The sequence below is a fragment of the Cibotium barometz genome, chromosome 19, assembly GCF_041138505.1.
Source record: "Cibotium barometz isolate CiBa-2024 chromosome 19, ASM4113850v1, whole genome shotgun sequence".
NCBI classification, from domain to species: Eukaryota; Viridiplantae; Streptophyta; class Polypodiopsida; order Cyatheales; family Cibotiaceae; genus Cibotium; species Cibotium barometz.
The window spans coordinates 56,379,331-56,523,509 of NC_141064.1; the positions used below are offsets into that span (position 1 = coordinate 56,379,331).

Here is a 144,179-nt window from a genome sequence, read left to right on the forward strand (position 1 = left end):
TTCTCTAGTTTATTAAGCCTAGAGTTTAGATTTGAAACAAGAGATTATCATTGAAAAACATCCTTTTACTAAGGATCTATCCCCATAAAGATAATTAATCTTATCAAGAGAGAGATTTTCTTGAAGAAAATATTATAATTAAGCAAAAAGATTAACATAATTCTATTTAGACATTATAAATCTTTGGAAAGCTTGATTTGAAAAAAGAATCATTACTTTGAAAGCTTCTCAAGCTTTAGAGGGGTTGAGAAGAAGAAAGTCATTGAGATAATTTAAAAAAACCATAAAAATTAGGATTACCTCTAAAATTAGCTTGATTCTTTTTTTTGAAGTGAAGCCCCCAAGAAATCCTTTGGCTACCAAGAGGAGAAGAGCAATCTTCAAGAGTTGTTGGTGGAGGAGAGAGAAGCTCCAAGCTCCCAAGAGAAGAGGCAAATTAAGGGATAATAGAAATATGCTAATTTTTAGGATAATATAGGCATGGTATAGCTCAAAGATGAAAATACAAAGAAATGAGGGTCTATTTTTAGGTGAGGGAGGCCACTAACCAAGTCCAACTGGATTCTAGAGCTTTCCAGCTTCAGTTTGACCCAATTTGGACAAGATTTGGACCAGTTTGGCTCCCTTTTTGATCTAGTTTGCTCCAAGAGAGAGGAGAGAAAAAATCACATTCCTCTTCTTGCATTGCCTCTTCTAGGCATTTCGGGTTTATGGGTAGGTCCCGCCAAATTATCATGGCCAGGCTCATTATTAGGCAAGCTCCGCTCGTCTTTGTTGAATTAAGAGCTCCATAACCCGCAACAACAATGTGGGATGATTGATCATTTTCTCTATGTCTTCCTTTGTGTACAAGCGGTTCCCAACTTCAACAGTATTCTTGGGCAAATTATCCCCTTCACCTTGGGTATCAAATCCTTCCTCCGCTCTTGGCTCTTCATTATTTAATAGGTTCTAGATTTGGGATTTCTCCCTCAGTCATACCCATTTCCATACCATCAGTGGCATTCCTAAACATTGCTAGTTCCTTACCATGTGATTGAAATGGATTTACATTTTCCATTTCCTTTTGTTCAGCCCTTGTTCTTTGAGTATCGAGCTTTTGTTATAATTAGGGTTAGGGTTGCAACAATGCACAAACACAAGATAGAGAAGCTTGAGAGCACACAAACTCACTAGATTAGAATAAACAAATGTGTGCCAGATACAAAAGATAAGTACACACCCTAAAATGAGTAGATAAGAGGGTGTACATATGCATGAGGGAAAAAACCTCCTAGTGATAGAAAAAGTGCCCTAGCAGTCCTAGGTGTGTTCACACACATCACTACCATATAATACTATAAATCCCTCCTGGAGTGATGATGTAAACATGTACAGCGTATGGCCGATCAATCCTGAAAAGGCAATAAGCCCAAAGCTTTACGAAAAGCTTCAAACTTTTCAATGAGGAAGAGCCTTTGTGAATAAATCTACCATGTTGTCATGTGTTATCACGTGTAGGCACATAGACTAAGCTGATCTTTGGTGTAGAGAGTCTTTTCCCTGACATAGTGGTAATGCACCTCAATGTGCTTAGTGCGAGAATGAAACACTAGGTTCCTCGTATAACTGCTAATGCGCTCTGGCTGTCAATGAAAATCGTAAGGCTAGACAACCATAAGACGTCTGAGCCACACACACTCAACTTATGCTATAAAAGCTACCATGTACTCAGCTTCACACAGCTGGAAGTGGCCACTGTAGGACTGCTTCTTACTGAGCCATAATATACATGAATCACCAAGGTGAAAGTAAAACCCACTAGTGGACAATCGTGTGTCATAACATCCAGCGCAATCTGAATCATTAAAAGCATGCAGTTGTGACTAACCCCCTTGGATAAAACAATCCAAAATACTGAGTACCCTTGTAAATAGCAAAAAACCCGCTTAACAGCCTGCCAATGCTTCGTACCTAGGCTATGCATAAATCTTCTCAACTGTGAGACTACATACTGTATATCTAGCCTCGTGTTGCATACATAAAGAAGGCATCCAACAGCCTACTAGTACAAACTAGCATCAAAAGAGTCTCTTGCATCTTGAAGACTAAGTCGAGTACGTATCTCCATAGGTGTAGCCACAAGTTTACAATCTTCAAGGTTAAACCTCTTTAATAGCTTCTGTATATATTTAGACTGCAGCATAACAATGCCATCATTGCGCTACATAAAACTGAAACCCCAAATAGTAATGCAACAGTCCCAAATCTGACATCTCAAACAATGACTGCAAATCAACCTTAAAGGCTGAAATCTGATCTACATCGGGTCCTATGAGTAGCTTTTTATCAACGTATAGAACGATAACCAAAAATGTGTCCTTACTCCTCTTCACATAGTTGGTACTCTATGTTGGACTATTGCAAAATCATTTGCAACCAAGTATGTATGAATCTTCTCATACCATGCTCTAGGAGCCTGCTTAAGGCCATAAAGAGACTTTTTCAACGTGCATACTTTAGACTCTTCTCCTTTCACAACAAAACCAGCAATACATACACCTCCTCATGTAAATCACCATTCAAGAATGCACTCTTAATGTCCAACTGATGTACATTCCACTCACGATGTGCTACCAAAGCAATGAGACACCTAATGGTAGTCATACGAGATGTGGGTGCAAACGTCTCATCATAATCAATGCCCTTTTGTTAGGCATACCCCTTTGCAACAAGTCTGGCCTTGTAGCGTTCAATGCTACCATCTGCTTTGCGTTTTAACTTGTAAACCCACTTAGTACCAATGTGTTAGCACATTCATCCCCAATTTCTACCCATTTCTGGTGTCCTTTTGATCCCTTTTGCATGGCTCTTGATTGTGGGCTGGCCACCCCTATTTTACATATTTTTGTGGGATTTTTCCAGTCACTCAGTCAGATTATCAGTCCATATTTGGTATTTTCCCAGTCAGTCTGTTGGAATTAGGGTTGCAGGAAAGCACACAAAGCTTGGAGAAGAAGAAGCAAGAATGCACACAACACATAGTGTATTAGATTGTGTTAATGTACAAAGATAAGTTAGCCCTAGAATAATGGGTGTATATACAAGCCCGGGGAAAAAAACCTCCTAAAGAAGGAAAAGGTGCCTCGGCGGTCCTAAGTGTGTTCACACACATCACTTCCTATATATATGGCAACAAATCTCCCCTGGGAGTGATGGTGTGAACGAGAGCTGGCACCCATGTACAGGGAAGTGCCATGCCCGAAGTAGATCAGTCCACAAAGGGGAGCAAGCCCAAAGCTTTGCGGAAAGCTTCAAACTTCTCACGAGGAAGCGCCTTTCCTATGTTGGCACATATGCCAAGCTGATCTCTCCTGCTGAGAGTCTCTCCCTGACATTGTGATAATGCACCTCAATGTGCTTTGTGCGAGCATGAAAAACTAGGTTTCTCGCAACTGCCAATGCACTCTGACTATCAATGTAGATAGAGGTGGCAGACTCCTGTCCAACACCCAAGTCAGCCACCATAAGCCGTCTGAGCTACACACACTCAACCATAGCTGTGAAAGCTGCCCTGTACTCAGCTTCACAACTAGAAGTGGCCACAGGAGGTTGCTTCTTGCTCAACCAAGATATGCATGAGCTACCGAGCATGAAACAAAAACCACTTGTGGACACTCTTGTGTCATAGCAACCAACCCAATCTAAGTCCGAAAAAGCATGTAAATCTGGTGGCAACGATCCCCCCTTGGGATAAAACAGCCCAAGAATATACAAGCCGGGGGAAAAAAACCTCCTAAAGAGGGAAAAAGTGCCCCGGCGGTCCTAAGTGTATTCACACACATCACTGCCTATATATATGGCAACACAGTCAGCTTATCAGCTCTCCAATCGGTCAACACTACCCACCTATAAATAGGTGGGGCTGGCCTCTCACTTTTCATTCAGTCTTGTACATATTTTGCTCCCTCACTTATGAGACTACTTGTGTCTCTTGCTTGGGACTGTTTTGCTTCGGTATATTCAACATAGTTGCTCCATCTCTCTCTCTCTCTCTCTCTCTCTCTCTCTCTCTCTCTCTCTCTCTCTCTCTCTCTCTCTCTCTCTCTCTCTCTCTCTCTCTCACACTCTCTATTCAGCACACTCTAGTGCTCCTTTGCTTCTGCTCTGTGCACTCTTTCATAGTATCATCGCTCCCGGTTCAGCGACTCCTCTGCTGCCCCAGATTCAGCCCTGTTTGAGCACCCTTTCCTCTGTGTTTTTTCTCAGATTTGTAGCCTCTTTGTTGCTGCGTTTTCTGGACAGCACCTGCTGATCACTTCCTCTTCAAATTGGCTTCACTGCTTTGCAACCATAAGGTAATTCTCTGATCAGCATTTCATTCCACATGGAGTTTGGATATAGGCGGCCTATTTTTTGAGGATTGCAACCCTTCCTTGGTTGTGTTTTCCTCTCCAATTGTCATTCCCTTGTGTAGAGGGGGTTTGTGGTGGTTCAGGCTTTGGTAGCACCCTTGGTACCTGTGGAGGACACTTCTTCTTCTGAGATTGTGCATATTTCTGAGATTGAACCCAAGCTTTTGTGATGGCTGCACTGACTTCTCTTCATATGTTCTCTGAGTCTGCAAAGTTGGATGGTTCCAACTACACCTTGTGGAAGGTGAAGGTGAAATCAGCCTTGCGTGGCATGGATCTTTGGGATTGGCTTGTTACACTAGCCAATGCCACCCCTCCCACCCTTGCTTCCGATGGTGTGACTGAGACATAGATTGATATTTGGCAGGCGGATGATCGTCGCGTTTTCTCCTTTCTAATGTTGAACTGTCAGGATTCTGTTCTCTCTCATGTGCATACAACAGATGCTACACATGAAGTTTGTAAGGCTTTTGTAGATCTCTACGAGATTAAGTCTCCGGGTCGGATTTTGGCATTGGAAAAGCAACTTATGAACTTATCAGTTTTTGCCTTTCAATCTTTATCTGCTTTCATCTCGAAGATGAAAGATCTCCGAGATGAGCTTGATGTTTGTGGGCAAGGACATCTCTACACCGAACATGGCTATTCAGCTTCTCTCCAAGATTCCAGAGAGGTCTAATGTGTATTTTCAGTTTCTTGTTTCTTCTCCTCGTCCTGTTCCAGTTACTTGGGAGGAAGTTCTCCCCTCCATTATGCAGATTGAGTCTCGCTTTAAGGAGCGGACAAGCACCTCTGATGGCCTTGATGGAGCTTTGGCAGCGCGAGATAAAGGGAAGAATCAACAAAGAAAGGGAAAGAGGGTTCTGAGAAGAACTCCAAGGATTTCGACATGGATAAAGACAATAGTAAATCTTCTAAGAACAAGGACATTGAATGTCATTATTGTGGGGCAAGAAGGGTCATAAATCACCCCAATGTCACAAGAAGAAGCGTGATGAAGCACCAAAGAACTCTTCCTCTACAGTGGTGTCTCAGACCAAGAAGGGTGATGGCATTCTTCTATTAGCACGTACTCATCGTATACTTGCTCTTGTGACTTCTCAGTCATGGTCGTGGATTATGGATAGCGATGCTACTGCTCACATGACACCCCATCGAGATTGGTTCGAGGACTTCATTGCTAGGTCAGGCGAGATCACTTTGGGTGATTCTTCTTTCGTGCCAGTGCATGGTCATGGCACCATCCCCATCTTCTGCTCTTCCGAGGACAAGAGCTACTTCTCTGACGTTCTGTATATTCCAGATTTAGCTTTTAACCTTTTGTGTCAGTGAGTGCTCTTATAGCTCAAGGTGCGGAGGTGAGCTTTTCTCATCATGAGATTACCATTCATGATGATAAGGCGACTAGTAGCATCTTGGCTCATGGAGTCCAAGATAGTGGTCTGTACAAGTTGACCGCTCTGCTTTCTTCTGGTGCTTCTTTTGCTCTTTGGCATGCTCGGTTTGGCCATTTGACCTATCAGCTTCTATAGTGAGCTTCGAAGGATGGGTTGGTTGAGGGTTTACCAACCATCAAGGCTCCATCTTTTGCTTGTTCCTCTTGTTTACAGGGGAAGCAACACCGAGCCGCCTTTTCGAAGGAGGCGACACACAGATCTTTGACATCACTTGCTCTCATTCATGTAGACTTATGTGGTCCTATGAGTACTGTATCTTTGAGTAAGGCGTTGTACATGCTCGTGATGGTGGATGATTTTTCCAGATATACTTGGGTTTTCTTTCTGAAGACCAAGGATGAGGTTTTCTTTCTGAAGACCAAGGATGAGGTTTTTCAGCACTTCTCTGATTGCAAAGTTGAGGTGGAAAAAGAGACTAGTCACTCGATCAAGGCTCTCAGGACCGATGGGGGGGGGGGTGAGTTTACATCCCAGGAGATTTTAGCAATATTGCAAGACCCATGACATTCGGAGACAGCTTACTACATCATATACTCCATCACAAAATGGAGTTACAGAGATGAATAATAGGACCATTATGGAGATGGCCCATGCTATTCTTGAGAATTCTTCATTACCTCGATGTTTTTGGGCTGATGCAGCTTCCACTACTGTCTACATTATTAAGAACAGGTCTCCTACTGCTACTCTTCCAGATAAAACTTCAAATGAGGCTTTCCATGGTGCGCAGCGTATGTTCATGTGCCTAAGGAGTATTGCTCCAAGTTGGACTCAAAGTCTCAGCACATGACTTTTCTCAGATATAGCACTGTGTCCAAGGCATATTGTCTTTATGATCCTCAAGCCGGCAAAGTTGTTGTGAGCCGTGATATGGTGTTCGACGAGACTCCTACATCTTCATAGGGGGGTGGTGAGCTTCTTCTTCCTCCACCTCTGTCTTTGCCTCCTTCTTCCTCCACCTCTGTCTCCGCCTCCTTCTCCTCCTCCTCCTTTGCCCTCTGCTTCTGTTACACCTCCACCAGTGGATTCTTAGTCAGATGAAGATGACTCTGCTCCTCCTCTAGCGAGTTCGAGCAGATCTATGCCTGGATGATACTATCAGACAGTTCATGATTCTGGATTACGTGAGCTTCCTTCTGCTCCTTTGCATGGTTCTCTCCAGCATTCTTCCAGAGTTACAGGGAAACAAATTCATGAGGGCAACATGTTTGTTAACTATGCTCTTATGTCCTCTATTTAATGGTCCTTTTGACCCCACTTTTGTGGATGAGGCTCTTTCATTTGAGCCTTGGCGTCGTGCTATGCAGGTAGAGCTGGATGCTATCGAACGGAATGGAACTTTGATTTTGGTGCCCCGACTACTTAAGCGTAAGGTGATTGGTGTGGGTTAGATCTTCAAATCGAAGTTCCGAGCTAATGGAAGCTTGGACAAGCACAAGGTGAGGTTGGTTGCCAAGGGTTATGCTCAGTGCCCTAGAGTCGACTTCGAGCGATGAGACCTTCGTCGACGGCCCGGATGACTACCATTTTCACACCGTTCTTGCTCTTGGAGGTCATCATAGATGGCATGTTTTCCAAGAGGTTTATGTTGATTAGTCGGCTGGGATTTTTTGTTCCAAGCAAACATGATCAGGTGTACCGAGACTGAAGAAGGCTTTATATGGTCTGAAGCAAGCTCTGCGGGCTTGGTACAACCAACGGATTGATGAGTGCTTTCAGAAGCTCGGCCTGCACCATTCTTCTCATGCAAATTTGAACCTTTATATCCTCCTTGAGAGAGGGTTGATTGTTATCATTGTGGTCTATGTTGATGACCTCATCTTTATAGGTTCTTATTCTGTGAGGATCTGTTCAGTCACATGGATGCTTTGGAGACAGAGTTTGAGATGACGGATCTTGGCCTTCTACATTATTTTCTCGGCTTTGAGATTTGGAAGACCTAGAGGGCATTTTCTTCTCTCAACAGAAGTACACAACACGGGAGATTCTTGACAGATTTCATATGGGATGTAGACCAATATCTTCTCCTATGGATACTAGTGAGAAGCTTTCTCTACTTGATGCTAGAGATTGATCAAGGGACAATATCTAGTTCTCGTCGGTTGTTTGGTTTGGTTGACCTACTCCCGATTGGACATATGTTTCGTAATCAATTTATTGAGTTCTTTCTCATCCAACCCCATCAGTAGCATTGGTGGTGTGCTCTCAGAGTTCTTCGATACTTGCGTGGCACTCTGGACTTTGGCATCTTCTATGGCCAAGGATGCACTCATGTTGGATGGTCTCATTCAGATTGGGCTGGAGATCCAGATACTTGGTGTTCAGCAACCACTGGTTGTGTTTTTACACTCAGGTCTGGAGCCATTTCATGGAGCAGTATAAAGCAACCTACTGTGGCGCTTTCCTCTACTACAGAGGCGGAGTACCGTGCCGTTTGTTATGCTGCATGTGAGGCGATTTGGTTGCAGAGATTATTGGAGGAACTTGGCTATTCTCCTACCGGATCTACTCTTCTTTGGTGTGATAATCAGAGTTGCATCCCATCGCGCTAAGAACCCTGTGTTTCATGCTCGAACAAAACACATTGAGATTCAGTATCACTATGTTCGTGAACGGGTAACCTGATTGCACTGAAGGTAATCCAGTGACAAAGTCCATACTGATACATTCCCACTTCATCTATGGAATGGAGTATTGTCCTTCAGCGGAGAATGCTGCAGATTTGTTCACCAAGCTAGTTTCTTAGGCTTCCTTGGCTCCTCATCTTTGGCTTCTTAGAGTTTGTTTAGCGTCTGGTGCTGAGAGGGTGTGTTAGCACATTCATCCCAGTTTCTGCCCATTTCTGGTGTCCTTTTGATCCCTTTTTCATGGCTCTTGATTATGGGCTGGCCACCCCTATTTTACATATTTTTTTGGGATTTTTCATGGCTGCAGATTTGTTCACCAAGCTAGTTTCTTAGGCTTCCTTGGCTCCTCATCTTTGGCTTCTCAGAGTTTGTTTAGCGTCTGGTGCTGAGAGGGTGTGTTAGCACATTCATCCCCAGTTTCTGCCCATTTCTGGTGTCCTTTTGATCCCTTTTTCATGGCTCTTGTTTATGGGCTGGCCACCCCTATTTTACATATTTTTTTGGGATTTTTCCCAGCCCGTTTGGTATTTTCCCAGTCGGCCAGCTTACTAGCTCCAATCGGCCAGTACTATCCACCTATAAATAGGTGGGGCTAGCCTCTCACTTTTCATTCAGTCTTGTACATATTTTGCTCCCTCACTTATGAGACTACTTGTGTCTCTTGCTTGGGACTGTTTTGCTTCAGTATATTCACCATAGTTGCTCCATATCTCTCTCTCTCTCTCTCTTGCACTCTCTATTCAACACACTCTAGTGCTCCTTTGCTTCCGCTATGGCACTCTTTCACAATGGCCTTCTTGCCATGAGGTAGATCTATCAAATAGCAAGTGTCATTCTTGAGTATTGAGTTATACTCATCCTACATAGCATGCATCCAATGATTATCATCATGTGCTTTCTCAAAGGAAACACGTTCATCCTCATTACATAAAGTAGAAATAAGAACATGATCCACATGAGAATAACCTACATGATGAGAACCTGCACGAGTTCTGTTAGGTAAAGGAGCTGCCAACTTACTATCCCTCAATGTTTGCACAAGCCATTTTGGCATACGCCTAGAGTCTTCTATGGCTGCTCTCTCCTCATCCACTACATCCTCAATAATTGCCTCATCAAAAGACTGATTTGCAAGCTGATTTTCACCTACAAAGGCTGAATTTTAGCACTTGGTTGAGCATTCAATTGCTCTACATATGGGTGACCTCTATTAAACAAAGGTAGGAGCGAATCAAACATGTCCTGTGAGCATGTATCTTCTTGTTTTTTGCATGAAATCATGGGTTGAACTGAGTTTTCGACAAAAACAACATCTCTACTTACCAAAATCTGCTTTGAGGCCGGATGGTAGAGTCTATATCCCTTGCTTTCTGAACTGTATCCCACAAATATGCAGTTAACTGCCTTATCATTAAGCTTACTGCGTTGTTGCTCATGCACAAGAGCATAAGCAAGACAGCAAAAAACATGCAAATAAGCCGCCACGTAAGGCTTCCTGCCCCATGCCAAGCTTCATAATAAGGAGTTTTAGACTACAAGGCTTTGGTAGGGCATTTGTTCAACACATAGTTGCCTCTAACCAAAAACCATGAGGTAAATCTTGGGATTTCACCATACATCATGCCATCTCCATGAGAGATCTATTTGCATGAAATTCGTTGGCATATACTCCCCCCCTTGGATTTGAACGAAGGGTGCCAACTTTACATTCACATGCATTTTCAGCCATGGATACGAAGTGCCTAAAGCACATAAAAACCTCTCACTTCTGCTTTAATGGATACACCCATCTATATCTGGAGTAATCATCAATAAAAGTGACGAAGTACAGATATCTTCCAATAGATGGTGTCCTCATAGGACCACATACATCACTATGTATAAGCTGTAATTTCTTGACAGCTCTCACAGATCCAGCCTTTTGGAAATGATGCCTGATGCATTTTACCATGCATTTTACCAAGAATACACCCCTCACATACATGTCTAGTAGAGGTCTTAAGAGTTGGCAACTTAGACACCATATCATGCCTTTGAAGGCATAACAAACTGCTATAATTTAGATGGCCAAATCATGCATGCCATAATTCTACATCACTCATAGCATGAGTCGTAGAGACTAAGCAAGCATCATGCTGCAACTTCTCAAATACATCCATCTTGTATAGTCCATGAAACAAGGTATCTGAGGCAATGATAGAATAACCATCATTTCTATCCTGAACTGTACATATGTCATCAACAAATTTCACTGTCAAGCCTGACAATGCTAAGGCTGAATCTAACAGCAAGTTCTTCTTAATGCCTAGCACATATAAAACTTTAGAAAGAGTAAATACACCCCCATTTACAACAATGAGAACAACTCTACCAACTCCTTTTATAGGATATGAGGAACCATTTGCACATGTGACGGTTCCTGCACTTGGGACAGATTCCAAAGATATGAGGAACCATTTGCACATGTGATGGTTCCTGCACTGTCAAGCCTGACAATGCTAAGGCTGAAACTAACAACAAGTTCTTCTTAATGCCTAGCACATATAAAACTTTAGAAAGAGTAAATGCACCCCCATTTACAACAATGAGAACAACTTTACCAACTCCTTTTACAGGATATGAGGAACCATTTGCACATGTGACGGTTCCTGCACTTGGGACTGATTCCAAAGATGAGAACAATTTTTTTATATGAAGTAATGTTCTTACTAGCACCACTGTCAAAGTACCAAGCATCTAATTTTGCCCACTGACATGCATACATCATGAACAGAAGGGTCATAACTGCAATGTATTGTCTATGCCCAATCATCTTGAGAGAAACTTAGATAAGAGGGTGTACATACACACAGGGGGGAAAAACCTCCTAGTGAGAAAAAGTGCCCCGGCGGTCCTAAGTGTGTTCACACATCACTACCATATAATGCTACAACGCTTGTTTCCTTAAGCTCAATACTCGTAATATTTGCTCTACTTCAGCCCTCTTCAAGTCTAATTCTACTTCTTCTGATGTTGGGAAGAAGATCTTCACCAGTCTTGGCTACACTTTCCTTGTCTCTCCTCACCTTGGAAGTTCTCCTCACAGTGTTAGATAGCCTAGAACTCGAAGGTTGGGTTGGTAATTCCAGTCTTGGAGCTTGTCTGGTACTGGTTGACGGGCAGATACCTGCAAATTGCGCTTCATCATTGTTGATGGTTTGGAGACCAAAAATCCCCTGGCTATGTCAAAGATACCACTGGATCTTGTAGGGGAAGATGGTTTTTCTTTCTCACCAATCCCTCTCCAGCCGAAACACTCAATTGAGTGCTCCTCACAGAGTGGCCTGAACCAACACTCTTTTTATAGAAATATCCTGGGTGGCTCGACGCACTATCATTAGGAGAGTAAGGGCATCTCCAATGAATTTACTAGACCTCAAGTGCATGAGAATATGATTTGATAAGCTAAATCACTATCCCGAATGAATTTTCATAGGGTTCTATCGATCTGAATTTTTAGGCTGTGAGACTATGATAGCAGTTCACGTCGTGTGGATAGCAGGGAATGGTTCACATCATGAACTATTTTCTGCACTTTCACGTGTTCAAAAGTCACTTCGAATTTTAGGTCCATGTTGTCCTAATTTGAGTTGGTTGGTCTCAATTTGCGCAATAGAGGCACTTTCCTAACTTTAACGTGAGAATCCTTGGTTCATGAATTAGATCTGTCTCATCACTGACAGTTCACACTGTGGAACCAAAATGGTTTATGCCATGAAAAGGTAGACAGTTCACGTCGTGAACTATTTTTTGCTAATTCATGGGATAAGATTCCATAGAATCCGTTGTGTTAGAGGTGTCATGATAAGGTACCCTATTTTTAACAAGGCAATCCCACAATTTGCGACGTTGATTTGTGGAAGCGATTCACGCCTTTGCACTTTCACGTGTTAAGCTCCCACATCGACAAAGTGAAGATTGGCTGTAAATTACCTATCCAGATGCTCCAAAATGATTGTGCTAGTAGTAAGGAGTGTAATGCAAGTTTAAAGCACAACCAATGGCTCCTTATTTTTGTGATTTTTTATGGATTAAAAAAAAACAAAAAATAGAGTATCACACCTACTCGTTCATGCTAGCAATTTTGGTGATACAAACATCAAAATTAAAAGAAAAAACGGTGTATCTTTCCTCTAGGGTCACCCAAGTACTCACCCACACACCGAAAACAAACAATTTCTAACAAATCTTCACTTCCACTCAAACCTTATCCATTTATTCTTTACACAATGCACTTCCTAAATGCAAAGGCAATGATAAAATTTGTATAACGGGAGCTGAAACTCAAGGAGAACGGAAGAAACAATGGTGTTTCTCCAATAGTGGTGCCAAACATGTTATGGGCTACCACACCTCCAAAGAGAGAACTCTAACATTCACCATTGGATGAAGTAATAGACAATAACCATCGTTGGGGATTTACCAACGCTCTAAGCTCACGTCCCTTGAGGTCTCTAAGCTTGCTTCCGAAAGCTCCAATCCTCCAAGCTCCACCTCTACGCTATCATCGTAAAGTCGCTCGCACCACCACATAAGGCAATCTCTCTCTCACTCTTCTACACGTATATGCATAGAAAAGGCACATGCGCTAAAGTACACACTCTCTCTCTCTCTCTCTCTCTCTCTCTCTCACACACACACACACACACGTACACACGTGCACACACACACACACACACACACACAAGACAAAGCGAGAGCTCTCATAGCACAAGGGGGATTGTGTCCTTCTATTATGAGAAAATTCCTTAGATACAATTGGCCCTTATTCACACTTGGGCACCCAAAACTTACTAACTAAGACCTTGGGTGGCCAATATCTCATAATGTATAACTTTTATAGTGTCTTTTCATGACACTTATTAATGTCCTCAAATGGAGGAGCATATTTGTTAATCCGAAATGGGATTAACATTTGCATCCTTGGATTAATGCCATCTTTGTTGGTCTCCCCACATATCAGAATACACTGCATCCAAGACTTACATTCTTATCATATGGAAATCCATGCATAGGCTATTTTCCCAATTGGCATGCTTCACATACTTTTTGCATTCCATCCACTTTTAACCTTTGTGCATTCCATCCACTTTTAACCTTTGGACCAAGAACAATACTTTAGGCATTCCATCCACTTTTAACCTTTGGACCAAGAACAATACTTTAGGCATGGATATTTTTAATCACGTGTTGACATGACCAATGCGTTATGCCAAATGTCAATGTCTGCTCGCACCTGCACCATGTGCAAACATTACTGCCTTCAATTCAAGTATGTTTACAACTAATGTAAACATTCTACCAATTCTATTCTCCTTTATAACCATGTTGTCCTGATCTGAGTTGGTTGGTCTCAATTTGCACAATAGAGGCACTTTCCTAACTTTAACGTGAGAATCCTTGGTTCATGAATTAGATCTGTCTCACTGACAGTTCATGCCGTGGAACCAAAATGGTTTATGCCATGAAAAGGTAGACAGTTCACGTCGTGAACTATTTTTTTCTAATTCATGGGATAAGATTCCATAGAATCCGTTGTGTCCATTTATTCTTTACACAATGCACTTCCTAAATGCAAAGGCAATGATGAAATTTGTATAACGGGAGCAGGAGAACGGAAGAAACAATGGTGTTTCTCCAACAGTGGTGCCAAACATGTTATGGGCTACCACACCTCCAAAGAGAGAACTCTAACATTCACCATTGGATGAAGTAATAGACAATAACCATCGTTGGGAACTTACCAATGCTCCAAGCTCACGTCCCTTGAGGTCTCTAAGCTTGCTTCCGAAAGCTCCAATCCTCCAAGCTCCACCTCTACGCTATCATCGTAAAGTCGCTCGCACCACCACATAAGGCAATCTCTCTCTCACTCTTCTACACATACATGCATAGAAAAGGCACATGCGCTAGAGTACACACTCTCTCTATCTCTCTCTCTCTCTCTCTCTCTCTCTCTCTCTCTCTCTCTCACACACACACACACACACACACACACACACACACACACACACACAAGACAAAGCTAGAGCTCTCATAACACAAGGGGGATTGTGTCCTTCTATTATGAGAAAATTCCTTAGATACAATTGGCCCTTATTCACACTTGGGCACCCAAAACTTACTAACTAAGACCTTGGGTGGCCAATATCTCATAATGTATAACTTTTATAGTGCCTTTTCATGACACTTATTAATGTCCTCAAATGGAGGAGCATATTTGTTAATCCGAAATGGGATTAACATTTGCATCCTTGGATTAATGCCATCTTTGTTGGTCTCCCCACATATCAGAATGCACTGCATCCAATGGTCTTTGACTTACATTCTTATCATATGATGGAAATCCATGCGTAGGCTATTTTTCCAATTGGCATGCTTCACATACTTTGTGCATTCCATCCACTTTTAACCTTTGGACCAAGAACAATACTTTTAACCTTTGGACCAAGAACAATACTTTAGGCATTCCATCCACTTTTAATACTAGTTCTGTAATTGGACACTAAAGTGTCATGAAAAGTTAGCATTTTTCTTGAATTTTTGTGGGCAATCTATTAAGAGTTTTGAAATGCTTAACATCCACAGATGTTCCTCAAGACCCAAAAAATCCTCGAGATTTTTTAAATTGCACTTTTCTTAGCTTTTGCAAGGCAATATTTTAATTTTCTTAGACACATGCTGATAACACGCATGATTTTTGCTGTTTTCAAAAAAGTAGTAATTTGGACATAACTTTTAGAAGGGACATAGTTTGATCATGAAACTTGTCTTGATGGAAATTCCATGATGTAAACTAAATCCTGGAATCATCAAACGACAATTATTGGATAAATTTTTGACTCGCTAATATTGAAATGATGTTTTTTATACAGGTGGAGCATGATTTTTTCTCCTTCCAGATGCAAGCTAATAATGTAAAACTTGAGGTGCACCCATGTTATATAGGGTAAATACTACTTTGTTTTGAATTTTCCAAAACTTTAGAGCCACTTTTTTGGGCCTCTTCTCATACATGGCCTTTTGCGCAACCTCATCTTCTTCAGGAACAGGAGATTTAACATAAACCAACTATGTCATTAAGCTCTTCAACCTGTTAATCAAAGCTGCTAAATTTTCATTACTCTCCATGGTTAGATCAAAGTGTTGCATCTTCAAACTGATCTTGGAATGCTTTGCCTTTGCACCAAAAGTACGTTCTAATAATTCCCAAGCTTCCATGGCTGACTCAACATCATCAATATAATGAATAAAATCATCTTCTAAAGCAGTAATGATAATACCAAGTGCTTGCTCATCTTTCGCTTGAAGTGCAGCCGTTGTAGCTCTTGTAACTGCACAGCAGAAATACCAACTTCATCTTCAGTAAGTGGCTTGACCATACTCCACAGATTTTTCTTCATGAGGTAGCCCTTCACCTTGATTTGCCAGGTAGTATGGAACCCAGTTCCGTTGAATTTGTCGGGAAATTTTGAACTCATGATGATAAAATATAATGATTGATGTTGAGAACTTGCTCACATAGATGATTTAAGCCCAATTAACAAAAATATCATCAATATAAAGCAAAATTGATATCACCATATACTTGGAGCAGAAACTCCAGAAAAGGGGCAACTGGAAAAACGGTTCGTGCAGCTGCTACAGTGAACCAAATTGCACAAGATTTGAGATGCACAATCTTCACTTGATGATCTTGCTACACCTTGAAGGAATTGGCGCAATTCAAAGCGATGAGGGAGAATTTCTGCACTAAACCGAAAACAGGCGATTTAGCTAGCGCTGAGAAATTCGCGCTGCTGTGTTGAAATTGTAGCATTCATGGGAGCAAACCAACAAGGCTATAACAAAATATTATGGTTTCATCCCCTCAGGTGCACACACGAAATCAATCTACAGCAAGGGGTTCAAAACAGAAAAACTGGCTATGGTGATTAAGAAAGTAATTAGGGTTTTTTCTAATAATCTAATCCTAAATTGATCATGCTCTGATACCAAATGTTAGATTTGATAACTAAGCTATGAAGATTGATCAAAACATCCTCAAGGTGGATCAAAGATTGTACAAGACATTATGAATATGAGGGACAAAAATTGGTATATGCAGAAAATTGATATGAGATTAACATAATAAGACTCTAATTGTGATTAGACATGAACCAAACTTACATAATCACTTGATCACAACTTGTACCTTATTTAGAGACTCCTCTACCCTATTTTTAGTTGCATGAGTTGCATGAACAACATGCACCAACCATTTGTAGGCTTTACACACCAACCACTGACCACCCACTAGCCTATCAACCACATTTAAATTGGACTAAGGAGTTGGGATTACATTTATTCAACACTTTGGGCCTTGTCGTATTGCACGAGACGGTCTCCAACCTTGTAGGCCCGAAAGTGTTGAGGGAATTGTTCAGTCTCCTCAACCTTAATGCTTTCTTCCACCACTAGCCTTTTGGCTTCCTTTGTAGCTAGCCACAATTTTTTTTGTTTTGTGCTTTGTGTGTAGAGTGGTAAAGCTTTTATGGTTCGGGTTGGGGATTGGTTGTTTCTTCTAGTTTTGTGGTTATCGTGTTAACCGGGATGGGAAACTGGTTGAGTTCCTTTTTGCCAGACTTGGCAGAAGTAGAAATGTGTGTCGACAGTTTTTGGGCTCTCACTTGAGGTCATTAGCAAATGCTTCTAGTTCTTATCTTGTAATGCACCTACGGGCTTCCCTCGTGCTTATTTTCAGTATCAAACAATAGTTTCCAGCATACTATAGGTCTTGTACCTGGGCCTACACCTGTGATTTTACTTTCTTTCAAATATTTCATAATTTGAGAATCGTTGAGATGATGTACATAGCAATGCATTTATTCACATATGACATGTCACGAAGCCTCCTAGATGCCTAGCATAAGTTTAAATAAAAACATAGATGGATTTATGACTCTTACTTCCAACACAAGGAGACTATTGGCTTCAAAGGTTTAGAAGAATACCTTTCAAAAAAAAAGAGAAAAAAGTGAGAGCTTTAAATAATGAATTTCTTTTATAATCTCTTATGTATAATAAGAGCTCTTATGCATGCATAGATTGAGCTCTATGTGTAATGTGTAGATTGCATAATAATAAGAGCTCTTACATACATATATTGCATAATAATAAGAGCACTTACATGTATAAGATCTCTATACAATGTGTAGGTTGCATAATAAGAGAGTACAATGTATTTTTTCTGGGTTAGTCAAGCGCTGGGCGCTGGCCAAGTTTTGCCCAAAGATTGATTGAGTTTTTTCACTAGCTCCCATAGTTAAGGAAGCTCCTTAACTATGTAAAATTGTAAATTTTTTGAGAATCACACAAGTTACGTCAACGTGATCGCAATAGCCTAAAACATATACTAGCCAAGTTTGTGTGCGAGCGCTTTCTATACTCTTTTTTCCCCCGACCTTTTACCTTTCCACTTTTTTAGTTTTTATTTTTTACCTTTTATTTTTATTTCTTACTTTTTGCTTTTTACCTTTTTACTTTTTAAAACGTTTTTTTGTTTACTGTTTTACGGTTTTAATTTTCAGTTTACGAAGCCTGGACACCTCATTGAAGAATATCATAAATGCATTGAAAGCGAAAAGAAAAAGAAGCAAAACAGCATGTTAATCTCACAAATAGCATGTCAGGTAATACGAAGAATTAGTGAATGAACATAGCTCAATTTGATTGGACATTTGTGGTGGTCACATGTGCTTATGATTCTTCAAAGCACACAAAATCCATGTTAGTGCAGAATCCAAACATGCTTTGTATTTTGACAGTGGTGCTTCTAAGCACATTACTTCATGCATAGGGTTATTTGCCTCTTTTACATGATGCACCACCTAAGGGGGGCACTATCCTATGTGCTAACAACAATGCTTCATATGCCATTGGCACATAGGATAGTGCCAAAAGATTCATCCTCACTTGATTGCTCTTGGTTTCAGCAATACTCCGACAGAAAGCACACTTTATGTTCACAGAGTTGGTTATTCTCATACTTTATGCGGACGACATGCTTTTGTGAGTGACTGGTCCTAATGAGAAGCAAATTGCAGTCCTCAAGGTTGACTTGTAGCGCTCATTTGGTGTGATCAATGTAGGCCTTTACACTATTATCTCAGGATACAACTATATCAGTTAAGGAGGGTCTTATCATGCATCAGTCCATTGGATAGCTTCTTCAGAGATTTTAGTTTGAAGATTGCAATTATGATAGTGTTCTAGGTTGCATTTACTAGATTACTCTTCTTCTAACTTTTAGTTAAGAGGTGGGATCTATCATGCCAAATAAAATAACGTGCAAATAGTCATTTGCAAAAGAAGGAAGAAGTCTCTTAATAGTGATTAACTTTGCATAACGCACATGGTTGTTATGATAGTGTTACACGTTGCATTTACTCTTCTTCTAACTTTTAGATGAGGGGTGGGATCTACCATGCCAAATAAAACAAGCTGCAAACACCCAGAAAGGTGCCTCGCCACTATGCCACTATGTAGTGTTTTTATCATAAACAACAACCATAATTATACAAATAATAAATGCAAATAAAAATACATTTACATCAAGTCCAAAAATTCTAAAAACAAAATTGCAAAAAAAACCTCCACACTTAGATCGTTTGATGATTGTTATACTAAACTTACACAAACAATAAATGTAAAAAATATATACTTAAACCAAATTAAAAAATGTTCAAAAATAAAAATTACAAAATAAATGCCCACGTTTAGATTGCTTTTGATGATTGACCCCAAGAGCTTTGGGACTTGGGCGTCAAATCTGACCCCTACAGAGGAGGCCAAATTTGTCGGGGAGCGTGTGTAACCCGAGATTACTATTATCCCGAGATTACTATTGTCCCCAGATTACTTAGTGGCGGCTAGCATTATGTCCATGTAATGATGTTTAATAAATATCATTTAAAGAAGTATGGACTCTTTTCAAAATTTTTAAAATTATACCAATGCATTCAATTCTCTTTATTTTTCAAAAAGATTTGCCACCCCTCGCTTGCCTCAGCCCGAGATTACTTTGGGCCCGAGATTACTCAACTGGTCGCCAAGATCAACGCCCCTCGCGTCAAGATGCCAAACCTTCTCCATCGTTGATCCCCTTGGCCATGCCCGTGTCAAATAGAGCTGAGGGTGTGTAACGAGCCTACGAGAAGGCGGCGGACAGATTTAATTTGAAGTATGTCTATTGCCAGCGTGTAGCAATGGCCCGCCTGCTCCATCGCTCCCACCTCCTCTCCGCTATCAAGAGAGCTGTTTCCAATTCCAGTTTATCACCAGCGCAGGCCAATGGAAGAAGGGGATTTGCTTCTTCACTCTCCGAACTGCCTCAGGTATGCCTCACCTCCTGTGCCATTATCATAAGCAATAACAAAGGAAGGGTTCTCTTCAAAAAGGCCTGCCTTTTAGAAAAAGAAAGATTGTATGAAAGTCTACGAATGCCGGGAAGGGTCTATGAGACCAAAAGCTGTTAACATGTGATCCATGCGTAAACTTGTTAGATGTGATCCAAGAATAAATTTTTAGATGTGATCCTAGACAACATGAAAAATGTGAAAGACTAGCAATCTACTTTTGAACTATTTTCCCACCAATTAAGCTTTTCTCTCAAGCAATTAAAAACGATCAAAGATAGGTCAATAACATAACAGTCTATGCTGCATTATACACTTCTTGCATTGTTCTGTTAGCTTCACACCCTCCCCAAGGGAACGCATGGTGAGGTAGGAGCCTCCCGCCAGCTTGCTTGTGAGGGAGGTAGGGCGCGCTCCTCTACTTCGATTTGAAAGGGATAACCAAAGGAGCGTGCTTCCCTGGGTCTCTCCAGCGGAGTGACGTTTGCCTCTGGAAGTTAGCCTAGAAGGTGATTTTGCAAGAGAAACTCCGGAACAATGTCATGGATTTTCTTGGAATAGTTTCACTTAGATCTATGCACTAGCTCCTTTAGCAAAAGGTTAGCATTTGAGAACATTGATTGTTAGAAGTCAAGCTCAGTTCCCGTTTGTTCCTTCTTTATGTGTTAGATCATGACCGACACCAGATATAGCTAGATACAGCTGGACATGTGTGCCGTAGTTAATAAGCCGGTCACAGATAGATATTAGCTAGAGTAGGTCTTTTCTACATACATGTGTGTGAGTGTGAAAGTAATGAATAGAAGAAGGTGAGCCTGTAGGCTCTGGGTTCTGCTCCACTCTTTCTGTGTCTCTCCCTCTCTTCCAATATGGTATCAGAGCTCGGTTAGGTGAGCTCTCTAGAGCAGGAGGCACTGAAGACAACTCTGAAGACTGAAGCCCTCGGAAAAATTTGCAGAATATCCTCTCTGAGGGAGTCCTTGCCCATGCCTCGGAGGAGCATAGAATGAGAAACAGAAATGCTTTCACTAGGAACAGATTTTCCTGCTCGCCTGCTCGAATGCCCCCGCAGGAGATGAATTGGAGACTCCCGCAAAGGCGCTTGGTGATGAAGCTGCAATACTAATCGACAAGGACGCAACGCAGACCATAGGTCACGGTATGGCTATGGCGGTAACTACGCTTCGGTCGAAAGAGGAGAAAAGCTCTGAAGTTTTTGAAGTGCAGACTCTCCGATATTGCATCCTGTAAGGTATGTGTTGATTGGTTAAGCTTGCTATTGCTCAAGCTTTGTTCTGTAGCTTGTTTGGGAGGATACAGGAGCTTCATTGAGCACATTAGAGTGCTTGGTCGTCATCAGTTTGGAGCAACATTTGCAGTTTTAACACACGAATTGTCTGCGTGGATTTCGCCTGGAGAGAACAACACACTGCCTGCATGCTAAGTGAGCAAATGCATGCATATACGCTGTGGAAAGTGCTAGATAGCTGTGACATGCTATTACATTGTTGAATGCATATCTGAGCTCTCTACTGTACCCAGAAGGCAGCGTTGGAGCACAGGAATATGCAAAGCATTCATGCGCTGAATTTGTTGGCTTGAAGCAGAAATTTAACGCTGGAAATTGATGCAGTAACATTTTTTGGTTGGCTGCTAACAGTGAATGCAATCTTGACATGCATACAGCATGCCTGTAGTTACCCATGTACTGACCCCGACACACTGAAGTGAATGTATGACATGATTTGAGGACTTTGTGGAGCTAGATAAAGCTTGTTATGCTGAATATTTGCTGACTGCAACCTGTGAGCAAGGGTTTTGACACTTGTACTTGCTGTCTATGCATTGATTTGTGCCCGTACGGTTATGTTTGGATTGCTACATGTACTAGCAGATGTCTATGAAGGTTTGGGACATGTATGACATGTATACGACTTAGTTTTGGTACTGAATAAGCTGCTGGTCACTGACAGTTTACAGTTTATAGACAGCATGTATGTACTCTGACAGTAAGGTTGCAGGAGATAAAGCTGAAGCAATTACATAGCATATGTATTGACCATCGTACCTACAGGTGTGGATTGTTTTGAGCTGCTGAAGGGCTGAAATACCCTGGTTTTGACAGTGAACTTGTTGCAGAAAAACTGTCATAAACAGTTAAGGACTGCACTTGCTCAGTTATACTTGTTGGCTTGCAGGAAGTCAGGCATTTGACAGACATAGTCTACTGAACCATGGCTATTCAGAATGAAAAACTTTTTGGTTGGCAGAGGATATTGGGATCTATGTACAGGTGATGAAGCTGAACCTGAATTGCCTGAACGACCGACACAAGATTAGAAAAGAGCTTATAAGCAGTGGACAGAGAGAGCATGCAAAGTGTTACATTGGTTTTCTTTATGTATTTTTGATGCTATGGCAGTATAGATCACTGGATGTGAGTCCCCAAAGGATGCTTGGGACATACTTATGAAGAACTATGGAAATGTAACACATGCAAGGAAGATTCAGCTGAAACAGCAGTTCAACAACATGTCTAGAAGTAGCAGAAGCATCCAGGTTTATATGACAGAGGTTAAGACCATAGCAGACTAGCTTGCTACCGTTGGATCACAGGTATCTGAAGATGATATGATTGTTGTCACACTGAATGGACTTGGCAAGGAATATAAAGCGTTTGATACATCTATTTCTGTTAGAGTTGAACCTCCTGACTGGGATGAGCTAGTTGCTTTGCTGTTGCATGAGGAAGTAAAGCTTGGATTGAATACAGGTTTTAGTCCGTCTCAGAGTAGAGACATTGTTTTGTACTCTAGCCAGCGTGGCAGAGGCGGCAGAGGCTGTGGTTCGTTTCGAGGTCGTGGTGATACTCGAAACACCTATGGACAGCAACAACAGAGTAATTGGCGTGATACAGATACACAGGGCCAGCGTGGATTTGGCGGCTTTAGAGGCAGGGGGAGATCATCCCGTGGCAGAGGTGGTGGATCATGGCAGTCGAATGATCAATCCAACAGGGATAAGGACTGTCATTACTGCGGTAAATATGGGCACATTGAAAAGGATTGTTACAAGAAGCAGAGAGATATGAAGACAAAGGGCAAACAGCATGGGCACTATGCATCTTCTAGCGGTGCTCATGATGAGCAGGTTGACAGATTGTTTGCCATGCAGCATGTGTCCAACAATGCACCTAGACAGAATAGAGATGAGAGATGGTACATTGACTCTGGGGCTTCTAATCACATGACACCCCACGGAGAGTGGTTCGATGAGTTGGTTGCAGGTTCACATGGTTACGTGTGTACTGGGGATGACACCTAGCATGATATTCAGCACACAGGAGTTGTTTCGTTGATGATGCCTAATGGCAAGAAGAAAAGCCTGCATGATGTACCGCATGTACCGTCAATAACAAAGAATCTTTTGTCTGTGGGACAGATGGCTGAACAAAATCTGCAACAGGTGAGATTCAATAAAGATGGATGCTTATTGAAGAATACGGCAATGGCTGCAAATTAATTGCTAGAGGCAGAAGGGATGGCAGGATGTTCACCTTGGATGCATCCATTCCTGAACTTAAGGCAGCCATGTTTGCACATGATGAGGGTGCTATTCGGGATGTTGAGATTTGGCACAAGAGGATTGGCCATGTCAATGTACAAAAGCTGAAATCTATGCAACAGAAGGAAGTGGTACTTGGATTGCCGAAATTCAAGTATATGTATGTCCTGCATGTCAGTTTGGAAAGCAGGCAAGATCTCCCTTCATGAAGCATGTAAAGAATAGCTCGAGACCCTTAGAGTTGGTGCACTTTGATGTTTGGGGTCCGTCGCATAATGCTTCGTTTGGAGGAGCTCGTTACTATGTATCTTTCATTGATGATTTCAGCAGGTACACTTGGCTGTACATACTGAAGCATAAAGATGACGTGTTTGATGTCTTCAGAGACTTCAAACAGCATGCTGAAAATGAGTTGGGCTGCTACGTATCTTGTCTTAGGTCAGATGGAGGGGAGAATATGTCTCTAAGGAGTTTGACAGATATCTTGCAAAGTATGGGCTAAGAAGGCAGCTCACTTGCAGCTATACACCGCAGCAGAACGGTGTTGCAGAGAGGAAAAACAAGGTACTGATGAAGTCAGCTAGAGCTATGTTGAATGAAAAATGTCTGCCTAATGCTTACTGGGCTGAAGCAGTGATGACTGCTGTCTATGTGCTGAATCGAACCCCTACAGCAGGGATTCATGATGTTACACCTTATGAGAGGTTGTATGATCATAAACCTGACATTAGGCACTTATAAGTTTTTGGCTGCATTGCGTATGTGCATATACCAGATGAAAAGAGAAAGAAATTGGATCCTAAGGCAATAAAGAGCGTGTTTTTGGGTTATGCACAGGAAAGAAAAGCCTATAAATGCTATGTGCCGTCTACACATGAGACACTGATAAGCAGAGATGTTGTCTTTGACGAATTAGCTTCCTTGTATGGGAATCCAGTTGCTGTGCCTACTGATGGATCAGCAAGCGTGAGTAATGCCGAAAATAATCCTGCAGTTAGTACAACTATGAGTGGTCAGCCAGGTGATGTATCATCTACAGTGAGTCCTTGGTTTGGCAGATTGCGGAATCGCACTCCTATGTCCACTGACACGGACATGTCAATGAGGGGGAGATTGGATAAGGGAAAAGAAAAAATGTTTGAAGATGTAACAGGACCACTTACTGCAAGTTATGAGTCATCCAGCAGTGATAGCTTGGACAGTGAGTTGGGGATTCCGTCTGTCATGACGCCAGGTGCTAGGCAGAATCGCTATGTGCCGCCTCATGAGAGGCAAGCTCAGAGTGAGCCACAGTTGAGGAGATCTGAGAGGGTCAAGAGACCCGTTGACAGGTACACTTACACTGGATATTCAGCCCGTCATTATGCTTACATGACGAAAGTGACAGGTTTTAAAGAACCCACTAAGTTTGATGAGGCAGTTGCAGATGAGAAGTGGTGTGTTGCCATGGATGAGGAGTATTCAGCTTTGGCTGAAAATGGAACATGGGATTTAGTGCAGTTGCCTGATGGCAAAGTCCCCATTGGGTGCAAATGGGTGTACAAGGTTAAGTGCAAATCAGATGGGTCATTAGAGCGCTACAAGTCCAGGCTGGTTGCAAAAGGGTATGCGCAGCAGTATGGTCTTGACTATGAGGAGACTTTCAGCCCTGTAGCTAAAATGGCTACTGTCAGAACTGTCATTGCATTGGTAGCAGCTAAAGGCTGGAAGTTATGGCAGATGGATGTGAAAAATGCCTTTCTGAATGGTGAGTTGCAGGAAGAGGTTTATATGGAGCAGCCTGAAGGCTATGTGCATCCGGATTTTCCAGCACATGTATGCGGGCTGAAAAAGGCATTATATGGGCTGAAATAGGCACCCAGAGCATGGAATGCTCGAATTAGCAGCTATTTACAGCAACATGGGTTTAAGTTGGGTGATGCAGATCACAGTTTGTTTGTGAAGAAGACAGATCATGGCTATGTATTTCTGGTTGTCTATGTCGATGACTTAATCATGGCTATGTATTTCTGGTTGTCTAATGTCGATGACTTAATCATTACTGGAGATGATGAAAGCGGGATTGCTGAAATTAAATCATGTTTGCAGGCTGAATTCAAAGTCAAAGATCTTGGTGAGTTGAAATATTTTCTGGGAATTGAGGTAGTGTCGTCACCTCAAGGCATATGGTTGCTACAGAAGCAGTATGCTCATGACATGTTACAGAAGTATGGTATGGCTGAATGCAAGGCTGTGGATACACCCCTAGAGCAAAATGTCAAGCTGCAGATTGATGTTGGGGCTGAAATAGAGAATGTAACCATGTATCGTCAGATGGTGGGCAGCTTGATCTACCTGACTATTACGTGACGTGACTTGAGTTATGTTGTGGGGCTGATCAGTCAGTTCATGCAGAAGCCTCGCAAGCCGCATTTGGATGCAGTCAGGAGAATCATGAGATATGTAAAGGCTACGACATATTATGGGCTGTTTTATGCATATGGGAAACCCCTTGACTTGACAGGGTATACTGATGCTGACTGGGCTGGTTGTGCCTATGACAGAAGGTCAACCAATGGCTATGCATTTGGATTGGGCAGCAGCATGATCAGTTGGCAGAGTAAGAAACAGCCTACAGCTGCATTGTCTAGTACAGAAGCTGAGTACCGTGGTGCGGCCTTAGCGGCCTGTGAAGCTGTTTGGTTACAAAAGCTGCTGAATGATTTTGGGATTCACTTGGACAGCAAAGTGAAGCTACATTGTGATGATCTGAGCAGTGTCATGCTTGCAAGCAATCCCGTCTACCATGCAAGATCGAAACACATTGAAGTTCATTACCATTTCATCAGAGAAATGGTACTAGCAGAGCAGATTGACTTGCTGCATGTGAAGACTGAAGACCAGGTAGCGGACATCTTTACTAAATCACTTGGTAAAGATAAGTTCATCTATTTTCGACAGCTACTTGGAGTGTTGCAGATGGTTTGAGCTTGAGGGGGAGTGTTAGAAGTCAAGCTCAGTTCCCGTGTGTTCCTTCGTTATGTGTTAGATCATGACCGACACCAGCTATAGCTAGATACAACTGGACATGTGTGCCGTAGTTAATAAGCCGGTCACATATAGATATTAGCTAGAGTAGGTCTTTTCTACATACATGTGTGTGAGTGAAAGTAATGAATAGAAGAAGGTGAGCCTGTAGGCTCTGGGTTTTGCTCCAATCTTTCTCAGTCTCTCCCTCTCTTCCAATATTGATTTCTTTAAATGGGTTCCCAAGATACATGTATCTTGCCAAAAGCCCCCTCCCCTAATGTTCGGCTATGGGTCCCCTTTTTTCCCCCAAATGTGTTTATTTAAACATCTATTATAATTTAGCTTAGCTTTAGAAAGACAAAAGATCATGACATAAAGAAAGAAAGTTGTTGCTCCCTCCCCTAATGTTTGGCTATGGGTCCCCTTTTTTCCCCCAAATGTGTTTATTTAAATATCTATTATAATTTAGCTTAGCTTTAGAAAGAAAAAAGATCATGACATAAAGAAAGAAAGTTGTCTCCATGGACACGATGTTGCGAGGACATGGTTGCTTGGAACCATGATAGGTTTCTAACAAGGTGCTTATGATGTTTGGAGCAGTCAAGCCGAGCTCTGATGGACAGCTTGGCTCCCATAGGAGGTGCCGCTTCAATTGACATACAAACTTGTTTCACTGCTTAAGGGAATGCATCCTATGTTTGCATGGTCAAATCAGTTTGAGTCCCAACATAAAAGGCAATTATTTGGATGGACAAGAAGGTAAGGTATTGGATATCTCTATTGGATCAACGTGGTGGTGTTAGTTTGAGGTGGAGCATACCTGACGCAACGGAGGGTCTCACTCTAGGATCCGCTTGATTTATGCAGGTACTATGGTAACAGCATGCGTATTTATGATAGCGAGGTGCTCCCCTTTATTCGAGTATTTACCCAATGCTTTGATTGTTATTACGCTAAGGGTTCTGATTACTGCAATACACTATTAGACTTACCAAATACCGACTACAGTCTTGTTGATAACGAACATTCGATTTATATGGGGTATCGTTCTCGAGAAAGAAGTAATACAATTGAAATTCAAGTACAAGATGTGGTTGAGAATGAAGACGTGTCAAATCACAGCCCTGTGACCTTACTGTCAAATCTTGGCTCTAGCACATCTCCTATAGAGAACGCCTATAGAGAAACGCTCTGTGAAGTCCAACATTGAGGAAAGTAGATGAATATGATACAATAGATCCTGTAGTTGTAAACAAGCAAGAAAGTGACAAATATCTTGTGTTGGGTGAACCTCTTCATCATTGCCATGTCGTTGTTGCCACATCATCACTACCATGTGGCACTGCCACGTGTCCGATTCTGCTTGTCGGTTGTTATCTAATGTTTGACTGGGCCTTGCATACTCGTATGTAACATGCTAACTATGTGAAAGTGTGATTGATGATGATTTGCACTAAGCAAGAAAGTTTAACGCTAATCACATGCGCAATGATGAGTAGAGAGAAGGAGAAGAGAGACTCTTTACCTAACCTACTCCTAATGTATATTACTAAACGTATGAGTAATTACAATGACAAATCTGACTCTTGAATGCTATGCATAAACTACATGCTTCCTGTCCTCCTCTTTGTGTTAGTGGCAAACATTGATGTGGAGGTGTACTTGGCTGATCCAGATGGTGTGGTTACATAATACATTGCCTTGGTCTTGGCTTTGCGGCCTCTGTATCTGAATGCCTACAAATGACTGATGACATGCCTTTTTATAGGGATCTTGATAGCAAGTTGTATTCAGGTCGGTTTTGCCTTTTTGACTTACATAATAATGTCCAAAATGTCATATTTAGTCTCCAAACTATACCCAAAATGTCATGTGCAAGACATGCATTGGCTAATCCCATGGCTAATCTTGAAGGGCAACAAGTGAAAACCCGGCTCGGTCTCCAAATCCACTCTAGCTCTGTCACATGCACTCTGCATTGTAGTGCATGGTGACAAGATGTGTGACATGTAAGAGCTTATGACCGTAGTAATCACAACCTTAGTCTGACTAAACTGCACTTAATGATGTTTAAGAGACAGACATATATGTGTCAATGCAATGCAGCTATATTAGATGAATGAATGATGTTACAATGAGATCCAAATGGATCTATACTGCTGAATATGCTGCCTATATGCTGAATATGCTGAATGAACTGAATGAACTGCTGTCCACTATCTTTCCCTTGTCTCCTGGGAAGGAAACGCTGAAGGGAGGCTTTGGAACAGATGCTGAATGCTGACCTGATGATGAAACGCAGATGCGTTTGCAGATCTGATGGGCTGAACTGAATGCGTTTGCTGATGATGATGCTGAGGATGATGCGTTTGCTGATTATGGTGTTGAGGATGATGCGTTTGCTGATTATGATGCTGAGGATGATCCTGAATGACTGAATGGAGAGGCGCCTGTATATATATGCATGAATGCTGCTGGTCGGCCAGCATAAGGGCTGTCGGCCAGATGCAATGTCCATAACTTGCTGTCGGCTGCCCCATAAATGCCTGAAAAATGCCTATAAAATTGCATAAATGCTTGATGACTCCTGATGATGCTAATGATGATGCCATGTCACTGTACACCTGACTGGTGTGCACGTGACAAGATGGCTTATCATCAGTGCATGGTGACAAGATGGCTTATCATTAGTGCAACACTGTACATCAGTAGAAGCCTTTAGGATTTGATATTTGTCATACGTCGTGACCCCATTGTAATCCTCGGTCCAGGATATGTCAGAGGCATGAGCTACGTATGTCATTCCTTAGCCTTAGTGAGTGAGTGAGTCAGTCGAAGTCCCTTAACCCACTTGGAGAGAATCATTCATACATGCCATAGAAGCCTTAGAGTTTGCATTAGGACATGTGTGCATTTTTGCATAGCATTCATCCCATATGCATTTAGGCCATCTAGACCATTGCAGAAGCCTCACTGGTAATTTTTCCATATTTTATAGTACTTATTTAGTATTTTCCCAGCATTTAATACCATCATTAACCTATTTTATACATAATATTCAGTCGTGTAACATTAGGGAACCAATCGTGTCACATGCACTCTGCACTGTAGTGCATGGTGACAAGCTGGCTCATCATCAGTGCAACATTGTACAGTATTAGTACCATTTAGGATGATAAATCCTGCCAAAACAGCATAACATGCTCCAAGTCGTGGTTCTAATCATCTTTTCCTTGGCTGCCCCTTCTGGACTAGCTCCAGAGAATGTCCATGACAATTCTTGCACATGACACCTGCATATTGCACATCATTCATGCATAGCATCTAGACCATTGCAGGAACCCCAGATATCATCCAGTATTTATCAGGATATTTACTAGGATTTTTTGGGTATTTTTCCTAGCATTTTCAGTATTTTATACGCATTTATGCATTATTCATTGCACACGAGCAGTGGGCCAGCTCAGTAACCAGCCGACTGGCTCATTCAGCCCATATAAATAGAGCCCTTGCATAATCACTCTCTCATTCATTGATATTCAGCAAAGAGCATTCAGGCGCATCATATTCAGCCTTGTAGCCACTTCAGTCCCATGCGTTTTGGAGAAGCGTGTCATCCTACAGCAAGAGGAGCATCAACGCTTATGCATTCAGCCCTCCATCAGCAAACGCAGTAGTTCTCAGCATTCAGCCATCAATAAACCTTGCGTGAGTGCATAGGCTCGAGATTGGACATCTTTGGTGTTTCTACAGCAGTGTACAGTTCAGCCCAACACTTGGCCTTCAGAGGTCTTGCGTTTGGCTTATCGTCAGTCACACCATCAGTCTCTTTAAAGATAATAAAGCAAATACTATCTCGGTAACGGGATAGGGGGCCCTTCAGTGGGTAATTCGGGACCCCATACGGTGTACAGTTCTCATCTCTCTCTAAGGTTTGAAGTCTTAAAGTGGATTGCTAAACTCGCGAAACTCAGGATACAGAAGACGGTGTGAGTATTTGTGTGACAGGATCCTCCAATATGAATACTTCTACTGCATGTTACATTGGTATCAGATTCAGCTTGTCCACACACACCGTATCCTAGCATGAGGGCATCCTTGGATGGTCAGATTGCATTCCGGCACGACCACCGACTTCAGCATTCTGTCTACAGAGGAGAGTACCCATCAGCCGGAAGAAGTCTCCCCTGAAGGAGACCTTGCTCTTCCGACTACAACAGACACCATAGCTCTTTTTAGAGCTCAGAACCAGCTGCTCATGGAGTGTCTCCAACTCTTGGAGGCAGCAGCAGCACTTCCTCCGCCTCTAGCAGTCCTCGACTACATCTTCCTCTTCTTTCAGATGGAACAACAAAGGAGAGAAGACGAGGCCCGAAGGAGAGAAGCAGAAGCAGAAGCAGAAGCTAGAAAGCAACAAGAAAAAGCAGAAAGACGGGACTATGAGGAAGCCCAACGCAGGATCGACGAAGACCGGCGTCAGGCTGAACTCGCCGCTCGAGAGCACGAACGAGAGCTCGATCGAGAACGCATGTTACTCGAGCACCAAAGGGAAAAGGAGGCCATTCATCTTAGATACCAGCACCTCTCTTCAGCATCCCCTGCCTCAGGTGCCACCAGCTAGCAATCCGCAGCATCAACTACCGTCATTCATAGTCAACTAAATTTCAGTAAGTATGATGGTAAGTGTGATCATTTAGCAGTAAATCAGTTTATTCATCAATTTACTGCTCATTTTCCATTAGCTAGGATCACAGATCCTCAGGATAGAGTCCACGTAGGGGCTCCCCATCTCATTGGTGAGGCAGTCACTTGGTGGCAGCATTGGTCTAATCTTTATACAGACCAGACCACAGGTGTCACAGCTTTTAGCTGGGATACATTTGTCCATGACCTGAAGACTAGATTTCTTCCGCCCCAGTACATGACCGGTCTTGGAGATGAGTTCTATGGACTCAGACAGAACTGATCCCCAGTGCTTCAATTTTCTAGCAAGGTTATCACTTTAGCATAACAGTTAGGGCTATCTGCGCGGGCCAAGATGGAGCAATTCATTCGTGGATTGGATTCTAACATTCGGTTCACAGTTCGTAACTTTGAACCCAGTACATATGACCAGGCATTGACTCTCGCTCAGAATGAAGAAATGAAGATGAACGAAGGCAAGCCCAAGCAGTCATCTCAGTCCAGTACCAAACCCCAGCAGCAGCAATCCACTGCACAGCCAGGGAAAGGTAATGCATCTTCTAAAGATGCTAAGAAGGACGGTAATAATAGTTCCAGTTCAGGGGGTAAGAAAGATAATGAATCTAAGCCTAAGAAACCCCCCGATGAAAAGGCTAACGCATGCATCACTGGAGGTTATCTTGTCAGAATATGCATAAAACTGTCACCTGAAGTAGATCTCCTCGTGTCTAGATCTCCTCCCCAATCTGAGTCGCTTGAACCATGGAGTTGGACTCCATCCATCAATCCCCCTCCTGTGTAAAAGAGTCCAAGATCCTTCGTATGCTGCGGAAACCACAAGATACGCAATCTTGCCTCCCAAAGAGTCATCTGCAAACATGAGCTCAACAGCCTCATCAGGAAGCTCCCGTCCAATCTGGTATACATCAACCAAATCAATGAACCATTCTGCTTCCGAGTCAGAGAGGCACCATAGTGCTCACAAGGATCAACAACTGTTACGGTGGGATGCCAAGTCCTGGAAACTTGCTGAAGACCACTCAAGGCCTTCGGAAACCTGTAACCAACCCCCTTTGAATCTGGAACCACAAAGTCTGGAGAATGTGCAACATCCACCTCCTGCTGCAAGTAATCAATTGTCACCTGCCTGGCTTTCCAAGAGGTCCTCGTGGAAAGAACTTCCTCATCTACAGGAGTTTCTTTGTCCCGAATACTACGAGACATCAGAGCATAAGTTACCTGTAAAGTTTCCTCTGTTTGATTAACACAAGAACTACCAACATCTGTAGTGGAAAGTTCCTGCCAATTGCTGCCATCAACTGGCAAGCTATCCTCCATTTGGTCCCGGAAAGCGTGCACCTGCAACGTACTTAAGTGGCCATTACCAGGCTGCCACTCATCACAAAACTGAGGACCTGGGAGAGAGAGTGTTGAAAGTTTGTAAACTCCATTCTCCACTCTGCCTTCCCAAACTACCTGGCCTATTGCCTTGTCCCGGAGAGCAACAAAATGCTCATCAAACTCCACCGTACGCCAGTCTTGCAAACCTGATGCATTGACAACAGATGAAAACCAAGTGATGGAACATACAACACCTGGGAGGAATGCTTCCCCCCTCTGCCATGGGGAACTATCTCCAACCTGCCCTCATTGTGAACTGGGATAGTGGATTTATCCCTAGTAAGAATGTGACCAGAATACCTGCAGAGATCCTGTAAATCTGAACGGGAAGGAGTCATGTGCCTAGAAGCACCACTGTCTAGAATCCACTCCCGAGTATCCGTAGCGGCAAGTCCTCCAACCTCCTCCTTGCCCGAAGAAAATAAAACATCGGTGTCCATCACTTCCAGGTGCACAAATGCTGGAGTCTTTACGGTTGCTACTGAGGATTCTCCACCCTTCTCGGTGTTCCGCTTGGGACACTGCCTCCAATAGTGGCCTTTCTCGCCACAATCATTACAGGTCCTCTCTGCCTTTAGTTTCTTGCGGTCTATGTCGGACATCTTCTCAAAAGACTTCTCCGATGAAGCCTTCCCTTTGCCCTTGTTGTTATAGCCTTTCGACCGTTGGCCAGTTAAGGCCTCCGAACCTCCGCCCTATGGAGGGTTCGTGAATCTTTCCTCCTGGTCCAAGGCCATGGGCACAAGCTCCTCCCACGTGATGGTGCTGAGCAAGACGAGTAGAATGCTGAGTACTGAGAGGGCAAATGCGACAGCAATGTGATATGGCATTTTCTGATGATATCTCCTTCACAGCCTGAAGAACTTCCTGTTGAAGAGCCTGTAGCTTGTTAATGTGCTCCCGCATCGTCGATGACTTTGCAGGGTTCATAACCCGCATCTGTACTTCCAAGGAAATCCTCTTCATGGGCGATACCCTGTTATAAAGAGAAGCTAAATGCTGCCATATACCTCTGGCCAGCGTCATATGCATACAGAGAGCCTTGGGAGCCATCACAGAGCAGGAGTCGAGGAGAGAGATGAGGAGACTTACACGCCGCAAAAGGCGGGCCTTCGCAGAGATACAGGAGCTAGAGATCTTTCATTTCTTCATGAGTAGAGATAGCCCTGTCTCATGGCGGCACTTCAGAGAGCCCCGGACACCGACACCTATGTTGCAGACCCATAGACATGGCACACTTATGCAGAGGGCCTATACCACGCCCCACAGCAGCCACTTATACCTCAGCCATAGGAGCCTCGACCTACCACAGCTAGCTTCTTTACCCACTCGATGGTACAGGAAGCTATCCGCCGCCTATATCATGGACGGGCCGACGACCATATGGGCCTACAGGGTGAGCATCTCATATATGCAGTAGATTCTTTGGCTCCTTTTCTTGCACACCTATTTAACAGGGCACTAGCAGAGGGTTTGCCTGCGGAGTGGACGATGCACACCATTGTGCAGATTCACAAAACAGGGGATATGCTCGATCCGAGCAACTGCAGGACGGTTATGGTTGGCCACGTGCTGGCCAAACTCTATGGTGCAGTGTTGGAGCAAGAGCTTAGCTTATATGCTGAGCGAGCAGGTTTACGCTCATCAAGGCAGGCAGGCTTTAGGAGAGCTTTCTCTACCACTGACCATGTATTCACTTTGAGATGTATGATTGATCAGGCCAGAGTGAGGAAGAGAAAGCTCTATTGCTGCATTGTGGATTTCCGCAAGGCATTTGACACAGTACCACGAGAGAGGCTCTTTCAGCGCTTGCAGTCTCTTGGCATACCAGCAGATATGACATGGGGCATCTATGCATTATATGAGCGTTTTTGGGCGAGTCAGATGTCCAGGAGGTATGTCTGAGACTATTGCTAGCACCATTGGTGTGAAGCACGGATGCCCACTTTGCCCCACGCTATTTGGGTGATACATTGATGAGGTGGTTGATTTCATTACACGGAGGAGGCGGAGATGGAGTTGATTTAGCACGTACCTCAATACATATTATGCTTTATGCTGATGATATTGTATAAGTGTCTGAGTCTCCAGGTGGTCTACAGCAGCATCTACATGCACTCGATGATTTCTGCACACAGGAGTCTTACTGTGAACCTTGGGAAAACCAAGGTTCATACATCGAGACAGGGCAGGAGTCAGCTGACATTCACTCTCGCAGGACGCCAGGTGGAGGTGGTGACATCATACGTGTACCTAGGGGTTACCTTCTCTGCAGCAGCCACACGCTTCACCATGGGTTCAGCAGCGAGAGCTAGATTGACACGGGGATATGCAGCATTGGCTATGCTAGAGAGACAGTGCCACCAGGCGCATTTTCAGGAGCCTCGGACGAAGGGGTGGCTATTTGACACATTAGTCACACCGGCATTGATGTATGGAGCAGCGGTACGGGCGCCAGGCCTTGCTACCCATTGGTGGGCACAGATAGAGAGACCACAGGCCCTCATGATGGCACGCATGATACGCAGCAAACCGTCAGTACCTCATGACATTATCCGAGCAGAGTTTGCTGTGCCTCCTATGATGGTAGAGGCCATATTTCAGACTATATGCCTGCTAGACAGATTCAGAGAGATGCCACAGGACAGATTGTCATACAGAGCTTTTGAGGCATCTAGACAGCTGGTTGAGGCAGGAGACAGAGGTATGCACAGGTCACACATTGGTTCTCACAGCATGGCCTAGACATGGATCATCTACCACCATTCCAGAATGACAGGGATGCACCACATATCCGTCTCTCTCATAGTGAGAGGAATAGAGTATTGAGACAGGACCTATGTTAGCTCTATACACGAGAGACATGGATATCGCCTACACAGCCTCTTCCACCGAAGATGCTATACTACAGAGATCACTTCATGAGTATCACTGATGATGGATTTATAGAGAGGCCTAGATACATGGAGGGCTTTTTACCACACGGCTCCCGAGTGGCTATTGGTGAGGTGGAGAGTGAGGAGCATTATGTATGCAGATGCAGAGCATATACAGCCATCAGAGAGAGATATCCCATTTTATTCAGAGAGCCACATTCCCTACCCCAGATCTTTGAGGCAGCAGACCAGCGCATACTGGGGAGATTCATTCTAGACATACAGCGCCACACAGAGAGACATCATTACAGGCTCAGACAGCTCCAGAGGGGGGACGACAGACACAGATTACTACATTTTTTCAGAGATCCATCCCACTCCCAGCCCCTACACGGCAGGGAATTACTCTCCAGAGAGCAGAGACACTCAGAGCCCGCAGGAGAGAGAGGACACCTGGCTTTCGGACACCACGCCTATACCAGAGAGAGATGACAGAGATCAGAGCTCAGTTTCACAGAGAGGGTGCGGAGCGACTGGCTCGCTTCAGAGCACACCTAGGCATGTTCTTCAAGGAGCTGTGGACACCCCCTTCATTGATGTATACCATTTTATACCCCCAGTATGGTACAGGATGGAGCTAGCTAGGTTGCATATCATGATTGTATACTCCATGCATATAGCTTTGCATTCTCCTAGTAGTAGAGCTCCATCCCCTCCCCCCACTCATTGTACTTATTGCACACCCAGATTCAGCTTTTTAGTTCAGTACTTTTTCATTTTGTTGGGATGACAGAGGATACCCCATACAGGTACACCGATTTGTCTCATAGGCCGAGTTCGGTCTTTTGGAAGACGTTAATAAAATGTTTCTTTCTCTCTCTCTCTCTCTCTCTCTCTCTCTCTCGGACAAATCGGACCAGAGACAGCTAGGCAGACTACTACTAGCACTACAGAGACATAGGGAGATCTTACTTCAGACACCCTGTCAAATCCCCACGGACCTCCTCGTGATCGATCTTGGTTCGAGACTCGAAACCTGCAAACAAACGAACAAACAAACAAGCAAGAGGGTGCAGGCCTGACTCACCTCCCAACCATGACAGCCGTGGGCGAGCCCATAGTCTTGGCTGTCCCCATCGAGCCACGAGCTGAGCTAACTAGGATGACGTACCGACCAATCTCCTCCTCGCGACGTCCCATACCGCCACGAAGCTGCCCTCGCGGGCCTCGAGACTGCTGTCAGCCTCGGCTGCGTAAAGCAGGTGCACGTCTGCACTAGATCCAGGCTCCAAGACCATAGAGCTCTCACAAACTCGCGAGACTCTCGATATCCCAATAACTAACCTTGGCCACCATTTTATAGGCTCTTGGCCGGTCATCGAGCGTCCACACTTGGGCGCCCGCCCATCCATACTTGGGTGCCCGCCCGTTGGTTTATTCCTAACTCAGCTCGTCAATCAGCCTGTCTAGTTCCAAGCTTCCCCAAGCCTCGAAACTAGTCTTGCGTGCGTGTAGCACACGGTAGATACACACTGTGCACATGACATACTCCCCTTCCTCTAAGAGCTCACTCCTGAGCTTACTAAAAAGCCAGGGTAATCTCTCTGAAGAGTAGTCAATGTCTCCCATGTAGCGTCCTCCTCAACACGATCGTTCCACTTTATCTTGTATTCCGTGATAAGCATGTTACACAATCTTCGTTCATGAAATCCAAGAATCTTTTCAGGTTCGTGCGGAACAAATGTCATGTCCTCGACATCTATAATTTCTTGAGGAGTAACTAACTGATCTGCTCCACCTAGTACTTCCTTAAGTCTACTGACATGAAATACAAGATGAACTTTCACATGAGAAGGCAAATCCAATTCATATGCAATTGAACCAATCCGTCGTGTAACACGAAATGGTCCACAGTATCTAGGGGATAATTTCGGAGATCGACCTGTCCGTAAAGTCTCGAAATCTTTCGGAACTCGCAAATACACCATCGTTCCTTTAGAGAACTCTTTTTTTTTTCCGAGAAAAGATCCTTTCATTAGTTATATAAAAACGCCCGTAGGGCTACAAAAGATCTCTCCTGCTCCTAAGAGAGAGAAGAGCAGCGAATACATAATGGCAGCTCGGGAGACTCTCCCTAGGTGCTGCAAAATACAAGCATCAGTATAAAGAACTGAGCGGCTAAATCATACAATAGGGGGGGGAAAGAGCCAAACAGGTGGCCTGTAGTGCCAACGGGGGATCCCGTGTGTAAGGTGTAGAACGGGCCACAGCGCCAAGTGGTGTGAAAGGCCTGGCGCCGTAAGATCGCCTCACCCGAGTCTCCCCGGATGCGGTCGTACTGTCCTCGCAGGGTGTGGATCAACTCCTGCCAAATCCCCCGTACAGTCTCTGCTGGTGGCTCCAATCTCCCCTCAAAGGCCGTAAAGCACCGGGCCCTCTAGGTGAACCAGATGGTGAGGCTGCTGAGGAGCTCCCATCGTAAATCCCTCTCCTGTGTCCAGCTGGCGGACGAGAAATCCGGTGCCGGAACTAGGCGAGGCTGGCCCCTAATAAATCTGATGGCCTGACTGCCCTGCTCCATCTCATAGCCCATAGCAGGCCCTGACGAAGTCGACCAAGCAGCGGCACCCCACGTAAACACACCCTCTGGAGAGAGGGGGGCCAGAATACGCAGCATCCGCAGCCAAATCTGCTGTGCCTGAGGGCAGTCCCAAAGGCAATGTCTCTGTGTCTCCATAGGGTGGCCGCATCGGACGCAGGCCGCCGGAAGACCGCTGTAAACAAGCCAAGTGCCAACTGCTGAGCCCCTGTGGGCGACCAGCCACTGAAAAGCCGAGATCCTGCGGGCCTGCCGACTAGCCCAGAGCCGAGCCCAGAAATCCTCCAGGAACTCCTGTGAGAGTCCCTGCAAATCGCCAATGCCCCGCTGCCGCTGGAGAAACCGTCCTCCTCGCCGTCAAAATATGCCGTCCCAGCCGAACAGTATACTGGAAAAAGGTGATCTCTGTGGCCTCAAGGGATGCATAAGGATCATGCCACTCGTACTCCCCGGGGTCCCACTGTAGCCGGGCCAAGGGGCGCGCTGCATATGCCCATATGCGCCAATCCGGGAGCACATCAGAAGGGTCGAGGTCAATATGCCACTTCCGAGAAGCGGCAGCCACTACCCGAATCCTCTGAAAGGTGCACTCTGCAACCAAAGGCGACTCCACCTCCACTCTCTGGAGTCTGCCCTCATCCTGAATCTCATAGTAGAGGCATCTGCCATCCTCAGTGCTAGCTCTGACAGCAATCAGGATCTCCAACTGTGTAAAGGCTCCCATCCACCGTGGGGCCACTGGCTCGAGAGGTGTGAACCACTCCTCTGTGAGTGCCTCCTGTATATCATCCCTCATAATCAACCCCCCTCTGAAGTGACTCAGCCTCTCCACCTGGATCTCCTCTGGTAGACTGCAGAAAGCCTGCCAGTCTCCAAAACTACGAGCTGGGCCTGCCGCTAAAGGTCCCCAGGCTAGACGAGGCCGAGAACCCAGCATATGACCCTGCTCCGTACGAACCGCTGGGCTCCAGATGAGCGGCTGCCTGGCCCGCTCCTCAACACAAGGAGGAGGCCGCTGAGAGAGCCCCGGTCTCAGCAGCTCCCAAGCTCTCAGGATACTCAAAGCAAATCTGTCCTCCCATCCTCTACTGAGGCCTGTCCTCCTCATCTCTATGAAGATCCAGCGAATCTCTGGTGCCCAAGTACCCCTTGCAGGGGGCGCCCGAGCCTGCAGTCGCTGCAAGAGGAGCTCTTTCCAAGGCTCAGCGCCTGGAAGCAACCCCCGAACAATAAGCTTCCCCAATAAGGCTCTACTCTGATCGACTGGATCTATAATGCCCAAACCGCCCTGAGCCAGCGGAAGTGTAATAACTGCCCATGCAACCTTTGCCCGAGCTGGCTGACCGTCCCGCCCAGACCACAGAAAGTTCCTGATCAGCCTCTGTACCTGGCTGATGCAAGAGCTCGAGAAAATCCAGCAAGACGTAATGTACCACATGGTTGCTAACAGCACCTGATTTGCCACCACCACCCTCCCAGCCAAGGATAGTCGAGCTGTACTCCAATACAATAGCTTCTTCCGAATGCTCAGAAGAAGCGGGGCAATCTGCTGCTCAGGTGACAAATCGAGGCCAATCTGGCATCCCAAATACCGCACTGCTGTGCCTGGAGGAATCCATCTAAAACCGGGGTCCGGGCTCCATGCCGGAGTGGGAGCACTACTGATCCAAAAGGCCACTGTCTTGCGCCAATTGATCAATGCTCCCGAAGCTGCACTAAAAACTTGGAGCGACTGCTCAGCCCGAATAAGATTGGCCTCTTGGCCATGCAAAAATAAGCCCGTGTCGTCTGCAAACTCAGCATCAAGCAAATCCTCCCCCCGGACTGGGAGCTGAAGTCCTCTCAAACCAACCTCCTCTGCCGTCAAATACATACTCATAGCCTCCGCAAAGAAGAGAAAAAGGAAAGGGGCGAGAGGACACCCCTGACGGACTGATCTGGTCAGCTCAAAACTCGGCCCCCGTCCTCCTTCAATCAGCACCTGGCTGCGAGCTGTGGAATACAGAGCTGCCACCCCTCTGATCCATCCTGGCTCAAAGCCTAGGCGAAGCATAGTGCCCTCTAAGAATCCCCAATCAACTCTATCGTATGCCTTCTCAAAATCGAGAAGCATCACGACCAAGTCCTCTCCAAGAAATCTAGCTCGGGCCGTCGCCTCCCAGAAAGTAAAGATGTCGTCAAGGATACTGCGCTCCTTGACAAATCCTGTCTGAGTAGCATGAATCAACTCCCCCAGGAAGGGCTGGGTCCTCAAACTCAAGGCCTTTGCTAAGACCTTGTAGACAGTATTGAGGATTGTAATAGGCCTCCAATGCCGAATGTCATCTGATACCCCCTCCCCCTTGGGGATAAGATAGATCAAGCCCTCTGAAAAGCTCTGCGGCATCACCCCAGTGTCCAAAACATGCTGAAAGCCCCTGCGGAGGCCTGGCCCCAAAAGGTCCCAATAGCACATAAAAAAGGCCGGCGTCAGTCCGTCCTCCCCTGGGCAACTATGTCGCGGCAGGACCCTCAAGGCCTCGGCAAGCTCAATCTCTGACAGAGGCGCACCTAGAACTGTACGCATATGGTCTGTGACCCTCCTTTGCACATGGGCCCACACAGTCTGTCTGCAAACATCTCGATTCTCAGTGGCAGGCTCCGCTGAAAGCAGGTCAGTATAAAATGCAGTGGCAATGGCTCTGATCTCCCCGAGCTCAATAGCTACCGATCCATCCGGTCTACCAAGCTGGCGGACTCCTGCTCGCGCATGACGGGGTCCAGTGATCTCAAAAAACTCCCCAGTCACTCTATCACCAAGCTGCGTCCACTGAGAGGCCTGACGATGATAGTAAAACTCATGTCTCTGCTCCTCTACCTCTCTAACCTCCTGGCGTGCCTGGCTCAGCTGGGACGCCACCCACTCACATGCAGGCTGCTGCTCCTGAAGGCGCTGTAGCGAAGCAAGGCTGCGTCTCAGCCGTTGCTCCCGCTCGCGAATCTTTCCCAGTCGTGTCAAAGCTGCAGCGTGTAGAAAAGAGCTAAGATCAATGAGTCCCTGGGCACACTGGCCCGCTGCATCCTGGTCAGAGCACTGACTATCATGCCAGATCCTCTCAATGTCCTCAGCGAGACTGGGATCTGCAAGTACCCTCTCTGGGATCCTCAACTGCAAGCTGGGCTCCCGTGTCCCCTCCTCCAATGTCAATATAACTGGCGCATGATCTGAAAATGAGGTGCCAGCGAGAATGCCGACGGAGCCCCCTCGCTCCCCTAACCAGTCGCCCACATAAAAGCGATCAATCCGTGATAGATTAGTCCCTCCCTGCCGGCGATCCAACCGAGAGAAACTAAGACTATCCTGAGACCGGGAGAAAGCCCCATGCTACCATGCATCAGTGATCCTCAGTGACATGCAAAACCGGTCCCAAGCTGCTGTCATGTGCATCATAGATGCCGTGGACATTCTCAGGGCTAGATCCAGAAGAGGCAGCCAGATAAAGAGCTTCAGGTGTAGCATCTGAGGTGAGCATGAAGCAGGACAAGTGGGATCATGGAGGGAAGCAGACGACTGAAGCACATGATCCAGATAAAGGGACTGTCGGCTGATTCCAGAAGGGGCCAGGGGCTGAAGCGCATCATAAAGTGAAGAGCATCTAATAAAGGAGCATGCGTTTTGGTATTTTATGGCAGGGCTGCTGGCCGACCAGCAGTCGGCCAGTTTCTAATGGATCCCAAGGCCTATATAAAGGCACCCTTGCTCAATGTCTTAACCATTCAACCCACTAGGGGTATGAGTCATTAGGAGTCCTAGTCTAGGGCAGTTTTGGTGTGTTATCACCTTTTCAAGGAGGCAGCCAAGGGCTGCAAAGATATGTACCTTTTTGTACCATAGTATATACTGAAGTTCCAGCACTTCTCTCTCTCTCTCTCTACTCTCTCTCTACCTGCGTTTTTGCATCAGATGGTGCGTTTTTGCATCAGAAGGTTTCCAAGAGTGTTTAGGGCTGAAAGACGACTACCCAGAGCTTCCGCGCGTTACATTGGTATCAGAGCCTCAGGCTCAGCAAAGCTAAACGCTGAATCAGTCCCAGATGATGGTGTACAGGTCCAAGGTACAGGAAAGTACACGGATTCGAAGCCCAAGGCGAGGAGCACAGAATCGGGAAGAACTCCCAGGAGGTTTGTTGGTGGTGTTCCACAGTGCCAGATGGGGATGGCAGTTCCGTGAGCCAGATAGGTTCTAAGGGAACGGTCCCAAGGGAGGTTGATCCTCCAAGGGTGATGTGAGAGTGCCAGACTCAGTTCCAAGAATGAAGACCAAGACAGTGTTCAGAGTCCGGGCAAGAATGGATTGTGGACTAGAGGAAGACCCGATGCATAGATCTTCATCAGAGACAGAGTGGTTTGGAGAACAGACCGGATTTTCAGAGAAAAAGGTTTTGCCAGGGATGGATGATGACAGAGGGACTTCGGGACAGGATTGGGATGATGACAGTCATCCAAGAGCAGGTTGGATTCCCGTCATCAAGTTTAGCAGAGGGGGATGTCATGTGCATCATAGATGCCGTGGACATTCTCAGGGCTAGATCCAGAAGAGGCAGCCAGATAAAGAGCTTCAGGTGTAGCATCTGAGGTGAGCATGAAGCAAGACAAGTGGGATCATGGAGGGAAGCAGACGACTGAAGCACATGATCCAGATAAAGGGACTGTCGGCTGATTCCAGAAGGGGCCAGGGGCTGAAGCGCATCATAAAGTGAAGAGCATCTAATAAAGGAGCATGCGTTTTGGTATTTTATGGCAGGGCTGCTGGCCGACCAGCAGTCGGCCAGTTTCTAATGGATCCCAAGGCCTATATAAAGGCACCCTTGCTCAATGTCTTAACCATTCAACCCACTAGGGGTATGAGTCATTAGGAGTCCTAGTCTAGGGCAGTTTTGGTGTGTTATCACCTTTTCAAGGAGGCAGCCAAGGGCTGCAAAGATATGTACCTTTTTGTACCATAGTATATACTGAATTTCCAGCACTTCTCTCTCTCTCTCTCTACTCTCTCTCTACCTGCGTTTTTGCATCAGATGGTGCGTTTTTGCATCAGAAGGTTTCCAAGAGTGTTTAGGGCTGAAAGACGACTACCCAGAGCTTCCGCGCGTTACAGCTGCAAGCTCCGTGCCGTGCACTGTAACATGACTGCCTCCCACCCCATCTGCCGGGTCCTCAAGCATGTTGAAGTCTCCCCCAACACACCAATGTGCGGCCTCTGGCAATGCATCTGTAACCTGAGTCCAGAACTCTGCTCTGGCACTAGCATGATTGGGCGCATAGATGTTGAGCACACCCAATAGCTCATCATGCATCCTCAGAATGACATACTGTGCTCTACCAGGCACAATGATCGCCATGCATCTGCAATAACCATGCATACTCCTCCCTGTCCACCCAAAGGACCAAACCCTGCAGACCAAAAAGTGTCCCATCTACCAGGCAACACCGAACCATATCTCCGGATCCTGCTCTCACCCAAGTGGTGCTCCTGCATCATCAAAATGTCAATGCTGCCACCAACCAGGCATCCCTGCAGCTCCTGCCTCAAGCAACCTCGATAGCGTATAAAGTGTGCTCCGCCAAGGCCCTGTACATTCCATGAGATGATCCTCATGGATGCCCTGCTGAGGTGGATGCTGTCTCAGCCGTACGGCGGGCCTTCGCAAGCGGCTTGGATGGAGAGTAGTCCCCATCCGAACGGCTGCGAATCTGCCCACCCGGTGTACTGCAAGAATCCCGGATCAGGCGCCAGTGGGCTGTGGCCCATGGCGACTGCCTCCTGCTCTGACAGAGAAACCTCGTGTATACTCACATATCCAGGGTCGCGTGCCAAGTCTGCCACTATGCGCACGACCAAATGCCGAATCCCTGAGGTATCCACACTCGCGGGATCCAAGAAAAAATGAGCCAACTCCCAAAGTCGGCCTATCACATCTGTCACCTCCAGATCGCTCATGTGGTGAGAAAACTCAACTGCCTGAGTCTTCAAAGTGCTGAGAGCGAGCTCAAGAGTCCACTCCCGATCACAAGGTCCACATAGAGGGAACGAGAAGGCCACCGTTGAGTCTAGTGCCTCCTCCCCGCGGGCCGGAGGTATCACTACATGAACTCGAATGGGTGCTGGCTCATGGGGGCCCTCTGCTCCAAAAAGCCGTGTGAAGGTATAATCAAAGGCCTCCGAGCGCTGTCTAATGCCAAGGCGACTCAGCCGACTGCGGATAGATGAAATCCGTGAGGCCCTAATCGGCATAGGTCTCCTCTGTGATGCTCGAGCGAGGTCAGTGCTCAGCGCTCTCCGGACTGCAGGTGAGCGCCAGGGAACTGCCAGGGTCTCCCGGGAAGGTGAGGCGGGCAGAGGGGGAGGAGGGGGAGGCGAGGGAGGTGGAGAGGGAGCCGCTGCCGAAATCGGAGCGGGGGCGGGAGGAGGCGATGGTGGAAGCGAGGCGGTGGGAGGGGACGGGGGTGGGGGGGTGAAGGAGGGGGAGCTGGCATCTCCTGCCTCGGTTGCTGCAGGGGTCTCCTCCTGAAGGGGAGCAAAGCTGTTCCTCACGGGAACCCAGTGAGGCTTGAGACTGTGGCTGCTGCTGCAGCGGTCTCTGGGCGTGCTGCTGTGGCTCTCCCCCTCGGCGGCGCCCTCCTTTAGAGAACTCTCTGGGTGAACGATGTCTATTAGAATAAAACCTGTCTCGGTCTTGAGCACTTCTAATAGATTCCTTCGCAACTTGTAACATTTCCTGCATATCTTGCAAAAAAATACGTGCTGCATCATGCTGAAGTCCTGAGAATCCTACTGTAACAGGTGATCTAGGTTGAAAACCATACATAAGCATGAAAGGACTAAACCCTGTACTCGTATGCTTAGAACTGTTATATGCAAATTCTAACATAGGAAGATAATCCTCCCATGAACTCTGTCTTTTGGATACGCTCGAAGCATATCCTCCAAAATCAGATTCACTCTTTCAGTCTGGCCATCAGATTGAGGATGATTTGAGGAACTCAAATTCAAAGTTGTTTCCAACTTCTCAAAAACAAGTTTCCAAAAATCACTCGTAAACTTAGAGTCCCTATCACTGACTATGTCCTGCGGTAACCCGTACAATCTAAACAATTGCTCGATAAACTGCCGTGCTAATTGCGTAGCTGTAATAGTCTTCCGGGTCGGTCGCAAGGTTTACTGATGGCTGAATGCTGAGGACTGATGCGTTTGCTGATGGAGGGCTGAATGTACAAGCGTTGATGCTCCTCTTGCTGAAGGATGATACGCTTCTCCAAAACGCATGGATCTGAGGTGGATGCAAGGCTGAATGGGATGCGCCTGAATGCTCCTTGACTGAATTATGAGATGAATGAGGGAATGGGTCAAGCCCTCCTATTTATACTAGCTATATAGCCAGTCGGTTGGCACTAGATGCTGGCCGATTGCTCCATAAACATTAAATGCTTAATGATAATGTATAAATGCTGAAAATGATGGAAAAAATACCAGAAAAATCCTAGATAAATCTTGGATAATTCCTAGATGCTATCTGAGGTTTAGTCTAGATGCTATGCAATATGCAGGATGCTTTCTGATGTAAACCGTAAGGTTTCTACTGAGGGTATATGCATGAATGCGTTTCTTTAAGTGGGTTAAGGGACTTAGATTGACTGACTGACTGACTATGGTTGAGATGACCTACGTAGCTCGTGCCTGATTTATCCTGGATTGAGGATATACAATGGGGTCACGACATACGACAAATATCATCCTACTGGGTTCTAATAATGTACAGATGTTGCACTGCTGATGATGAGCTAGTTTGTCACCATGCACTACAGTGCAGAGTGCATGTGACACATGAAGTTGTTTGGCTAGATGAAGAATTCTTCCTCGCGCATCCATAGTTATTGTCGGACTACCTCGAAGCCATGAACTTGTCGCCAAGCTAAGCAGGAGGGAATGTCATGTGCACCCATGCACTGTGGTACATGGTGGCACATTGGCTCATCAATAGTGCAAGAAACATGTACATAAGTAGTACCTTGATAGGATATTGTCGTATGCCGTGACCCCATTGTGAGCCCTAGTTCGGGACATGTCGCACACGAGCTATGTAGGTCAGTCTCCCAGCCATAGAGGTCTGTCAAGTCAGTCCTGTTAACCCACTTTGGAGAATTCAGCAAGTAGTGCTCATGTAGGTACATGTAGATATCAGCCTTAGGTGTAGAATGCATTAGAAGCATATTAGTTGCATCCATATAGTAGGGGCCAGTCCCAAGGCCAACCCATGGAGGGAAATCCTTGCGATGGGTGAAAATCACCATCAGCTAGTAGTAAGACCCAATCAGCAGCTTGTGAGTCGGCCAGCAGCTAGACAGTCCATGCATAGCATAAAACAACATTAAATATTTAATGCCTATTTTATCTGAGTCGTGGCAGACAAGAGCAGGCCGACAACATTAATGCCAACCGACCAACATTCTCTGGGCATATCTAAGGAGGGGTCGTGCCATGGTGTAAAATCATCAGATAAATCTCAAGTGTACATTCTCAATCAAGCGTGTGCGCTTAGGCCTTCCTTTGCATACTTCAACATCCTTTGTACTTCCAAGCCCAAGGCATCCGAAGCTCCGTCTCTTCCCAGAGTTCTCAGCGCACCATCCGTTAGTGTCAAGCTGGTGTATTCTCTTCGAAGAAAGCTTCACAGTCGCCTATAACGTATGCACAGTTCTGCCCAACGTGTGGTCACTTTGTCCTTGCGTTTGGCGGTCAGTTAGTCAGTTTGTCCGCTTAGTCTTGTGGACACAGTTTAGCTTGTATTCAGTTCTCTAGAAGAAATAAAGCAAATACTCCTGCTTGTGCCTTCAATGGGTAATTGGGACCCCATTTGGTGTCGTCTCGACTACTCTTTTAGTTCATGTATGCTGTTTAAAGGATTGCTAAAACTCAGGTATAAAGGAGGTGTAACATGAGGACGCTTCGTGGTTGAATCGGTAACTTCAATGCTCAGAATTCAGCAATGATTCACGACGAATATAATGCACAATACTGATAAGATGTGGAGAAAAGAGAGAGAGAGAGGGAGAAGAGGACACAGTATTGGGTGCCCACCACGAATGGTGTATTTGCTTTATTAGAATGATGTTAATCTGAAAATAAAGACTGAATCTTGACCTGCACTTTTTACCTTGGTTGGAGCACTCCGCTTGGCTGTCCTGGCCCTTGGAACGGAGCAACCCATCGTGAATAATGAGATGATTCTACTGATTTCTTGGCTGGGCTTTTATACCCTCTACTGATGCTGGTTGGCCAGCTCAACAGGGGTCGGCTGGTTTGGATAATCCTCACGACCAGATCACATAGCATTAAATGCTACTTTTCATCATCGTTTTCACACCATGGAAGCCTTGCGCAAGTGGTGTGGGCTGCCCCCACACCAAGCTGACTGGCTGGGCAGGGCCTTGGGCCCTGTTGGCTGCCTGGCCAGGGCCCCTAGGTCTGGCCGACAGCTTGCCCAGCCCATGCTAGGGCTGGTGGGCACAGCATGGGAAAATCCTATCAACAATCATGAAATCTGAAAATACATATAAGCATGCCAGATAAAACAAGATGACAAATTTGCACAGTACACCACACTAGGGGCCAGAAGATGGGCTGACACCCCCCCCCCCCCTTCCTTTTATGGTTAGATTACCAAAAAGGAGTTTGCTTGCAAATACAACTTCACGGGTGTCCAGGGATTCTCCATTGGCTAGCACCTCTCTTCCAATACAATATGAAAGCAAAGCAAATACATATGCAGAGTTTTGCTGAAAATCCTTAGCATAAAAGGCACTTCCGGCATCAAGCACATGCAGGACAACTATGGACAGCCCATAGCACTCCCACATCAGCCCGAAACAACCATGTGTCTTCACCCTCCTCCTGTTTGGCTCACAGGGCAAGTCGACCAGCCATGGAAGGCTGTTTACAGCAGTCGACCAGCCCTCAACAGCCACAGAAGGATGCGACCAGCAGCAGCACACAAACTGGCAAGCTCCTGGTCGGAAGGAAACTTGTCCAGATGGTCATGACCAGCTCCTCCTCTCTGTTTTTATCCCCTGTCCGGCCTCTGTTTAGACTGTAAAACCAACTGGCCAGTAGTGGAAGACACACAGAAAGAGTTGGCCAGCTTCTCCCATGCACCCGGTGAACTTCAGTTGCGGTAGATGGCTGTAGAAGCCTGCCAATCAGGCTGAAAACCAGCCGACCAGCCCTCATGCACCACTGAGGCACATCCTTGATGAAAGGGTGTGACTTTTGAATGAATAGTTATGTCCTTTGGACGTAGAGATTGTTGGAGAATGCATAGGTGGAAGCATAAACAGAACAAGAATGAGAGAGAGAAAAGAAGATGGAGAGAGTTGGACAAGATCAGCTTTTATAATAGCAACAAGCTTTACAATGGTAATAGCCAGTAGAGGTGTTGAACAATGTGCATGGGAATGGATTGAGAAAGTGAATGATGGGGATGCTTCTTATATAGTGCATATGTGAATTGGCCGATTGCCTCTAGAAACAAGCTGACTGTCCATGACTTGCTAATCATAGGATAAAATGATAAAAGCCCATAAAATAGGCAAACCCCATAGATACACTGAGATGCACAATTCTAACACCCCCTCTGTAGCTCATAGTGTGCAAGAGTCGGAAGAAGATAAGTTGATGAAGATGCAACCATGGACCCCCTCCAGCATTGCGAATATTGGAATCACCTCGGAGAGAGCACCCGCTAACCCGTTTCCTCGAAACAAAATGCAACCACGAACATCAAGGAACTTTGCTTGGCTACGAATTCCCACACAAGTGTGCAGTGAACTCCAAGAATAGATGATGAGCTACAGGATGCACCGCACCCATAATCCCCAATAGTGAACTCCAAGAATAGATGATGAGCTACAGGATGCACCGCACCCATAATCCCCAATAGTGGACGGAAAACACATCACGTCCCAAAAGCCTCGAACAATGAACTCGAAACAGATCCTGTTCATAATCTCTACTACACAAAAGATAACCATGTCTTGCCAGATGTCTAATGCTTGGGACTCCGAATCACGGTTCCCATGCACCAATAAGTGGAGTTGTAATCAGCCCCCTCTCCTGCCCACAAGCCTCCTTTGCTGGAAGCACATGGGGGGAACTGCATGTATGAAGTACACCATCTGGGTCCCCCTGAGCCGGAAGCGCCCTGGGAGCCCTAGAAGTGGTACTAGAAGAATCTGTATCATTATCCTGTATATGGTCATTGCTCATCTTTGAAAACTTGCTCCTGGCCTGGACTGTACCTTTGGGCTTGCAAGCCTTGGCCAAATGAACCTGTTTTCCAGAAGAGGAGCAGTGACACCGTCCTGTCTGTTGCACTGTAACAAGTGCCTAATCCTGTCCACTAGGAGGGGACCTTGCGTGCTCTTGAGAAACAAGGATAGATGCCTCCTCCAAGAGGGAACCCATATCCACAGCAACAAAGAACACAAATCTCAGCTCTCCAAGAAAACTCCTCTCAAGTGCTGTCCAATGACGTGAGGCACCAGGAACAATCTGAAAGAATGTGCACAAGCAGAAGCAAATAAACATGAGAGAGAGAAAGATTGCAAGCAAGAACTGAGTTTTATTAGCTTGAGGTTACAGAGTACAAGAGCCTGCAAATAGGGCAATTGAAGATATGATGGAATGGATAAAGGGAGCAACTCTTATATACTTGTGCATGAAGTAGTCGGCTGTAGGAAACAGGCCGACAGCTCCACGACAGCATAAAGAGAAAGATGCAATATTTTAACACCCCCTCTGCATCTTGAAGTGTGAAAAAAAAAAGTCAGAAGAAAATTGATGACGAAGGTGCGACCATGGACACTTGAGCATGGCCAGTACTGAGTACACCTCGGAAAATGCACATGTCAGCTTGTCTTCAGAAAACATAATGCCACTATAAAGAGCAAAAGAAAATCTGCTTGGCTCCAAACTCAAAGTAGAACTGTGAACACATCACATCCAACAACCTCGAACTATGATCACTGGAAGCTACAGATGAAGGTCTGGTTCACACACAAAGGTCTCTGGGAGATTGTTCAGGGCCACGAACGAAAGCCTGAATGCCCTACCAGCTCTAGGAAGTGGACTCAGGACCAGGAGGATGTCTTTTTCGCAGAACTTTCAGCTTGAAGACTCAAGAGCTCACTCTGCACTTGTACGAGCCATCTCACCAGAGGTCTCCCCCGCCATGCAAACATTGGATTGTGCTGCTTCTGTTTGGAGAAAGCTGACAGATCTATATGCACGGGACTCTACAATGCGGTCTGTCAGCCTATTGGGTCAGCTCTTTTCCCTGGAGTTTACAGCAGGGACTTCCATGCAGTCATTTGTGATGAAGGTTAAGGTAATTCATGACCAATTAGTGGCAATGGGTACTGCCCTGACCTCTTCTCAGTTAGCTGCTCTCCTCCTCATCAGGCTTCCTGCAGATTATGACATGGTTTCCCGAGCTTTGCGGGTTCAGATCACAACCCGTTCCCTCGAGTTTGATGATCTGTGTACTCTCCTCTTAGAAGAGGAATCCATCCTAGTTTCTCAGGGGAAATTGAAAGTTTCATCGTCTATTGGACCTAATTTCATTTAAAACCCGTTTTTTGTTATTTAGGATGTTTTGGACTTGCACTTGTTACTCTCTTTAGAAGAGGTTTTTTCCCCCGTGTCCTTTTTGTCTTGCCCATTGGGAGGTCTATGCGTTGGTTCTTCAAACTTAGCTTATTTTCATGTCATGTTATGGAACATGTCATGACAACACATGGATGATGACCCATATGGTTTTAACATTAAAAAGTACGTCATGTTTTTTTTACGTACTTTATCAGTCGGCAACATTCTATACCACGTACTAAACTCGTATTGTTTCGTATGTTCGAAACTACCTTGGTTGGCGGCCCGGGCGCAGCCCAATCGTCCGCCGCCTCTCTCTGGCAAAACAGGGTATCCACGGCCGGATCATGGTGCTTTGCTGCCTGAGAGCTTGCCTCTCTCTGTACCCTGTGGCAAGGATTTGAACAGGGACCACGTGGGGAGGGGGGGGGGGGGGGCATTGGAGGTGGTCTCTTGGACTGGTGCCGGGGGCAAGTAGACTGCCACTGGGAAGCTTGACACACCAGCTAGAGGGTTGGACACGGGGTCAAAGCCGTGTTGCCATTGTGCAAAGAAGGTGTGGGCCATATGCAGTGCAATGGGGCTTAGCTGCATGACTCGATCTGACGCCGCTGGCAAGTCAAACTCCACTTGATAGTAGCCACGCCCTAGAGGATGAATGTCTATGATCTTTGCAGGCCCATTGATTAGGCTCACTTGCAAAAGATCTCTGAGTTGTCTGCGCGTTGGGCAGCTACTGACAATCTTGCATACCAGAGTGGATGCCTCTAATGATGCAACAGTCGTAGCAAGAAGCTGAAGGTCCGCTTCAAAAAAGATAAGTAACGGCGGCCTTGGTCGGGGTTGACGGAGCAGCTGCCATGGAGTCCTCCTGAGGGCGAAGACAAGAAAAAGCCGAGACTTGCCGATAGGAGAAAGCCCTGAGAAATGCCTGAAGACGATAGAGGAGGCGAAGGAAGCGGAGGAGAGGCTACCGAGACGGAAGGGGGGACATGGGGAGGGGGGCGGGCCTGGTGGAAAGGGGGGAGGGCGGGCGCAAAAAGGAAGGGGGGGGGTAGGTGCAACAGCGAAGCAAGGAGGAGGGCAGGTGCAGCAGCAAAGGAAAGGGGGGGGGGGTGGGGGGGGTGTTAGGCGCAGCAGTGAAGGAAGGAGGAGGACAGGCGCAGCAGCGCAGGGGGGGAAAGAGGCGAGAACAGGGGGAAATCAGGGGCAGGGAGGGGGAAGTGAAGGGAGGCGAGGCAGGATGAGGGGGCGTAGGCAAGGGAATTGGTTTTGGGGGGGGGGGGTGCGGGGGGGAACAAGCAGGAACGCGCTACGCTGAGGATTGAAGATTCTTTTTTTTAACTCCCCCATTTAGAGCTTAAAAAAAAACTCCCCCATTTAGAGCTTTCACCTTCCTAAGCCCTTACCTCAGCCTTACACACACTAGAAGCAGCTCAAATGTGTGGACTCCTTGCATATGGCTGAGGGATTCATAGTAGATTGTACTGTTCCAGGTCTGTTATAACTTAAAGAGCACATTGTGAAGTGCATTTTTTCACCCAGTTTTCCTTTAGCATTTTGCTTTGTTTTTGCACTCTCTCATGTAAAGCATAAGGGGCCATTGTTGGCCCTATATGAAAGGGCCAGCTAGAAGGGGAAACAAAGATATATTTACCCAGTATTGTGCTCTTCAATCCTCTCATTTGTTTTGTTCATATATGTAATGAGCAAGCTAAAAGGTTGTGGTGAAATTGTTGAGGACTTTGTCTTTGTTTGGTTTTTGATGCAGGACACGCATGGGAGCTTGGCGGTTGTCAGTATCAGTGTAGCACTGCACACTTCATCCGAAGGCTTGGCAGAAAGTGGTGGAAAAAGTAGTGGTGATGCCAAGGTTGATAACACAACAGAACAAAATACTGATGGTAACCCAGAAAGCTCACCAGGGCCCCCTCCAGAAGCAAGGAGTATAAGAGGAAGTGTAAGTCTTGGGCACACTTTGGATGTGCATCTCCACAGCATTAGTTGGTAAAATAATAGAGAAAAGATGTTTAGGCATTTATATGGGCAGAGTCGAAGGGGAAAGAGGTGGTGAGAGTATGTGCACTGTGAGCAGGAGAAGCAAGAGAAAGGGATGGGGCGATGGGACCTAGGGGAGTGTCGGGGGAGGGTGGTTGCAGCAGCTTATATCATGCTATAGTTTGGGGCAGGCTGGTGGTAAAGACTTAAGTTGCATGGCAGGCTGTAGTGAAGATGCAGGTTTTGGGGGGGAGATTGGAGCAAAGGCCATGCTCAGGCAAATGCATTTCTTTGCTGTTTGATCAAAAAGATTTCAACCGTAGTACATTTATTTGTTGTGTAGAAGCTCTGTATCTATAGACTTCTTTTGCTGCACACCAGAGCTCTTTTTGGCTGTTGTTTTCAACATCTGATGGTTCGTGTTTTTTACAGCCTGTGTCATGGCTAAGCCTTGGGCTTTTGCTGGTAACTGGAGCAGGATTGGTTTATTATTATGATCAAGAGAAGAAGCGCCTCATTGAAGGTAAGTCTATCTGGCAGACGTATTAAGGCATGTGCGTGAGAGAGAAAGAAAGTAATAGTAATGTCTTCAACCCCAAGGGTTCATGAGACCAACAGTGATACAATGGTACCATGGATATACCAAGCCATGGAAAACTGAAAGGAAAGGTGAAATAAATCATTTAACAGTAGTATATGTGCATGTAATCAGCAGATGATCTTGTGTAGAGTGAGATATGTTGTGATCAGCTAATTCCGATACCTGCGTGGGCTAGAAGAGAAAAAACTATTCGAAGAGTTCTTTCTTTTTAGAAAAGCACTTGTAATAGTTTTTTTTCTAAGGGGGAAAAGTATAGCGTTTCACCCCCAAACTTGTTTAAATAGGGAGCCAAGGCTCTTGTATCCCACAACACAAATTGGGTGAAAGTTTCAAGGAGATCTCCTCTACGTGGAGCAAGGGGATTTCTTCTCGGGGATTGTACAAGGGCTACGCCGTCCTCGAGTGATAAATAAATACCTGTGGGGGTGCCACGCTTTGGGGCCAATTGGTCTTTTGTGCAGGAGCACTCTAGCTCCACTTATTCTTTTTCTTCTTCTTCCAAGTTTATTATTCCAGTTCGTAAAGAGTTTTAAGTGTGATTAAGTGTGCTCACCGCTCGTCAAGTTTCTGAAGGCCGGTTTCACTCGCACCCCCATCCAAGATAGCAAGTGCTTGGTACCCGTTATGGTGGATTGGAATTGTGGCATTCGTGTCATCGCCCTCATATAATACCTTCCCAATTGGTTGAAGAGAATTTGGATGAACCTGGGTGCTTTCCTTTCCTTAGGCACTAGGTTTTTCTCATCTAGAGGTGCGTGGCTCTCCTCTGTAGTGGTCATTGGGTTCATTCTTCCTTCTACCCAATCCTTGACATTTGCCCACAATATCGGCATGTTACGTAGCAATGGTCCAAGTGGCATTTTGACAGTTGTGGACAATATTGAGGAGAGACTGCCTATATCTCTGGGTTCTCTGGCAAGTGAAGTCTCCTTCCACGTATTTGTCTCATACTCAATCCTAGGGAATGAATGGGTCGACAGTTCTTGATTTGCCTCTGCAAACATCCTTGCCATTAGATCACTATTAGTCCCTTTCTTGGACTCTTCCGGGATTGGAGTTGGCACATCTAACTTCCTTTCTCTTAGCAACTCATTCTGTGGATACAATGTATTCCTTCCTTGTTAGCCCTCAATTTGGCTTCATGGTTGCGTTGACATTCCTCTACAAGGGCCTTAGCTTCTTCGAGCTTTCTTATTTCCTTCTCCGCTGTGACATGTGGGGGATTGATCATCGTAAACAACCTTAGGGTAATACTAAACTTCACTTAATGATGCTTAAGAGATAGACGATGGTGTCAATGCAATGCAGCTATATTAAATGCAATGGTTACAATTGAGATCTATGAATAGATCTATGTTGAATATCCTTTTCCACTGAGAGAGATATGCTGAATGTTGATGATGATGTTTGATTCCTTCTCCAATGCTGAGGTCCACCCTTGGATGCCGGCTTTCCTCTATGTAGGAGGTAGGAAGATGATTGATCTGAATGCTTCTACTATCTGAATGCTGAATATGCTGATCTGCTGACTCTCCTTGCTCCCTAGATAGGAATCGTTGAGAAGAGATGAGATGCTCAGATGATTTATGACTGAAATGATGCGATGCTTTATATATGACTGAATGTTGTTGGTCGGGCAGGTTTGCTACTGTCGGCCAGGGTCATGACTGCAATAAATGCCTAAATAGGCTATTGGCTGCCATTGTCGGCTACGTTTAACTGCCTACAATAAATGCCTAAATAGGCTATTGGCTGCCATTAACTGTTGTCGGCTACGTTTAACTGCTGTCAGCTGGTCACAACAGGCCCCAACTTGATGTGTTAAATGCCCTAACTGCTTATGATGCCTAATGTACCTGCTGTAGGTGCTGTAACAGCCCCCTACACGGATGCTTATGCTGTGCTATATGCTTGGGTACTGCTGTAAATGCCTGAATAATACTTGATGATACTGAACGCTATCTGCTAAATGCTTATGAATGCTCTGATACGCCATGTCACTTGTACACATGTTGGGGGTGCACGTGACATTCCCCTCTGCTAAACTGTTGTTGGGTGGTACACCTGGCAACCTTTTGACTCCTTTGTTGATCCCGCTCCAATGAAACCACTGCCCCACTTTGACTTCTTCTCCCGGTACTGAGGTCGACCGCCGCAGGAGTTGAATCCTTTGAGCCAAAGACTTCTTCATTGCGGGAACTGAATGGCAAATGCTGATAGATATCACCACTGACCTGTCTGTGGAATGCTTTCACACACCATCTTTGTCGTTCTTGAACCTCTGAACCTCTTGAGTCGATGTTGGAGCAAACTTCCGCCTTCTTCTCTGGAAGAGAACCCCTTGCTGCTAGTTGAAGCCCATAACTCCATTTACTGCTTTGATGATGGATGTCATTCTTCCCAGAGAACTCATGGGTAAAACCTGTATGCCTTGCATATGCAAAATGCTAGACTGACTACTACGCTGATGCAAGCCATGTGCAACCCTATATGCTATGCAAGAATGCAGATAAATGGGTTACTGATGCATGCGTAAGGGGAAAACCCTAAGGATGGCTTGCAAGATCTTGAGAACTGGATTTAACTGAGTGGAAGCGACTAACATGCTGACTTATTGAATGACCTTTGGAATGAACATGAACTTAGGTTGCTTACCGTGTAAAGCTCTGATACCAATGTGACACACGGGGGATTGATTGTCGTAAACAACCTTAGGCTAATACTAAACTTCACTTAATGATGCTTAAGAGATAGACAATGGTGTCAATGCAATGCAGCTATATTAAATGCAATGGTTACATCTGAGATCTATGTTGAATATCCTTCTCCACTGAGAGAGATGTTGAATGCTGATGATGATGACTGATTCCTTCTCCAATGCTGAGGTCCACCCTTGGATGCCGGCTTTCCTCTATGTAGGAGGTAGGAAGATGATTGATCTGAATGCTTCTACTATCTGAATGCTGAATATGCTGATCTGCTGACTCTCCTTGCTCCCTAGATAGGAAACGTTGAGAAGAGATGAGATGCTTAGATGATTTATGACATATGAGTGAATGTTGCTGGTCGGGGAGGTTTGCTGCTCTCGGCCAGGCTCACGACTGCAATAAATGCCTAAATAGGCTGTCGGCTGCCTTTAACTGCTGTCGGTTGGTCACAACAGCCCCGACTTGATGCTGTTAAATGCCCTAACTACTTATGATGCCTAATGTACCTGTTGTAGGTGCTGTAACAACCCCCTACACTGATGCTTATGCTGGTGCTATATGCTTGGTTACTGTTGTAAATGCCTAAATAATACTTGATGATACTGAATGCTATCTGCTAAATGCTTATGAATGCTCCGAGATGCCATTTCACTTGTACACCTTCTGGGTGTGCACGTGACATCCGCATTCAGATATTTTCCAACACCCTTGGGGGTCGCTGGTCTCTCTTTTGTGGTTCCTTGTGCTTGCTCATTCGGTCTTGGCAATAAATCGTCTCCTTCCTCTGATTGGGTTGAGCCAGTGTCAATGGTATCTTCCTCGGATCCATCTTGAATTACAACCAAGGTGTCACCCTCGCCCATCTTTTTCGCTCTCCTCCTTCTCTTAGTCTTAGAAGTTGTAATACCTTGGTTGCTAGTCTCTCTTTTGCGGTTCCTTGTGCCTGCTCATCTGGTCTTGGCAATAGATCGTCTCCTTCCTCTGATTGGGTTGAGCGAGTGTCAATGGTATCTTCCTCGGATCCATCTTGAATTACAACCAAGGTGTCACCCTTGCCCACCTTTTTCGCTCTTCTCCTTCTCTTAGTCTTAGAAGTTGTAATACCTTCTGGGTTCTTCCCTTTGTCCACCTATTTGCCTTGTGCGCGCGTCAGGACATTTACTGGCGTGATATTTCTAGGCTGCACACTTATAGTTCTAATGGTGGCATGGTTAGGTATAGAAGCATTACCATTGGTGCGATAAGGGCAGTCCTTGATCAAATCATCAACACCACACTTGACACAAGAAAGAGTTGGCATGGTGTGGGTCTGTGCCGCTATCGGTTGAGGTTGACGAGCATTAGCTACATTTTTCAGAGGACACTCCACTACTCGATTTACAATGGAAACATTGTATGGGTCCCCTTCTCATAGTCGAGTTTGTCTTTTTCCTTCCACTGTACCGTTGTTTGAAACACTGGTACTGTTGTGCTATTTTGTAGGACATAATTCTCTGGTATGATCTCAGGTGGTTCCTTGTAGTAGTCATTATTCACTTCTACTTTGCGCATAGCTTTACCATCTTCCAAGGGTTCTTCAATCAACACCTGGTTGATCTTGGCCTGTGGTGGTTGTGGTGGTAGAACAGGTGGCGATAATGGCATCATATCCTGCATCTTGAACACTCCTCTCGGTAAATAGGACGCATCCGGCTCCCTTGCAGTCACATTGGTGCATTGGTGGTGCTGGTAAAGCTAATGGCACTCTGGATGTTGGCAATTGTGCTAAGGGTTGGATCCTCGGGTATCTGCATCTGGCAGTATCGTGGTTCCCTAGTCTTTGACAATGAGCACAATAGAGCAACTGTCTCGGTCTATTGCCCACCTCTGCACCTATTGCCCACCTGCGCACCTATTGCCCACCTGCGCACCTTAGCTGTAGGGTAGGGTTGTAACCCACCTTCAAGCAGATAAGGGCTTGCACCTCATGGGGGTGGGGTTCGTGAAGAGCAACCTCTCAAACAGTCCAGCAGTTTGACATGGCCAGCAAGAAAACCTTCTCCGAAACCCTTATCTCCCCTCCTACCAAACCCAATGAAAAACCATCACCATGGGAGCGATACCTCCTGAGCATGATTCGACATCTTCAGTAAACAAATTCAGCCTTGCAAAATGAACTACATCAGAAAAAACAACATCTTTCAACCCTGGAGAAACAGATCAAAGAACAACAACACGAAAAAGAAAACAAGGAGGAAATCACATAGGTAAATTTACTTGATCCACAACCGAAAGAAATTCTCATTAAAGAAGTAATATCACAGATTAATGAAGAGAACGAGCAGCAATGGATTGCAAAAGAAATTAGGGTGGGTGGTTTGTCAAAGGGTTGGGAACAGGTGGAGGTATTGGAGGACGAGGAGATTGCGAATGATACTTATGTCCCGGAATGCGAGATTCTACAAAGAAAGCTGTGCAGAGCTATCCCTTTCATCGACATTGGAGATCCCTCCGTGGCAATCAAAGGAAAACATGTGGTTTTGAGGTACGCAGATATGAAAGACAAAATTAAAGTCATGAAGCAAACAAGGTCACTTAAGGGAACAAAGGTGTGGATGGCGGATGAACTCACAGCCACACAACTAAAAAACAGGAAGCAAGAACTCAATAAGATATACGAAGCAAGGAAACAAGGAAAATGGGCAGTCTACCGTAGAGGTAGAGCTGTTATTGCAGATTTCAGGACAACCAAACATGGTAGTAATGAAGAGTAGCTGCCAGAGAAATCCTTCATGTTATCTAGGATTCTCCTACGGTCATGTAGGGAATTTGAACTATTTTTAGTTTTATCTCTATTTTCATTTTGTTGCACCCGAAGTGGAATGTAATCACATGGATGTATCTGATTAGTCCTATAGGTCAGATGTGGCCTCTAAAGGACGTTAATATAGTTTTCTTTCTTTCTTTCTTAGGTGAGGACATTCAGTGCTCGTATGATTTTGTCGACAGGTTGAGCACCAAATTAACTCTCTCCGGGGTAGAGATAGGCATTCTCCGATGCTTCCCTCCCATCCGTGTTTTTTAGCTTCTCCAAGATGGTAGTACTGTGTTCTTCAATTGTCATGTTGCCAACTAGCTTGTTTCTAGGTCCTGCATCTTGGTGACTAGAGACTCATGATGCTACCACCAAAGCTGCCTTGGCATCTTCTGGTCTCGGCAACTCAAGCATGTTATCTTCATACTCGATAGCCAACTTATAGCAAGTAGTGAGAGTAGTTGATCGGGCTAACACAAAATAATCATGCATCTTATGATCTCGTACTCCTCTTCCAAAACAGGGCAATAACTTATCATCAATTAGCCTTTCCCTCAATTTGTATCTTGAGTTTGGGTGCTCGAGTCGAGAAACATAATCCCTCATGGATTCATTTTCTGTCTGCTTGATGTTATGGAGCTGAGCCACAGGACTCCATCTATCACCATCTCAAGCGAAGCTTGGTATGAACATATTCTTAAGCCGAGTGAAATTGACTTTGTCCTCAGGCTTTAAGGTTTGATACCATTGGTGGGCCTTTCTGTCTAGAGTTAGAGAAAAGGCGTGTATCATGGTGACATCGTTTACCGGCCCACAGGTTTCACTCGTTGACTCATCTAGGTGTTGGATTGGGTCCCTTGTTGGAGGTGATAATTTTCGCAACTAGTCTCGGGTTATCGCATGACTAGAAGTTGTGGTGGATTATCCCATATACAAGAGATGGGAAGTCGAAGAGCCATATATAGGGTGTGGTGGCACCTTGTCATAGATATATCTCCTCCGGCCAGGTTTTTGGGGGGGAGCAACGGCTAGGAGATGGGAGCCCAGCCACCGACGTTGTTCAGTGCCCTAGGGTGGTGTCCGTGCTGTTGCTGCATGACTTTGACATGGTATCAGAGCTCGGTCCGTGTGATCCTGGGCGGTCCTTACCTCTGTTTGATCGAGGTGCTCGAATTGAAGGAGTGCCCAGTTTCTTAACCATGCCTCTACCCATTTCTGCAGGCCATATTCAACAAATCTGCCCTTGTGGCCGTATTTAGATCTGCGTGGGGATCCACTATTGGCCTTCAAAGAGCAATTGTCAGAATGCAGAGCTGAAATGAAGACAACTGCTGTAGAGAGCAATACACAAATGCAAGAGAGAGAGAAGCTAGTGTAACTCTGCTATATACACCAAAGAAATCCCGGAGAATACAATGAACAGTGTGGGTGGACAAGGGTTCATTTTATATGGCCCCAGGCTGCTGGTCGGCCAGCACAAAACAGGCCGACAGCAGCCCATGACTTGCTCCAGCCAGTCGGCTAGCAAATGGGCTGTCGGCCAGTAGATCTGTAGTCAGCTAGGGCAGCACATCAGGTTGGGTCAACAGTGTCCAGTCGGCCAACATCTGATACACCCGACAGGCCAAAAACAGCCTCCCACACCAAACAAAAAATGGGAAAAAATACATGGAAGTGAGGACAAAATGGGGACAGACCAAAACTGAGCGGGCACACCCACAACAGAGGCCTTGACATAGTGTACAGACAGGAGATGACTACTAACACCCCCTGTCAGCTCCTGGATGTGGAACCAACCCCAGTGAGTTGGAGTGTCGGCGGAGCATAGCCCGAGGTAGAGACTTCGTGAAGAGGTCCGCCGCATTGTCCTCTGTCGAACAATAAAGAAGCAAGATGTCAGCAACCAAGATCTTCTCACGAACAAAATGATATTGTATCTCTATATGCTTGGTCCAGGCATGGAAGACCGGGTTCCGAGCAACAGCGATACAGCTCTGGTTATCGCATTGGATGACCGTGGGCTCCTTCTATGGAAACCCAATCGTGCCAAGCAACCTCCGCAGCCAAACAATCTTGCATGCAGCACCACAAGCAACCCGATACTCTGCCTCTGTTGATGACAAGGCAATAGTCGGCTGCCTGTTGCTATTCCATGAAACTCCTCCTGAGCCGAGGGAAAAATTGTAACTTGATGTGGATCTCCTTGTGTCTGGATCTCCTCCCCAGTCTGAGTCACTCCAACCTTGGAGTCGAACTCGTTTCTTTGTGTCACCTCCAGAGTGTCTGTATGAATGAGCTCAACAGCCCCAAAGGAAAGCTCAAGTCCAATCTGGTGTTCAACAACCAGATCAATGAACCACCTAGCTTCCGGTACAGAGATGCATCAAACTGGCTCACAAGGATCATTCACTGTAAGCTTCGTGTTCGGGTCCATCGGCTTTGTGATAGGCTTGCAGTTCTCCATCCCAAAGGCCTCAAGCAACTCATGAACATACGGTTGTTGAGAGACAAAGAACCCCCTCTGGGTTTGCCAGATCTCCAATCCCATGAAGAAGTGGAGTAAGCCTAAATCGGTCATCTCAAACTCCTTTGACAAGGCAACCTTTGTCACTGCAATGTACTCCATATGACCGCCGATGAGAATGAGGTCATCCAGATAAAGGACGATCAATGTGACCATCCCGCATTCTCGAAAGAGATATAGGTTGGGATCTGCAACTGATCTCTGAAATCTAGTCCGTAGAAAGAAGGAATTAATCTTCTGATTTCAAGCCTTGGGAGCTTGCTTAAGACCATACAAGGCGTTCCGCAACTTGTAAACCATCCCCTTTGATCCTGGAACCTCAAAGCTTGGAGGCTGCTCAACATACACCTTCTTCTGCAGGTCACCATTAAGGAACGCAGATTTAACATCCATTCGATATACGGGCCACCGATGAGAAGAAGCAAGGGCAAGAACGGTCCGAATCGTGGTCATCCTCGCTATTGGTGCAAAGGTATCCTCATAGTCGATGCCATGCCGCTGAGCATAACCCTTGGCCACAAGTCTGGCTTTGTGTTTGTCCACCGACCCATCTGATGTATACTGGGTCTTAAAGATCCACTTGACACCAATGACAGACCTGTTTCGACAGCCTCGGTACCAACTCCCAAGTGTTATTCTTCTCAATGGCATCTAGTTCCACCTGCATGGCTTTCCTCCAAGTATCCTGTGCTACAAGGGCTTCCTTGATAGAAGTGGGCTCTTTGTCCTGCATGATACGAGACATCAAAGCATAGTTTACCTCCTGTAAAAGCTCCGCTGAATTACTTTTATCACGGACTCTGTGCGATCTTCAAGGTCCGTTCTTTGTGGTCCATTCGGAGGGAAGCTCCATGACACCTGACTCCCGAAGGGTGTCTACCAACCACCTGGGTACTCGATTAGAACGCGGAGCCTCCTGTTGTTGCGGGGGCTCATCTCCAGCTGCAGGCTCAACCTCCTCAACTGACTGAGGCGGTCTTGTTGGAACAATGGACTGGGAATCATCATCAGAATCTTTTGGTCTCCAAGAAGTGGCGGCTCATCAACAATGGAAACCGGAACATGCTCATCAAAGACCACATCTGTGCTGACAACAACAACCTGTATTCCTTGGAAAGAGAGTTATAACCCACAAAGATAAGCTTTTGGGACTTTGAGTCGAGCTTCCCTCTCTGCTTCTGTGGAATGTGAACATATGCATTGCTCCCAAACACACGAAAATGGGAGACATCAGGTTTCCTGGCAAAATAAGCCTCAAAGGGAGTCATGTTCGGTATTGAAGTCGCTGGAGAACGGTTGAGGATATGGACAGCCGTAGCCACAGCCTCTCCCCAAAGTGAACGAGGAAGATCACGATGCTCCAGCATCCTTGCCATCTCCACCACAGTCCTGTTTTTACGTTCAACTACTCCATTCTCTGACGGCGAACCTGTATTGGCCAGCTCCCGCTTGATGCCACGTTCCGCACAAAATCTCATGAAAGCATTGGAAGAACCATCTGGTCCTAGAAAGCTCGCCGCAGCGCATCCACATTCAAGTGCCAAACCAAAAGTGCCACAAATCACCAATCTGAGAACCTGTCAAAGAGGAGAGTGCGGAGAGTTTGTATATACCATTTTCCACGTCGCCTTCCCAAACAACCTGGCCAGTCTCACGGTCCCTTAGAGCAACAGAATGCTCCTCAAACTCCACCCGGAAGCCAGTCTTGCATACCTCATGCATTGACAACAGATGAAAACCAGGTGCTGGGATGTAAAGAACACGAGAGGAATGCTTCCCCCCTTTGCCATCGGGAATGATCTCCATCTGGCCCTCACTGTGTATCGGTATGGTGGAATTTTCGCCAATGAAAATGCGACTTGACTGCCATTTCAGATCCAGAAAGAAGTCACGGGAAGGAGTCATGTGCCTGGAAGCACCACTATCAAGAATCCATTCCCGAGTATCCTTTGCAGTGAAGCCAACTCCCTCCTCGCTCGAAGAAGATGAAGCATCCGTGTCCAACATCTCCAAGTGCACAAAGGTTGGAGTCTTTGCAGCTGAAGCTGAAGAATCAACACTCTCCCAGTCCGCTTGGGACACTTCCTCCAATAGTGGCCTTTCTCGCCACAATCATTACAGGTCCTCTCGGCCTTCAGTTTCTCTCGGTCTGAATCAGGCTTTTTCTCAGAAGACTTTTTTGATGAAGCCTTTCCTTTGCCCTTGTTGTTGTTATTATGGCCTTTCGACTGTTGGCCAGTTAAGGCCTTAAAACCTCCGCCCTGTGGAGGGTTCATGAATCGCTCTTCTTGGTCTAAGACCATAGGCACAAGCTCCTTTCATGTGATGGTGGTGAGCCTGCCACCACTGGTTATCAACGAAGAGTAGAAGGCTGAGTACTGAGAGGGCAAATGTGACAGCAGTGTTATGGCCATATCCACTGATGATATCTCTTTCCCTGCCTGGAGAACTTCCTGCTGAAGAGCCTGCAGCTTGTTGATGTGCTCTCGCATCGTCGACGACTTTGCAGGATTCATCACCCGCATTTGAACTTCCAAGGAGATTCTCTTCATGGGTGATACCTTGTTATAGAGAGAAGCCAATCGCTGCCAAATACCTCTGGCCAGCGTCATATGCTTTATATGATTGATCACCTGGGGTGTGCAATTGAGGAAGATGAAAGAACGGACTCTGGCATTGATACAATCCCATCATTGTGCCTGTGCCTCCCGTTCCTTCCGAATAGAGGGTAACTCCCCGTCCTCTAACTCCGGCCGTGGAACCCCAACGACAATGAAATCAGCCAAGTCATAAGACTCCAAAACAGATTCCATCATTACCTTCCATATGCCGTAGTTGTTCCTGTCCAATTGGCGGTCCACCGGGAATGTGGGGAGTGTCGGGATGTTCACGTGCTTCTCAGCCATCTCAAGCAAATCTGCCATCTCAAGGGTTCACAAGGTCTTGTGAAGGGAGGGTAGGTGGGAAAAAAGAGGAAGAAGAGGCTACAAATAGAATGCAAGGTGGCTGTCCAACGATGATGGCCGCCTTCTACCCGATTTGCAAGTCCCGTACAGCCCAAAACAGTCTCCAATCAGCACCTAAATCAGCAAACCCTTGACGTCCCATTGACTCCAAGCTTCAAGCCACCCTGGGGCTCTGATACCATGTTAGAATGCTCAGCGGAAATGAAGACAACTGCTGTAGAGAGCAATACACAGATGCAGAGAGAGAGAGAAGCTGCTATATACACCAAAGAAATCCCAGAAAATACAATGAACAGTGTGGGGGGGCAAGGGGCCATTTTATATGGCCCTAGGCTGCTGGTCGGCCAGCACAAAACAGGCCGACAGCAGCCCACGACCTGCTACAGCCAATCGGCCAGCAAATGGGTTGTCGGCCAGTAGATCTGCAATTGGCCAAGGCAGCACATCAATTCGGGTGAAGAGTGTCCAGTCGGCCAGCATCTGATACAGTTCACAGGCAAAAAACAGCCTCTCACATCAAACTAAAAATGGGAAAAAATACATGGAAGTGAGGAAAAAGTGGGGACACACCAAAACTGGGTGGGCACACCCACAACAGAGGCCCTGACATAGTGTACAGACAGGAGAGGACTGCTAACAACAATTCTCCCCCTACCTAGACATCATCCTCTGCTTGTGTAGGTCCTTCTATCCAATTCGGGTCTACGGTTGGGTCCGGGCAATTCCTCATCACCTGGCTCTTCATTAGTGACCTCAGCCCACTGATGACACGGAAGCGGTATAGCTATATATGCCTTTATAGGGTGTCACACTTCCACACACTGATACAAACACACCCAAAACACCAGACCCAAGAGGATGAACAAAACTTTATTTCAATACAAGTCTTCGTCTTTACAAATATGAACATCCATTACATCTTCAGAACCATCCTCATCTAACACCCATTCATAATCAGCCCACTCCCCTTCATCGATATGAACTATGACTGACCAGTACCCTGCATCACTCTCAGAATAAATGACCTCAAACATAGAACCATCTTCAAAGTACAGTTCTTCGATATCCGGACCAAACTCCAGGACAAGATACATATCTGAGGTGGGCTACCCCTCAAAGCTTTACTTCAAGTTTACAAGACTGTATTTTCAGGACAGCAAACTATTACAAACATGTATACAAGAGCTCAGTTCGAGCTTTGACTCTTTACACAAAACTTCACAGAAAACCTGTCCAGTATTCAAGTGCTGGTGTTTGATTGATCAACCAAGAACACATGCATATATTACCATCATCATCATAATCATCATCATGGCCATAGAATGCACCAATGTCCCCAACCCACAAAGGCAGCAATACAATCCCAACGAAGGCCCTATGGCAGCCAACCCTTGCATTCCACAGTCTCTGATTTCATGGCTAGCATCTTGCTCCCCTGACGTGCATTCTTCTGTCCACGCCCCAGCTCATTGAGTATCGACAACAACCAAGCAGGCAACCACGCGTGCAATCTTCTGGCCTGTAGGTCATAGAGCAATCTTCTGGCCTGTCTCTTCAAAATCAGCTTAGCCTACTCCTTAGGCTCTAAAGCACAATAAAACAGGCCGCCTCTCCTCCTGGCCTCTCCTGGCAGTAGATACAGCACAAAGAAAAAGCACACTTACCTCTTTCCCTTGTCCCTGAGCCTGCTACTGACCAGTGACCCTCTTTTTCAGGTCGCCCTGCTTCCTACTGCACCAGTATGCAAAAATAACAACCCTTCTCTCCAAAAAATCACGTCGCCTCTTCTCTAGCTGTCTTGGCTCTGCTTCCAGGCAAAAAACTAGTCGCCCAGCTTCCCTCCCGCTTCTGACACAGTTTTTCAGCAAATATTCGAATGCATACCTCTTCTGCGCATAGGGAAAGCAAAAGAACAGTAACTTCCCGTGATGGAAATGCCTTCTTTGTCAAGAACTTGTTGCCCAAAGCCTTCGAGATGTAAATTCAGCAACCTCTGCTGGCTAACTGCATTCCAAACTCACTCGCAAGCTACTCTGGCTCTGGTTCTTGCTCCCTCCAACCCCCTCTCAGCAAATTCAGCGGCCTCCGCTCGCCATCTTCTCTCCGGACAATCGTAGCAAGCCCATAGTCGATCTCCTCTGCTTCCACAGTCTCGCAGCTTCCCCAAATTAAAAAAAACAGAGATGCCCACTTCAGCTCCACGCTCTTCCCTTCATCACCTTCTCAATTTATATATCAGCTAGCTAGTCCATCGACGTCCTCTCCTCTATCCCTTCTTCCGAATGTAGCAAGTTCACTCCTTTGAGGCTATGTGGTCCCTTTCAATCCCTAATGTCCATGCCATTTCGGATTTTGGCGCACGCGATGAGGGTAGACCTGCCAGGATGCCGTTGGCGGCCGCCATTCTGAGTTTCTGGAAGCTTGAAGCTTCTAATTTCATATTAGAATTTTTTATGATTTATGGCTGTTCATGCTGCGCAGCCCTTTCAGCCAACTCCCCAAGCCACTTAAGCATTCCCATCCCTTGTTCACATGCCATTAGCACCACCCTTTTTGCCTCTTCATTAGCCTTAGGTCACACGCCACAAGTCATCCATGCTATATATTTACAAAGGGCATGCTCAAATGCAAACAGTCAGCACTCATGCAGGCACTGACACACACCCGAAGACTCGCCAACAAAAGCAACAAGATCACCACATCATGAGGATGCAAGGCCTGATGGTTATGCCTCTGCTTCTCCTGTACAACAGATTTAATCTCAACCAAAACTCAAAACTGACCCAAACTGATTACATATTTCCTGAAACTCTTAGTACTCTGCAAAGTATATACACATCATCAGTCTCTGTTTTTGTCCACACATATTTAGCAACCCCCTATTTTTGTTGAGACATTCATGTCCAGCAGCTGTACAAACAGGGATGTAATATTCAGATCTTCCTCTGTACTCTCCACAACCTCCTGACATGCATCACAAGCTTCTTGATCTTCTTCTTTCAAGGCTAACATCAACCGAGCAAAATATTTCTTTAATCGCAGACCATTCACCCTTCTTTTATACTTCTTTCCATATTATCAAACTTTTTCTCAACTTTGTATGGACCTTCCCACTTTGTCTGAAATGCAGTATGAAATGTATTGTCCAGCTTGCTATTATACCTGAGAACCAGATCACCTTCTTCAATTTCTTTTTGCTTCACCTCCTTATTCTCTTTTTCTTGTCTCTTCAATTGCATAGTGGCATAGTGATCAAAAGCTAGTTCTCTGTCTAATTGGAGTGTTTGCAAAGCCAATAATCTTTCTCTGTAACAATTGATAGGTTCATATCCTTCTTCAACCAGAAACTTCAAAGCTGGAATTTCTAGTGTATATCACAATAGTAGCTATGATTCATGACAAAGGTTTTCACCTTGACCACATGGTGTAGGTTATGTGTTGAAAATCAATGGGCTTCACACAGGGGATTTGGGTAAGAAATAATCCTAAAATGTAAAGTTTTATATTAAGCAAAAAAGTTATTTGAGGAACTAATCAACCTTAAGCTAATATTGAAGTTTCTTTCTGTGTAACAATCATATTCTTTGATGATTGTTACGGTGTTTGTAAAGAAGGATCTACCTATGAGAGCATTGTTCCCAGATAAGGACTTTGTGATGCATGAGTTAGATCCAAAATAGTGGTGGTGGTAAAGATTATGTTTTCCTCCATGATATAGAGTGTATGTTCAATTTGAGGGAGGACTATGCCATTCCCCTGGGTTTTTCCCCCTCTTTTTTTTTCGTCTTTGCCTTCCGCCCTTGTGTGCAGCTCGGCTCCTACAGGACTCTCCGCTTCGCTCCGCCTTCGACCTAGCTTCAGACTCTGATGGAGGCTCCTCCCGCCCCACCTTAGAGGGACTCTCCCGCAGCCCCCTCGCCCGCCCCTGAGGATACCCCCATCAAGCTTTCTCTTTCGTCAGAAGAGGAAGCGAGCCTCACCGCAGAGGTGGAACGCCTCCAGGCGCATTCCACCATCTGCCGTATAGTCGGCACTCGCCCTAGCAGAGGGGAGATCCGGGATCTTCTCCAGGCCCGCCTTCTTGCAGCTGTGGGTAAGATCCTGGACGTTCAGCTACTGGGCCGTGGTCACTACCAGATCGAGTTCGAGACTGCCGAGAGCGTGGCCAAGGTCGTAGCCATGAGTCCCCTAGACATCAGGGGTGCTCGGGCATTCTTCAGACCTTGGCAGCATGGCTTTGACCCAGCAGCGGCGGCCGAGCAGGGAGAGCGCCTCTTCCATGTTACAGTTTGCTTCCCTGGACTCCGCCGTGAGTACTTGCTGCTCCTTTCTAGGCTGGGAGCATTGGTGGGTTCGGTGCTAGAGACTGGCCCCACAGCAGCTTCAATGGTGGCCAGAGCAGCTGGGCTACCTTCCGTCAGAGTTTTGGTTCCGGACATCTCCTCCCTTCCGAAGGTCATTCAGCTACCGAGGATAGGGGGGGATGGATTGATCAGAGAGTGGAGTTCTCGGGGCTCCCGAACCAGTGCTTTATTTGCAGACAGGTCGGCCATCTGGCCAAGGCCTGTCCTCGCAGGAGACCCCGACCCTCACCGCAGCAGCAGGCCCCTGATGGCCCGCCCACAGATGCGGCTCGGCAGGCAGCCTCTGGGACACCTGCTCAGGCCACAGAGACCTCGGAGTGGCAGCCTGGACAGGGGCGCCGTCGAGGGAGACAGCCGCAGCAGCATGCCCAGAGACCGATGCAGCCGCAGCCTCAGACTCAGCACCACTGGGTTCCCGTGAGGAACAGCTTTGCTCCCCTACAGGAGGAGACCCCTACGACGACTGAGGACCAGGAGATGCCAGCACCCCCTCCTTCACCCCTCCACCCCCATCCCCCCCTACCGCCTCGCTTCCTCCTTTGCCGCCTCCCGCCCCCGCTCCGGTTTCGGCAGCGGCTCCTTCTCCACCCCCCTCGCCCCCCCCTCCTCCCCCCCCGCCAGCCTCAGCTCCCCGGGAGGCCCTGGCAGTCCCCTGGCGTTCACCTGCAGTCCGGAGGGCTTTGAGCTCCGATATTGATCGAGCACCGCAGAGGAGACGTACCATGCCGATTCGGGCTTCACGGATATCATCTATCCGCAGTCGGTTGAGTCGCCTTGGCACTAGATAGCGCTCGGAGGCTTTTGATTACTCCTTCACACGGCTTTTTGGAGCAGAGGGCCCCCATGAGCCAGCACCCATCCGAGTTCATGTAGTGATACCTCCGGCCCGCGGGGAGGAGGCACTTGACTCAGCGGTGGCCTTCTCGTTCCCTCTCTGTGGCCCATGCGACCGGGAGTGGACTCTGGAGCTCGCTCTTAGCACTTTGAAGACTCAGGCAGTTGAGTTTTCACATCATGTGAGCGATTTGGAGGTGACAGATGTGATAGGCCGACTATGGGAGTTGGCTCATTTTTTCTTGGATCCCAGGAGTGTGGATGCCTTAGGGATTCGCCATTTGGTCGTTCGCATAATGGCAGACTTAGCACGCGACCGTGGATATGTATGCATTCACGAGGTTGCTATGTCTGAGCGAGAGGCAGTCGCCATGGGACACAGCCACCACTGGCGCCTGATCCGTGATTCTTGCAGCACACCGGGTGGGCAGACTCGTAGCCGCTCGGATGGGGACTATTCTCCATCCAAGCCGCTTGCGAAGGCCCGCCGTACGGCTGAGACAGCATCCACCTCAGCAGGTCATCCATGAGGATCATCTCATGGAATGTATAGGGCCTCGGCGGAGCACATTACATACGCTATCGTGGTTGCTTGAGGCAGGAGCTGCAGAGATGCCTGGTTGGTGGCAGTATTGATATTTTGATGATGCATTTTGATGATGCAGGAGCACCACTTGGGTGAGAGCAGGATCCGGAGATACGGTTCAGTGATGCCTGGTAGATGGGACACCTTTTGGTCTGCAGGGTTCGGCCCTTTGGGTGGACAGGGAGGAGTATGCATGGTCATTGCAGATGTATGGCGGCAGGCCATTGTGGATCGAGCGATCATTGTGCTTGGTAGAGCACAGTATGTCATTCTGAGGATGCATGATGAGCTCTTGGGCGTGCTTAACGTCTATGCGCCCAACCATGCTAGTGCCAGAGCAGAGTTCTGGACCCAGGTTACGGATGCATTGCCAGAGGCCGCACACTGGTGTGTCGAGGGAGACTTCAACATGCTTGAGGACCCGGCCGATAGGGTGGGAGGCAGTCATGTTACAGTGCACGGCACGGAGCTTGCAGCTTGGGAGCGATTTTGCATGTCACTGAGGATCACTGATGCATGGCAGCATGGGGCCTTCTCCCGCTCTTAGGACAGTCTTAGTTTCTCTGGGTCGGATCGCCGGCAGGGAGGGACTAATCTATCACGGATTGATCGCTTTTATGTGGGTGACTGGTTAGTGGAGCGAGGGGGCTCCGTTGGCATTCTCGCTGGCACCTCATTTTCAGACCATGCGCCAGTTATTTTGACACTTGAGGAGAGGACACGGGAGCCCAGCCTGCAGTTGAGGATCCCAGAGAGGGTACTTACAGATCCTAGTCTCGCTGAGGACATTGAGAGGATCTGGCATGATAGTCAGTGCTCTGACCAGGATGCAGCAGGCCAGTGTGCCCAGGGACTCATCGAGCTTAGCTCTTTTCTGCACGCGGCAGCTTTGACACGGCTGAGAGAGACTCGCGAGCGGGAGCATCGGCTGAGACGCAGCCTTGCTTTGCTCCAGCGCCTTCAGGAGCAGCAGCCTGCATGTGAGTGGGTGGCGTCCCAGCTGAGCCAGGCACGACAGGAGGTTAGAGAGGCAGAGGAGCAGAGACATGAGTTTTACTATTGCCGCTAGGCCTCTCAGTGGACGCAGCTTGGTGATAGAGTGACTGGAGAGTTTTTTGAGATCACTGGACCCCGCCATGCTCGAGCAGGAGTCCGTCAGCTTGGGAGGCCGGACGGATCGGTAGCTACTGAGCCCGGGGAGATCAGAGCCATCGCCACTGGGTTGTATAGAGACCTACTTTCAGCGGAGCCAGCCACTGAGGCTCGGGATGCTTGCAGACAGACTGTGTGGGCCCATGTGCAGAGGAGGGTCACAGATCGTATGCGTACAGTTCTGGGTGCGCCTCTTTCAGAGGTTGAGCTTGCTGAGGCCTTGAGGGTCCTGCCGCGCCATAGCTGCCCAGGGGAGGACGGATTGACGCCTGCCTTTTTTATGCGCTATTGGGACCTTTTGGGGCCAGGCCTCCGCAGGGGCTTTCAGTATGTTTTGGACATTGGGGTGATGCCACAGAGCTTTTCAGAGGGCTTGATCTTTCTTATCCCCAAGGGGGAGGGAGTATCAGATGATATTCGGCATTGGAGACCTATTACGATCCTCAATATTGTCTACAAGGTCTTAGCAAAGGCCTTGAGTTTAAGGATCCAGCCCTTCCTGGGGGAGTTGATTCATGCTACCCAGGTAGGATTCGTCAAGGAGCGTAGTATCCTTGACAACGTTTTCACCTTTTGGGAGGCGACGGCCCGAGCTAGATTTCTTGGAGAGGACTTGGTCGTGAAGCTTCTCGATTTTGAGAAGGCATACGATAGAGTCGATTGGGGTTTCTTAGAGGGCACTATGCTTCGCCTGGGCTTTGAGCCAGGTTGGATTAGAGGGGTGGCGGCTCCGTATTCCACAGCTCGTAGCCAGGTGTTGATTGCAGGAGGACGTGGGCAGAGTTTTGAGCTGACCAGATCAGTTCGACAAGGATGTCCTCTCGCCCCGTTTCTATTTCTCTTCTTTGCTGAGGCTATGAGCATGTATTTGATGGCAGAGGAGGTTGGTTTGAGAGGACTCCAGCTCCCAGTCCGGGGGGAGGACCTGCTCGATGAGCTGGGTTCTCGGCCTCGTCTAGCCTGGGGACCTTTGGTGGCAGGCCCAGCACGTAGCTTTGGAGACTGGCATGTCTTTTGGAGTCTCCCAGAGGAGATACAGGTGGAGAGGCTGAGTCACTTCAGAGGGGGGTTGATTATGAGGGATGACATTCAGGAGGCACTCACAGAGGAGTGGTTTACGCCTCTCGAGCTAGTGGCCCCACGGTGGATGGGATTGCTGTCAGAGCTTGCACTGAGGATGGCAGTTGCCTCTACTATGAGATTCAGGATGAGGGCAGACTTCAGAGAGTGGAGGTGGAGTCGCCTTTGGTTGCAGAGTGCACCTTTCAGAGGATACGTGTAGTGGCCGCCGCTTCTCGGAAGTGGCATATTGACCCAGACCCTGCAGATGTGCTCCCGGATTGGCGCATATGGGCATATGCAGCGTGCCCCTTGGCCCGGCTACAGTGGGACCCTGGTGAGTACGAGTGGCATGATCCTTATGTAGCCCTTGAGGCCACAGAGATCACCTTTTTCCAGTATACTGTTCGGCTGGGGCGGCATATTTCGACGGCAAGGAGGATGGTCTTCCCAGCTGCAGCGGGGCATTGGCGGCTCCAGGGACTTTCACAAGACTTCCTGGAGGATTTTTGGGCCTGGCTCTGGGCTACGAGACAGGCCCGCAGGATCTCGACTTTCCAGTGGCTGGTTGCCCACAGGGGATCAGCAGTTGGCACTTGGCTTGTCTACAGCGGTCTTCCGGCGGCCTGCGTCCGATGCGGCCACCCTATGGAGACACAGAGACATTGCCTTTGGGATTGCCCTCAGGCACAACAGATTTGACTGCGGATGCTGCGTATTCTGGCCCCTCTCTCTCTAGAGGGTTTGTATACGTGGGGTGCCGCTGCTTGGTCGACTTCGTCAGGGCCTGCTATGGGCTATGAGACGGAGCAGGATAGCCAGGCCATCAGATTCATTAGGGGCCAGCCTCGCCTTGTTCCTTCACCGGATTTCTCGTCCGCCAGTTGGACACAGGAGAGGGATCTACGATGGGAGCTCCTCAGCAGCCTCACCATCTGGTTCACTTGGAGGGCCCGGTGTTTCAGGGCCTTTGAGGGGAGATTGGAGCCACCAGTAGAGACTGTTCGGGGGATTTGGCAGGAGTTGATCCACACCCTGCGAGGACAGTATGACTGCATCCGGGGTGACTCGGATGAGGCGACCTTGCGGCGCCAGGCCTTCCACACCACCTGGCGCAGCGGCCCCTTCTATACCCTACACGCGGGGTCCCCCCGTTGGCATTACAGGCCACCTGTTTGGCTTTCCCTCGCCCTATTGTATGATTTAGCCCCTCAGTTCTTAGTACTAATGCTTGTACTTTTCAGCACCTAGGGAGAGTCTCCCGGGCTGCCTTGCTTTGTCCACTGCTCTGTTTTCCTCGCGAGCAGGAGAGGATCTTTTGTAGCCCTATGGGCGTCTTTATATAACTAATGAAAGGATCTTTTCTTGAAAAAAAAAAGAAGACATGAGCTCCGGGAATGATAATTTGTTCCTCTTTTTCTATCTTTGAATCCACTTCCTTCACTAGGATCGGGCCTTCCTTATATGTTAGAAGATCTGCCAAAGTTGCCTTGCAAGTATCTTCAATAAAAAATGAGAAATCATATTCTTGAAGCTCCACTAACCATCGCATCATACCTTTTGAGAGCGAAGTACCATTCACCAATTGAGGGAGAAGTGTATAATTCGTCAGAACCACAAATGGTCTCATCAGAAGATATGACCTGAACTTCCTGCAAGCATATACCAGACTTGACAAAACCAATTAACTCTGTAAAGACAAAGACTTGTATTGAAATAAAGTTTTGTTCATACTCTTGGGTCTGGTGTTCTGGGTGTGTCTGTATCAGTGTGTGGAAGTGTGACACCCTATAAAGACATATATAGCTATACCGCTTCCGTGTCATCACTTTTTGGTGCCTCCACAGAGGAAGAAATTTCCTTTGGTTTGTGAAAGAAGACAAGGGTTTGTGTGAAGAAAGATTGAAGAGATGGCTCAGGACTTTCCAGAATATTGAGGATTACCGCATGAAAGTGCGTTTAAATTTCTGGAAAAGATGGAATTTACAGCTTTGATGAAAGACAGGGCAACCCCGGAGATCCTCTCTCAAATTTTGACTTATTGCTTTTTATAGGGTGATGCGAAAGCATGGCAACAGATGTTTGTGACTACACACAGGAATGCTCATCAACAGGACCCTGAGTACCGTGTAGCTAGACCTGCATTTTTGGCACAGTTTGCCCGTGTAAGAAGTCCGAATGATGTGTGGAAAGAGTTGTGTAAAATTCAGCAGAAGGATGAACATGATGTGGATCAGTATTTGATTGAGTTTGGTAGACTGCGGAGTCTATGGTGTGAGGCTTTGATTCTTGAAGTATTCCCGCAGATGATTAAGAGAGACCGGTTTGTGGCTGGTTTGGAGCCAACCCTCTGTCTGAAGGTGGAGCTGAAGAATCTGGATAGCTTTGAGAAAGCTGTCAGAGTTGCTCGAGAGAAGGAGTGGAAGGTGAAACGTCTGAGGCAGTTGGGAATACAGGAAGAGCCAAAGAAGTTTGTGAAGATGCCAGAGATTGAGAGTATGCATCCTGAAAGAGAAGCTGCTGCTGTTCTTGAACAGGAGGATACTTTGAAGAGAGACATTCATGATGCTGTGGAACTCATGAAGTCTTTAAGTTTGAATTGGATGGAAGCAGGTGGAAGGGAAAGAAGCCGAGGTGCTCCAAATAATAGGAGAGAGATTATGCCAATAGGTGAAGGAAATATGGGAGGATCAGGGAGAGAACGGGGCTATTATTTAAGCAATGTCAAATGCTGGAATTGCGGGGAGCGGGGACATATTAGCCCTCAATGTGATAAACCACTCAGGGCAGGTGGTGAAATTTATCACGTGATGCAAAGAACTAATGATAGATCAGGAGATCACAGTATTGAGGTAAAAGATCCAAGTCAGCCCTCTACTAGTGGAGTTAAACGAGAAGATAAAGGAAAGGGACCGGCTCTTAGCTTGATAGGAGTGGAGACTATTCCAGAGATCATGCCTGTAGCCAAGAGGACAAGAAGTACAATGGCGGAAGCTGAACCATCATCTAAGAAAGAAAAACATGTCCAGTTTGACATCAGCCCTCAACCAGAGAAGAAGAAGAGGAAGCCAAGAAGACGCTATAAAACTTCAGATTTGCGTATCGGTCAAGGTCAGGAAGAATACACCCTGATGGGTGATTTAAAAGGAAGGGCAGCCAATATAACTTTCGCCCAATTGCTTGGATTGTGTCCGAAGCTCAAGAGAGAGTGGAAGAGGTTGGCAAATCTGAGGAAAGCAAATGAGTAGGAGCCCACGCAAGGTGAAATGGAGTTGATGTCTGTGGAAGACCTTCCTGATATCTGTCCATCGGTTGATGTTTGGTGTGGAGGTGTGAGTGTTGGAGAAGCATATGTGGATGGCGGTGCACAAATTAGTGTAATGACTCAGTCCTGCATGGAGAGATTGGGGTTAAAGCTGAATGCTAATTCAGATTTTAGACTCCGATTGGCAAATCATGCAAAAGTGAAGTGTCTGGGTATATGTACAGGAGTACCAGTGACTGCTTTTGGTGTGATTTGTAGCATAAATTGCCATATTATGCCGGCTGGTTTGGGAGCTTATCCGCTGATTTTAGGTAGGCCTTGGCTCAGACAGGTGGGTGCCATCCAAAATTAAAGGAGGGGTACTATAACTGTACATAATAAGAGAGGAAGAGCCAGGAAGTTCAATATGAGTAGCAAGCTGGAAATGAAAAGTGAGCCTGAGAAGAAACAAGTGTTGATGAATATACAGATAGTGAAACTGAGGAAGAAAGTTCTACTTCTGATGATGAAGGTCAGGTATCATTTTTAGTGAAAGAAGAAGATGAGCAAGCTGAAGAGATGTTAAAGGAGGAAGAAGAGAGTAGACTTGAAGATATGGACAGTCTGATGCAGCCTCCACCACCCAGTATAGAGAAGGAGAAACTATTACAGGGTATGTTGAATCCCAGTTTGCAGTCAGTGGAAAAGGAGGAATATATGAAGGTAATACATAAATTTCCAGATTTGTTCATTACCTCATATGAAGAGATCCGAGGATTCAAATGTGACCCAATGCCTATAGTATTGAAAGAGGGTGTGAAGCCAGTATTCCAGAAGCTGAGAAGAATAAATAGAGAGCTATTGTCCGTGTTGAGAGAAGAGTTGAGTAAACTGTTAAAGGCAGGATTAATTTATCCAGTAGATCACTCAGATTGGGCAAATCCAGTGGTCATTACTCCAAAGCATACAGGTGGGTGGAGAGTCTGTATTGATTACAAGCCTCTAAATGCTCAACAAAAAGCAATCACTATCCTCTGCCATTCATTGATGACATTTTAGACAGGGTGGCTGGGTACGAGAGATATAGTGTATGCGATGGCTTCTCTGGGTATTTTCAGATTTCAATTGCTGAGAAAGACCAAGCTAAAACCACCATCATTACACCGTGGGGTTGCTATTGTTATCGAGTAGTACCATTTGGTTTGAAAAATGCGCCCTCATGGTATGAGAAGAATACTGATAGAGTACTTGCACCTCTTACAAATGATTTCGTGAGAGCTTTTTTGGAGGATATATGTGTATATAGTTCTCAAAAGGAGCATGGCCATAAATTGGGGCAAGTATTTTCTAAAATGGATGATGCAGGTGGACAGTTGAATCCTAAAAAGTGTCATTTAGGATGTTCAAAAGTGAAGCTGTTGGGTCATATGATATCTCAAAATGGAATTGAACCTGATCCAGAGAAAATAAAAGCTCTTATCTTATTATCTGCACCATCAACATCCAGGCAGCTGCAGACTTTTGTCCAGAAGGTAAAGTATATGGCAAGATTTATTCATTTAGTATCTCAATTGCTTTATCCTCTTCAACAGGCCATGAAGAAAGAACCATTGCAATGGAATGAAGAATGTGAGGAAGTGTTTGAGAAAGCGAAGGAGGTATTGGGAGGTATTTCCAGTGTAAAAGCCCCAGATTTCTCCCAGGTCTTTTATGTGAATCCATCTTTTGGTCCGGATGTGGTTGGAACAATTTTAATGCAGAGAGGAGATGAGTCCAGATACATGAAACCTGTATATTATGCAAGTAGGGTGAAGACGGAAGTAGAGAGGAAATATACAGAGGCTGAACATCCATTACATCTTCAGAACCATCCTCATCTAACACCCATTCATAATCAGCCCACTCCCCTTCATCGATATGAACTATGTGACTGACCAGTACCCTGCATCACTCTCAGAATAAATGACCTCAAACATAGAACCATCTTCAAAGTACAGTTCTTCGATATCCGGACCAAACTCCAGGACAAGATACATATCTGAGGTGGGCTACCCCTCAAAGCTTTACTTCAAGTTTACAAGACTGTATTTTCAGGACAGCAAACTATTACAAACATGTATACAAGAGCTCAGTTCCAGCTTTGACTCTTTACACAAAACTTCACAAAAACCCTGTCCAGTATGCTCTCACACAGGGATTCAACTGCTGGTGTTTGATTGATCAACCAAGAACACATGCATATATTACCATTATCATCATAATCATCATCATGGCCATAGAATGCACCAATGTCCAGAACCCACAAAGGCAGCAATACAATCCCAATGAAGGCCCTATGGCAGCCAACCCTTGCATTCCACAGTCTCTGATTTCATGGCTAGCATCTTGCTCCCCTGACGTGCATTCTTCTGTCCACGCCCCAGCTCATTGAGTATCGACAACAACCAAGCAGGCAACCACGCGTGGAATCTTCTGGCCTGTAGGTCATAGAGCAAGTCCTCCCCCTCTAAGGCTTCTCCCCTGCTTCACACAAGATCTTTTGGCCACTTGACTGGCTCCTGTCTCTTCAAAATCAGCTTAGCCTACTCCTCAGGCTCTAAAGCACAATAAAACAGGCCGCCTCTCCTCCTGGCCTCTCCTGGCAGTAGATACAACACAAAGAAAAAGCACGATTACCTCTTTCCCTTGTCCCTGAGCCTGCTACTGACCAGTGACCCTCTTTTTCAGGTCGCCTTGCTTCCTACTGCACCAGTATGCAAAAATAACAACACTTCTCTCCAAAAAATCACGTCGCCTCTCTTCTCTAGCTGTCTTGGCTCTGCTTCCAGGCAAAAAACTAGTCGCCCAACTTCCCTCCCGCTTCTAACACAGTTTTTCAGCAAATATTCGAATGCATACCTCTTCTGCGCATAGGGAAAGCAAAAGAACAGTAACTTCCCGTGATGGAAATGCCTTCTTTGTCAAGAACTTGTTGCCCAAAGCCTTCGAGATGTAAATTCAGCAACCTCTGCTGGCAAACTGCATTCCAAACTCACTCGCAAGCTACTCTGGCTCTGGTTCTTGCTCCCTCCAACCCCCTCAGCAAATTCAGCGGCCTCCGCTCGCCATCTTCTCTCCGGACAATCGTAGCAAGTCCACAGTCGATCTCCTCTGCCTCCACAGTCTCGCAGCTTCCCCAAATTCAAAAAAACACAGGTGCCCACCTCAGCTCCACGCTCTACCCTTCATCACCTTCTCAATTTATATATCAGCTAGCTAGCCCATCGACGTCCTCTCCTCTATCCCTTCTTCCCAATGTAGCAAGTTCACTCCTTTGAGGCTATGTGGTCCCTTTCAATCCCTAATGTCCATGCCATTTCGGATTTTGGCGCACGCGATGAGGGTAGACCTGCCAGGATGCCGTTGGCGGCCGCCATTCTGAGTTTCTGGAAGCTTGAAGCTTCTAATTTCATATTAGAATTTTTTATGATTTATGGTTGTTCATGCTGCGCAGCCCTTTCAGCCAAGTCCCCAAGCCACTTAAGCCTTTCCATCCCTTGTTCACATGCCATTAGCACCACCCTTTTTGCCTTCTCATTAGCCTTAGGTCACACGCGACAAGTCGTCCATGCTATATATTTACAAAGGGCATGCTCAAATGCAAACAGTCAGCACTCATGCAGGCACTGACACACACACCCGAAGACTCGCCAACAAAAGCAACAAGATCACCACATCATGAGGATGCAAGGCCTGATGGTTATGCCTCTGCTCCTCCTGTACAACAGATTTAATCTCAACCAAAACTCAAAACTGATCCAAATTGATTACATATTTCCTGAAAATCTTAGTACTCTGCACAGTATATACACATGATCAGTCTCTGTTTTTGTCCACACACCGCCTTTGTTGAATCAAGAGTTCCATGCTCTGCAAGAATGTGGGATTATTGAGCATCTCATTTATCTCCTCCCTTGTGTAGAGCCGATCCCCTTCTCCTGCAGATGTCCTAGGTTGATTGTCCTCTTCTTCTTGCATTTTGAGGTCTTCCTCAGCCTTGGGTTCCTCATTTATGGGTTCTAGGGCTGGTATCCCTCCTTTTGTCATTCCAGCCCCCATGTTATCCGCTGGGGCATCTCTAGATGTTTTTGGTTCCTTGCCATGTGGCCATAACATAAGCAAATTATTAATTTCCTTTGTTCTGCCACCATTCTATGCATATCGGGCCGTTGCCTTTTTAAGCTTAGAAGTCGCAATTGACGCTCTGCTTTAGCCATCTTAATGTCAACCTCCAATTCCTCAAATGTGGGAAAGAAGATTTGACCTGTCTTGTCAGCATTTTCCTTCTCTCGCCTAAACCTAGGAGTAATTCCACTAAGTTTCAAGATGTTAGTGTTCTTGGGGCCAGACGTTAGGGTTGTAGGTGTTGTTAAGTCCGGTTTTGGATCGTGTCCCGCGCTCGTTGACGTACCCTTGTCCGTAGATTTAGCTTCATCTTCTGGGTCAGGTTGGAGACTAAAGAATCCCTAGACTATATCAAATATTCCACTGGACTTCACGGAAGAAGCGGGTTTTCCTTCCTCTCCATATCCGGAGAACCTTAGTCCTTCCATGGATTCTTCGCTACTGGTTTCTGCAGCGGTCAGATTTCTTTAAGCTACAACACTCAATTGAGTGCTCACCAAGCGACCTGAACCAACACTTTTTTGCTAGGAAGATCTTGGGTAATTAGATGCACCGTCATCAGGGGTAGGGTCGTCTCCAATAAGTTTTCTTGACCTCAAGTGCATGACAAAACAGTTCAGTAGGCCAACTCACTACTTCAACTTTTATGCTCGGTTATCTGTGAGACTGACGTTTCACGCCGTGAACTGGGTCTCACGTCATGAGATGTACTTTATGTCGTGAACAGCTTGTGTTTTACGCCCTATAATTTCAGGCTAGAATATGAGTTGGGGAGATTACTATAGTGCACTTATGACTCTCTCTTGCTCCTGATCTGACAATCCTTCAATCCGTGAACTCGACCTATCTCATGTCATGAACTGATAGTTCTATCTCACGTGAGATGCGAATGCATTTCACGTCGTGAGCTGTACTCGTTTCACGAGATAAGATTTTTTCAGTTTCCTTGTGTCAGTTGTGTCAAGATAAGATACACTATCTTTAGTAAGGCAATCTTGAGATTTCTGGTGCTAAGGCAGATAGGATCTCATGCCGTGAAATGAAATTATGTCTCGAGCTGTGAAATGCTATCCTACACTTTCACGCATTTGTCAGTCAAGCCAACAGAATGATTTTTTGAGTGGTTTGGAGTTTGATTTCCGTGTCCAACGAATCTAGAATGGTCGTGCCCAACAAAAGGAATGTAATGCAAGTAACAAACACAACCAATGCCTCCTTATTTTTGTGATTTTTTGAAAGAACAGAAAAAAGAGTGCCACCAACTGCGAACTCACGATAGCAAAGGTGGTGATAAAAACAACAAAATCAGAAGAAAACCAAAGTGTTGCTTTCCTCCAAGCATTACCAAGTACTCACACACTCTTCAACACACACAAAATTTCACAACTAATCTAGTTCTTCACTTCTACACAAACGTTATCCACACAGTACTTCACAATGCACTTCGAGAATGCAAAGGCAACAATGAAACTTGCATAGTGGGAGTTGGAGCTCTAGGAAGATGGAAGAAACAATGGTGGTTTCCTCGAAAGTGGTGCCAAAAAATGTTATGGCCTACTGCATCTCCCAAGAGAACTCCATGCATTCATCAATGGAACAAGCAGTAGACAACTGTCGTAGGGTACTTACCAAGTTCCGAGCTCGCGTCTCTTGAGGCTCTCCAAGTTCGCTTGTAGAAGCTCCAATCCTCCAATCTCCACCTCCACTCTGTCACCGTGGAGTCGCTTACACCACAATACAAGTAGTGCATCCTCTCATACTCCCACACCCAAGCATAGAAGAGCCATACGCACTAGAGTACACACACTCTCTCTCTATCTCACATACACAAGACAAGACCAGAGCTCTCATAGCACAAAGGGGGATTGTGTCTTTCCATTATGAGAAATTGCCTTATATACAACTCACTCTTATTTAGACTTGGGTGCCCAAAACTTACTAACTAAAGCCTTGGCTAGCCAATGTACAACATTTATAGTGCCGTTACATAACACTTATTAATGTCCTCAATGGGAGGAGCATCTTTGTTAATCCAAAATGGGATTAACAACGGTAACAAAATCCATGATGTTAGCAATATTGGCAATCTTAAGGTTTCCCACTCCTCGATTGTACCTGCCTGACCTGTACTTTCCCGACTGTTCTCCTTCAGACTTCGAAGCCAGCCATACTTGCCGTCTGCCGTCTCAAAGTCCTTCGAAGCCAGCTAGCAAGGTGGCGCTTGGCAACTACCTTCGTATGCCAGTGGTGCTCGAATTCTCACGCCGAGCCTTGCTCTGCGCCGACCTGCTGCCTTGTGAAGCTGTTGCCACGTGTCACCCAGCTGCCGACTGAAGCCACCTTGCTTACTGCTGCTGTGTGCCAATTGAACCGACGCCAATCTGCATCTTCCTCTAAATTTGTGCCTGACCTGTTGAAGCCGCCCACTCCAAGTTCAGCAAATTTTTACTGATTTTTTGGGTAAATTTTTTAAAAAAATTCACAAATTGCTAGAAAATTAGCAAATTAACTACATTAATTTTGGGGCTTTTCACCATTGAGCCTGCAATTGCAACACATTGGCACACATTGGCATTGATTTCATCAGATTTGGTGCATCAATGCACTAAAAATTTGGGGAATTTGCAAAAATTGACACTATTTGCAAGTCTATTATAGACATTTGCAAGCATTTTGGTTGTTACAGACACATTCACTTGGAATTGGGGCATTATAGCATTGGCATAGGTGATAATTGCACATTTGGACATTTTAGCAGATTTACAAGTGCTAGTTGAGATTTGGTCTAATTGGCTACTTAAAAATTGGGGCTTGTCTACATTGAGCCCATTTTTGCAGCATTCGACCCATTTACCTTTGATTTTGCTAGGATTTGCACACTTGCACACTTGCACACTTACAGCTCTTACAGGTCTCAGCTGATCGTATTTTTCACGACACATGTTGTTAGGAGTCATCTCCTGTCTGTACACTATGTCAGGGCCTCTGTTGTGGGTGTGCCCGCTCGTATTTGTGTCTTCCCATTTTTCCTCACTTTCTGTATTTTTTTCCTATTTTTTCTGGAGCTGTGTGGGGGCTGTCGGCTTCCCCCGGATGCCTGGCTGACTGTGTCTGTGCTGCCCAATTGATCTGGTGATGCCCGACTTTATTTTGGTGCTGGCCGATTGCCCTTCTGTTGATCGTGGGCTGTTGTCAGCTGTTGACTTTGGGCTGGCCGACATGCAGCCACCAGAGGCCATATAAAATGGCTCCTTGCCCCCACACTCTTCCATGTATTATTTATGGGATTTATTGGTGTATACAACAGAGTTACACAAGCTTCTCTCTCTCTTACATCTGTGTATTGCTGTCTACAGCAGTTGTCTTCATTTCCGTTGTGCATTCTAACATGGTATCAGAGCCCCAGGTGGCTTGAAGCTTGGAGACAATGGGACGTCGAGGGTTTGCTGATTGAGGTGCTGATTGGAGACTGTTTAGGCTGTACGGGACTTGGAGATTGGGTAGAAGGCAGCCATCACCGTTGGAGAGCCACCTTGCATTCTATTTGCAGCCTCTTCTTTTCTTTTTTCCCACACACCCTCTCTTCACAAGACCTTGTCCACCCTCTCTTCACAAGACCTCGTGACCCCTTGAGATGGTAGATTTGCTTGAGATGGCTGAGAACCTCGTGAAGATCCCGACACTCCCCACGTTCCCGGTGGACTGACAGTTGGGCGGGAACAACTACGGCATATGGAAGGTAATGATGGAATCTATTTTGGAGTCCTATGACTTGGCTGATTTCATTGTTGTTGGGGTTCCACGGCCGGAGTTGGAAGATGGGGAGTTACCCTCGATTCGGAAGGAACGGGAGGCACAGGCACAATTATGGGATTGTGTTAATGCCCGAGTCCGTTCTTTCATCTTCCTCAATTGCACACCTCAGGTGATCAATCACATAAAGCCATAGTTGTCACGGTACGAAAATACGATACCGTATGGGAATTTTCGGTACGATATGAAATTTTGGGATACCGTACGATAAACAAGGAGAGACTAGACAAAGGCATCACTATCAGAGCTCTCGTTGAAATCATCCTCATGAGAAAAGGACACATCAGTGGCCTCGCTGAAGTCGCCATCGCTAAGAAGGTTGCCCTCATCATCGAACTCAGGCTCTCTAAGCTCATGTGAGAAGCCAAAGGCTGGAAGCACCACGAACCGTGCATCCACAGCTTCCTACTTACACTCCTCTGCCACTACCTCCACGCCCACGATGAGTGCGAGTAGGTCGTCGATCAAACGACTCGAGCTCTCGATAGATCTCTGCATAGATCCTCTCCTCCTCATCGTGCACTTTGTTTACACTCTCAAGAGTGCCCCCCGTGAGCTTGAATGCATCCACATTCACCTACATTGTACAATGATCAAGTGACAAGCAATGTATTAGAATTTGGTTCCAAATTTCAATAAACATTGAAGTTTGAAATTTGAATGCTTATAACTTATAACTTATAAGTTGTAACTTATACCTGTCTCGTCGATTTCATCTTTTGCATTGCGCGCACCATGCGCAAGTTAGCGCGGCAATACACTAGCCGCTCTAACTGTTGCGTGCTCAAGCGATTACGTAACTTCGTGTGTACAAGGAGTAGGAACTCCAGTTCCTCTCACATGCACCCGAAGAGCAATCCTGAGCTAGGATTCTCAAAGCCACCTTTTGGAGGCTTGAGAGTGCATACCCAAATGTCTCCCACCAAAAGAGGGGCTTCACAAGGGATTCCCTCTTCCAACAGGTAGTAGATGCAAACGCGGGTCCTCCCCTTTGGTCATTGTAGCTTATGAGCTCCTCAGGGAACTTCCCATGGCGATCCTCCGGCAATGCTTTGGGCAAGTAAGCATCTCGGGCTTCAAGTAGCTCCACGTTGGTGAAGAGGGCGGGTGATTTGTAAGCCGGATGCAATAAAGCGGCAAGACCATGGATAGGTCTTCGCATCCACTTCCATCTCTTCTCCACAATGGCGAACATACCATCGCGCTTCTCCTCGTCGATGGAAGGAGAAGCGCGCAACTCTGCTATGGCCTCTCTCATGAAGTGAACAAGAAGGCCCATTGTGGCTCCCTCCATGTCGGTCATCCGCAATACCCTATAGAAGGGCGTGACCGCAATGACAATAGTGTGGACCGACTGTCAAAACTCCTCCTTTAGGCAAAGCCGTTGCATGGCTTTGGCCTCCGCCGATTCTCGCTCATCCCACTCATTCCACATTGTGGAGACCACTGTTTGGCGAAGGGAGGATTTCACATCGTGGAGGCACTCCAAGAGGAGCCACATGTAGGCGAAGCGTGTAGATGAAGGCTTCAATTCCAACTTGCTATGTTCGCGGAACATGGCAAGCACCTTCACCTTTGTGGTGAAGAAGGTGACAATAGAGATAGCTTCGGTCATTACTTCCTTCATCCCCACTAACTTGCCCATATCCTCCATGAGCAAGTCAATGCAATGGGAGGCACAAGGCGTCCATACTATGGAGGGATAGTCCTCCTCGAGCAACTTCACCATCCAACGGCAATTTGAAGCGTTGTCGGTGATGACTTGCACCACGTTCTCTGATCCGACCTACATGTCACAATGCACATGAATGGATGCAATGAGCGTATGCGGTATGAGACTTGAGTCATGATATAGCCACATATGATCATATCACATATACTAAAGCCTAAACTTTAAAGACTTGAGTGCAATTCGAAAGTTGAAAGTTGAAACTTACCTCCATGATGGCTTGCTTGATATGGCGATATATGAATGCACCCGATGTTTTCCTCCCCACCTTTCCGGAATCCACGCCCCGCACAAAGTATGTGCCAAGAGGGCAAGAGACAAGTATATTGATGATGCCTCTCTTCTTCCGGTCACTCCATCCGTCGGAGAGGATGCTACACCCATACTTGGACCATGCCGCCCGCACCGGATTGAGAGATCTATCGATTCTCTCCCTCTCATCCACAAGCCTCTTCGTGCGCATGTCATGATAGGAGACGCCGGTCCATCCTTCACATGGGCCCACATTTGCAATGGCTTTCACCATTGACTTCCATTGATCTACCTTGAGCACATGGAATGAGAGATTGCACTCAATAATAGTGCGTGCAATCTCTATATCCGCTAGCCGTTGCCGTTCTCGGAGATGTGATAGAGAAGAAGAGAACCCCCCGGTGGCTTGGGCTAGAGTGGCTTGCCTCATGGGAGACTCAAGCCTTTGTCTCTTTGAGGAGGCGGAGGCGGCACCTATGGAGGTGGCACCGATGGAGGCGGCGGGGGGAGGATGTATCACAAGGCGGGGAAATGACCTCATCATCCACCCTTGAGCTTCTACCACTATCATAGTGAGCACCCAATCCACCCTTGATCTTGTTGAAGATCTCATCGGATATAGCAAGGGAGACTTCCTTGCATGGCGCAACTTGCCCCCCGACCTTTCCAAGATGTTGGAGAAGCCTAGTAACTCCACTTGTGTATTGTTTGCCACAATACTTACAAGTCCACCTATATGACTTGGACTTTCCATCGTCTTTCTCTACATGGATAGCATGCACATTGAAGGCTTCATTCTTCTCCCTTGTCATTGTAATAGAGAGAGAGAAGTTAGAAGATTCAAGAGATGGATAGGCTTGAGAGAGAGAGAGAGAGAGAGAGAGAGAGAGAGAGAGAGAGAGAAATGAAATGAAATGATATATTAACGTCTTCAAAAGGCCAAAATGACCTATGAGACCAAAAAGGTTACAACAATTGGTGGATCTGATACAATGTCTGTGTAAGCAAAGCTAAAAACAACTAAACAACTAACTGAAACTGAAACAACTATGAGGAAAAGTACGGTACTAGGAGTTCCTAATGGATAACATCTGGGAGGAAAACTCCAGGTAAGCATCATACACATCACTATCCAAAGATGTCTCTCATCGGTCGATGGCGGATATCCTCAATGTCCTCCATGGTGAGTACTCTGACTGGACGTCTCCCATGCCGTGCTAGTATGGTCGTGATCCTCTGTTGTAGTCTCCGCCGGTGTCGAGATGGGCCTCTCATCTTGGGGCGCCTGGACCGCCCCAGCTCTATAGCCCGATCAATCAATGTACCTCTGGTGCGGCTGTACTCTGGGGCTAGCTGCAATGCCTGCTGACCTGACTGCTCAATCTCTGGTCGAAAGAAGTCTGTAATCTGCCTCTGTAGGTGTCTCCCTCTGTGATCCCCTCCTTCTCAGGAGACCCTCTCTATGTCTACGCAGCTCCAGCAAGTACAATCCGAGGCATCTCTGATCCTGGTATCTCATGACTCTAGAAAGTGGTCCAAAGCCCTCTCTGAACAGATAGTGAAAACGGCCTCGTATCTCATAATATACTGGACAGTGACATATGTAATGTAACTCTGTCTCTGGCTCCATCTGGCACAGCTGACAAATCCTGGCCTCAACTGGTACTCCTCTGAATCTGCCAGTATCAATCTCTAGCTGGTGTGAGGATGTGCGCATCTGACCAATAGCACACCGTACCCCATGAGAAAGATGAGTATCCACGTAGCTGGGTCTAATCACAAACCCATCCTCCGTGAGCTGGAGAAGATGGTCTCTATAGAAAGCCATCTTCGTACCAAGCTCGTGTGTCGGCTGTATCCATGTCCTCCTAGTGTCCAGCTGAGTCAAGTCTTGCCTGATAAGTCTGGTAATTTCTGCCCGTGTGAGAGAGAGGGAGGGTGCATCGAGGGAGTACTGAAATGGAGGTAGCCTGTCCATACTAAAGCCATGCAGTTGGAACCAAGCTGTCATCTGTGCATACCAACATGATCCGTCTCCCTGTGATGCCAACTGTCGTGAAGACTCCAGGGCTAAGCGAGCATATCTGTCTCTAGGGAGAGCCCAAGTGCTATGTATAAAGGAGACTGATCGAGTGAGTGCCTCTACTACCAATGGGGGGGCAACCATCTCTGCACGGATAATATCATGTGGTACGGAGGCCTTGGCCCTAATCATCCGGGAAATCATAGAAACCAAGGACCTCTCCATACGTCTCCATCCATCAGTGCTACCAGCTCGGCTGTGGTGATCCATTGAGGGTCCCCATATCTCCACTCCATACAGCATGGCTGAAGTGACCAAAGTGTCAAAGAGCCAGAGCTTTGTTCGAGGTTCCTGAAACTGAACCTGCGAACACATCCTCTCTAGTCTCCCCAATGCTGCATAAGCTTTGGTCAATCTGGTCTCCGCTGCTCTCCTCAAGGAAAATAGTGGGCCACCAAAAACCACACCAAGGTAAGTATATGCATATGTATACTCCACTGTCTCCTGACCATATGTAAAGGTGGGCATTGACCTCCTAACCCACTGTGTTGTGGTGTTAAACACCATCACCTTGGTTTTACCAAGGTTAACAGACAATCCACTGTCCTCTGCAAACATGTGCAATGCATCCAAATGACGCTGCAGCCCCTCTGGAGAATCTGAGATCAGCACAATATCATCAGCATACAATAACAGGGGAATCCATGTCCCTGCTAGCTGTGCTCCTCTGTCACCCTCCCGCTCTACATAGTCCGAAACCTCATCCACATACATCCCAAATAAGGTGGGGGAAAGGGGGCAGCCCTGTTTCACCCCAATAGTGGAGTGAACCATCTCAGATATACCCTGGGTAGTACGTACCTGCCCCACAATTGTCCTGTATAAAGCCATGATTCCCCAAATCAGCTCTGTGGGCACTCCCATCTCCTGTAGTCTGCGCATCAGTCTGGCTCTCGGTACTGTGTCAAAAGCTTTGCGGAAATCCACAAAGCAACAATAAATCCTCCTGCCATATAATCTGCCCTCCTCAATAATAGCTCTGAGTGTCAAGATATGGTCAAGAGTGGAGAAACCTCTCCTGAACCCTGCCTGCCCTGATGCACGTATGCCCTCTCTCTGTGCCCATCTACTCAACTCCTGCTCAAGAATAGATGCATATAATCTAGCCAATGTGTGACCAATCATGATGGTACGATAATTCCCAGGAAGCATGGGATCCCCTGACTTGAAGATAGGCACAATCGTGGACATATTCCAAGTCTCAGGAAAACCCTCACACATGGCTCGGTTAAACATCATAGCAATAAGCTCTGCAAGCATATCTCTGGCATGAATAAAGTGCTCTGCTACCAAACCATCATGATCATATGCTCTCCCAGTCCTCATCCTGTCAATAGCTTTCCTTACCATCTCAGCAGTAAAGAAAGCGCACGTCTCTGGGCATGGCTCCGATGGGTCTGGCAGGGGCGGCTGTCCTGGTGCTGTGTACAGGGATGCTGCATACTCACCCCAAATCTCTGTGGAGGTAATGGCTGGTGATGGTGAATGTTCATGGAATAGTCTCCATGCCTCGCCTGAGTCCTGACTCATAAATAACTGGTACAAATCCCTCTCTAACTGAGCAAGATAAGCCCTCTTCTTCCGTCGCACTAGGTGAGTGGTAACACCCATGAGCACCTCTCTCTGTAATCTGATCCTCATCTCTATGCACTCCTCATCATACCAACTGTTCTGGGGCATGTTCCCAGATCGTCTCCGTGTAGGCTGACTATGGGGATATGCCTCTGATGCTGCAGCATGAAGTGTCTCTATCAATATCTGAGTGAGCTCATCTAATGGCCGTCCCGGCTCCTCGGCACATAGGCGTCTGTATATCTCATCCGTGTATACGGTGTCAGTCTCCCTCGTAAAGGTATAACGAGTGTGTGTGGAGACCTGTCCCAATGGAGCGGTGCTGAACTGAAATGTGAGAGTGAAGGACAAGATAGCATGATCCACTGCTATTCCAACCGGCCTAGTGCCTACCATAAAATCCTGAAAAGAGGGAATGAGACTGGGCTGAGCCATAACATAGTCCACTGTACTAGCACCATGCCGATGTGGAAAGCTAGTGAAACCACCCGATGTCGGGAATCTCTGTAGGCCATTCAGGATGGCCAATCCATGTGCAGTCCCCATGTCTATCAAATACCGCCCATACACTGTATGTTCCTCATCCTGTGAGAGTCTAGATAGGCCCATATCCCTAACATCAAGCTCCCTCAACATCTCCTCTGAGGTATCATAAAATACTGTCTGGTTATGGGCGGTCCTGGCATTGAAGTCCCCCAAGAGAATGATGTCACCATCCCTGGAGAACTCCCAAATGTCATCATCCAAAATAGAAAAGGGAGACTGCCCGCTAGGTGATGCATACACTGATGTACTAGGAGCAAAATAGCATATAGCAATGTAGAGATATCTGCCGGTCTCTGCCCTCAGTCTAACCCACATGTACCTAGCCTGCTCATCTCTGCGGACTATATGTATCAGTGGCTGTAGCTCCTCTCTAAACAATACTGCCACTCCTCCTGAGCCCCGTCCTCTATGCTCTGAACGAGTCTCCTGTCTACAAGCTGTCTCCCATCGGTATCCACTAACATGTGGCATGGACTGTCCAGGTCCCAGGAGCCTGATGCGTCTCACAGTAGAAGATGATGTCCCTCCCAATGAAACTATCCTCAAAAGCCCCTACATCAAGGCGTAGAGATCCATTACAATTCCAAGTAGCAACTTTGAGTGTAGTCCCATAGGTCTCGCGCCGTCATGAAGAGCGCCTCTTCATAATCACCACTCTACCATCTCTATAGAAGGCCACTTTCCCTTTCTCTCAGGCTGCCCTTATTGGCACTAAGGAGCGTCCTCTCGCACTTGCTCAAGGTGAAGTGATTCCCGCTCACCCTCTTGTAGGTTAGCCTTCTCATCGTCCTCCTACATAGTAGCAGCGTACTTGGGATGCTAGGGATACTCAGGCCCATGCGTTGATTGCTCTCTTGTGCCGTAGGCACATCATTCCGCATATTCGTTCTTGCACCACCGCTAAGGGTGCTTGGGATACCTTGGCGGAGTTGTATTCAGGTCGCAATGAGGCGTGCGTAATTTTCCCGACTCTTATCAGACATTTGGCACCACTTAGCGGTTGTTGGCTGGCAATGTACCTAATGCGGTCACTTTTGACAACCTTGTGACTCTCTTGCTCAGTGAAGAGAAATCCCGTTCCAACAGGAACAACATGATGTCTATTGAGTCAGCAATGCCTGCTCCCTTTCGTGGGAATCGATCTGGGCCTAAACCTAGCCCATTGGATCCTCCCAAGACAGAGAACAAGCTTGAAAAGAAAAAGTGCTGTAATTATTGCAGGAAAACTGGGCACACCATAAAGGAATGCAAAAAGCATATTGAGAGTGAAAAGAAGAAGAAGCTGGCATCTTCTTCCACATGTGTAGATCAGGCTAATTTGGCTACACATGTATTAGCCTTGACCATTTCATCTTTATCACCTGTAGAGATGTTTTTTGATGCTGTTGCTTTTGATGACTATGCTCTATAGTCAGTACTTCTTGGTATGCATTGTTTGGCATATGCATTTCAGGGTGGGATTTTACTTGCCCACATGCAGTTGGTGATGCCTCATGGTCACTTATGCTTGTCTATGCTAGACGCTTTCTCTTATGTGATGTCTATTGGAGATGCCTTTTATGCTGTTTTTCCTTGTAGCAGGATTGTTTCTACAGTGTTGACATTGTCACTTTCTCACATATGATGTTTACTGGGAGTGCCTTCTACACACTTGGCCAGTGTTGGCTTGCCCTCATGGTTTTGATGTCACATGTGTATCATTCATTGTGGGATTATGCATCTTTAAACTTGCCATACATGCCCGCCCCAAGCCCCCACTTTTTCTCCCGATTTTCAGCTTTCCCCCATTGCTGAATTTTTATTTTTATCAGCCCTACATTGCTAATTTTTTCCTCATCGTACCCTCCATTGATGAGTTTACCTCTTGCAGCTTACATTGCATGTCTCACAGGCATGACCTCTGGATCCTTTTGCCTTTACACATGCATATATCTGCTACATCTTCTTATGCTTATCATTGGTGCAGTTACACGGAGCTATGCTTTGCTCTCTTGTTATCATTGATGTGGATTACATGCAGTTCAGTTTGCCTTGAGACCTACCTACGTTGTTCTTCAGTAGGAGTAACCTCTGAGACTCCAGCTATGACCTAAGAAACTGTACGAGCTTATGCAAATGTTGTTGCCAGAGGAGAATGGGATGGAGGACGAGGGTCCTCTCCAAAGACAATCTTCCATAAGCCTCTGGCTATTAACAAACTTTTGAACGTAAAGCTCCACAAAAAGTAATTACCCATCTAGCCTATCCTCAGTTGGCATATACCCAAATATATATGATCCTCTTTGTGCCATCCTCACAAGAAGAGATTTTCCAAAGTAGAATTCATTGAAAAGAGGATCAGATATATTTGGGTATATGCCATCTAGCCTATCCTCAGTTGGCATATACCCAAATATATCTGATCCTCTTTTCAACGTAAAGCTCCACAAAAAGTAATTACCCATCTAGCCTATCCTCAGTTGGCATATACCCAAATATATCTGATCCTCTTTGTGCCATCCTCACAAGAAGAGATTTCCCAAAGTAGAATTATGTGCAGGGCATCTCCATGGAAAGACGTGATGCCTTCCATCTTTGCCATGTGCTGGTCCTTAATGGCTTTGAGTTCTGTTATCTCCTTCTCATGTAAAGCCTTTAGATCTGTACGTTTTGATGGTGTTCATCCTTTAGTGATCTCCTTTTTCCTTTTGAAGCCGTGACACGGACAAATGTTGCCATTCCTCTTGGCTTGAGCCTTGTATATGCTGGCAAGGTAATTGTCCATGCTGCTAAGGGCATCCTTTAATTTTCCAAGGTGCCTGCTTCATTTGAGAGAGAGAGAGAGAGAGAGAGAGAGAGAGAGAGAGAGAGAGTAATATTAATGTCTGCAGAAGGGCAAAATTACCGATGGACCCAATACATAACCGAAAGTCCATGTCAGTCTTGAGCTAAATCTATGGTCGAGAAAAGAAAACATACATGAAAACATCCTACAAATGAACTAGTTATTCTACAATATCAAATATCAAGTACAATCACCTCTACAAACAACAAGTATTGGTTTTTTTTTTTTTTTTGGGGATTTTGGCTTGGGCTTTTGTTTGGGTTTACGACTTACAGCCACATACACACAGGGGCTGAGTGCACACATGCACTTTCTGTTTATCTCTGAATACATGCACATGCATGTGCATGGGACCTTTTTTGCACACCATAAATTGATGTACCTGACATGTATCATCAACAAGCAGATTTCAAAGAAGAGTCCAAGCCTGGTCCTGGAGTAGGCAAAGCAGCCATTGGAGGTCCATTCAAGCTCATCAATCATGAAGGGAAGGAGGTTACCGAACAAGATTTCAAGGGTAATTGGACTTTGGTGTACTTTGGGTTCACACACTGTCCGGACATCTGCCCGGATGAGCTGCAGAAAATGGTCACGGCCATTGATGTCATAGGTACTCTTTATTTCATTTAAGGCACTATTTCAAAATCATTTTGTCTGCAATTCCGAATAAGGAGTTGGAGTATTTTGCAGGTTGAGTATACCAAATTGTTGTGATCTGATGGATATCGGTGATTGGCAGATAAGAATGATGGCATTTGTATAACTCCCATCTTTATCTCCGTTGATCCTGAGCGGGACAACGTGGAGCAGGTTCGAGAATACGTCAAAGGTCTGTCAGCAACAGGCACACAAGTAAACAATAAGGATGTTGAAGTTGTGGAATTTTTTTATGTCAATGATACGCCCTCCTTTTTATGCCCTCCTTTTTATGAGGCTCAATACTCACAAATACCTGCCTGTGGGGACAGGCAGAGACTCGGGAGCTATGGCCCTTGGATGGACAAGGAAAACCCTCCTTTTTATGAGGTTGGATACACATAAATTCCTGCCCGTGGGATGTGGTGGGTCTTGGACAAGATGGGCCCCCTTTCACCTCCCTCCTTTTTCTTGGGCATTGTTTCCTGTCAATTGTGATTTGTCACAATGTCGCCACCCCCCTCCCCCCCCAACACGAAAAAATAAGCTACTAGGCAAGATTTCTCCCCCTCCACGTCCTGGGCAAGATTTCCTGTTCAAGCCTAATGAGTGGTCATGATCTCCCGCCCTCCCCCCTACATCCTCTCCGCTCCCCTTCCTCCCTATCTCTCTCTCTCCTTTTCTGGGAAGGATTTGTTGGAGGTGGCAATTCTCGTAGCTACTCTTGGGTTATCGTATGACTAGAAGTTGTGGTGGATTATCCCATATGCAAGAGCATGGGAAGTCGAAGAGCCATATATAGGGTGTGGTGGCACCTTGTCATAGATATCTCTTCTGGTTTGGTTTTTTTGGGGGAGCAACGGCTAGGAGATGGGAGCCTAGCCACCGACGTTGCTTAGTGCCCTAGGGTGGTGTGTGTGCTGCTGTTGCGTGACTTTGACATGGTATTAGAGCTCGCCCTGTGTGTGGTCCTGGGCGGTCCTAACCTCTATTTGATCGAGGTGCTCGAATTGAAGGAGGGTGTTGGAGGTGGCAATGCTCGTAACTACTCTTGGGTTATCGCATGACTGCAAGTTGTTGTGGATTATCCCATATGCAAGAGCATGGGAAGTCAAAGAGCCATATATAGGGTGTGGTGGCACCTTGTCATAGATATCTCCTCCAGTTGGGTTTTCGGGGGAGCAACGGCTAGGAGATGGGATCCTAGCCACTGACGTTGCTCAGTGCCCTAGGGTGGTGTACGTGTTGCTGTTGCGTGACTCTAATAGGATTTGCTATCTAAGATTTGTAAGTTGTAACAATTACTAACATCCCCCCCATCCCCCCATCTCCAAACCCTACCAACCAATACATGCACATGTGTGCGCACGCGCACAAAAAAAAAGAACCTACCTGTATGAGCATGGCCCTTTAATAGCTAGCTGGAGAGTCACTGGTTTACTTGCTCAATCATAGTTGCAAACATTCTCGTTTGCATAGGTTAGCAAACGTTTGCTACATTCTCACGTTGCAACACCTTGCAAACTTGACTTTTTTGGCAACTTAAAAATTTGGGCGGCCACCATGTTTTAGGTTTTTCTTGGGTAGCGTGTAAATACTAAACATTGGGTGGCATGGCTCATCAACGCGTACCGAATCAAAACGTTGCTGAATGTTGGGAATCGCACTCAAGGGAGTACAATCGCCATTCACCTTTCAACATTGTGAAGAAGCTTGAAAGTGTGTGATGTACCCCACAACCATAGTCCACTATAGCCTAAAGCCTGCAACCTTCATGTAGAGTGTCTATTGATATTTTTGAAATTTGAAACTCTCCCAGAAAAGCCCCAATTCGACATGTTAGTCTACGGAGATGGTTTTCTTTTGGAAATTGGCCATCTAGTAAATGTCAGGAGCACAGCTACGCCAAGGTTTGAAGCATTCTTTAGCAAACTTGGCAAACTCGAATGCGAATGCATGAATGCAATGAATGCTTGCAACTATGAGCTCAATGACGTCAGCCCATAGAGGTTTTAGATGAAAATATACGTTTTTTAAATCTTCTTTACCCTATGAAAGCAGACTTTTCCTGATAGCTGGCTTGTTTGTTGAACCTCCTTTTGCAGAATTTCATCCCCGACTTGTAGGACTAACAGGCGGTGCCGATAACATCAGGCAAGTAGCTCAGGAGTATCGGGTGTACTACATGAAGACTGAAGAAGAAGGATCAGACTACTTGGTTGATCATTCAATCATCATGTATGTGCCTGCTTCTCTCCCAATTTGCAACCCCTTTGAGCTGTAATAAGTGTACTTGCATTTCAGTGGAGAGCTTCAGAATTTGTTTGAACTTATCTGTTTAGCTGTCTGCAGGTATTTGATGGATCCGCAGATGGAGTTTGTGAAGTTTTTTGGTAAAAACTATGATGTCAAAGGTTTGGCAAATGGTATCATAGAGGAGATAAAGCGATACAAATCATAGCTTAACATGAGCGGTTGTGGTTCAGTGAGCATGAAAACCGTGTTTGCAGGTGCACATGTGGTGTGAACGTGCACAATCATGCACATGGTTTTATTTACTCATCAACAGCCCCTCTTCATTAGCTTGAAACAGATTTTGCATCGATTGTGTTTGTAGAGAGCAGCAGTGTTCAAGAGCTTGACAAGAGGTGGCATGATGAGAATAGTTAAGCTGACTTGTCAATTTTGGTGGGTGTGCTTTATGGTTCCCTACAGCAGACAGCTTGCTTGTTACCCTGTACTTTCAGCCAGATCATACAGATTTGAATTGTGAAATTGACTCGTAAGTTTTAACCTGCACTACAAACCAGTGTTCAACTAGTTTAAATAATCTTTTCAATAAATGAATTCTTTTGATAGGTATTGATAAATGCCATTAGTTGCTGACCCACCATTGTGGTCCGGAATTGAGGACATAGCTCTGTTCTCAAATTGCACTGTGTGGATTTATTTATTTATTTTTTCAAGTGGGGTGCATGTGTGTGGTTAACACCTTTTTAAATATTTATTAATCAAGCCAGCAGACAAGCTGCTGGATGAGCCTGATGATTGAATCACTTGCCTAGTTGGAACGAACTCCGTGTGGAGCTGCATGTGAGCCACTTGCCCAGCTGGAATGAATTCCCTGTGCCATTTTTTGAACAGCAGAGCGGCGATCTTTGATGTCCGTGGCACAGTATGCCGCGGCACCAGAGACCAAGAAGCTTTGAGAAACTGGGTTGCACAAAATCACAGTTGCCCAATGGGTGGATGTGGTGGCCATTGTGCTCACCTGCATGATATACACACATCAGCATGTGAACCCCTTCCAAGGGTGTAGGTGCCCTTCATTTGTTTTGACCCCACAACCTCCCATTGTTTTAATTGCTAGGCTATTTCTTAGGGATGGATTTTTCTGTATTGATATGTCAAGAGGTGCAATTTTCAATAGAAAACGAGTAGTTAAAGCCAAAAATCACGTCAGTGTTCTATCAACAATAATGTGGATCTCTCTTTAATGAAAGAAAAGAATTGTAGATTGCATGTTGTGATGGTGCAAGCCAATCTTGCTCTTGCAAAATAAATTGCTGTCTGGTATTGTGTTGGTTTGAAATTGTGGGTGGATCAGAGTTTTCCTCTACACATCGAAGGTTCTTTGCTACCTTTGTACAATGTGTGTTCCACCAGAGAGGATGAGCTAGCAGGGAAATAGCCAATTGACATGGGAACAAGCATGTTGAGGGTGCCTCCCCTGCGGTCAAGGTCCTAGGTCAGTGTGCTTTCCTGAAAGGACTGGTGGAAAAATCTTGTGTACCTATTCAACTTCTCCAATCATATATTATCAATCCCTTTTAATCTCAAAATCTTTTGTTGTATAAGTAGGCCATACAAAATCATGGCTAGAAGCTGGAGTAAATAATCATCATCCCAATTTGTATCATGATCTCAACAGATCTGGGGCACAAAGGTGCGAAGAGTGTTTTGTGGGGGTTGATGAGAAAAAGATCTCATGCTCCCACTCCAATCTTTTAACCTGGGCCATTTAGAATTTTGTGAATTCCTTGCAGCTTGGTACACCACCTCCCCAAGGCCTGGACAATTAAAAGAAGGTTGGCAAACTTGACTAGGTAAAAGTTCTGAATTTTATTGTCTTCATTCTTCAAGTATTATTGCTGGATAAACCTGCAATGATGTGTCCAAAGTTTAGGCTAAAATGGGAAAAATCTTGTGAATATATTAGATGCCTCTTTGTGGCATACTTGGCTCTGCATGGATAGCGATGCAGGATTTTGGTTTTAAAATTTTACTTGGTTCTTGGTGGAGGTCAAGAGATCTTTAAAGCTCTGATGGTATACAAGGTGGCGAAGTAGGGTTATTGAGTGATCAAGTGGATGTAGCATACAATGAAAAAGAAGCATCATAATTCTTGATGTTTCTTCTCACTTCCTTACAGATTCAAGAGGCAATGACTGAATAAAGAACAACCCAAGCCATGTAAATCTTGTGTAAGAGATTACAAGATGTGACGTGCACGTAGCAACACTAGCTTCTTTGAAGAACAAATTTCAAAAGATAGAGATGGAGAGTAATATTGAAGTAGAGCTCTTAACTGGTTACAGTAGATGGTTGAGTTTTTTTCCACCATGAACTGAGTTTTAATGGCGAGAGGCTTCATATGCTGAGATGGAAACTGTATGGAGAGAGTTACAAGGGTTCAAGTACAGTGAAGGTAGAAAATTGAATGATGCACCAGGGTTTTTTGTGTAGCCTTCTCAAGTGTAGTAGGTCAAGATCGGTCATGTAAGTCCCTTTCAATCCTCACAACCTGAGGATGTCCTTCAACCTTTGGTGCATCTTGGTAATGGGGCTCTGTCGGTCCACGCTTGCATTGAAGTGTGCAAATAAAGGACCAAAACTTTTTTTGAGTGTGGATTAATTTATTTATTTAACAATGCGTTAAGGGAGTTATTTTCGTAAGGTTTTTGTTGTGAGGTTTTTTGGAATAACATTAGAGCAGATAGCCCTTATTTGTCAACTTCATCATGTGCTACAAAGTGTCATACTCTCGCTATACGTTCCACGTGCTCTATCTTCTTCTCTTGTACGTGCTCTCTTCTAGTTCTCTCTCTCATGCTTGCTCTCTTTTGCTCCACATGCCCTCTTCCCCCTCTTTTGCACGCGTTGTCTCCACTAGGCTCTCTCTCGCTCGCGGAGTTCATGCCAAGCTCTAGCTCTCTCCGGCAAGACCTCGTCACTAGTCCCTCTCTCTGGCAAGACCTTTCACTAGTCCCTCTGTTTGCCTGCCTCCTCCCTCTATGCTGCTAGTTATTGTGCATACAAGTTGAGACGGCACTTTCTCTCTTTTTGTACTTGACCATCCTAGTCCTTGTCTGCTTACTATTTGAAACGAGCTCCAAAGAGTAAGCATACAAGGCTCACACATAGTAGGGGATAAAGAACCTTAGTGTGAATGGGAGCGGCTTCCCTATGCGAGGACAACATTTGTGATATACTTTCTCTCTTGAAAAAAGAAGAAGATGAAAGACATGTTGTTAATTGACCAAAACTTAATAAAAAAGTCACACACATATAGCTTCTCACAAATATTATATATATTTTACACTATAAAAATCAAATTTGGTAATATGATAAATTTTCCACATATTGTGGTGGTTTTGAATGTTGAATTTAGTTAGTTATCCAGATCTCACTAGATAATGTCTTGTAGGAAAAAAAAAAAGGATAGAAGACATAGAGCCAATCGACCAAAACTCAATTAAAAACTCACAAACACATGATTTCATTACTCTTAAAATACACGATATATCTCTAAGTACATAGAACTAAATTTGGTCATATGAGTTAGTTGTTCACATATTTGGATAGATTTGAACGTTGGATTTGGTCAGTTGTCCAATTTCATCAGATGACAATAGACATATTGTGTATGGGTGTTATTGGCTAGATTAAATAGATTAAATTACTTGTCCAAATCTATGTCAAGGGTGGGAAATGCTAGAGGTCAAATCTTATAGATGGATGTGAATTTCTAGATTTAGTCACTTGTTTAAATCTTTCTCATGGGTGTAAATGCTACAGATTTGACCAATTGTCCAAATCTTATATATGACTATAAACTTTATGTAGCCTTATTGACATACCCAAATGATCAACTATATGTAAGTATTAAATTTGAATAAGTGTCCAAATCTTTGTTTGGGGTGTCAATAAAAAAGTCATACACATGGTCTAATTGATCTAATGTGAGCATGTAAATTATTTTGCTTTACAACAACGAACAAATTATGATGTAGTCAAATTAGCTCAATAATAGTGTCTTTTAATTTTACAAAATGAAATAGAAGTTTTTCTACTAAGTTAAGATCATAAGTGGGTGAAAGCATGAATAGGTGGATCAATACCTGGTGTCCATGGACACCTAGGTATAGAGCTATTTGGCACTTCATAATGGTAATTTAAAGGGTGCCTCAATCTGAAAAAAAGACTTTAAAGAAACATTTTTAAAAAAGTGAAGCCAACTAAAAAAAGTGGAGCCAACTCACGACTCCACTCCTCTAAAAAAAGACTTTAAAGAAACATTTAAAAAAAAGTGAAGCCAACTGAAAAAAATGGAGCCAATTGAAACGTCTTTATGACTCCACTACTCTGAGAGTAGTGGTCATGAGATACTCTCTCTCTCTCTCTCTCTCTCTCTCTCTCTCTCTCTCTCTCTCTCTCTCTCACACACACACACACACACACACACACACACACAGAGGTAAAGAAGATGGACGAGGCAGAGACATGGATCGAGGTCGCCAAGAAAGGGAAAGGTAAAGAATTCCCACCCATCCCCACTCCCACCATCATCAGCATGACCCTTGAAGAGGAGCAAAGGAGGAAGACCCGGGCCTTACATGTACGAGTGTCTGGTCTAAAAGACCGTGATGATGCGAAAGGGGAAACCAAGGAGCTCTTCTCTATGATGGGCATTGAAGCCACGCACACAAAGGCATGGAGAGTGGGAAAGAAGAGAGAAGGTAGTGGCGAATCTTCTAAGGAGAGAGCACTTATCATTCGTTTCCCCTCCATGGAAGCGAAGAAGGACTTCTTGAAGAGACGTCCTACACTCAAGAAGACGGGAATATTTCTTGGAGATGACCTCACACTCTCGCAACTTGCCAACATGAAAGAAGTTATGCCCGAGATAAGGGCAGCCCAAGAGAAAGGGGAAGTGGCCTTCTATAGAGATGGTAGAGTGGTGATTATGGAGAGGTGCTCTTCTCATGACGGCCGCGAGACCTATGGGACTACACTCAAAGTTGCTACTTGGAATTGTAATGGATCTCTATGCCATGATGTAGGGGCTTTTGAGGATAGTTTCACTGGGAGGAACATTATCTTCTACTATGAGACGCATCAGGCTCCTGGACAGTCCATGCCACATGTTAGTAGATACCGATGGGAGACAGCTTGTAGACAGGAGACTCGTTCAAAGCATAGAGGACGGGGCTCAGGAGGAGTGGTAGTATTATTTAGAGAGGAGCTGCATCCACTGATACATATAGTCCGTAGAGATGAGCAGGCTAGGTATATGTGGGTTAGACTGAGGGCAGAGACGGGCAGATATCTCTACATTGCTATATGCTATTTTGCTCCTAGTACATCAGTGTATGCATCACCTAGCGGGAAGTCTCCCTTTTCTATTTTGGATGATGACATTTGAAAGTTCTCTAGGGATGGTGACATCATTCTCCTTGGGGACTTCAATGCCAGGACCGCCCATAACCAGACTGTATTTTATGATACCTCAGAGGAGATGTTGAGGGAGCTTGATGTTAGGGATATGGATGGGCCTATCTAGACTCTCACATGATGAGGGATATGGGGCTATCTAGGCTCTCACATGATGAGGAACATACTGTGTATGGGCGGTATTTGATAGAAATGGGGACTGCACATGGATTGGCCATCCTGAATGGCCTACAGAGATTCCCGATAGCGGGCAGTTTCACTAGCTTTCCACATCGGCATGGTGCTAGTACAGTGGACTATGTTATGGCTCAGCCCAGTCTCATTCCCTTTTTTCAAGCTTTTATGGTAGGCACTAGGCCGGTTGGAGTAGCAATGGATCATGCTATCTTGTCCTTCACTCTCACATTTCAGTTCAGCACCGCTCCATTGGGACAGGTCTCCACACACACTCGTTATACCTTTACGAGGGAGACTCACACCGTGTAAGCGGATGAGATATACAGACGTTTATGTGTCGAGGAGCCGGGACGGCCATTAGATGAGCTCACTCAGATATTGATAGAGACGCTTCATGCTGTAGCATCAGAGGCATATCCCCATAGTCATCCTACACAGAGACGATATGGGAACATGCCCCAGAATAGCTGGTATGATGAGGAGTGCAGATAGATGAGGATCAGATTATAGAGAGAGGTGCTCACAGACAGTCACGGATTACCTTCCGGCGCCTAGTGCAATGGAAGAAGAGGGCGGCTTATCTTGCTCAGTTAGAGAGGGATTGGGTGTTACCACTCATCACAGACAGTCACGGATTACCTTCTGACGCCTAGTGCGATGGAAGAAGAGGGCTTATCTTACTCAGTTAGAGAGGGATTTGTATCACTTATTTATGAGTCAGGACTCACGCGAGGCATGGAGACTATTCCATGTGCATTCACCATCATCACCAGCCATTACCTCCACAGAGATTTGGGATGAGTATGCAGCATCCCTGTACATAGCACCAGGACAGCCGCCCCTGCCAGACCCATCAGAGCCATGCCCAGAGACATGTGCTTTCTTTACTGCTGCTGAGATGGTAAGGAAAGCTATTGATAGGATGAGGACTGGGAGAGCATATGATCATGATGGTTTGGTAGCAGAACACTTTATTCGTGCCAGAAATATGCTTGCAAAGCTTATTGCTATGATGTTTAACCGAGCCATGTGTGAGGGTTTTCCTGAGACTTGGAATATGTCCACGATTGTGCCTATCTTCAAGTTAAGGGATCCCATGCTTCCTGGGAATTATCGTACCATCATGATTGGTCACACATTGGCTAGATTATATGCATCTATTCTTGAGTAGGAGTTGAGTAGATGGGCAGAGAGAGAGGGCATACATGCATCAGGGGGCAGGCAGGGTTCAGGAGAGGAATCTCCACTCTTGACCATATCTTGACAGTCAGAGCTATTATTGAGGAGGGCAGATTATATGGCAGGAGGATTTATTGTTGCTTTGTGGATTTCTGCAAAGCTTTTGACACAGTACCGAGAGCCATACTGATGCGTAGACTACAGGAGATGGGAGTGCCCACACAGAGCTGCTTTTCGTGCGCCCTCTGCGTTTCGTGTGTTCCCTTATCTAATTGAATACTTTACGCAACAAGTAAGTCCTTCTTTAATTGATTGTCTATATCAATATAAACGTTTACTTGATTGCATGCTAAGTGTGCCATTTGTCAATCGTTGCTCGTCGTAGATTGTTTGCACTTCTTGCTGCTCTCTTTTGTATCTTCACATATGTCGAGAACTTGTAAAACTGATCTTTGTGCACATTATGTAATTTAAATGACAAGGGTTCCCTATATAAACATGGTATATGTATCACATATCTGAGTGCACAACTTGGATATAGACTCCACCTTAAGTTCGAGCCTCCCCCCATTCGGCCCCCTACATAGAACTTATGTGTTAACGCTCGACCTAGATTGAGTCTTTGTTCTCCATGTTAGTGCACCCCGGCCTTAAGGCTCGAACTTGAGTTTGAGTCTTTGCTCTCCATGCTAGCACACCCCGGCCTTAAGGCTCGAACTTGAGTTTGAACCTTTGCTCCTTTACTCTCCATGCTAGTGCACCCCGGCCTTAAGGCTCGAACTTGAGTTTGAGCCTTTGCTCCTTTGCTCTCCATGCTAGTGCACCCCGGCCTTAACGCTCGAACTTCAGATTGAGCCTTCGTTCTCCATGCTAGTGCACTCCGGCCTTAACGCTCGAACTTCACATTGAGCCTTCATTCTCCATGCTAGTGCACCCCGGCCTTAAGGCTCGAACTTGAGTTTGAGCCTTTGCTCTCCATGCTAGTGCACCCCGGTCTTAAGGCTCGAACTTGAGTTTGAGCCTTTGCTCTCCATGCTAGTGCACCCGGCCTTAAGGCTCGAACTTCAGATTGAGCCTTCGTTCTCCATGCTAGTGTACCCCGGCCTTAAGGCTCGAACTTGAGTTTGAGCCTTTGCTCTCCATGCTAGTGCACCCCGACCTTAAGGCTCGAACTTCAGATTGAGTCTTCGTTCTCCATGCTAGTGTACCCCGGCCTTAAGGCTTGAACTTGAGTTGGAGCCTTTGCTCTTGATGCTAGTGTACACCACAGCCTTAAGGCTTGAACTTGAGTTGGAGCCTTTGCTCTTGATGCTAGTGTACACCACAGCCTTAAGGCTCGAACTTCAGATTGAACCTCCCCTACATGGAACTTATGTGTTAAGGCTCATTCTCCATGCTTAACTTTACATGGAACTTGGACTTAAGGCTCCAACTCGAGCCTTGCCTATCTATGCTAGTGTATCCCTAGCATATGAGTGCACAACTTGGATCTAGGCTCCAGCTTAAGTTCGAGCCTCTCCTACATAAAACTTGGCCTAAAGGCTGGAACTTGAGCTTGAGCCTTGTCTCTATATGCTGGTGTACCCCTGTCATATTGAAAAGATGCAGGGGGGAAGAGAGCTTGAGCTCTTGCAAGCACACACACACACTCACAAAACCCTAATAGAGAACACACAAGGTGAGAGGCTGAAAATCTTCTTCTTCTCTACTCAACACTCAACACACCATATACAAAGATAAGAGTACACACAATATGAAAGGTACTCAACCAATACATACACGGGTTCTCTATAGTGTGAACCCGACTAAATGAGCTGGCGCTATAACTATGCCAGTCTCTAGAATGGCTGTCACACAGCCTGTCATCCCACTGGCCGCATATCTCCCATGATCTCACCAACCATGCCAGTGGTGTAAGTGTGGGGCCTATCCCCCAGGCGGGTCATCAGTGTCTACCGCCTCACTAGAGCTCGATATCTCAACACTCCCCCTCGAGCTCAACTCCATCTCATGTACACCAAGTGAAGCCCTGAATCTGCGGAGCTTCTCTGTACCCAATGCTTTGGTGAAGATGTCAGCTACCTGATCCTCTGTGCTAACATAAACAAGGTCAAGGTCTCCTGCCAAGACCTTCTCTCTGACGAAGTGGTAGTGGACCTCTATGTGCTTCGTACGAGCATGAAAGACTGGGTTCCTGGCCAATTGTATACTGCTAATGTTGTCACAGAAAATGACAACTGGTCTATCCACTGATAGACCCAAATCTGCAAGTAGCTTTCTCAACCAAGCTACCTCACATGCTGCCATAGCAGCTCCTCTGTACTCGGCCTCTGTACTCGATAGAGCAACCGTAGGCTGCTTCTTGCTGCTCCAAGTCACAGCAGCACTCCCCAAAGAAAACATGAATCCACTGGTAGATCTTCTATCTGAGATACTACCAGCCCAATCAGCATCTGTGTACCCATGTACACATATCTCTGTCCCAGTCTCATAGAATAGTCCACAATGCAAAGTAGACTTCACATACCTCAGTATGCGTCTCACTGCATCCAAATGCGGTTTCCGTGGAACCTGCATAAACTGACTCACCAACCCAACAGCATAGCTCAAATCTGGTCTGGTGATCGTCATGTAGATCAAACTTCCTACTATGCGTCTGTACATAGTAGGATCCTCCAAGATCTCTCCTGAATCTGCACTCAACTTGCCATTCTGATCCAATGGCACAGAAATAGGCTTACAGCCTATCATACCATACTTGGACAACATGTCCAAGCCATACTGTCTCTGCAGTAATCCAATACCATGTGGTGACCTAATCACCTCAATGCCCAAGAAATATCTGAGCTCCCCCAGATCCTTCATCTCAAACTTCTGTCTAAGCAAGATCTTTACATCAAGGATCTCTGCATCATGGTCCCCCGTAATGATCAAGTCATCTACATAGATGACAACAAGCACAACCCCTGTATCACCATGTCTCACATACAATGAGAAATCTGCATTGGCTACATGAAAGCCAATAGTGACAAGATATTCAGAAATCTTGTCAGACCATGCTCTTGGTGCTTGCTTTAAGCCATACAAGGCTTTCTTCAACCTGCAAACATGCTCGGGGTGACCCACATCCTCATATCCAGGTGGCTGCAACATATACACCTCTTCTTGCAAATCCCCATGCAAGAATGCATTCTTTACATCCATCTGATGTAAAGACCATTGTTTTGACGCAGCCACTGCTATCACAACTCTCACCGTTGCCATCTTGGCAACTGGGCTGAAAGTTTCCTCATAATCAATCCCATATGTCTGCGCATATCCTTTGGCTACCAATCTAGCCTTGTACCTGTTTATGCTTCCATCACTGTTATGTTTAACTTTTGTACACCCACTTGCATCCAATGGCTTTCTTGCCTTCAGACAATTGCACTAAATCCCAAGTTTCATTTCCATATAGTGCATCCATCTCCTCATCCATAGCTTTCTCCCAACACACATTTCCAATAGCCTCATCAATGCATGTGGGCTCAACAACCTGCACAACCTTTGCCATATATGCATAGTGATGTGCCACATAACCATCATATGTAAATCTCTGCACAGGGTTCTTCACTCTCCCTGATCTTCGCAGCTTTTCATTCATGGCTTCCATAGCCTTCTTTACACCAGGTGTTCTCATAGCTGGGATCCCAAGCTCCTCATCAAGGCTCTCTGAGCCACTAGACTCTCCATCAACATGAAAATGCCCTGCAGAAATGTCAGGCATACCAAGGGGCTCAACCACTTTCTCTTTTCCTTTACGTGATGTAGTAATCACATTTGCAGGGCTGGTATTATGACGCAGCCTGCCACTCCATGGTCTATCAATAGACCCACTAGATGAGGACTCTCCTGGTCCACTCAAAGACTGTGATTGCTGACCTGCATTCTGTGCAACCACACTTCCACTCACATCAGCCCCAACAGCTTCTTTTCCAGCAGCATACCAGCTGCTCATCTCATCAAAGACAACATCCCTGCTTACCCTCAACTCACGTGTAACAGGGTTATAACACCTGTATCACTTTTGCTCAAGGGAATATCCAATAAACACACATTTTTCAGCTTTCGGATCCAGCTTAGTTCTCAGCTCATCTGGGACATGCACATATGCAATGCATCCAAAGACTTTCAGATGAGATAAATCTGGTTTTCTGCCAGTAAACCTCTCCTCTGGAGTTACATCATGTATGGCTGCAGTTGGAGTCCTGTTCATGATGTATACTGCTGTAGAAACAGCCTCAGCCCAATAGCAATGCGGCATATTCTTCTCTTCCATCAATGCTCGTGCAATCTCAGCAATGTTTCTGTTTTTCCGCTCAGCAACTCCATTTTGCTGCGGAGTATATTTGCATGTGAACTGTCTCCGAATACCATTCTTCTTCAAGAATTCAGAGAACTCATTGGAGAAGTACTCTCCCCCTCCATCTGACCTTAGGCACTTTACATATTTCCCTGTTTGCTTTTCAACCAAAACTCTGAAATTCTGAAAGTGAGTGAACACCTCACTCTTCTCCTTCATGAAATATACCCACACTTTCCTTGTGTGGTCATCAATGAAAGTGACATAGTACCTGCAGCCTCCCATAGACACGGTCTTCGTAGGACCCCATACATCTGAATGCACAACATCTAGTGCATTTCTGCTCACATATCTGTTACGTGGAAACACATGCTTTGTTTGCTTCCCAAATTGGCATGCTTCACAGATTTTATGCATACCTTCCACTTTAAATTTTGGCAGCCCTGTCACAATTCCTTTTGTCTGCATAGACTTCAATCTCTGCACATTCACATGTCCAATTCTTTTATGCCATATGTCTGTGTCTGCAACAATTCGTGAACCATTTGCAAACATCGCAGCACTCATTTCAGGCATGTCTACATCCAACGTAAACATTCTTCCCACTCTGTTGCCTTTTGCAACCAACCTGCACTTGTCTTTAAAGTCTTTGACATAACACCCATCAGGGTTAAACCTAACCTGCAAACCCTGCTCAATCATCTGGCCAACTGAAACCAGATTCTTTGTTATGTTCGGTACATGAAGTACATCTGCAAGGTACTTCACTTTGCCATCCTGCATAGACAATGGCACATCTCCAACGTGGGCAATTGGATGAGCCGTGTCATCCCCTGTTTCCACAAAACCTGGTCTTTCCGGGTTTTTCATCTCCTTGAACCACTCCCCATGACTTGTCATGTGGTTCGAAGCGCCTGAATCCACATACCATACATTATCTTTTTGTGCTGCATCAACATTTTCAGACATGGCATTCACGACATGCTGCATAACAAACAACCTTTCATTATCCTCATTGTTTCTGCTTGAGGATGCATAGTTGTTTTGCTGCACTTTTCCATTTTGCATGTCAGCCTGCTTCTTATAACATTCTGCCTGTACATGTCCAGGCTTACCACAATAATAGCATTCACGTGCATCATTATATTGCCTTTGCCAATTTCCACGGCCTCTTTAACTCCCCCTGCCTCTGAATTTGCCTCTTCCACCTGCGTGTTGTTGTTGTTGTTGATTCTGGGACTGTTGTTGTTGCTGCTCTGCTGCTGGCCATAATTCTGATTACCTGTTCGGCCACCTCCTTGACCGCGTCCACGGCCTCCTCTACCTCGTCCTCTTCCTGAACTCGTGTAGAAGGCCTGTTGCTCTGAACTGTTTTTGCTTTGTGAAGTCTGTTGGTCTTCACCCAAGCTCTTCTCTTCGATAATCAGCATAGACACCAAATCTGTAAAGTTGGGAATGTTTTCCCGAGTCTGAATAGACGTCTTGAACGCCTTGTATTGTGGCCCGAGACCACGTAGACAGACTTCCACCTTGTCATCATCATCTACTGACACACCAATAGATGCAAGGGATTCCACAATACCCTTTATCTTCAACGCATAGTCATTCACAGACATGCTCTTTTTCTCCACAGTATGAAGTTCATTCTTCAACTGTATCTTACGTGCCTTGGTATTTGTTTCATAGAGCTTTACCAAGGTGTCCCACGCCTCCTTGGGGGACTTGGCATCCTAAATGTGCCCAATCATGGTGTCCTGTATACTAATGGAAAGCCAATACATAACCTTCCTGGCTCCTGGGTTCCAGTCTTTAAACTCTTTCACATCTGCACAGCAGTCGGATTTATATCCGGTATCTCCGGTGCCTCTTCATGCTCACCTTCTATGTAGTCCCAATAGCCTTTTCCCATCAGGAAATTCGTCAACCTGAACCTCCAAGCATGGAAGTTATTCTTATCCAGCTTCTCAGCCACAATCTGTGTTATGCCATCATTAGACATCTTGCCAAACACACAATTTCACCAGAAACTGCACTCTGGTTTTTCCTGCACAAATGCTGTATTTTCTGCAGCGGTACTGTAGTACTCTCAAATGTCACAACCAGTGACTTCAATGCACATACATACACCCAATGGCAACTGTAGACCTCTTGCAGCACCCACAGTGTCTGCACAGTCAATCTGTCTTTCTGCAGTTCTTAAAACAGAGTTCTGCAGAGAATCGATGACTTACCCGCAGTGCTTGAAATCGCCTGCTTTCTGAAAAACGGAGGTCCAGACGCGCCCGAAACACGTTTTCGGCCCGAAAATTATAGTTCGTAGGACTGTATAGTTGCCCTATAGCTTTACTCCCGCGAAGAAAGCTCCTCAATCAGAGATCGTTGCCGGTGCCTCCCGTAGAGCTCCCGACAAGGGTGTAGTCACCAACACAATAGGGAAGAGTAGTTGCAGCTCTTACCCTCGTACCGCTTCCTGTGGTTCTCTTGCTTGCAGCTCAGCCCTTAGCATGAACCAGGCTCTGATACCATGAAAAGATGCAGGGGGGAAGAGAGCTTGAGCTCTTGCAAGCACACACACACACTCACAAAACCCTAATAGAGAACACACAAGATGAGAGGCTGAAAATCTTCTTCTTCTCTACTCAACACTCAACACACCATATACAAAGATAAGAGTACACACAATATGAAAGGTACTCAACCAATACATACACGGGTTCTCTATAGTGTGAACCCGACTAAATGAGCTGGCGCTATAACTATGCCAGTCTCTAGAATGGCTGTCACACAGCCTGTCATCCCACTGGCCGCATATCTCCCATGATCTTACCAACCATGCCAGTGGTGTAAGTGTGGGGCCTATCCCCCAGGCGGGTTATCAGTGTCTACCGCCTCACTAGAGCTCGATATCTCAACACATATGAGTGCACAACTTGGATCTAGGCTCTAGCTTAAGTTCGGGTTTCCCCTATATGGAACTTGGACTTAAGGCTCCAATATACTAGTGTACCCCTAGCATATGAGTGCACAACTTGGATCTAGACTCCAGCTTAAGTTCAAGCCTCCCATACATGGAACTTCGCCTTAAGGCTCAAACTTGAGTTTGAGCCTTGCCTCTCTATGCTAGCGTACCCCTAGTATATAAGTGCACAACTTGGATCTAGGCTCCAGCTTAAGTCGAGCTTCTGTATGGATTAAGTAAATGCAAGTGAGGCCCCCGCTATTCAAGAAAACTAAGTGAAGCATCAATAATTGTAGCATGCATTAAGTTTCTTAAGTTTGATAGTTTTTTATTTGATATGTAGCATTTAAATCCATTTTTTTCTAAGGTTTTGAAACTTTTTTTGTGCTTCACAGGAATGGAAGCTAGCAGAGCGCCCGCTACCTTGCAACCACATGGTGCACCAATCTTTACTCTGGATGCTCTTGAAACAACAACTCAAGCTAAAAGTGTCACTCCTAGAATTAAGGTGGATAAAACCTTCAAATTGAGTAACCAAGAAGGAGTAAAATGGTTTGTGGATAGCTACGATGCTAGTGCAAACTTCAAAGGAGTCCTCCATTTGTTTCTGTCTCAAGGTGATACATCATATGGAGATATGGGGATTGTGGTAGGCGCTAAGGATGATGTGGATGCAAGAGCAAACCCATGCTTCACATGCAATGTATTGCCACCAGAAGGAGAAACTACAAAAGCAAATAAGTTTTGCTTATCATTGGACACTTTTCACCCAGCAGACATGACTGGCAGTAAACTAGGAAAGGACAATTCTATTGTAAAACTAGGATTGAAGATCATTGACTTTTCCAATCAAGAAGACTCAAGGGTGGATAATGTGGAGGACCTGGTGAAAGCAGTGAGGCATGCAAAGAAGGCTTTGGATTCACGAAAAAAGTCCATACCTAAAAAGGAGACAACCACTCACGTTAGGAAAATTGTGGAGAAAAAAGGCAGGGCCATAGGGAAGAGTGCACTTGAAGCATCTAGAAATGCTGGTGCAACTTCTTCAAAACATAAAAAGGAGGGTGACAAAATAAAAGTCCTTGATGTAAGCACAATAGCAGCTGAAGACATGGCAGGCTCTCAAGTGCAAGAAGAGGAGCAAGCACTTGCAAAGAAGAGAAAGGCAAAGCACTCTACAAAGGTTCAAGAAATCTCTTCAAAGAGGCAAAGGACAAAACCAGCAAGTGGTTCAAAGGAGATAGATGCGTCCGATGACGAGCTAATGGAGGTTGAGACTCCAAATAAGGGCAGCAAAGCAATGATCTCATTAGAAATAAAGAAGGGATATTATCCCTTTGGTCTAAATGAGGTCTTCAGCATTGATGTGATGAAATGTTATCTTGCTCCTTCAAACTATGTGTATAGAAGGTTAAATAAGGATTGGGTTCGTATTTTGACCCAAGACTTTATTGAGGACCCAAAGCAAGAGGAGATACTTGCAATTTTGATGCCCTGTAATCGTGCTACAAAATAACCCCTTGATAAACTTGCAAAATAAGATATTCATAAACTTGAATATTGGATTATCTCTGGTCAACACTCCATTAGTGCTGCAAAAAGCTTGCAAGCTCTAAATATGGCTAAAGTGACCCCTCAACTGCATCAGCAATTTAGGTTCAGGAGATCAAAGATAATTGTAAATTGCCTACCTAAGATTTCTCGTGACATTTCCAAGGATGCAAATTTATCTGTTGCAAAGTCATCAGTGCAAAAGGAGCCATTCCTCGATCAACTTCTACAAGCTCAAGCACAATGGCATGCAAACGGTCGTCCTAGTAAACCTTTGCCTGGTGTCAATCAACCCAAGATGGACGAGTCTTGGAGGGTACTCTTTTGATTCTTTGCTATATCTTGGTAAATCATAGACATACATTACTTCTTCTTTACTTTTCATAATATCTTTTACGGATCTATAGTTTCAAGTGTAGCAGTAGCATAAGAAAGATGCATGTGAGGCTTCTCAAACTGCATAAACTTAATAGTTTGGTTTGAAATTGAACTTCAAGTCTCACCTCTCTGTGATGGTGTAGCACTTGCATATCTAATTGTGGCTTGAACTTAAGTTGGAGCCTCACTTGCAAGTGCTAGATTTGCATACGGAGGTGACGCTCAAACCTAAGATCGAGCATCACCATTATATACTAGTTTAGCACTGGCAAGTGAGGCTCAAACTCAAGTTTGAGCATAAGCTCCAAATGATTGAAAACCCATAGATGCATGATTCTTCCTAATATTTTGGGATATCGATAGTAAGAGGGCTAACTTCTTACTTTGCAACTTTGTAGGCCTTTGTGGAAACCACGGAGCACACACTACATAAGAATTTTGTCAAAAATGATTTACACTTGCTTCTATGTGATGATGATGCATGGCAAAATTGGGTTAAGATCATGAAAATCCCAAACTTCCAATTTTGAAGAGTGGGCAAATTCAGCACGCACCAGGAACAGTCACGCTAGGCCCAACGTTATTTAGGTGCATTTTAGGCCTTCAAAAGAGTGAAGTTTTGGACATTGAAACAACACTTCTTGATAATAGAATATTTCTTAAGAAGGGAAAGCAAACCCATCAAAGAATGGATATGGAGGAGATGGCTTGGAAGCTAAAAACAGATCGAGTGCTCAAAGATGCAATAACCGTCTTCTATTTTGATCTGACAAGGGAAAAGATGACTTGGGAACAGGTGTGTGAGACATATAAGCTAGGGGAGTATGAGTATAATCAATTGAGGAGCAATTGAGGAGCTATAGCCAGTCCTTTGTCAGGGACGCTCTCAATCCTTCAAAAAAAATCCTTCACTTCCAAAAAGTGTAGTAACTTTACTGAATCACCTATATAGAGCATCTATGGGTATTGTATCTCAACAAGAGTCTATTCCTTGGACAATTAGGGGGGTGGGTTTTAATATGACAAAGATTATAGCCTTCTGTAGTGAAGAGCATGTACCATTTCAACTGACAATCATGGACCTACATGGTACAAAGGAGCAGCTCTTGTCAGAATTTTTCTCCAAGTTGGCACTTGCTTTGAACACACTAGACTCACAATATGAATATATTCTTGTGTGTTTTGTTGATTTCATCACCATTGGAATGCTTATCGAAGGGATTTCTAGCTAATCAACAAAGGTGCACTATGAATTTGGCGTGATCCACACACAAAAAGATGATGCCTGGACATCTAGAACAGTTGAGATTGCAACTATTATTCTTTTCATCAGCAAGGTTGACAAGTTTGAGGACATTGATAAGGTTCTCATAAAAAAAGTATTCATCTCAGGCTCTAGTGGCCAAAATAGAGAATTCATCGACAAAGGCTTTATTGACGGTCTCATCACAGGGTTTTGTCCTGAACACAGCTATGTTGTAGAGATATATTGTGGTGGAGATTGTGGTGGAGTTGTGCTAGGGCTTGCTATAGAAGAGACAATGTATTGCTTTATGCAAAGATAATTTGGAAGCGATGGCACTAGAATCAAAGTGCTCTGCTCTTTTAGACGGTCACCCATCCTTGCAAGAGTGGTGTGGTGCAAGTGGCGGCACAAAAAAGCAAACACTAGATGATGCAGAAAAAGAGAACCTTCAAAATCTTTACATTGAGACGACCTACCAAGTACAGAGGAGGAAGACGAAGGTGATGATATTGACAACAAAAATGACACAGATGATGATAAAGAAGTTGGGGATGCTATAGACTTTAAAGATGCAGGGCAAAGGAATGAAGAGGACCAAGGAAATGATGCTCTATTCAATGAAGACAATTTTGAAGATATTGGAAGGCATGAAAATGATGATGAAGGTGGGAATGGTGATGATATATTGGATACTGCAAAAGCCATGGAAGCTTCAAATGTTGGGGTCACTATGGCTGTTGAGAAGATTGGGGATACAGATGTCAACAAGGCTTTCCATGCTCATAGCCCATCAAGCTCTCAACCAAAGAAAGGTAGAAAAGTGCATTGATAGTGCTTATGAATGTACAATGAATGGTGATCATTGAAAGGAGCTTATCAACAACTAATATTAACATAGGTCTTGTTCAAAGTGTGGATTTGTTGAAATATTTATTAGTCTTTTGATTAATACATTGGCTTTTTTGGATTCACTTTTAACATTTTTCTATTAAAGTGAATATTTCTATTCTAATTATCCTTTATTTCATGCCGTCTGGTACAAATAATGATGCACACTTACTATTAAGAAATTACTCCATATCCTAATATAGTAGTGAGGCTCAAAATTAAGTTTGAGCCTAATACAAATGATGATGCACACTTACTATTAAGAAATTACACTTACTCCATATCCTAGTGCAGCGGTGAGGCTCAAACTTAAGTTTGAGCCGTACCTCCACTTATGTCCAACCTTGGGGATGTCTTCTAACACAAGGCACAATCTCAAGTTGAGCGATCTTTACTTTGCCCTTGTAAGTGAGGCTCAAACTCAAGTTTGATCCTTATGTGAAAGTCTTGGCATGTAATATGGTTCCTAATTCATTATGGTACATCACTCAATGTTGAGTAATCTAAGTTTGGATACAAAGTATATGTGTAGATATAAAAATGACTAGTATTATCCTTGGTGTATTATTTAAATCCTAAAAGTAATAGCATTTTATTTTAATCTTACACAGATATATACAAAGAAGGGAAAGACGAAGATATATAACATAGCTCAACTAGAACATCATCATGAAAGCCCTACTAGAGAGATCAACTCTCATGATTCAAATGCTAGAAATAATGAAGACAACATGGTGGAGGTAGACCACATCGATGATTCAGCTTTGCAAACATCTTCAAGGCCTTCACGTGATAGGACTAAAGAGACTAAGGACATTCCTGATTTGCAAGTTAATGTTGAGGTTAGTGAGAATAAAGATAAAGTTAATGAAGAGCTTCAAGAGACTTTTGCAACCAAGGAGAGACAAGAAGAGATTGTCGAACAAATTGATGAGGCTACATATGCTACGAATAAAGGAAAAATAGTTGAAATCAAGGACTCTGTGGTGTGGCAGAGGGTGTTGAAGAAATTGACGAGGCTACATATGCTACGAATAAAGAGAGAATAGTTGAAATCAAGGACTCTGCAGGCAGAGGGTGCCAAGAAAACTAAAGGTAGATCTTTTTCAATAGGATGTTATTTAAGATGATTTATTCAACAATTTTGTGTGTTAAAAAGTATGTTTCTCAGTGAGAGTTGTTTTTGCAAGTACAACTGCTTCTAACAATCACAAGTTAAGTGCGCAAGAAATAGAGCAACGTGTTGAGGAGCTATGTTCCGATACACAAAAGGGTAGGCCTCTAGGAAGTTTATATTCTTTTGAGAGAGATGGAGATAGATTAGTATTTCAATCTTCACCAAAACAATAGGGAAATGCAATCAAGTCTAGGAGCCATCGTCATAGATGAGTACGGGAGCATGAAACGAAAGTAAACTTATGGATGTTTTGTTGTAATTAGCTCTCATTGATAATATAGGATCACTTGTTTTAACATTGTTAAGTATGTAAACACATTAAAGTGTTATCATTCTTTTGTATCGTATGCAAAAAATATTCCTCGTGCAATCACCCATAAAGAAACATGCACTTATACTTGATCTTAATGGAGTTTTACTCAACAAGGAAGAGAAGAGGCATCCACAAACAAATTGTATTCGAATTGATATTGGTTGTGAGATCCCTGTTCCCACTGCGCAATGGATTCGGGGTACTAGCAGCGGAAGTAGCACTTCTTGCACGAGGCAGGGTCCCACACTCGGGGCCTCGTCCCCACGGATATCCGGACAAGAGACTAATCCATCGGTTTTTCCAAAATTGAACCCGGAAAAACTTCCCTTATCCGGAAAGCACGGGCGATTCCTCCAGGATTACTTTTTACTCTAACGTAGTCAAGACCATTACTGATCAAACTGATCCGACTGCACCTATAAAGATACTGAGTCAGATCAAGGAAGAAACTTGCACTTGGATCATTGGGATCAACGCTTTTTTTCCCATCAAGAGGCACAACCGTTGATTCCTATCCATAGAACAATTTCTATCCGGGATTTACTTTATCTATCGTAATAACAGAAATTCAGTCTCGATTTACGGATCCATCAGTCCAGCCTAACCCCATCCAGTCCCATGGGTTAGCCAACCTCCCAACCACTGTAGTGATGGGATCCAATTAGGAATTTGGTTAGGTTTTGTCTCGGGTACCAGGGAAAAGAGTTCCCAAGCCCCCTAGCCGGAAGTTCATGCAAACATAAAACTAGTCACACCACTTACACACCCAATATGAAATTGCCTTTTTCTCAACATCAGCTAACTTTAAAACAATCCTTTAATAAAACCATTATGTCACTGATGACAATCCTCGAATTTTGTGGTTGAATCCATATTTCCAATCATTCATTCATCGGTGTACTCATGGCATCATTGGCAACTAGAACGCTCACCACCTGTTCACTCAGGGGCCTTTTCATCAATAGTTCCTAGCTCATAATACCCATCAAAATTTACATATAAAAATCAAGATGGAATCCTCATTGAAGATCAACAAGATCAATCAAGAGATCCATATAAGAGAGCCATGGACTTATCCGTTAAGGACCAGCAAGGTCAAACAACCAGATCCATGCCCGATTTCAGAAAACAACTCTTACTCCTTGTTCCAATATCTTTCACGACGCCGGTGTGGGTATCTTCAGCGACCCAGAGCCCGAGCACCGTATGATCAGCACCCTCTAGGATCCTTCGCAGGTCACCTAGCGCTTCACTCATAGGCCGCTTCCTTGGTCCCTCATCCGCCGTACCGGAAGCTCACCATTTAAATCGAACTGAGGCTGGTCAAGACCTCGGCCGACCTTGCTACGTGAGACGTCCTCCATTGACTCTCCGTCAGCAGTTGCAACTTTAACAGTTAGGTCGCCATGGCCTTAATCCACAAGACGGTCAAAATGCTTCCCCAGCATTCTTGACATAAAACAGTCATTTACAAACAGGTCACAAAATACAGTTTCTATATCGAATTCCCGTCTTTCCACATTATCCCTCCTCAGTCCACATTACTTATTCCACATTCCATTCATATGTACTCATTCTCATCCATTCACTCATATCGACGATACATTAATTCCCATACACATTCACATTCATTATTCTACATACACATCTATGCATACATCCATTTTCACATCCTCATTCATACATCCACATCCACATACATACATCCACATCCGTATCTACATCCATACATCCACATCCATATCCACATTCACATCCATACATCCACATCCACATCCACATCCACATTCACATTCATACATACACATCCACATCCACATTCACATTCATACATACACATCCACATTCATGTATCCACATCTACATGCATACATCCATACATACACATCCACATTCATATCCATACATCCACATCCACATCCACATCCACATCCACATCCGTACATCCACATCCACATACATACATCCACATCCGCATTCATACATCCATTTCCACATTCCTATTCTTATAACCACATATGCCTTCCCATCTATTCTTTTACATCACATCCCCTATCACCCTATCACAACCCATATACATCTTATCCCATCACATACCCTTCTTACGTCATCCATACACATCTTAACTCATCTTATCACATCCTAACTTATTTCATAAGCATCTTATCACATCTTATCACATCTCATACACCTCTTATCACATCCTATCACATCTCATACACATCTTATCATATCTCATATGCATCTTATCACATCCTATCACTTCCCATATCTATTTATAGAATACAAGAGAGTTCTTATATTTGATATAAGATTTCTTTACACATCTATTTATGCATAAATTCCATTTAAGGAGACTAACACTCTCGGATTAAAAATCAATCTTTTATGCATCTTCCTATGCATAAATTCATTTTAAATGAGAATGACACTTTTGCATTAAAAAATCAAACTTTTATGCATCTTCTTATGCATAAATTCATTTTAAATGAAAATGACACTTTTGCATTAAAAAATCAATCTTTTATGCATCTTCCTATGCATAAATTCAATTTAGTAGGAATTACACTTTTAGAATAAAAGAATTTCTCTTATGCATCTAACTTATGCATAAAATCCATTTATGATGAAAATTACACTTTTAGTATAAAAATTTTCTTTTATGCATACCTCTATGCATGAAATCCAATTATGATAAAAGTAACACTTTTACAATAAAATAATCATCTTTTATGCATACCTCTATATGCATGAATTTCAATTATGATAAAAGTAACACTTTTACAATAAAATAATCAACTTTTATACATACCTCTATGCATGAAATTCAAATATGATAAAAGTAACACTTTTATAATAAAATAATCAACTTTTATGCATACCTCTATGCATGAAATTCAAATATGATAAAAGTAACACTTTTATAATAAAATAATCAACTTTTATGCATACCTCTATGCATGAAATTCAAATATGATAAAAGTAACACTTTTATAATAAAATAATAATTTATCCTTTATGCATATAATCAAAATGCATCTTTTATGCATGAAAATGATACTTTAGAATATAGAAACCGTAAGGATTACTCTTTTAGGATAATAAAAGATGATTTTTATCTCACTAATTTCTAAAAATTTTGCCATAACCTCCTTTGTATGGCTGACCATTTTTCAATTTCTTTAAATCTTTAAAACTAATTGAAGTGCACCAAAAGTATTGAAATTATCCTAAAGTAAATATTTTTCCACTTAATTGAGACAACATTATAAAAAAAACTTGACATTAATCAATTAACCATTCACCTAGGATAGAGAAAGGTTGGTTTTGCTAGAGAAGAGAGGGGAATGCCTTTTTGTAATGAGGCATAACATTATAGAGAAGACATAAAGCATAAAAACCATTTAAAACCATAAAAATCCATAAAATAAATGAAAGAAAAGAAGAATCACTAACTTACTAATGACTTTGATAGCTTTCCTTTGGCTTGATGGTTTGAGGGTTCAACTCTTGTTTGGCACAAGAGTGGCCACCAATCTTTGGAAGAGGGAAATGTCAAAAACTAGTGAAATATTAAATAAATTCATAGTTCTTGGCTTGGGAGAAGTAGAGTAACAGTGCATAAAACACTATTCTTCTTCAACAAAGGGGGAGGCTTCTATTTATAGGAAAAATTGAGCTCCTAACCAAACAAACTGATTCTAGAATTTTCCAAATCAGTTTGGTCAATTTTTGACCATTTTTAGGTCAATTAAGCTAACTTTTTGGAACTGGACTTGAATGAGGAGAGAGGAGAGATGAAATATCTCAATTTTTATGAGTTTAAAATTCATTCAAGCATGTGAATTAGGCACCTCGTTGAAGGGCCTTCCCTTTCTTACATATGTGTCAAAAATGGAATCATTATACCCAAAATAACTCATATTTTTAATATTGCTCATAGTTTCTTACTAATAAACCTTGTACATATTCAACTCTTCATCTTATGTGAGCATTGAAGGGACTCCCCTTCCTTACATGTGTCAAAATGGAATTATTATACCCAAAATATCTCATATTTTTAATATTGCTCATAGTTTCTTACTAATAAACCTTGTACATAGTCAACTCTTCGTCTTATGTGAGCATTTACTCATTTTTGGGTATCTTCTTTTACAAAATTGGATTTATCTCCTCCCCACACATGGATTGATCTTATTGGCCCAAAGGAACCTTAATTGGACCATAATCCAAATTTTTTTGAAAATCTAGACCCTTAGGCTAAGGTCCTTTATACCCATTTCTAAATTATTCCAATTGCACATTGGAAAGTTCTTTTTGAATTTCTGTTTCAGGAGAATTCATCTTAATAATATGAGAAATCTTTCTATCTAAAAATATTCAAAATCTGAATATTCTCTCTCTAGAATATTTTCTCTCTCTAGGTTAAAACAATTAGAAATAAGATCTTTTATATTTCTAAAGAGGGGATTGATTACAGGGGAAGATGCTGGGTATCTTGAGAGGTTGGGGAGGAATCTTACATTCTCTCCTACTTGAAAAACGCGAGATGTCCTCATCTCGCAAACTGGGGGTAATTTCGCAAGATGCACGAATATGAGACTGAGAGAAAATTTAATTAAGATTAACCACCAAGAAAAGTCTCAAAGAGAGCAAGACTCAAGACAAGAACAAAGATTTCAACTTTATTCACTCTTGGAACATATACAGTGAAGATACAAGAACTTTTTACACTTCCATAAGCCCATCCATCATATGGTCACAAAAGCAGCACTCACAAGCTGCACACGTATAAGGTAACTCATCTATGGGAATAATTCGGTTGATTATTGCAGCACCTATCTCATTGGTATGAGATGACCTATTAAAAGGACCTCTGAGAGGCAAGCCAAAAACGGGATAAAGGCATATCTTCTGATGAGGAAGAAAACACGCTAGTAAGAAGACCCGCTTAGAAAACCCAACATGCCTTGATCTCATCACGCAATAGTATCGGGGACCAAAACCCAAAGCTTCAATAACCATAGCCAAGAGGACATTGTTACGAAAGTGTGCTGACGCCACGGTGTTACCCTAGTTATGTCTTGATAGGTCCGCCATTTGGTCTGAGCTACAGAAGTTCCCGCGTGAGGGAAAAGTGAGCACTCATACAGTTCTATAAAATCCTTCTTCACAGACTCACTTGCGTCTTGAAGGTGAGAAATCATTATGGATAAAACCAATTCTTGCTACCAAGCCATAAAGGAGATTAAGAAAGAAAGGAGATCGATGGAAGTAAGATTACTACAAGCGACAAGTAAGAGTTACGACTTATATAAAAGAAGGAACTAGCGTAACCTAGAAGCCAATAGGGTATCTTGCCCACTGAAGTTTTACCGTCTTTCCATGATTCGGGTTTGGCACATATTTCTATAGAAGGCTTTCATGAGATACATTATGAACTTTGAGATGAGGAGGTAAAAGAAGCTCATAGGCTAAGTCACCTACTTTCTTTGAAATCAGATAAGGCTCACAATATCTGGGGGATAACTTCTTATACTTCCCAAGAGATAAAAACTTCTTTTTGGGCCGTACTCGAATGAAGACCATATCTGCTTCTTTGAATTCTCTGACTGTCCTCTTCTTATCTGCATACTGCTTCTGTCGATCCTGGGAAGTCTTTTAACTGATGACCAAATCCTTGGCATCCAAAACATCGGTTCTCACTTTTGAACTCATCGTTCTGAATCCTTAAAACAGGTGGGCTCCTGAGAAGTATTCTGGGGAAAGGGTCTTCCTTTTTTTAAACAGAATCTTTCTTTTATTTTAGAGAGGGAATAATTATAAGATCAGAAAGGGAGGTTCTTACTCCTGTATATCTCGAAGGCTGGGGGAGGAATCTTACATTCTACCCCACTTAAAAAGTGCGAGATGTCCTCGTCTCGCAAGGTAGAGGACAACTCTTTTTCTTAAGATCCAACTTATTCTGGGGTTCCTTATATTCTCGTCAACCCAACAGAATACTGGGATAAATATCCCTTACATAGAACTCATCATTAAATAACAATTCATTCAGATCTTATCATTCATATCTTAAACATGATAATGGTCCATTAGACCGAAAAATTTCCTTCTGAACATTTCTCCACGGGAATTTCAGTCAAGCAAGTTCTCAATTTGTCATCCCTTAACTTGATCTACCGAGTCAAGTGTTAACAGTAGCAATTTGACAGCACAATCCACTAATCTCATAGTGATTTGCTGAAATCATTATCATCATTCTAGTTATGAATATCATCACAGGGACTCGTCCCATTCATCCTCATTGTGGTTTCGCTCAGTTTATTACATTTCAATCAATTTTTAGGAATCATCATTTTTCAATCAGAATCCAATTCAACTCATCGGTTCTCAAACAGAATTAAAAATCATATCAACCACATTCGAAATCATCAACTGGATAGCATTAATGCTTATAATTTCAAGTCTTAGATTTACTCGTATATACTGCCGCCGATAAAGAGCTACAGTTATACCCTCGGTATATACGGGTAGTCATGATACTTGGAACTATAAGGTAAATACCATCATGTCTAGGCCTCAAGCAAGTCAGGGTTCCATACAATTGCGGTACTTCCATTTGAAGACCCAATTACTAATTTATGAATTTTCAGTTTGAATATTAAGTTGTATGAATTATATCACAAAAGTATAACCTTTTTGTGCTTCTTGATAAATTTTTGACATATTTGGCTTCTCAGTTGATCTTTATTAGCCAATTTGCTCTGATACCAACTGTGAGATCCCTGTTCCCACTGCGCAACGGATTCGGGGTACTAGCAGTGGAAGTAGCACTTCTTGCACGAGGCAGGGTCCCACACTCGGGGCCTCGTCCCCACGGATATCCGAACAAGAGACTAATCCATCGGTTTTTCCAAAATTGAACCCGGAAAAACTTCCCTTATCCGGAAAGCACGGGCGATTCCTCCAGGATAACTTTTTACTCTAACGTAGTCAAGACCATTACTGATCAAACTGATCCGACTGCACCTATAAAGATAATGAGTCAGATCAAGGAAGAAACTTGCACTTGGATCATTGGGATCAACGCTTTTTTCCCCACCATCAAGAGGCACATCCGTTGATTCCTATCCATAGAACAATTTCTATCCGGGATTTACTTTATCTATCGTAATAACAAAAATTGAGTCTCGATTTACGGATCCATGAGTCCAGCCTAACCCCATCTAGTCCCATGGGTTAGCCAACCTCCCAACCACTGTAGTGATGGGATCCAATTAGGAATTTGGTTAGGTTTTGTCCCCGAGTACCAGGGAAAAGAGTTCCCAGGCCCCTTAGCCGGAAGTTCATGCAAACATAAAACTAGTCACACCACTTACACACCCAATATGAAATTGCCTTTTTCTCAACATCAGCTAACTTTAAAACAATCCTTTAATAAAACTATTATGTCACTGATGACAATCCTCGAATTCTCTAGTTGAATTCATATTTCCAATCATTCATTCATCGGTGTACTTATGGCATCATTGGCAACCAGAACGCTCACCACCTGTTCACTCAGGGGCCTTTTCAATAGTTCCTAGCTTATAATACCCGTCAAAATTTACATATAAAAATCAAGATGGAATTCTCATTGAAGATCAGCAAGATCAATCAAGAGATCCATATAAGAGAGCCATGGACTCATCCGTTGAGTACCAGCAAGGTCAAACAACCAGATCCATGCCTGGTTTCATAAAACAACTCTTACTACTTGTTCCAATATCTTCCACGATGCACGTGTGGGTATCTTCAGCGACCCAGAGCCCGAGCACCGTATGGTCAGTACCCTCTAGGATCCTTCGCAGGTCACCTAGCGCTTCACTCATAGGCCGCTTCCTTGGTCCCTCATCCGCCGTACCGGAAGCTCACCGTTTAAATCGAACTGAGGCTGGTCAAGACCTCGACCGACCTTGCTACGCGAGACGTCCTCCATTGACTCTCCGTCAGCAGTTGCAACTTTAACAGTTAGGTCTCCATGACCTTAATCCACAAGACGGTCAAAATGCTTCCCCAGCATTCTTGACATAAAACAGTCATTTACAAACAGGTCACAAAATACAGTTTCTATATCGAACTCCCGTCTTTCCACATTATCCCTCCTCAGTCCACATTACTTATTCCACATTCCATTCATATGTACTCATTCTCATCCATTCACTTATATCGATGATACATTAATTCCCATACACATTCACATTCATTATTCTACATACACATCTATGCATACATCCATTTTCACATCCTCATTCATACATCCACATCCACATATATACATCCACATCCGTATCTACATCCATACATCCACATTCACATCCATACATCCACATCCACATCCACATTCACATTCATACATACACATCCACATCCACATTCACATTCATATATACACATCCACATTCATGTATCCACATCTATATGCATACATCCATACATACACATCCACATTCATATCCATACATCCACATCCACATTCATATCCATACATCCACATCCACATCCACATCCACATCCATACATCCACATCCACATACATACATCCACATCCGCATTCATACATCCATTTTCACATTCCTATTCTTATAACCACATACGCCTTCCCATCTATTCTTTTACATCACATCCCTTCTCGCCCTATCACAACCCATATACATCTTATCCCATCACATACTCTTCTTACCTCATCCATACACATCTTATCACATCTTAACTCATCTTATCACATCTTAACACATCTCATACACATCTTATCATATCTCATATGCATCTTATCACATCTCATACGCCTTATCACATCTCATACACCTCTTATCACATCCTATCACATCTCATACACATCTTATCATATCTCATATGCATCTTATCACATCATATCACTTCCCATATCTATTTATAGAATACAAGAGAGTTCTTATATTTGATATAAGATTTCTTTACACATCTATTTATGCATAAATTCCATTTAAGGAGACTAACACTCTCGGATTAAAAATCAATCTTTTATGCATCTTCCTATGCATAAATTCATTTTAAATGAGAAAGACACTTTTGCATTAAAAAATCAAACTTTTATGCATCTTCCTATGCATAAATTCATTTTAAATAAATTCAATTTAGTAGGAATTACACTTTTAGAATAAAAGAAATTCTCTTATGCATCTAACTTATGCATAAAATCCATTTATGATGAAAATCGCACTTTTAGTATAAAAATTTTCTTTTATGCATAGCTCTATGCATGAAATCCAATTATGATAAAAGTAATACTTTTTCAATAAAATAATCATCTTTTATGCATACCTCTATGCATGAATTTCAATTATGATAAAAGTAACACTTTTACAATAAAATAATCAACTTTTATGCATACCTCTATGCAGGAAATTCAAATATGATAAAAGTAACACTTTTATAATAAAATAATCAACTTTTATGCATACCTATATATATCAAGGCTACAAAAGGCTTACTTGAGCTTATGGGTAGGATAATGTCTGGTTTCATTAAACATTGAGTGACAGTATAATCAGATTTCAACCTAACCCATACTAGTTGTTGCTGCAGGTGGAAGGAAACCATTTGTGAGGTTTAAACATGCAGTTTGAAGTATGGGATCTACACAAATATCAAGACTTGTTGGGTGCAGAATGTTTGGAGCCATTTTGTACTTAAAGCCCATAAGATAGACTTACGCTTTGACCAAAACAATGTGCTTAGATGGGTTTAATTTTTGGATTGTACGAGCCAAATCTTTACACTATTGTATCAAGCAATCAAATGCCTCCAAACTTACTGTCATTTGATTATCTCTTTTGTCAATATTTGCAATTCGATTGCAACAATGAAGATGTGTTTGCCTTTTATTGAAGATATTGCCTTGTCAAGGTGTAAGACTATGAATATTATAATTTAATTTGGATAGACTCAATTATCTCAACAGTGAAAATCTTTTATACATCATATTCAGTAAATTTGATAAAATTTAGCATTGACAATATACTCACTCTTTTATTTTTTTGGTTGAACTTCTGAGGTATTGGAGCATTTGTCTATGAAGGTTTAAGACCATCCATATCATGGATGAATTTATCTTGTTGTTGGCACATAATATATTTATTTAAAATTTTGAATGTCTATTAACCATACATTTTGTTTTCAATAGGATATGTTAAAGCATATAGCTTTGATTTCAAGTGTATAGGAAACTTACTATTGAGGTGGCACCAATCATTGGTGGTGACTCATATACCTAGAAGCAAAAGAGTTCCACCACCCCCCAGATACAATAAGGAAACAAAGAAGAGTATTGATACTTGAACTCAATGGTGTTTTACTTAAGACCATTGAGATGCAACATGGTGATGTATGTCCAGACTGGGCCAAACATATGCATCTTGTGGAAGAGAATACAAGTGTTTGGCATTTGATTCGCAAAGATGCATTCACTTTCCTTGATTTTTGTATGCAATGGTTTGAGGTATGGATCTGGAGTACTAATAGACTACAAAGGACTCGACGCATTCTTGAGTTGTGCTTTCCTCGGCACCATCAAAAGTTTAAGGTCGTACCAGGGCAGGCAGCATGTCAAAAGACGGATCTTCTAATTGGATATCGATTTGTATACCACAAAAACTTGGATGTAGCATGGAGAATTTTTCATGACCTGGATGGAAATAACACGCTAATTTTTTATGATACCCTCTACAATGTAATGTGGAATATGCCCAGAACCTACTTGATTTTTACAAATATGTGGAATCAAAATATAGAGGAGCTTCAAAGTTTTTTGGAGACAACAATCAGCGCATGGTTACGTGGTTGGATTTATGCAAAGAACAAACGGGAGTATACTTGCAACACTTTAGTAAATGAAGCAGCCTATGATAGAGAAACTTTGTATGTATTGGAGCAATACATGAGAAAACGCTATGTTTGAGATACATTTTGTACTCAATTATTATCTTGACAAAGTGTCTACGAAGGGTTTCTGTCTTCCGATGAATTGTAAACTTGAATGTAACAATCTCATTGAAATTTGATTGCTTACGGTGTTTCTAAACACCACACTCTTTGGAGAGCCCTCAATTCTAAGGTTCCTTTTCCAAGTGTTCTTTGGCATTATTATCCCATGTTTTTACTTCAATGTCCCTCAAATTTGAGCATATATATCATGATTTATAATCTTGATATAGTGTCTAAGATGGGTTTTTATTTGTGGATCAATCGTAAACTTAGCACATTGTTACTGTCATTGAGATTTACTTTTTGTTTTGTTGTTTCTAACACCACACCCTTTAGAGATCTCTCATTTCTAAGGTTCCTTTTTAAGTGATATTTAGAATTCTTTTGGCAAATTAAATAAAGCCCATGTTTTTACTTCAATGTCTCAAAGTGGAGATAGTATTTAACATTATCTTCTTCATATGAAAGGTGTTGTATAATCTCAATTAAGTTTAGTGTCATGTTTCCCTTGTCCTTCCAATATTGTTGCATTGACGTATGTATCTATACAACTACAAACAAATACGCCAAATAGTTGTGTCAAGATATAATCTAATGGCACAAAGAGTGCACCAACAAATAGATGTTAGCTCAAACTACACAAAAATACCGAGTTTCCAACCAATCCTATAAGAAATGGGACTCGAATAATTCCCAAAATTCCTAAATTTGTCTTATGTTGCTATGCACAGAGTTGATAATGATGTTGGCGCTTCAAGCATGCTACCTATGTAAGAGACAATCAATGCATGGCAAGCTAGATGATGAGGTGAAGGAGATAGTTGTCAAGTTTTGGACAAAGCAGACCAAGGATTCTCCAAACAAGAAAGACATCGTTCGACGACGTACTGGCCCTGCAAGCAATACATTGAGCATCCAATGCACTTGCTAGATGAATCTCAGGTAATAAGGAGTCAGAGTCTTAATTTCCATTGCTATTGTCTGTTACTATGTGTTATGTAATGCATCCCACTTGCATCTATGCTATTGCATGCAAAATAGCAATCAAAAGCATATGTGCTATTTTGTGCTATATAGCACTAGTTTTTTGCTTGTTTGTGTTAACTAATGTATAACACTTGTATGTCTGCTATAGTCCTCAATGTGTTGTATATACTGCATTTCAGGAGAATGGTGTAACTATCTGCTATTGTGTGCTAACCAGCATTCTATAGCAGATTATTCACAAGCACTATACTAGCAAGTTTGCTATTGTCTGCTATTATGGTGCTATATAGCATAGAAGATTATACTAGTTATTGCATAGCATACTAGTATGTGCTATTAAGTGCTATCCTATGCTATATAGATCAGTAAGCATGTTTTCTATTGTCCACTAGCATGTGCTATCTAATGTTGTGCACTGGCATGTGTGTTATTGACTGCTATTGTGTGCTATATAGCAGTCAGGAGATTCACAAAAGCGATGCATGTGTGCTATGGTGTGCTATGGGGTGCTATTCTTTGCTGCAGTCCACATGCATCTGTGCTATGGTGTATACCAGTTATTGCATAGCAGTTGCATCTGTGCTATTGCTTGTTGCCATTATGTGCTATGTAGCAACCAAGGGCATTTGTGCTATTATCCACTATTGTGTGCTATATAATGCATTGCACTGGCATGTGTGGTATTGATTGCTATTGTCTGCTATATAGCATCCAGGAGTATACCAGTTATTGCATAGCACTTGCATCTGTGCTATTGCTTGCTATTCTATGCTATATAGCGATCAAAAGCATATGTGCTATTATCAACTTTTTTACTAGCATGTGTGGTTGGCTGCTATTGTGTGTTATATAGCACCCAAGAATACATCTGCTATTGTCTACTAGTATGTGTTACATAAGCCATAGCACTTGCACATGTGCTGTTGTCTTCATATGTGTGCTATGTAATGCATTGCACTATAATGTGTGTTTTTGGTCAGCTATGTGCTATATAATGCATAGCAGAAGCATAATGAGTTTTGCACTACTGCTATGCGCTATACAATGCATCACACAGTATTATCATATGCTAGTGTGCTATATAGCTTATAGTTTTGAGTTACTTTAGGACATTGACAACTAATGCATACAGACAAAGTATTTCCTAAAGTTCAGAGAGACCCACCCAATAGTGAAGATTGGGCAAAGGTCTTTTGAGAAGCTCAAACCATGGCTTGTAAGAAAGCTAAAAGATGAGAACACATGCTGCTATGTGTACCACATACAAATGCTGTTCTTGAAAGATGCATACAATCAACTACATTCCGATGTTACTGGTTTTCATGGGAGATCATGTTCATGTGCCTGTGACATTTGTATGTGTACCACATACAAATGTTGTTCTTGAAAGATGCATACAATCAACTACATTCCGATGCTGCTGGTTTTCATGGGAGATCATGTTCATGTGCCTGTGACATTTGCAAAAAAGCTGTGCTTGGTGGCAAATGTGCAGCTTTAGAGCACTCATTGTCTGGGATAACAAAACTATGGGAATCATGTGTATGTGCAAAGAATTAGGATTTAGCATTTCATAGGTACGAATGTCTTATGGGAAAATGTGAGAAATGCGGTGTGAAGAATATTCCCTTTTTTCCATGTGAGCATCAAGAGACAACAAAAACAGTTGCAGTTCAAGTCTTTGAAGATGTTCAGGTTCAAAACAAGAATGGTGAAACAAGGAAACAAAAGGTGTTGTCCATCAAGCATCTGGTTGCCCATCAAGCATCTGGTTGTCTCGGAGAATTCACAAAGCTTCTGCAAGAAAGAATGAGGTCCTTCATCAAGCACAACTTTACATACAGATGGCTGATCAATATAGAGAGTTCTTGAAGGTGTTTCCTTAGCGGATACCATAGTCTCTGTGGTGGACTTCACTCTGAGAACTACTCATTCAAAGAGTAGAATGAGATTCAGTCAATGCATTGGCACACAAACCAATGTACAATGTTAGTTCACATTTCTTATTGTCGAAGAGCGACAAAGATGACAGCATAATTAAGGAAATTCACCACATGGTTGTCAGACATGACTGCAATATAGCACATATCTGTGTTATAGAGCACACTTCTGTGCTATATAGCACAGATGAGTTAGTGGACATGCAGGTGGTGATGTCTGTCACATACATGTGATTTATGGCACACATGTCTTTGTCACAAGTGCCAACATATGTATAGTCACCACTTAGATGTTTGACATGGTTGTTAGACATGACTATAATATAGCACACATCTGTGTGACAGCTTGTGTGCTTGTACTTGACATAGGCAACCAGTTAAGGACCAATTGGTACCACTACATAGAAACAAAAACAACAGAGCCAACAGAACCTGGATAGTGCTATATAGCACTACCTATCATAGCACATATTAAACTGATCTTCAAAAAAGCAACAAGGCATTAAACTTAAATCACTGTAGTATTTGAATAATTGTATTACAAAGGGTTTTAGAGTACACAATATCGTATAAGGGTATCCTATTACAAAAAGGTACGGGAATACCATTGTACAAAAAGATCATCTACTTATTGTTGACTAAAGTGCCTAATCACGAACGGAGATAGGGTGTCCTTTGGATTAGTAATCATGTGAGTACGTGTATACTCCCATATGGGCTCCCACTTTGCCTCCATCTCAGCAGCCACGAGAAAAGGGTCCTGGTGAGGTAGAAGGGGTTATCATCTGTGTCCTCTGGCTCAAAGGTCGACAAAAAAATAAAATAATTTTCTAGATTTAGTAAACTTTTGTATCGTGTATCATCAATGAGGAGTGTATTGTCTTCATTCCATTCTCCGTAATAGCGCCACCCACAGATCATGCAGGTCCTTGAAGAACACTAGTTTATCTCTATTAGGAGACTAAGGCACACTTGGGATGTCCTTCAGGAGGCTGAAGTCAGTCGTCTTGCACCTGTCCTTGCGCCGCGATCCTGGTGTCAATAAATATATCTGATGATGGAATATGTGGAAATAAAGCAAACAACGCCGCTTCTATATTCTCTTTTAAGCAACTGCTCCATAAAATAAGATTGAACTGGCAACTACAACTACTTAAAAAAGTGGCCAAATCCTGGCCACATAATGGAAGTGTGCCCTTGGCAATCCTCGACATCTCAATGACATCGTAGATTTGGTTGATGGCATGAATAGGTACCCCTCCCCTAGCAACACCTCGGTGATATGTGACCCTATACCTTTTCAACAAAAGGCCACTCAGATCCAACACTAACAAGTGGGTCTTTGTATGTAGAGGAGGCACTATAATAGATATCACAGTAGCCTCTACATGCTCTTGCTCATCCACCTAGTCACTAACATGCTCTTGCTCATCGAACTGGTCACTAACCTTTGAAATATCATCCTGCACAGTAGCCTCTCCAATGACATGGGCCCGCGGGGAAGTCATAGCATGTGCTAGCATCTTAACATTAGCATCAGCAGGCTCCATATGGCAATCCTCATTCAAGTCAGGGGTGTCCTTCATAGTAGCCTCTACATGCTCTTGCTCATCCACCTAGTCACTAACATGTGACATATCATCTTGCACAGTAGCCTCGACATGCTCTTGCTCATCGAACTGGTCACTAACCTTTGAGATATCATCCTGCACAATAGCCTCTCCAATGACATGGGCCCGTGGAGAAGTCGTAGCATGTGCTAGCATCTAAACATTAGAGTCAGCAGGCTCCATATGGCAATCCTCATTCAAGTCAGGGGTGTCCTTCACGAGTAGCCTCACCAGTAGCCTCTACATGCTCTTGCTCATCCACCTGGTCACTAACATGTGACATATCATCTTGCACAGTAGCCTCAACATGCTCTTGCTCATTGAACTGGTCACTAACCCTTGAGATATCATCCTGCACAGTAGCCTCTCCAATGACATGGGCTCGCCGGGAAGTCGTAGCATGTGCTAGCATCTGAACATTAGAGCCAGCAGGCTCCACATGGCAATCCTCATTCAAGTCAGGGGTGTCCTTCACACTGGAATCCACATTGAGGTCAGTGGCATCCTTGCCAATACTAGCATCCACATTCATATCGATGACATCCTTGGCCAGTCGCATCCACATAACCATTTATACATGCATCGGACTATGCATCAGTTATTTTACCTATAAGAGCATCCACAAGTGTATCAACATGCAAAAAAGCATCAAACTTGATGTCGTCAAATACATTTACTACCATATCAACACCATCACACACATATGCATTAAACTTGATGTCATCAATAGATTTGCTACCTGCATTCTGTGCATTTTGACATCCTACACTGTCACCTATGTCATCAGCTGGTATAGCATCCCTAGAGGCATTTGCCTACATGGATTCAACCGGAGATTTTGGAGGATTATGATGAGTGACACTATGATTTCATTAAATGATTGTTTTAAAGATAGCTGAATCTGTGAAAAAGGCAATTTCATATTGGGTGTGTAAGTGGTGTGACTAGTTTTAAGTTTGCATGGATATCCGGCTAGGGGGCCTAGGAACTCTTTTCCTCCCTGGTACGTGGGACAAACCTAACCTAATTCCTAATTGGATCCCATCACTAGAGTGGTTGGGCAGTTGGCTAACCCATGGGACTGGATGGGGTTAGGCTAATGGATCCCTAACTTGAGACTCAATTCTGTTATGGTACGATAGATGAAGTAAATCTCGGACAAAAATTGTTCTTTGGAAAAGAATCAACGGCTATGCCTCTCAATGAGCAAAAAAGAGTTTGTCTCTATGATCCAAGTGCAATCTTTTCCCTGATCTGACAATGGGACTTATGGATTTGGTCAGATCAATTCAGTTAGTTAAGGCTTTTGACTACGTTAGAGAAAAATTATCCTGGAGGAATCGCCCGTGCTTTCCGGGCAAGGGAAGTTTTTCTAGGTTCGATTTTGGGAAGAACCGATGGATTAGTCTCTTGTGCGGATATGCGTGGGCAAGGCCCCGAGTGAGGGACCCTACCCCGCGTAAGAAGTTCTACTTCTGCTGCTGCTAGCACCCTTGAATTCGTTGCGCGGTGGGGGACAGGGATCTTTCAGCTGGTATCAGAGCAAAATTGGCTAATGTGGATCAACCGAGAAGCCAAAAATGTCAAAAATTTATGAAGTAGCAATAAAAGGTTGTAATTGTGTGATGAAACTCATACAAATCGATATTCAGACTGAAATTCATAAATTAGTAATTGGGTCTTCAGATGGAAGTATCGCAATTGCATGGAATCCGTGACTTGCTTGAGGCCTAGACATGATAGTATTTACCTTATAATTCCAAGAACCATGGACTACCCTTTTATACCAAGGGTATAACTGTAGCTCTTTACTAGTAGTATATACAAGTAAATCTAAGACTTGAAATTATAAGCAAAAATGCTATCCAGATGATGAATTCAAATGTGGTTGATATGATTTTAAAAACTCTGGTTGAGAACTCTTGAGTTGATTTGGATTCTAATTGAAAAATGATGATTCATGAATTTTGGTTGAAAAGCGATAAGCTGAGCAAAACCATAATGAGGATGAGTGGGATGAGTCCCTGTGATGATGTTCATAACTGGAATGACGATAATTACTTTAGAAAATCACTATGAGATTAGTGGATTGTGCTGACAAATTGCTATTGTTAACACTTGACCCAGTGGATCAAGTTAAGGGATGACAAATTAAAAATCTGTATAATTGAAATTCCCATGGAGGACTATTTAGATGGAAATTTTGGTCTAATTGTAAGATTCCTCCTTAGCCCCTCAAGATGTCCAGTATCTTCCCCTATAATCAAATCCGTTATCAGAAATATAAAAGATCTTGTTTCTACCTGTTTTTACCTAGAGAGAGAGAAAATGTTCTAGAGAGAGGTTATTCAGATTTTAGATATTTTTGGATGGAAAAATATTTCTTCTTATTAAAATAAATTCCCTCGAAACAGAAGTTCAAAAAGATTTTCAGAAGGTGCATTAGAAATCAATTATAATCTGTTCAAAAGACCTTATCCTAGAGGTCCGGATTTTCAAAAAAATTTAAATTAAGGTTCTGAGGGGTCAATCAGATTCATCCAAATGTAGGGAGGAGATAAATAGAAGAAATAAAGAAAATCCCACCTCTTTCAAGGATTCAGAGGGATGAGATCAGAAGTGAGAATCGGTGTTTTGGATCTCAGGGTTTTGGTCACCAGCAGCTGAAAGACTGCCCGACTCCTGCCATGTCAAGGGGATAGGGAAGTAGGATCGAGAGTGCAAAGACCAACCCCTTCCTATCAATCAAATCAGGGTCCATCTCATCAAAATTAGGGTAATCCCAAGAAAACTCCAGCTCAATCAGCCATCTGTCTCTGTCCAGAGAGTAGCCTCAGAACTTCTTTCCAGAACTGGGGCAACCAAAGAGAAAGAGTTCTGCCTCAAACTGTAGCAGCCAGAGCAGCCACAATAGCAGAAGTAGTGGAAGAGGAAAGAGAATAGATTTATGCAGCAATTGAAAACCAAGGACCAAATCGCCAATTCTCCATCATCCATACTCCAGCTGAAGATCAAGGTAAGCCTTTTAAGCTTTTGATTGATTCAGGCAGTACTCATTCTTTCATTTCCCGAGGATGCTTGCGTAAGCTAGTCTTAGAACAGAAATCAGGGAAACCTATGCAAGTTGAATTAGCCAGTGGAAAGATTCTTTTCACTCACCTTGAGACAGATCGTATTCAGTTCAACCTAGATGGGAATTTAACTGACTGTCAATTTCAGAGTTATACCTTTGGGAGTTTTCGACGGGATCCTTGGAATGGATTGGCTCCACAAAAATCAAGCTGACATTCACTGTCATAATGGAACCATTTCCTTCCGTGACCTTCACAAAAATAAAGTTCAAGGAACCATAAATTCAGGATCCCCAAGTCTATAATTAGTAAAGGCTTCTAAGTTACTAAAAGGACTTAGAAAGAAGCAGCTCATTTATGTTGTCAAAATGAATCCAGTAGACACAAAGTTAAAAGCTAAAGAACCTGAATGGTTAAATGAATATGATGATTTATTCCTAACAGAATTATCAGAGATGCCTCCAATTCGGGAAGTAGATCATGTGATAGAATTGATCCCCGGAGCTCAGCCAGTAGTCCTGCGCACGTACAAAATGCCAGTTCTCCTGAAGCCATCAAACTCAAGGAACAGCTTAGACAGCTGTTAGAGCAAGGGTTTGTAAGACCCAGTGTTTCACCTTAGGGTGCGCCAGTTCTCTTTTAGAAAAAGAAAGATGGAACTCTAAGACTCTGTGTGGACTATAGAGGCCTCAATTAGCTGAGAGTTAAGAATAAGTATCCTATCCCCAAAATTGATGAGCTTTCGGACAAGGTAAGATAGATCTCAAATCAGGGTATTATCAGATCAGGATTAATGAGCAAGATATCCCGAAGACAGTCATCAATACTCGGTATGGGCATTAAGAATTCACTGTCATGCTGTTTGGATTGACAAATGCCCCAGCTACTTTCAATCGCTTAATGCAGGACATTATCAGAGAATACTTGGATGATTTTGTTCTTGTTTTCTTTGATGATATTGTGATTTACTCAAAGAATGCAGCTGACCATGAAGCTCATGTCAAAAAAGTTCTTGAGATTCTAAGGAAGCACCAACTCTTTGCAAAAAAGAGCAAATGCACTTTCTCTGACCATGTTGAATACTTGGGCTTTTTGGTATCCAAAGATGGAATTTCTCCAGATCCCGCAAAAGTCCAAGCAGTCATAGATTGGCTTGAACCAAAGTCAGTGAAAGAAGTCAGAGGATTTTTGGGATTGATTGGTTGGTATAGAATTTTTATACCAAAGTATGCTCTCATAGCTTCCCCCCTGACTAATCTTCTCAAGAAGAATATCCCGTTTCAATGGTCTGCTAGGTGCCAGAGTGCTTTTGATATATCGATGAAGGAATGATTGGAAATTAGGATTCAATCGGAGATTTTGGAGGATCATGATTAGCGACACTATGATTTCATTAAATGATTGTTTTAAAGATAGTTGAATCTGTGAAAAAGGCAATTTCATATTGGGTGTGTAAGTGGTGTGACTAGTTTTAAGTTTGTATGAATATCTGGCTAGGGGGCCTGGGAACTCTTTTCCTTGGTACCTGGGACAAACCTAACCAAATTCCTGATTGGATCCCATCACTACACTGGTTGGGCAGTTAACCCATGGGACTGTGGATGGGGTTAGGCTGGACTAATGGATCCCTAACTTGAGACTCAATTCTGTTCTAGTACGATAGATGAAGTAAATCTCGGACAAAAATTGTTCTATTGAAAAGAATCAACGGATGTGCCTCTCAACAATGAGAAAAAAAGCATTGGTCTCTATGATCCAAGTGCAATCTTTTCCCTGATCTGACTATGGGAATTAGGAATCGCTCGTGCTTTCCAAGCAAGGGAAGTTTTTTCGGGTTCGGTTTTGGGAAGAACCGATGGATTAGTCTCTCGTCCAGATATCCGTGGGCGAGGCCCCGAGTGAGGGACCTTGCCATGTGCAAGAAGTGCTACTTCTGCTGCTAGCACCCCTGAATTCGTTACGCGATGGGGACAGGGATCTTTCAGGTCCAAAAAGTTCACGTCGTGAAATGGTCATTTCTCACGGGCCAATCAAAAAGATGCCACATGGCTTTCTTCACTCATAAGGCAGCCGCCCTATCCGACAAGCTATGTTATAAATTCAAAAATTCTTTCTTTCTCGTCATTTTGCATTGTGTGTCCATTGCTATGCACTTTGAGCTCTCGTTTCCAATCATCGTGCATCGTTTTCCTCGGATTTTCCAACCAGAATCGATGGTCATCGATTAAGGTGGGAGCTTGGTCCATTTCTCGTTTCCTTTTCGTATTCGTTTTTCCTTTTTGATTTAGATTTTGATTTTTATGTTCAATCAATATCTTCTTGTTAACAATCTTGTACATTAGTATCACCCGAATTCGGTGTTTGTTCTAAATAACTCCCCTTGTGGTATCATCACTTTCATGCACCACATCTTTTGATAACAAAAACATAAAAAATGATACAATAACAAAAACCTGCAACTTCACGAAAGCACCTTTCATAGAACCTCATTTCATGAAATTAACTCTCACAGGATTCGGTTTCATGGAACTCCCTTTCACATAACCATTGTAGTCTCACGAAACCTCATTTCATGAAATTAACTCTCATGGGCTTCCATTTCACGGAACTCCCTTTCACAAAACCACTTTTCATGGAACATCATTTCATGAAACTATCTCTCACGGGATTTCGTTTCAAGGAACTCCCTTTCACATAACTACTGTAGACTCACGGAACCTCATTTCATGAAACTAACTCTCATGGGATTCCATTTCATGGAACTCCCTTTCACGTAACCATTGTAGTCTCACGGAACCTCATTTCACGAAACTAACTCTCACGGGTCTGACTCATGGAACTCCCTTTCACGGAACCTCATCTCACAAAACCACATCTCACAGGATTTCGTGTTTCACGAAACTCCTTTTCACGTAACCACTATAGTCTCATGGAACCTCATTTCATGAAACTAACTCTCACGGGATTCTATCTCACGGAACTCCCTTTCACAGAACCTCATCTCATGAAACCACATCTCACAGGATTCCATCTCACGGAACTCCCTTTCATGTAACCACCTTTCATGGAACCTCATTTCACGAAACCAACTTTCACGTGACAACTTCTCACGACCTGTAGGTTCACGAGACTACTAAGATCCTGCACCTTCACACGCCACAACATTCACTTGTCAATTAACACACCTTGTTATTGCTCCTACACTAACACACTTCTCATCTCAACTAACCAGTTTACCCATTAACACAAAAAAAAAAAGAAAAAAAAAGAAAAAAAAAAGGAATGGTACCTACCCTGGACCAGTCTGGAGACTGATGTACTTTTCATGTACAGATGTCAGCCTACCCCACCAGTCTGGAGACTGATGTACAGAAAAAAAGGAATGGTACCTACCTGTCTAGAGACTGATGTACTTTTCATGTACAGATGTCAGCCTTGGAAACAGAAGCCGTAGAGACCCCAACAGCCACCCAAGCCAGCGTGCTATAGGCTCCCTAGCCAGTCCAGAAGAAGAAACTAGTCCAGGTACAAAAACTAAATTACTTGGGCCCATATGCCCAAGAACTCCATGGGGCCATCATCAGCAAAGGAAAGTCTACGGCCCATGGAAAGGTCACACTGCATTACCATAGCCCAAAGTGCCTCTAAATCCTGGAAGGTCAAGGAGAAGTTGGAGAAAGTGGGCCTTGGGAGAATGGCACAGATACTCCCAACAAGGAACATCAACACACGAAGATTTGTGTCAAATATATCAAGACTTATGACAAAGGCACCAAGCGTGGCACCATCACGAAGGCTGATGGCACAACAGAGCAACTTTTAATCACAAAATAACTCATCCGTGATGCTCTGTAGCTCCCACCAGTAGTTAAAGTCCACGCCCACGCATTCGGCAAAATGCCTATGGACGCTATGCTAAAGAAAAGTTCTTATAACTCCAATGGGGCAAAGTATGAGAATATCCAAGATGTTGTTATAGAGAGAAAGCCTACAGAGCTATGTCATTCTGATAATACAGGTAAAGCTAGTGGATCGATATACAACAAGGTCCCGTTGAATAGAATCGCTAAAGTACATGAAGAAAAAGAGGAGGACCGGGCATATTATATTCATAGAGAGATGGAGAACTATCTGAAGGCCCACTAGTCCAAAATATGCAACCCGTACCTGCTAACCCAAGTCCTAAATCATGTGGCAAAAAGGCCTCTCCGAGAGCCTGAACTAGCCGAGCAACTACAACTAGCACTGCTACCACAGCAACCACCACTAATAGTTGAAGAAATGCAAGAGGGACAAGCTGTCCTAGTGGAGACCCAAGCCATTAGGAGATAAGGAAAGGGAGAAAGAAGAAGACAGAAAAGAAAATGTGGGGCATCATCCCAGACATAGCTGTAGAATCACAAAGACTAGAGGCTTAGGTGGCACAAGAAATCAAAACATACCAGGAAGCCTTGACAATGCAAGAGGCCACGATCAGCCAGGCCACTCAAGAGCAATCGTCAACAAGTTACTCCCCCGACGAGCTCAGCACAGGTGATTTTCATGAACCTGTCCCCACTTAAGGATTCAACTTTGGAAGACACACCTGTAGAGATAGAACCAGAACAAGCAGCATCAATTCCAGTACATGCTGAGAAAACACAAGGCATTGAGGCAGCCAAACGGCTCCAGTGCATGAACTAGTAGCCCATACTAATACAAGCAAAAGACCAAGAAGTGCAGAACCATCAAGCCCAAGCAAAAGAAGGTGTTTGGAAGATGAGGGAAGAATACCCCAGTTGTCCTTCCTACAAAATGTTGACTATGAACAATTCATGCAAGAAACAATGGAAGGTTTGGATGAACTGTCAAACTTGCCACATGCTAGACTCGAGGAAAGTGCAAGCATAAGTGCACCATGGGAGCAAGAGAAAAAATTCTGGTGTTGCCACCTCCTCACAACACACATGCTCCATGATCGTAATGTTTCCCTTTGGAAGTAGGTTAACGAGTCAAACACACAAGTGCAAACCTTAAAGGACCACTTGGAAGCAGCAGAGGCCACGCATCAAGATGTCATAATGAAACGTTTGAAGGCCACGGAGGAGAAAGAGACCAGATACAAGGCACTGGAGAGAAATATTGTAGTCCTTAGCCAAACCATTGTACAAAGGATCAAACAAAATATAGACCTCAAGGCAAAGTTGGAACAAGCTAAAGAGAAACTCCAGATGGAGGTCACCCACACCCATGAGCTCACAGCCCTTCATGCCTAGCAAGTGCAAAAAATCCATTACAATTCCATAGCCAAAGAAGACGAGTTGAATGACAGATCCAACAGCTATCCTCCAATCTGAAAGAAGTAGAGGAAAAAGCCACTCACTTATAGCAAGAGAGGGACAATCAAACAAGGTACATGTAAAGAGAATGTGGGGGAGAGGGAGAGCTTCAAACCCTAGAAAGCAAACACACACACACAAGAGAGAGATGGATAGCTGAATTTTCTTCTATCTTCTTCTTCTCTACTCAACCACCAACATAACATAAAGATAAGAGTACACACTATATGGGTTAGTACTCAACTACTACAACATACGAGGGTCGGTCCATAATAATGTGAACCTAACTAAATGAATTGATGCTATAACTATGCCAGTCTCTAGTAATCCAAAATACATAGCCTGTCATCCCACTGGCTGCATATCACTCATAATCTCACCAACCATGCCAGTGGTGTAGATGCATAAGCCTGCACACAAAATCTGGATGTGCATCACTCTCATAACCTGGTAGCTGCATCATGTACACTTCTTCTTGTAAATCACCATGCAAGAAAGCATTCTTTACATCCATTTGATGTAAAGACCAACCCTTTGCTATAGCCATAGCAATGATAGCTTTCACAGTTGCCATTCTTGCAACTGGGCTGAATGTCTCCTCATAGTCTATGCCATAAGTTTGCACATAGCCCTTGGCAACCAATCTTGCCTTATACCTTCTCACTAAACCATCAGCATTGTGCTTGACTTTATACACCCACTTGCATCCAATTGCCTTCTTTTTCTTAGGTAAAGGCACTAACTCCCATGTTGCATTTGTGTCCAATGTTGCCATCTCCTCATCCATGGAATCTTTCCATTTCTTATTTCCAATTGCCTACTTGAAGCAAGTGGGCTCAACCTTGTGTATTTCTTTTGTCGTGTAAGCATAATGATGGGCTGGATATCCATCATATCTCAACCTGTTAATAGGGTATCTAACCCTCGTAGACCAGCGTACACCTGGATCACTGCCAGGTGTCCTCAAAATAGCCATGGTTCTTCTTACACCAGGAGTAACCACATACAGAATGCCAAGCTTCTCATCAAGGCTCTGCTCTCAGAGCCACTAGAGTCACCATCCACATATGAGTGACCTGCTATATAACAGATAAGGCACAAAATTTTGATCTACCTTTTCCTTCCCTTTCCATGATACGTGTACTTGCATCATTCTTCCTCAACCTATTTGACCATGGACTAACATTGGATCCACTGCTCGAGGAGTTCCAAGGTCCACTCAGCACCTGTGTGATTGCTGCTCTACATGTGGTGCAACATCAGCACTTCTTACATCTGCATCTTCTATTGCCTTCTCTACTGGTGCATACTGTTGCCTTCACTACTGGTGCATACTAGCTACTTATCTCATTGAAGAAGACAACATATCTGCTTAATCGGCGAGTGGTAGGGTTATATCATCTATAACCTTTTTTCTCCATAGCATAACTAATGAAGATGCATTTCTCTGCCTTTGGATCCAACTTTGTTCTCACTTCATCATCAGGAACATGTACATATGTAATACAACCAAACACTTTCAAGTGAGACACATCCGGTCTTATGCATGTAAACTTCTGTTCAGGAGTCATACCATGAACAGCTACAGTGGGTGTCATGTTCATAATGTCCACAGCAGCTGCTACTGCTTCTGCCCAAAAGTAATGTGGAATATTCTTTTCAGCCCCATCAAGGCGTGTGCCACTTCTGCAATGTTGTTGGGAATATTCTCCCTAACTGCAATGGAGGTCTTGAATGGCTTGTGCTCTTTGCCAAGCCCATTCAGATAGACACTCACCAAATCATCATCCTCCATTGATACATTGATAGACCCAAGGGATTCAACAATTCCCTTGATCTTTAAGGCATTTTCATTGACGGACATGCTTTTCTTTTCCATAGTATGCAACTCTTGCTTTAACTGCAACTTCCTTGCCTTGGTATTAGTCTGAAACATCTGAACCAGATTCTACCATGTAACTGGTGGAGTGTTTGTATCCTGTATAGGTCCTATCATAGTGTCTATGTGTGACACTAATTGAAAGCCAGTACATGACTTTTCTTGCACCACCCTGATTCCAATCCTTGAATGCCTTTATATTTGCAGGAGTGGCATTCTCCTCAGATAACTCTGGAGGCTCCTCATTGTCTCCTTCTACATAATCCCAAAATACTTTACCCATTAGGAAATTAGTCATTCTAAACTTCCAGGCATGGAAGTTATTCTTATCTAGCTTCTCACTAACAATATAATTAATTCCATCATACATGTTTTCTTGCAGAAGCAATCAAATAACCTGCAGACAGATAACTTCTATATGCAACCTGTAATACAGCAGTATCTCCTGTAGTATAACTACTACAGTAGCAGCGGTACTTTAGCATAGTCTGTGTGTCACCAAATGTGACCAGAGTACATGTACATACACCCAGTATCAACAATATATGTGCAAACCTCGTCTGCACTTCCAAAATGCACTACTGTACTGTAATAACCAGATTTCGAGCAGAAACAGTTCTCTACCAGAACTTCCAAAAAACTACAAAAATACCATGCAGTGACAAAACGGGGCTCGTAACGCACCCAAAACACGAATTGGCCAAAAAACTCTATCTAAAGGACACTATACTTACCCTGTAGCTCTGCTCTTGCGAAGATAGCTCCTCAATCGGAGATGTGTAGCTCCCAGAGCTACTGAGGGGGTGTTGTACCTAAACCAAGAAGGGAAAAGAGATGATGGTGCTCTTACCCATATAGTGCCGCTTCCTTTCTTGCTTGTTCTTGCCTCTTGGTTGCCTCCTTAACTCTCACACAAACCAGGCTCTAACACCATAAAGAGAATGTGGGGGAGAGAGAGAGTTTCAAACCCTAGCAACATTTGGTTGCGGCATTTTTATAAGAATTTTTTCTCTTCATTTTCACACATGCGGACGTGCTCATTTGGCCGCTTACAAAGATTACAATTTTTTGCAAAAATAAATTGTCAATGATGTCTTTGTAAAAACTTTTGCAAAAGATACCATTTATATACACATGTTTCTTGGTGTCGACATAAGTAACATGAAGGTTTTTTTTTTCCATGTGAACAACCTCTTAGAAGGAAGATATGAAGAAAATAAGGTTTTGGAACCTTTGCCATTGGATTTTTTAAAGATCTTATTATTTTAATTATTTTTGAAAGGTTATTCAACCTGCAACGGCGCTGTTATAGACTCCGTCTTCTCTCGCTTCTAGTGATTTGACTAAAGGCTTGTGTGCTGCTCTTAACTATGCGTGCTCTGCTCACCCAAGATGTGCTGATTTGCTTCGAGGATTCTCCTTGTATAGGTTAGGCAAAATGGTGCCTGTCGACTGGAGGATTTTACCTGCTTATATGCACCACCTTTTCTCATCTTAACGGCGGCTCATGGTGCTACACACAGACTAGCATGGATGTGATGTCTCTCTTTTTGCTCTCGTACCTTCATCGCTGCTTCTACAAGCGGTTGCCTGGTGATGCTGTTGACTTCCTCTACTGTTTGACGGAGCTGTTCGTATTGCTGATACGCTAACTTCTCTGATCCTTTTGTGCTGCTTGCTAGTGTTGATGATGATATTGCGCTGATGTAGGTTATGGCTTGCTTTCTGCCTTTTCACAGGCTGGTGGCAACGATTTGGCCACTAGAATAAACCATCACCAGAAACCATTAAAGCAAAAGCATGACAAGCTTTGCTGAAGGAGGATTTTTGGTGCATTGTAAGCTCTTCCGTCCTGCTGCTATCCTTTGCACAGTTGATTGCCTTGAGAGTGAAGGGTCTCTTCTCTCTCTCTCTCTCTCTCTCTCTCTCTCATGAAGCTAATTTTTAAAAAAAAATTTAAAAGACAAACCCTAAAATGATGAGAGATCTTAATCTACTTACATATCAATACTAATCCTACTTTAACTTGAAGCCAAGTTTCCAAATTTCCTCCTAGGTTAATCTACCTAATGGAGAGTATTATCTAGGCTCTGATACCATGTCAAAACTATGGATCAAACTCTCTTACTAGCAAAACATCTACCTGATCAAGACCTAATCCTACTCTAATGACAACACTAATCTAAGGTGCATAAAAATGAAGAAGACTCATCATGATTATGTGCTAATTAAGATTAGACTCAAGTTTACCACCTAGGTTACAAGATGGAAACTTGTACTCATAAAAAAGCTTGAGATGTCGTGCATGTGGTATGATTCATTGCTTGAAATGGCCCCCTTTTATATGAGGAGGTACACTCTTGGACTTGTACAATAATGTGGGATAAATCCCTTTGCTCATGTGGCTTCATGCTAGGCTTTGCACTTTCTTGGCTTACTCAACTCACTCCCTATCTTTTCCTTGTGCTCTTTGGCACCACACTTCTCAACAAAATTTTCTAGTTAAGACAAGGGTAATGTTAAGGTTGGTCCAAATTCGATCTAAACTAAGATGGAGCAAAAAACTATGTCTAGAGTTATAAAACCTTAGTCTTGACACACTATCACTTTGGTGAAACCATCACTAGCTTATCTAGCCTCATAAATAAAATTGCTAAGTGATTATTATAAGATTTTTTTTATTTCTAAAAATATAAAAGGAGGGCACCACCCTACAGAGACCTACGCGATGGTCCAGAGACCTCATACAAGAGTATCTAAGAACCATTAAGTAACTCCACAACAATGATTATTTTTTTAAAGCTCTTTATTGATAGGTTTTTAGCCACAAGGTCCCATCCCATGGAGATCAAGGCTACGGTCCCAAGGCTCTATCACTAAGAGCCAAAAGTCCTACCAAAATCGCAACAATGGCGATGGTGTTATTGTGGTTTTTTTTATTTTTTGCTTTGTATTTTTTTAAATAAACTAGTTTCACTTTCACAATCAAGCTAGAAGGCTCTATTCTAACTAAAGAGGGCACACTAAGGAAGGTGGAGTACTTGGCATAGTCCTTTGGCATACTCTAAGAAGGTCGATGTTAGGGAGGATTAAACTAGGACCAAAGCCTAAATGGTTATCCAAGTAATAACTAGAAAATTGATACACTATTTACATAATGATGCAAGGAAGCACCCAAACAAACATTAAATGATGAATCATAAAAAATATTGAAATAATAGCAAAAGGTGTACTAGGTTGATTTTTCCTCTCA

The 144,179-nt window shown here is 44.2% G+C and overlaps 2 protein-coding genes across 3 annotated transcripts; one reads left to right on the forward strand and one right to left on the reverse strand.

Annotated features, from left to right (window-relative positions):
* The first annotated feature begins 19,677 nt into the window (after positions 1-19,677).
* Positions 19,678-96,051, forward strand: LOC147628767 (cytochrome c oxidase assembly factor HCC1-like). 2 transcript variants are annotated; one of them, XM_086814005.1, is made up of 8 exons: positions 19,678-19,892; positions 52,496-52,684; positions 53,155-53,245; positions 92,944-93,147; positions 93,277-93,366; positions 95,279-95,411; positions 95,526-95,683; positions 95,791-96,051. In XM_086814005.1, the coding sequence occupies exons 1-7, from the start codon at positions 19,764-19,766 to the stop codon at positions 95,632-95,634; spliced, it is 945 nt and encodes a 314-aa protein (XP_086670131.1). In that variant the 5' UTR covers positions 19,678-19,763; the 3' UTR covers positions 95,635-95,683; positions 95,791-96,051. The 2 variants fall into 2 exon arrangements, with proteins under 2 accessions (XP_086670131.1, XP_086670130.1); XM_086814004.1 differs by having other exon boundaries at positions 95,526-96,051.
* On the reverse strand, positions 85,184-86,266 carry LOC147628768 (uncharacterized). The gene has a single exon (XM_086814073.1). The coding sequence runs from the start codon at positions 86,264-86,266 to the stop codon at positions 85,418-85,420; it is 849 nt and encodes a 282-aa protein (XP_086670199.1). The 3' UTR covers positions 85,184-85,417.
* Positions 96,052-144,179: the final 48,128 nt, after the last annotated feature.

Bases quoted from the DNA above. Each gene is read 5' to 3' on its own strand.
- LOC147628767 (XM_086814004.1), top strand. From the start codon at position 19,764: ATGGCCCGCCTGCTCCATCGCTCCCACCTCCTCTCCGCTATCAAGAGA. The intron at 93,367-95,278 runs GTCTGTCAGCAA...CTCCTTTTGCAG, and splicing joins GGTTCGAGAATACGTCAAAG to AATTTCATCCCCGACTTGTA. The intron at 95,412-95,525 runs GTATGTGCCTGC...AGCTGTCTGCAG, and splicing joins GTTGATCATTCAATCATCAT to GTATTTGATGGATCCGCAGA.
- LOC147628768 (XM_086814073.1), bottom strand. From the start codon at position 86,266: ATGGAAAGTCCAAGTCATATAGGTGGACTTGTAAGTATTGTGGCAAAC.